Raw genomic sequence first — 101,939 nt, forward strand, 5'->3', positions numbered from 1 at the left:
TCTCATGACTGTCCCCGAATCTCCAACAAGAGAGAATTGCTGCAGGTGCACCATTTTATTGTTTCAAAGCATTCTTAAATGAGAGTCAGAAATAATAGAGGAGATGTGGTTCCATTTTCAACCAGACCTTTCAAAAAACTAGCAGTTCTTAAAACAAAGATAGTCATTCTAAGCATGGTTGATTAACCTTATTGCAAGATGGGACAAAGTTTGGTTTTAAAATCAAATTTGCCAGCTGAAGTTGTAACCCCACTTCAGCAAATGGAAGGGGTGAAGAGCAGGATCTTCTCACATCCAAAATCTAAATTTGGAAGGATGTGAGAGTTCACAGCAGGATCTGAATTGTCCCTCTCTTTGCTTATCCCCTGGTCTGCTAGAGGGACTGGGCCAGAAAGTGAATCTATGTGTTTACTCAGGGATATCAGCAGAGAAACTGAAGTTATTTATCTAGCTGCCTGCTTATGGAGGTCTGCAGAGATTGGTACTGAACCTGAAACTGTCAGCCCATCTTGTTCCTCACTAGCACAAAGATCCAGAGGGATCTGTACCAAGTTCAGAATTATTTATCTATTCACTCTTCGGCCTGTTTACTTTCCCAGCTTTGAGCTGGGAGGCAGACCAGCTTCTGACCAGCAGACCAGATGAAATACATCTCAGGCTGGGTCAGCCTGCTCCTGAGTGATGTAAAATGCTACCAATTGTCCGAGTGGCAGTTGTTGGGGCCTTCAAAATTTACAGTAGAATTGCTAATATATACTGGTTTAATGATGTGCAGAACCACTATGCATTAAAAAAGGTACCACATGGGCCCATTTCAACTGTTTAAAGTATTTGTGCATTTATACCCAGCTACTCCATCTGATCCCATCACCCTTTCCTCATGTGCCTCCCTGCACTGAGAGGGTGGTGAGGAAAGGGTATGGGGTCTTGAGGTGAAGATTTATTGTGAATAAGAGATCCTTTCCCTATGGGATAATAGTGGCCTGTTTCTTGGGGTTTTCAAATAAAAACACAGCATCTCATGTTAGTTTTTTCTGGAAAGGAAGACAGGGTGTGGGGCCAAATCCCTGCAAGGGATGCTATGAACCACTGTAAGTCTGTGGTTTTCTTGTCACCTCTTGAGTCAGAGGGGGCTACATGTACTCAGTGTCACAAAATGTCATATTTGCCTGGTGCCTGACAATTCCAATTTGTCTGGCAGGTGAAAAGGATGGATCAGGAGGATTTGTGAGCTGCTCACACAGGACATCCACCTCTGTCTGTCATTTTGTTGCCTCTGTTTCACTGCATTTCTGTAATGGAGGGACATCTCTCTTTGAGAAGAGCCAAGGCTTATTGTAGTCACTCTCTATCAATCATGTCCAGAAAATAAAGTGGCATTTTCCTTCCAAATTACGTATCAATGCCTATTTTCAACCATCTCAAGGAAAATGATGCAATTCCTGCTCCTGTAAGTGTTAAAGCAGCAGAACTGCTTGACAGTAAGCAGGGAATTCGCTCTCCTGACAAGGTTCCACTGGCACGGAGAGATGTAAGCAGCTGGTGATGCTCTTTCATGCCACCCAAAAAGTTTTGGCTAGTCAATGCTGAAAACAAAAGCCATAATAATGTGTTTCTTTCCATGACAGTTCTCTGCTCTCTCTCGGATCTCTGTGACAACAGCCTGCTCCTCTGGATCCAGTCACCAAAAATGTCGAATTGTGCACATGCAGGAATATCTGAGATTGGCTCCAGAAAAAAGTGTAGGGCTTTAAGACACTTTCCTATGTGGAAAAAACTCTGCTTGTGAGAAATGGTCAAGCATCAAGCAACTGCTTTAGGGGAAATTCAAATGCTATATAAGGAGAACAGAAATTATTTCAGAATGGTTTGGCTTTTGTAAATGTCACAGTGAATCACGTCTTTGATAGCAGACAGCTCCAACATTTGTTGATCAATGTTTTGAGAAAAAAAATAGAAAGCCATACCTGTATCGATTGGCCATTTGTCATTTGAGATATATTTTAAAGAAAGTGGAGGAGGCAAGCAGAGCTTCAGCATTCCTGCATGAAAGATGGACTCTTGTTTCTCTGATGAGCCCCAGTGCCTGCAGGCAAAACGACAGCTGGGTAGAGCTTTTCTGTCTACATTTCTTGAATTTTGATTCCTCCTGCTGCCCCAAAACAGCTTCCAAAAACTTCCCTGATGCAGGCAGCCCTGCTCCCGTCTCCCTGTCCCATATGTGCTGCACATCTCTGAGACATTGCCTCTTGCCCCTTCGGCAGAGGGGAAAAGAGGGTGCAGCAGAGGACCCATGACCATGGCAGTTGAAAGAGAAGCAGAGGGCACATTTCCAAGTTTTATTATTAACCAAAACATTGCCATTTTGAGCTGAAATGTTATCAATTATCAGTATTCAAATCTGCACCTTTTATATCCCTCTCTCTTGTTCCAGACTCCCAGGCAGGCCAACACCAACAAAACATTTAGGAATCAGGGCAAGAGGTGTGGAAAACCACAGGGTGAGTGTGGAAAAGCACTGCAATTATTTTTGTTTAATATTAATATGCTACTGAAACTGGGCTAGTAAGCATGGGACAGACAAAACATAAATTACTTTTATGTCACGAAGCAGCTCCCAGCAGCATGCAGAAGCCTTACCCTAGTAGAAGGGAATACATGCATATTCAAAGTCTTTTACCAAAGTGGTGAAGAAAAGAGAAGCAATACTTTCCTTTGACTTGGAATTCCCACTTCTGTTCAGCTGGGAATAGAGGCATAATTAATCAAAGTATTAAATAAGTTTCTTTCTGCCTTAATCACAGCTATGCAAATAAATAATTTTTCCAGTTAGGTAGCTAAACCAAAACAATAATTGTATAAATATTTTTAGGATTTCTGAAATGAAACTTCAGGCTCCTTCAATTTTCAGTAAGCAGAGATATTTGATTTAACTGAAATAAGGTGGTGACTTTTCATGTTAAGTGCTCTATATTTATTTTAAACACACAGAGCTAAATTTATCCCTAAAAGGTTGATCTGAAGGAAAAAAAAAATCATAACTGATCTTTTGAAGGAAGTATCCAAATTAACAGTTCTGGCTTAATGATGAGAAACAGATCCCTCCAGACTCAAATCTGAGCCTCCCTCTGCCATTCCCAGGCTTATCTGTGGGAGGAGCCCAGGGATGCTCTGCACTTCCTTCACCTGTGCCCAATGATTAAGTCCCCGAAGAGACAGCAGGATGGATCCAGCAATGGGTATTAAAATTTTTGGTAAAAAGAGACCAAGTTTGGAAATGAGACCCTCTGCACATGTTGTTGGCAGTGCAGGACTAACCCACAGTCCCCCAGGGGTTGATCACCCTCACCAAAACTCCACAGACCCAAAGATCATAAAGCAGCTCTGTATGCCAGAAAAAGTTCCAAGTGTGGCTGCTTGTTTTCCATCACCATGGGAATTCTGCCTGCTTTATTTGGGTGGCACAAAGTCAATTTAAGCATAGTATATTTTATTAAAGCAATTGATGAATTCAGTGTGAAACAAGCTGATTTTCAGGCACACACACCTCTCTGTCTTTGAGTCTAGGTTATAAATGCAAACTGCAGCACTAAGTATAAACTGAGAATAACCGCTCAATTTAATTTTAGGCTTTCATTTGATTCATTTCGTTGGTGACACCTTGGATGAGGAAAGGTATTTTGTACCCAGGAAGTGGAGGAGGAACATTTTTAGCATGAGGAGAAGAAAAGAAGTAATTCAGTCCTCTGGGAAAGAGAGGGAGAGAGAAAATGAAACCAGCAGGTAATTTATTGCTGGTTTAATAAGAAGCTGTAAGCTGAGAAGAGGGGATGCGAATTATTAAGTGCTGTAAAAACAATATCTCTATTGAGACCGTGATGTTCAGTGTCCAGAGTTATGAGTTGCAGTTCCCTGGCTTGTTTCTTGCTGCTCCTATTTCAGACATGAAGAAGGACCTGGGAGCTCTAAAAGCTTATCCCTTTTATTCACCTCTGTGAATTGCTCCCTTAAAAAATATTACCTTTCCTGACAAGTCTTACCTCCAGAACAACCTCAGAGCCCAGCTACTCGCAGCACAGCAGAGCAGAGCTCAGGGCTTGGTCCTGCAGTCACTGGAGCCTGCCACAGGTAGGATCAGGGAGGTGATGGCCTGTGGGGTGTGCACAGACATTTAGAAAGCAAATGGAAAATCCCATGGAGATATTGCTTTACATTGAGCAAAAATTCATTTTTTCCTGGAAGCAGCAACTTTCCACAGACCTTGTCTTTAGGATCCACAAAAGGCAGTTGGGCATGGGGCAGGGATCCTGGAGAAAAGTCACTGCCTCCTATTCCCTGAAAAAGCCTTAGGACTTCAGACACCCCCACTCATCTTCCCAGTCACCGATTTGAAGTGTTTGGGGGCTCTTTTGTCCAACTTCAGATTTGACAAGAACATCCCCACACATCCCTAAGGAAATGAAGATGTTAGTGAATTAAATTCTTAGCTCTCACAAATGTCCTCTGATACCTTTGGGGACACAATGGGCCTGATTCTTATTCACAAGGGGCTGTTTATGCTGCTGCAATAAAAAAAAATGCTATCTAGGCTTTGCTGCAAATCCAAATTAGGTCCATAATGCTGCTGCTGGGGAGAGAATTAAATTTATCACAAGCAATTGGTATGTATTATTTTGTATTCCCCAAGAAAATCCTTCCAGAGCAGAATGAAAGACTATACATTGTGTATGCAATCCAAATGGAAGGACTCCTTTTCTTAATGTTAGACAAAATCTTAAAAAAATTTACTCCTTTACAACTTTTCTGTATTGATAAGTGTTTTACAATTTATTTTCATGCCAAAAGGATGCCAAAAGAAAATAAACAAAAATTAGTAAAAATAATTACCAAGGCTTCCCATGGATCCAGAGCCTGATTTACTCATTAGAGTGACAAATGAGATTGGTTCAGCTGGTCAGAGCAGGGTGCTGATAATGCCAGGGTCTTGGGTTCAATCCCATATGGGCTATTCACTTAAAAGTTGGACCTGAAGATCCTTCTGTGTCCTTTCAAACGTGCTCTTCACCAAGCCCTCAGACCCTCTGCCCCTGTGCAGAGCTCACAGCTCAGCCTGGCTCCCTTCCTCCCTCCCTCCCTTCTCTCCCTCCTTCCCTCCCTTCTTCTCTCCCTCCCTTCTTCTCTCCCTTCTCTTGCATGTTAGCAAGTCAAAATAACTTGTCAGCAGTGCAATTACATTCCACTGCTTCATATTTATTCATGCTGACTTCTGAACCAGACACAATAAATACGCCCACCTTAAGCTCTGAAAACCCGCTCCTAGGATGTACAGCACATAGTAATCAAGAAATATGCACAACCTGCTGCTTCCACTGCCAGAGGCTTGGAAAATCCACATTCACTTCCTCCAATTCCTACTCCAGTCCTACTTCAGTTCACCTCTATTTCAAAACACCCAGGCTATTGGGAGGGAGGTATTCTAGAAGGCTCTACTTCTCAAAAGATAGTATAAAGCTTCTTCATCTTGCATCTGGGTTTGATCATGAACATATCTAAGTCAAAGCAAACACTGCCAGAGGTGGTTAAGAGCAGCTCTGAAGGTCAAGGGTGAAAACCACACTCCAGAATCTAGTTAGTGCTTCAGTTTTGGAAAGCCATATGGAGGGCAGAATTTCAAATAGTTCCTTAGCTATCTTAATAGAAAAAAAATCAGAAAACAAAACAAAATCCAAATAAACAGCAAACAGAACACAAAGGCAGAAAAGGGAAAACCCACCAGAATAATTTCGTCCTTTCAAAAAATGACACTGCAATTGCAGAGGTATTCTCAACCACATTACTGGATTTGTGCTCTGGAAATACTGAGCAGTTTAGATGGTTTCACCCCCAAGCTGAGTAAAAAATCAGACTCAAGCCTAGTACTGAGAGTCACACAGCTAAAGGCACTGAGAGAAGCACTCTTATCTGTCTGTGAGGAGTTAGGACCTGAGAAATTCTCCATCTGCTTCAGGTAGACTGCACCCTACTTCTGTTGGAGCTTCAGTGGGTGTCAGAGCCACATGCATGCTGGAAACTCATCACTGTAAGAGGCACCAGTGCTTGGACAAACACTTCATCTTCTGTTCTTGTAGAAGCAAATTATGGGATAAGGCAAAAGCATTTATATCTAGTCCAAAGGGTTTTAGGTTTAAAGCTCTAGTTACTGGAGAGATCTAAAGATATGCGGGGTTTCATTCATTTGTAGCATCATTGCAGTTGCCTCTAAAAGCCAAGGAATAGAGCAAGCTCTGGATGTGGGAGCTTTCAGAAATGTCAAAGGGGGTTTCATTTTCAGAAGGGATTATCTTTACAAATGTCTAGCAGAGAACAAAGTGAGCAAGATGAAAACCCTGCTTCAAACATGTGAATTACAGATTCCTCGACCATTTTTATCTGCCCATTCTTCCATTCCCTCCCCACGGAGTTTTGTACTGCAATATGAGCCCTCGGATGTGTCAGGAATACCAGGTGATAGCATTACTATGCTCCCCTATCACCAAACCAGTTGTGGGATCTTGGAGAGAAGTTGTTTTCAGTCTGTGTGCAGAACAATGCTCAGCCACAGAGATTCAAACCTGAGTAATTCATATGCAGACAATCCTGCTCCACACAGCTTAACACAATGTCAAATTATGCATTTAACAAACACATAATTGTTAATGGTACTGTTAAAACTTTCACAGTGTTGTTTGTCAGATGAAGACAGGCCACTCATCCCACTGCTAACAGTTTCCACTGCCAACACTGTTGTGGGGCAATGTTGTGAAGAAAATGAAGAGAAGGCGTATCACACCCCCAAAACCTCCTTCATCTCAGGTCTTTCCCAAAGCTGTTCAGTACTTCCAAGTCAAGAGCTGCTTGCTGCAACAAATTTGGGAGAGATTGTCTCAAATGCTGAAATAAAGCCTGCCTTTTGAGTCTCACCGTCTTTATACTGCTGGCAGCCCTAGCACTGTGCAAATAAGCAGGGGCCATGCCCAAAGGGTAAATGGCACTGCCCTGGCCCCACTAAATTATCTTTTCATCCCTTCATGCTGCTGCTTGGGAATATGGGCCATGATAGGGGGAAGTGTTAATGCTGGTATCTAGTGTACAGAGCTTGAGTTTCCCTCCCAGCATTACTTATTTAGATTTAACAGGTTAACCCATCAGGCTGGACCTAGCTTCCCAGCCAGAGGAGGGGAGCCAAGCCACATGTTCAGCCTCATAAATTTAAAGCCTTACTTGTGAATCTGCTACTGATAGAGGCAGTGTTAGCAACGTACCAGGTGTGCCCCACACTTGCAGGCTATCTGGTGAGAAGGAACACATATCATTATTGTTTCAAGAACAGCATGAGAATAACAACAGAACATGGAAACAGGCTGGCAGGAGGAAGGGGTAGCCCTTCTGCTCTTCCTGCTCCTGCTTTGGGTCCTCCTCTTCCTCTAATTTGTTATTTTGCTGTCTCCTCCTCCAGTCCTGTTCACCAAATACCTCCTCTGCCACTGAAACCTTCACAGACGTTCAGAAATTTTGTATGTAAAGTTCATATAACATAATAAAAATGTGATTAAATTTATTAATACTATTTTTATATTAACTATACAAAATTATTTAGATATAATTTTATTTAAAATTTATATTCTTTAAAAAAAAAGTGGGAGGCAGGATGGAGAGCTTGATGTTTTCTGTTTACCCTCTACAGCTGTTTTCTTGTGCTCCATTGAGGAGTACCTGGAGGTCGAATTTCCTTAGTCAGCTTCTTCCCTGACTCCATACAGGCTCTCTGCTAGGCACACAAATGGGAACCTATGGAAATGGTCATCCAGCAACTTGGGAGCACAGACCTAAGGACACTTCTTCAACCCCAGGATTACTTCACTAGAAAACAAAGCAGTTGAAGAGCTTCAGTCCAAGTTGATAGCATTAAAAAGTGGGGAAAGCTACCTCAGAAAGCCTTTGCCTTTCTTTATGGTCTGCTTTACCATGAAAAGTTTTCTAATTCCCTGCCTTTCCCCAGAGCAGGATCTGTTCTATCCATACCCGCAGGGCTCCTTGCACCAAGAAGCCTTCATCTCACGTGGGGACTGAACAATTACTGGCTGCCTACAGAGCACCAAAACCTGGCCCCAATAATGAAATGAAAGTGAAAAAGGTAATTAAGCTTTCCTAACGAGAAAAAAGACAGACTCAAAGGAAGTGAACATAAAGAGAAAATAACAAAAGCTATGTCAAAATGTACTAAGCTATTTTTAGCTTTTCTTTATTTTCTGGAGACAATAACTTTGCATTAATGTAGTGTCTTCCATATATTGATCAATTAAGGGTTCCACTACCAGCCAGAAATATTATTGTCATCCTAAAGATGTGGAGAGTGCTGTCTTGGCCAGAGAATACCTCCTGAACCATGAACAGAGCCCAGTTTTTGAAAATTCCACATCCTGAAGTTCCCTCACCATGATATCCCTCCCTTTCTTCAGTTCCTATTCAAAGAAATACCATATTGCAAGAAAATAAACTTGAACAGCTTTAATGCAATAACCTCCCAGAATTATTACCAGGGAAAAGGAGAGACTGGGGACCTTCCTGAATGTCCATTATCATACAATCACAGAATCATGGAATTATTTAGGGTGGAAAAGAATCTTAAGACTTCTTTGGCCTGCTCTGTAGGTGGTTGATATGTTGCAGAAGAAGGATGAAGTAGGGATGTTGATGAGGCATGGAGGGAGCAAATTCCTGCTGTCCAAAGACCAGGAGATCCTGCTCTGGTGTCCGCACCTCTGAGAGTCAGGGAGGTCTCAGGTCTCTTATGTCCTCCACCTCCCACACTGAGAAATCACAGAATCATTGTAAAAAATGGTCTGAGCTGGAAGGGACCTTAAAGAGCATCTGGTTCCACCCGCCTGCTATGCTCCCTCCTATTTCATGATTTATTACTGATCCTGTAGGTCTGTCCTGGCTGTCAGCACAATGTTATTCTACCATTCAAGGCCCTAAATCTTTCTCCTCTATACCACAGTGGTAAAACCCAGTTGAGAAATTAAACCCACTCAAGGCTGCTCCCCTTTCCTTCCCCACCTCTTCCGATAACAGAGGAACACTGGGAGAAATTTTAGGTTGGAATCCAAATTTACTGAAAAATCAAAATAACAACAACAACAACAATATTCATAAAAGAGTCTAGAAAAAAGAGAGACATTTTTACCCATAAAATGTGGATATTCACCATCAAATAAATAAAACACTTCCTGGAGAGAGTGCATGGTATAGAATAGACAGGGCTAAAAATTTCACTTGTCTCTGTACCCAGAACACTCTGTCAAAAACCAGAAGGATATTTTAAAGGCAGAGAAGGGATATTCACAGGAATGATTTCTTTTTGTCAGGGACTGTCTGTTATTTGTACAGTGCCTAAAGCTGCTGCTCAACTCTGGCCTGAGCCATTATGGTAATAATGAGAAGAACAACAGCAGCCACCTCTGTATGTTAATGGCCATGTGCCCGAGTTGACAGCGGGTTATAGAGTGCTGGCAAAGATGAAGAGAATAAAACAACAAGGTTTGGATATGACAGGAACATTTAATGATAACTGTATAAACAGCGGGGAACTGACAGGCAAAACTTTGGTGAAGAAACATAGTCCTGCTGCAGGGATACATTAGAAAGACAACAAATGTGGCACACAGTGATTGAACTGTTGGAAAAAGAGAATGTCATAAGGAGAATTTATATTTTCCCCCTTTCTCTTTTAGTTTCTTTAATTCTTAAAAAGAAGGTGGAAAACAAAACATCCTTTCTCAAAGAAAGGATGAAGAGGGTTTTTTATTGGTACCACAAGTAACAGGCTGTGAACATGAAATTCTTTAGGACAAGGGTGATCAGCAGACTAGGATTATGTGAGCAGGACATACTAATAAAACTGATGTATTCAGGACACACTGCACTGAAATGAAAGAGAAGCTGTAGGATCACAAGTAAATTAAATGAAAATTAAAGCCAACCTGTAAGATGGGATGTTTAATTCCACACTGTTCAGGAGGTGTATACTAGAATCCCACACAAAAGAAAGGTTTTGATAAAAGGCAGGATGCTGCTTACCCCTGGTCTTTCCTTTGCCTTTTGGAGAACCTGTCCCATGAGGCACAAAGGATTGTAAGAAAAAAATGGGCAAATCTGAACAATTTTAGCAGACCCAAAGATGTTCATAAAGGCAAGAAGACAATAAAGAAGCAGGGGCCACACCCAGAAGGTAAAATGGCACTGCCCTGGCCCCACTAAATTGTCTTTTCATCCCTCATGCTGCTGCTTGGGAATATGTCAAAGCCATGATAGCAGGAAGTGTCTGGAATTTTGTGCTAGGGAGTCAAAGCAATTTTTTGATTTTATGAGGGATCTTTGTAGAGGGACCTTGTTTACTATATTTCCAAAAAAACATAGGCCAAGTAAAACTTCCTGTTACCCAGAATCCTCCCAAGAACATTACTTTAAGATGTTCTGTTGATTTTTCTCTGACATATCCCACTTGCCCTTGTGTTTACTACTTCCACCCCACAATATGGCAAACCACTTTTGCCCCTTCCATTCCTCTGGGATAAGTCCAGTTCATCCAATCAGGCTACTTTTCTTGGTATATCTATTACCTAAAGTATGAAAGAAAAATTAAAAGTAAGTTGCCTCTTCATACTCAATGGAAATAGCTAATCTATTTGATTTTTTAATCAAATTTGAATATTTAACTGTTTGACCCCTCTGTGAGGTGAGTCTCATCAGCCTCATTCAGCAGCTCTGCAGTCACAGCACCCTCTCCAGTTCTCCTGGCCACTCGCTCAGCCTCAGTCAGCAGCTCTTGCTCCAGGCATCTTCCTGGGGCAGATGCTGCTGGAGGCAATGCCAGCCAGGTCCTGCAGCTAAGTACAAACCCTGCTGTCTTAGTAGAAAGCATGCAAAAATGCATTCCTTGGAGATATTTTTATTCTAGAATCTTTCTTTTGTGGGAACAGCTTTTCAAATCCCCTTAATAAAAAATACAATAGTGTATGTCTAAAAAAAATGGATGTGAAGGGAACAGCTTTATCAAGCTATTAGCTTTCCCTCATTCCTCCTTCAAGTCACTCCAGAGGGTAGGAGGACCAGGAGTTGGAAAAGAGCTGGAAGAACCTTCCTAGGCTGGTACTGAGGGACCCAAGCCAAACTCACCTTGGTGCACCTGGAAGACAATTCAGAGCAAGTTGTGGGCTGACAGCAGTTGCCATCCCCATACTTGCAGAGCCCAAAGAGACACCTTGGGTACTGTTCATTGGACTACCACATAGAGATGGACATGGCCACATGGCCAGGTCTCTAATGTGGCCCGTGGGGAGCAGAAGGCATCACCCAATCATCCAGTCAGCACAACTCAGATGTTTAAGTATTAACTCTTTTTATGCTGGGGTCGGGTCCCTCTTGCTTTTAAGCAATACTTTTTTTTTTTTTTTTTTTTTTTTTTTTTTAATATCAGGATAATCACCTCCCAGAGAAGTGCTAAGCACTCTGCTATCCCTTGACCCTCAGCCACAAGCTGGGGACCAAGAGAGTTAAAAGACTGAGCCAACCAAAGAGCAAGTGTTAGAAAGAATTGATTTGGAAATAAATTGACTGAAAATATTAATTGCTAATTACAGTATATGAAGTAAAATTAAAAGAGGAACACAAATGGGTTGGTAAAATTTTCATCTTGTCAAAAAATGGCTTTTCTGCCAACTGAAATGCTTCAACAGATGCATTTAGTCCAGCCTTTCTTTGCATACTGAGACAACTCAGAAAATACTTCCTGACAGGGATAAGACCCCCAACACTCCTTATTTAGTTTCTTCTTTATAACCAGATTTATAACAGCAGTCCCATGAAGATAACCTTTAATGTGATGATTAGGGCAGATTTATTATTCCAGCCCATCCTCTCCCCTTTTGCCAGTAATTTGGTGGCATACAGAGCTGGGACTGATGGTCTGCTTAAGCATACAGCTAGCACCAGTCTCAATTACTGAAATGAGCTATTGAGAAAAATTTTAAAAGCCTATCCATGCTCCTCATCATATTCTAAACAGTCAAAGCTCTCTCACCAAGAGAAAGAGTTGGCCCTTCCTCATCTCCCTTTAGGTAGTGCCATCATATTGCGGCTGCTCAGTCAGGTTCCCCCTTAGAGATAACAGCGAATTACAAATTTACAGGGTGCCCAGGGAGCTTCAAACTCCAGCATGACACGAATTGATGGCATCTTACATCACCAGCAAGAAACTGATGTTCTTTGGAGCTCTTCTTCCCAGGGTGCAAGCAGACCAGTAATGACAAAAGGCAAATGAGCTGGTCAAGAGCAAAGCTTCCCTTGCCTGCAGCAGCTCAAGGTTTCTCCATAGCTCTGATGAGGCTGTGACTAGAAACCTAAAAGAAATGCACAGACGGTGCTATAGGCTGCTGCAGGGGCTGGGAAAGCTCTGTTATTTCCTTGCAACTGTGCAAAGGGCTAAGGGTTGCCAACATCTCTGTCTGGACAGGGCATTTCTCCCAGCAGAATGCTAGGAAGAGCAAGCAGCTGTACCCTGAGGACTGATAGACAAACACTGCCATCCTTTGCTGGTGATCCTATGCTCTGGCTGTAATGGTTGGTTCTTCACCTTTTGAATGGACTGTGAAAAAGTGCAATAAGAAGTACATAGTTTTTCCCCCCAAAAAATAAGCTTTTCCCATCTCACACATCAAAGCTGCTATTTTGCAACTCAGCTATGTTTGCTATGCCGTCCTTTCTCTTTTGTGAGACTCCTCAGAGGCTCTGAAAATCTGGCAAGACAACAACTGATCTCACCGGGGTTGCATAGTTTGTCTCTCTCCTTCTCTCTTATTGTAGATAATTAGGCAAAACTTAAAGTTTTAAGTTCTTTGGTATTGACAAGGGATCTTTGGAGGATTTTTACTCCACCTGGCCTTTTCCCAACTGAACATCATTTTGAGTACAAGGCTTGAAACACTCTTCATCACATGTGAAGGTGATTTTAAAGGTTCTTGCAACAGCAGGTCTCTTCAATCCCAAGAGGAGTCCTGCAATGCTTTTTCTCCCTCAGTCTAAGTAGAGTGGAGTACTTGCCACTTGACAAGCAAGTGAGCACCAGCCCTCTGAAGTGGGGAAACACCCAAGAAGACATTGAGAGGCCACAAACACAAGTATGGACACGTGGATATCCCTTGCTTGAGCCAGCTTGGGAGGGAAGGATGGCAGCTGAGCAGTTGAGACTTGGCCACTGTGCACAGTGGTGTCTCACTGCCGGGGACAGTGACACTGCCATCCCACCATGGGCCCTGGAGGTGGAGGCATAGCTGGCCGTGTGACCCAAGCAGTGCTGAGCTCCAGTTTAAAATGCAGGCTCTTCAGCCGTTACCACCATACCAGGGGTTTACAAGCCCCAGCACCACATTAGGAACAAACATGTCCCACCTTACGTAACTGGTCCTGAGGGGTGTTGCACAAGTAAGCTCAGTTTAAAATCAATCAGGCAACAGCATAAAATGCTTAGCACTTGGCTGAGTTTCCACTGGCCCCTGCTCAGCATCCATCCTGGGACAGACAAAGGACCTGTGGAAGGGTGAGGAAGAGAAGGCAGCTGCTCTGGCACAGCCTCCCAGTCTTGGCCAGGGCTGTCCCAACTGCAGGGAACAATTGGACTCTCAACTTCAGCTTTCAGCTCAACTTCACCCAGCAGTGTGGACAAGTCTGTACCTCTGACAAACTGCTGTGACTGTGGTTACAGTGCTCTGCTTCTCTGAGGGCCTGCATTTCTTGCTGGGCCCAAATACAGGGTCAGCTGCAAGACACAGCTCTCAGTGTCCCGGTGGAAACCATCTCCCAGCCTGGAATATGTTGGTGCCAGCATCCTACAGTCTCAGGGGCCAAATTAATTCCTGGAGTAATGCCTTTACATCTGATGTCCATCGGCAGCATTTCAGCTGGACCTGGGGCTCTTCTGAAGCCTCTCTGCACACATCATCCTGTGCTGTCACTGAGGTGATTTTTACTCTCCCTTAGGAAATAGAAAGCTCTGAAGAAATCTGCCCTAAAAGAAGAGAGATTCTGATTAGGAATAAGGAGGAATTTTTTTTTATGGTGAGGGTGTTGAACCACCGGAACAGGTTGCTCAGGGAGGTGGTAAATGCCTATCCCTGAAAACATTCAAGGTCAGGTTGGGTGGGGCTCTGAGCAACCTGGTTTAGTGGAAGATGTCTCTGCTTACTGCAGGGGGTTGGACTAGATGGCCTTTATGGGTCCCTTCAGAGACCAACTATTCTGTGATTCTGTGATTATTTGAAATTCTGATTTCAGCCAAGAGCTGGAAATACTGAAACATACAGTTGAAAATCAACTTACCTCCCTTGGTGAATTTTGCTTTAACACTGAAATACCAGAGGACCAACTGGATTAGGCTGGAGAGGAACACAATTGTCTTCCCCAACGACCACATTTGGAGCAAAACTATGCTCAAGGGTCATTGTGGAGCAAACTGTAGACCCCCAAGTGAAAGGGAATTACATAAATTCATGACCCTTCAATGGGAGAAGTATTGTGTCCTAGCCAGGACAGGAGTGGGAAGGAGTGATTTTAGGAGAATACTCCAAGTGATACTTGAGACACTTGGAAAATCCGAGCTTGAAAAGCCAAGGCTTTTTCATTGTCTAGCAGCAAAGCAATGGTGGAAGGAGAAAGGCCAAGACACACACTCCATCAAAGCACTTCAGCATTCTTTAAATTTGGTTTGCAGTGAACATTTTCCTTGAAGGTTCAGATTTTAGGGATCAAAGACAACAATCTCCTCAGGATTTTTCCAAGATGCTTGAATACTTTCTCATCTCACCTGTTTAACTGGCCCTAAAAATGAGAAATTAGGGTTTCAGTGAATCTCAGAGAATTATTCCACTGAACTTCCTTATCTTCGTCCACAAAAATATGAAGCAATGATAATGATGAGAGAAGATGTGTTCAGACAGAGGAGAAAGATGGACCAAACCCTTTAGTAAACCACTTGAAATCACTGCCTCTGCAGTCTGCATCCAAGTCTTCTGGCATATGAAAAACTGACTTTACAGGCACAATTCTGGTTTTGGTTAAGTATAAAGCCAACTGTCCATATGTTTCATACTTCCCAAAAAGTAAAGTTACGACAGGGTCATGGGCCATAGGATCCTTAGGGTTTTACCTAATGAATATCAGTCTAATCACATCAGTCATGCCAATTCACCCCAGTTGAAACTGTTTTACATAAAATGCAAATGTCTCCTTCCTTGCCTTTTCTGTAGGCATGTTGTTGCTGAAAATTCCAATAGTTTGAGGTGACAGGAGTACCACACAAAGCTTTGACTGACCCCTCTGAGGTTAGAACTGTGCTGGACATAGCAATTCAGGTCTAGTAGCTCTGCCTCGTCAACTATCTTGAGCAGCCTGGACTAATTTCTGCATTTTATATGCCCAGCATAATTTGCTGTAAGTTGTCCTCTTGGTGATCAGTAGACAATTCCCCTATGGGATCCTGCTCTCCATTTCCCTGGAGAAAATTAAATATTTGGACTGAAAAAAGAGGGAAAAGCCTTTTTCAATATTATTACTATTCATTAATTATGAAGCAGTGACTGCTGTAAATCCCAAAGCTTAGATTCTCTCGGACTCATTGTGTTACACAGAAATACAAGAAAGAGGAGGGTTCCTGTCCCAGTGATCCCCATAATTTATAGAACAGGTAGATTATAAGAGGTGGATAAAGCTGTCAGACTAATTGCTTGCAGGTAAGAGGCATGTAAAATGGAGAAAAGTTATTATGAAAGAGAGAATCGGCCCTAATCAAGCTAAGAAAAACTTCCAAGACACTCATAAAAACTGTAACATAGTGGTATTTTGTCAGTAGAAGACAGAAGAAGAAAAAGATTGGCAATGATCTAGCACCAAAAATACAGATATTTGGACTTCAAAAGTATTGGGTTATTCATCCAAAGTATCTTTGATTGGATAGCCTCATGTGGAGTATGGAAAGAGCTGTGAAATATGGAGGGGTTTGTAATCAGAAGTTGTGATATTTCTTTCAAAAATATGCCCCAAAACACGCCCTTAAAAACTGCAGTTTTCCATAAATGAAAAGGTGAAGAGTTGCAACATCTAAACATTGTGGAGAAAGGTTAAATTTTCATTTTGTAAGCTGCCAAAGTTCTCAATGAGAATGAACACCTGCTGAAAAGAAAGAAAGAGCACAAAACCACAAAACTCCCCAAAACCTCAAAAAATTTCTGCTGAAAAGCAATTTTAATGGAAAAATTCAAGGCCAGATGGTGCCTGCAAAACTCAGCCTTGACGTACGAGAAGTATAAAATTCCACCTAAGAAATTTAAAAAAAAAAAGGTCAAAAATGTTCATCTGGAAGAGGTGGCTGTTGAACATGTACCAATTTTCTGCAACCATACAATAAGATGATGTGTGTCTGGTACCTCTGGCAGTTTGGGATGCTACACCAGCTTAAAAATTTGCATCTGACTGAAGGAATATCTCCAAATGGGGCCAGGAAGGCAGGCAGAAAGCTAGAGGGCTTGAAAGGGGAGTACAGGGTGATGAACTTTCAATTAGCTTTTTTCCTGCCCACATAATACAGCATTTCTGCCGTAACAGATCTCTGAGTAATTTCTGGTAGGTTTGGGTATAAAAGAAATAGAATACAGGGTGTGCCCACTTGGAAGAAACCACTAGCATCTTATTAAATATTTAACCTTACAAATTTAGTTTGTTAAATTCACTGCGAGCTGTTTCCAGACTGTTTGCCGTGTGCCAGTGTGCTCTGGGAACAGTTCCAGGTGAACAGTGACTTTAGCCCTGCTTGCTTACCCTCACTCAGGAGCAGAGAGGACAACATGGAGTGATGAAGGGTTTGAGCTCTTTTTCAGCTCTTCCTTTGTAGAATAAATGGCTCTATTTCCCAGCTGGTTGTAAAACCAAGTCACTGCAGTGTAGCTGTTCTGATTTACACCAGCGGAAGGCCTGGCCTGCAGTTCAGAGGAAATGGGCTGCCAGTTTAATTACTTCATTCCTGGTATGGTATTAAAAATCTGGGATTAAATTTTATGACACTAAGTAACAGCAACACTGAAGATTTTGTCACATGCATGACAATTAATGTATGGTGCATGGTATTTCTGCTCCTCCTGCATTCTTTTTTAAATGATGCCCCTTGTGATTTGAACTGCTAAGAGTACTTCTCCAGTATTTCTTGTTATTGATGGTGACTGCTCTCAGGAGCAGCTCAGTGCTGCTTTGTTGGCTCATCAGTTTTGATTCCATGCCCAGATGCTAAGTGTGGTGGTGGGGTTTTTAATTTATGCCTTATGTTGACTTTGGATGGTTTGCCCCAGTTTTCCCCCTAAGTCCTTGGCTTATCTTGAGTTCCTCCTCCCTTTCCTTATTATCCATCATGCCCTGAACCTACCTACCTTGATGTCAATCTTCCCAAACCCTGCCCCTCTCCAGAATGTCCCATGCCAATCCTCCCCTGAACCAGCCCCCTGCCTGTTACCCCACTTATTTGGTTGTCAATCTATGTTTATCCCTTCCCCAGTTCTGGAAGGTTCTGTGCTGCTCAATGCTCCATTGGGTCGTTCAAATTGTACCCTCCCCCTGTGTTCTCCCTGATTCCTGTTCTGTAAGTTCCTCCTTGAGCTCCTCCCCTGTTTATCCCTGATTTGGTACTGTATTATATCCTCCCCTTGTACTACCCCTGTTTAAAACCCCAGGTTCAGCCACTGTAGAGGTCTTCGGTCTTCTGTCCCTGACTCCCTTAAGGAATAAACCCCCTTAAGAATCATACAGAAGGCTTCTCCCTGTTCTCTTATCCTGGTCCTTGGCACCGATACACCTACAGCTGTGGGGAACAGAAGCAGCCCTCTCCGAACCACCACCTGAGTCACTCAGGGGTCAGGGGGTGGCCACTTGTGGCATTGGCCATGGTGAGGGGCTAGCGAGGATTTTTCCCCCAGTTGTGTCAGCTAAGGACAAAAGCATGCAATTAATTTGGAAGCACAACCCTTGACTGATTTCAGCTGGGAGATTTTTCTTGAACACCAGAACTCTGATGTGTCCCTGTCTACCTTTAATATTGTCTCTACATGGAAAGTATCTTGCTTTTCAAATACAGATCTCTTTGCTGAGAAGTATCTCAAAATTCTGCTATATATGCAAATATTTATTGTAATATACAAAAAGACCAGCAGAGAACCACAACCTGTAGGTGATCCCTTTGTTGTAGGGAAAAACAGATCTGAATTTTCAGGACACTGATGAGTAAGGTGAAAAGGAAAATGAGTATGGGATCCAGACCGCTTCCCTTGAGCAGGAAGGACAAGAGACAAATAGCTGCCTTTTTTCAAGATCATACTTTCTTTTTTTTTTTTTTTTAAATTTCCCTAGAATGATAAGGGTCTTTGAGGCTCCAGACTTCTGAGGAACTTCCCTGTTCCCGTCCCAACCAATGTCCTGGTGCTCTGAGCCTGTAAGTTCTGGCTAGGTTAGAACAACAGGAGCACGCCTGCCTCAAAACATCTCCAGAGTCAAAGCAAGATGCCATCTTGGGAGCTAAGGCACTAGGAACACAAGCTCCTAGGCTTTCTGCATCACATAGGACATGGAGAGAATCTCCAAAGTACCTCTAGAGTATTTGTTAGAACATTTGTTTTGGGAAAATCCTGTCCTCTCTCTTAAGAAGTTAATCCATGTGAACCGCCCCCTCCCCCCCCCATATAAAAGACAGGTAAGCACAGGGAAATTATTAAGAAAGAAAAATTCAATCAGTTAATGCAATGAGCATTCCTGGTAGCTAGGTATTTTTCAGCTAGATGGAGGAATTGTTGTAGTGGATCTAATGAAATGCTGCGGGGCCACTGAAGAGTATTCAAGCCATTTCTCCTCAGCTACACTGCTTACAAGCCATGATGTCCTATTCTTCTGGCCTGTCTCCTCACCTTTGCCCTTCCACAAGTTTTTATATCAGTATCTTTCTCCTCCCCACCTGTGAAATCGGCCTGTTTCTCATGGAGCTGTCTGTAACTCGCATCAGCTTCTCACTCTTGTTCTCTCTCAGGTTCAGGACCTTCTCTTGTTGTGCCCTGCACTTTCCCATGGTCTGTCCACGAGGATAACAGAGGCCAGGTCCTGTCACTGCCTCCATGTCTTAACAGGTCTGCAGGCTCTTGTCAGGCATCCTGAGGAGCAGTGGGACTGTGGCCTTACCAGGGGAAATGCAGCAGGAGACTGGAAGTGGAAATCTGAACTCCTCTTTAATTTTCACAGCCTGTGAAAAAGAAGGTGCAGAAAGAAAAAGGCTTTGTTGTTGTTGTTGTTTGTTTGTTTTGGGGTGGCGGGTTTTTTTGTTTGTTTGTTTGTTTTGGTTTTTTTGGGGTTTTTTTGCCAACACCAAAGCTTTTTTCTAATGTTACAGGACAGGCCTGTCTAGTTTAAATCTGAAGGATGATGGGATGATGGAGAATTTGGAACCCATCATGTCCTTTGTGCACAGCTGCTGTTGAGTCTTCTAAGCTATGCGTCTTCACCCAGACTGTGTAGGCTGCAGGCAGCAAGAAAAGAGCCTGGCATTCACCTTCAATCATAATTGCTAAGGTGGGAATCACACACAGAAGGCTCAGCTCAGCATCCTCCTGCTTCCAGCCACTGCCTCAGAGTGTTGTATCTCCCCCAGATGACTTGTGTTAAGTCCCTTGGCACTGCCTGGATGATCCAGGGCTTCTTCACATGCCCAGTAATCTTTCTTTAAGCATGTCTTGGGTTATGTAACCAAAAAAAATGTGTTTTCTTTTTCATCTGTAGAAAGCAGTTGGGAGATGGTTTCTTTTTTTTTTTTTTAATCTCTTGTAACTCTGGGGGGAGGAGGGTGGATGCCTTCTGATAAAAGACCATCTGTTAAAACCAGGCGAGGCAGTGTTTCTTATCTCTTTCATAAACTGTCCACCCTCTGGGGGATATCTTCTGTTAGTGGGCCATTAAGGCTCACCAATGACAAGACACATCCCATCATCCCACTGTGAGATGCACCATCCAGTGGGCAGGAGCCCACAGTTCCCTACCCAGATAAAAATGGGGACACAGGGACCCTAGACATCCTCTTTTCCACTGGATTCTCAGAGGAAGACTGGACTCATTTCACCACCACTGAACCTGTCTATGGGATCATCTCTACTCCAGCAGAACCACATCTGTCACTCCAGGAGAACTTATTTGGACTGCTTCCAACACCGTGGTCAACAGAGTGTCAGGTCGTATTCCTGACTCTGTCAGGGTTTTCTAGGACTTTTCTTTGTTTGCTTGCTTGGTTTTTTTTTTGTATTACTGAATTTGTATTTTTTAATATTCCTAGTAAAGAACTGTTATTCCTATTCCCATATTTTTTGCCTGAAAGCTGCTAATTGCAAACTTGTAATAGTTTGGAGGGAGGGGGTTTTACAGTCTCCTTTCCAGGGGAAACTCCAATTTTCCTCGACAGATACCCATCTTTCCAAACCAAGACAAAGGGGGTGAACCAACTCAATGTGACAATCTGAAACTTTAATTTAACTTTACCTATCAGCAATTAATTTAACCCATCAGCATGCCCAGATATAAATCCAGGTCTGAGATCCCCTACAAGACTAGGTGCTTCCAACCCCTGCTTTTACTGTCCTGGCTACCTAAAATACCAGATTTTTGGGGAAAGTACTGTTTCTTACCATGTTTATACATAGGTCCCTACACACTCGGTGCCTGACCAATCCATAATGGGTCAAATTTTGTGGCATTCAGCTCAAAAAAAGTGTCTGATTTCAGCCAAGCAGTTTCACTATGGATAAAAAGGCGTTTAAGGTGAGATGCTAGATAACTCAGGAGATCCTTGATCACATCCAAGAGGAACTTTATCATCTCAGTTATGTCTGTAGCACCTAAATATTTAAACCAGGGATTGGATCCTTCCTTTATTAAAAAGTCACAAGGTGGCCTTGGCATGTATTCTGTCTGACAGATGGCCACGTCTCAATTAGCATTAACCTGTGCCTTTCCTGTCTACCTCCAAAGGCCAGTGTAAGGCAGCACAAAAATGACACAGTTCCCTCTCTCTTGGGGGTATTCATATTTGTCAAAGAGCCACCTTTTGGACAGGAAAGCATTGGTATCAGAACTTGGTGTAAGGCTTCCTGGAAGAATCCCAAAAAGTTCAAACATGAGAGCTGTATGCAGTGAGGCAAGGCACAGATGGCAAAATAAAAGCAGTGCAGTTTTTTTCTGAGCCTCTGAGTCTCTCAGCTCCTGGATATACCAGAAACTGGGCCATTTTGGCTGAATTCAAGCAACTTGTCTAAGGCAAAGGAGATACAGACAACCCCTTCTAGAATATAAAATATATAAAAGGTTAGTGCTGTCCCACTTCTCCTGACAGGTCCCTCCAAATTAACCTAGCACCAGATGCAAAGAGCTTCAACCTCCTGGCAGTGATATCTAGCTGCCACTTCTGGTTTAATTAGGCAGACAGTGATTGTGTTTAGATTTTTCCTCTGTAGCAGGTAAGTATGCTTATCCAGTTTATAAAGAAGAGTTCAAAGCAATGAAACATTTGATCTTGAGCTAAGCTACATCATTCACTCAGCCAAAAAATTGTATCTTTTGCTTGTTGATTTGCTGTGAATACAGAATAAGAAAAAAACGTGTTCAGCTTGGCTTAATCCAGACTCTCATTTTTATTCTGGTTTCAGAACTACCAGCAAACAAATCAACATGAACCTTAGCACCCACACAGCTCAGCCATTCCAGCTAACCTTTCTCAGAAACTTATAAACACTCCTGGCTATGCCTTTGGAGTTGGATCCAATTACATGGAAAGATTCTTTTTGCCTTTGGCAAGAAGAAATTACAGATTTTCAGCTACTTCTTGGTTGTTCTGTTTCATTTTTCTAAATTATAATCAAGCTACATATGGTTCAGACCATACCAACAATTCTGGTGCCAGGATTTTTGACTAACAGAACCCACAAGACAAAAGCCTTGCACAACTTGGAGCACAGGGTACTAGGGCCTAGTTGTGCCCTCTGAGTGATGAGCTATTCTTTGGATATTGTAGACCTGAAGGTTATTATTTTTATTCTGGTTCATTACCACTGTAAATTCTAGCTCTCAGCCCTTCTCCAAAACCTTCACCTTTCCATCCCCTCCATCTCCTTCTGCTAGCTGTTCACCATGGGAAGAATAGCAGAAGGAGTGCAGTGAAAAATTTAAGCTGGGTTATTCTGCTAAAAGAAGGAAGTTTCTCTGCGGTGAAAATCTGAGCTCCAGTCTTGTGCTGAGAACAGGCAGGAGGAGCAGCACCTCGTCCATCCTCTCTCCTTCCCTCTCTGGTGATAGGTGGTGCTGCTGCTCTTCCTACAGACCACTTGCAAGGCACTGCCTTTCCACTTTCTTACTCGTGGTGTCATGAGCACGCATCATATCCTAGATTCTGACTTTGGACAGCTGAGGACCACAGTGTAACGTGACACTCCCACGAGCATTTTAGCACATCAGTAGATGCACCAGTTAGTGATTCTTCCGGAATCCTCCTGGCTACCACAAAACTCTGTTCAAGCTGCATTGGAGGTGGGGCTTCCAGACCAGGACTCTCTCCTGCTCTCATGCTGTGCTGGTTCCCACATGGTTTGGCCTTGAGGCATTCAGAGCAGCTTTGTCTCCAAGGACTCTTCCAGATTGCGGTACAGAGCACCCAAGGCAGCAAATATCAGGACTGTCACCTTAGGGTGCTTCTACTGCAGGCAGTGGCCAATTGATGGGTCATCACTAGCTTTGTAACAGCCCTGCTCAGAGCGACTCATGGTGAAATGATTTCCCTGAAGCTATAGTGATATGTGCCAGCAAAGTCTCATCCCTTTCTTGAGTCCTACAAACCTTGATTTTGTAAGAAAAGCTGTTTGTACATCTCTGGTCATTTCTGCTTCCAGGTGGCATTTCCTTTTTCATATCCTGCCTTGATGGCTCCCAAATCCCTAGCTCCTCATAGACAGAAACTGAAGGACCATGGAGGCTCACAAGCCATCATGGGCTGCCCTGCTCCAGCAGCCGTCAGATGCAGTGAGGTGGACTTTCTTCTTCCCCACCTTTGCCCCTTTCAAATATCTCCTTGTGCTGCTCCCTGTCAGTGCAGTGCTTTGTGCTTCTGTCTGCACAGAAGCTTTCCTGCTGAGTTGCTCCATCAGCTGTGGAGGAAGGCACCTTTAGAAACAAAAATAAATGGTTAGTTACCACAGCTAGACACATATCATGAACCTCCCAATTTCTTGCCATGAGAAGTTGTGAAATGTGCTGGCACAATATATTAGGGACACATTGCATAACCTGGTATTGAAGAGGACTCTCAGTGATGATGCTGCACCTGAAGAGAAACCACCAAATCCTAAACAAGCCTGCTGCAGATCACCTGCTCTGCTATAAGCCCCTTTCTGTTGCTATTTGAAAAATCAGCAGGGTACCTGTGAGCTGCAAATATCAAAATCAAATCAGGCACAGTCATCATCTTTCCAGCAAAAGAAATAGGACAATTTATGGCAAATGTAGTGCCATAGCAGAGTGGCATAATTGACACTAGTTAATTATGAGTTAATTAGTGTATTGGTTAATTCTTTGATGGTTTTGGGCAAGAGAAGAGGCTGACTAGAAAAAAGGGACACATATGCCATGGTCTGTAGCAATGGTTACAGCTGACATTGTTGGATTGTGATTGCTCCTCTACTTAGATTTTCATGGTTCTGCTGCAAAATTCAAGTAAACCAAATGAGGCCAGATTTCCTCACAGACACAAAGTCCCATGGTCTTGCCAAACTGAAGGAAGAATATGCTTAGTTTGGTTCAGGGAGAACGGTAATGGCAGAGGAACAGTGTTAGTGGAAATTATTACTTCCCTAATGTCACTGAATCTCACTTTGATAGCATATTGGGAAAAAGAACCCATATTTTGGAAGTTCCTGAAGGAAATAAACTGCCTGGAAGCAAGAAAATTTGACTTGATGATCCAGAAATCCCTTCCCCAGTCCATTCTGCAGAAATTAATTTTTTTTTTCTTAAAAAAAAAAATCCTGTTTGGATTTCCCCTTATTTCACAAATACATTTGATCACTAAAAATGTATTTCAGCAAGAATTCACCATCTAGCCAAACCAGTTGATATCTCCAATCAGCAATGATGCCTGATGAATTTGCACTGTAGGAGCTGAAATACTTTTGGCTGCAAGCCAACAGTCCTTAAAGTTATGTCCCTGTACAAGCAGAATGGAAAGACCTAAAAGTGTTGCTCAGTAAAGGCATAATGATGGTGATTTAGAGACTTCTATTCTCAAGAAAGTAAGGGTGAAAATCACTCTGGAGAATCAGGGTGATCATAATTTGGGGCTGTTTCTTTCTGCTGATTATGTATGAATTGTCTCCCAGTGCCTATTCCATTAAGGAAGAAACTGTTTTCTTTAAGATACAAAACCTCCCTGCAGTACGGGTCAACTCAAGAATGAGCCAGGGACCAGATATTTAGGAGGAGAGAAAAATCTTTTGTGAATACCACTAGAATATACTAAACACAAAGTGAATTTGGAACACCAATAAAATTTTGTGGAAGAGCAGAAAACAGGGCTGGAGAAAACCCCTAAGATGGGCTCAAGGTAATTAACGTTTTAAATCTTGAACATTCTCCTTCAGCAAAGATTTGGCATGCCTTAATTTGGTAGTATGAATAACAAATGGTAAGCAAGCATTAGAGAAAAAAACCATACCCAGACAGGTGGAGGCAACAAAAAGGCATCAAGACTTTACGACCTCGTGTCTCTCTCCCTGTAGAGGCAAAGGGAAGCAGTGATCTAAACGGGACATGTGATTTCCCAACAGCATTTTGAGCCGTGGATGTTGAAGGATCTAGAAAGAAGTGGTTACAGAGAAGCTTTTAGGCAAATGACTTGGCTAGCAGGCCTGTTGGGAATGGAAAGAGGAGTGAATGAACAGTGCTTACCCCTGTTACGTAGGATTATTAGGAAAGCGGGGAACACCCCTCAGTGCTGTGGGATGCAGCTCAGTGCGCTCGTCATTAACCTAAAAAACAAAACACAAACATTTCAAGTTCTCCAGAGCTGCTGGAGCTTCTCCATCGTCTTGGCGAGCTGTCCCGGGATGCTGGCAGTGTCCTTGTGGCTGCGGGAGCAGTCCAGGAGCCCCTTCGCGTCAGGGCAAGGTGTGGGGACAGCCGGGCTGGGGCAAGAGGACCAGTGCCCGCAAAGTTTCGTTGAACTCCGGTGTGTGGGGAACAGAGGGGACCTGGCTAGGAAGAAGGCCTAGAGCGGAGGAGCACGAGGAGAGGGAGGTGAGAGAGGGCAGGGTTTTGACATGCTGATCCGGGGTGGGAGTTACACACCGAAGGATGGGAGGTTGTTCCTGCTGCGCTGCAGAAGAAAAGTTGTCCGCGCTGCTGCGCCGGGCTCGTTCACCTGCCTCTCTCTCTCTCCGCCTGCCTCTCTCTCTCCCCCCTCCCCACCCCCCCCTCCCTCCCTCCATCTCTCCTCCTTTTCCTCCTCCTCCCGAGCCCACAGTGCCGCCAAGGCGGTGCATGCGGCCCAGCCCCGTCTCCGCTGGCGCTGTGCAGCTCCCGGTCCCTGCCGCTGCCCCCGCCGCGGGGATGCTGCCGGGCGGAGCGCCCGGGCGCTGAGCCGCCCCTCCGGCCGCGCCAGCGGGAGCACCGCGCTGCGGGTCACCTTGCAGGGAGGTGAGTGACCCCCCAGCCCACCCTGTCCGATCCCCTGCGGGCAGCGATGCACCAAATACCCACTCCGCCGCATCCTCCGGAGCATCCTCCGGAGCGCGGAGCGGAGGCGGGGGCACCGCGGCTCCCCCAGCCGCTGCGGCGGAGCGACTCCGAGGAGAGCGCAGGGAAGTGCAGGGGCTGAGCGGGGCCGCCCGCAGAGGTGCTTCCCGATGCCCTGCGGAGAGCCCAAATTACCATGCCCGGTCTTGCCCGGCGCGGTCTGGAGGGAGAAGAAGCTTTTCCAATGCCGCGGCGAGACTGAGAGCACTGGAAGGGAAAGTGTGCGCGGGGTTTTGTTTTCCCTTCCCTCTTCTTCCCCATGAGGAATCCCATCTAGCGCACTGTGGCAGAAAAGCTGTTCCCGTCCGCCCTGCCAGCCCAGGGAAAGGGAGAGGGGTTGTGCAGGGGTATGCGGGGGCAGAGCCTGAGCCGGGGGCAGGCAGTGGAGATGCTGAGCTCCTGGCAGCCGCAGCTGCCCGTTCCCCTCGGAACTACATGATCTATCCTGCTCGGGAGAATCGCTGGACTGAATTCCTTCCCATCCTCTAGTATGACAGCAGTGACAGCTAAGTTGGAGAAAGGGACGGTTGAGTCAAGGAGGTAGCAGTGGTCTCTGCAATCGGTGTGTCTTGGTTTGGTGGCAGTGGGGTGACATCGGGTAAGTCCTCCGTACCTGCCACGTCCTTCTGGATGGGGTATCTGGGTATCACTAAAGCATCGCACAAGGGGTCAGTTCTTCAGTCGGAAGAGGCTGGCAATGCACTGAGATCTTTCTGGAATTGACACTCCAGGAGTACAAGACTTCCTGGAACAGGATTGGTAGTGCTTCCCAGTCTGGAGTGTGTTGCAGGGGGAGAGGTGCAAGGGTCTGTGCGGGACTGGTGGTGTGGTGGGGGTATAAACCTCCGCTCCCGACAGAACATGGAGCTGGAGTGGCAGGAGTTGCTCCAGAGTGCAATCTGTTGAACTGTGCCTTCAAGATCACTGGAGGGAAGCTGTAGCCTCTATGTGCAATGAAAGAGGAAGAAGCAAAAAAACCCAACAACAACAACAAAAACCCCACCACAACAACAACAAAAACCAAAAAACAACAAACAAACAAAAACCACAAAAAAGCCCCCCACCAAAACCAAACAAACAAAACCACACACACACAAACTCACCACAAAAAAACCACCACCACCAAAACCTCTAAACTTTCCAGATAGATTAAATATTCAAATTACAATTAATTAGATGTTAATCTTGTGTAAACAGAGCATTAGCGACAATTAAAAGATGCTTTGATGGTTTTAAACTCAAGATGATGCATTAACTATCACATAGAGGGGGATTTTTGTGTGTTCTAAAAGGCAGTCAGAACAGAGAATACACTTTCCTACATTCATGTATTTAAATTATTTGGTTTTAATTATAGTTAATTAACTGTCATCTTTAAAGTAGCTGCAAGTAGATGGTCTGTGTTAATTTCAAATTACTTTGCTCCTAAGACAAAGACTGATTTTACTGGACAAGGTGACATTTTATTGGCAGTTTTGGTAACTACAGGTCATGCCAGGGTGTGTGTAGGATAAACTCATGTTTAGGAATTAAGTGAAATCTCCTCTCATTAAGTGGGCAGGCAGATGTTTCACACCACTGGTGTCACACGCTCTGGAATAAATCTCACACACAGAGGAGGGCTTTTCCTTATACAAATGCAGATGTAATGCAGTACTGGTGTACACAGGCACCACCACAACACAATTAACTTAAGGAAGGATGCTCTCAGGATTTAAAATGCTTTTGCTTCTGAGGTCAGTATTCGGGAAAATGTGCAACGTGTTTGGATAAGGTTTTTTTGTCTTTCTTTCTTTCTACAGTAAATTCATATCTGCAGACAGCTGTAAAATTCTTCCAGTAGAGTTTTTAATACTGTCTATGTGGTTATTAAGATTGCAGATTACATATGTGGTTATTGAGAGTCCAAATTTTGTTGTCTTCACTTTGAAGACTCAGATTTTTACAGGATATAGTTTGTACAGTGCAGCTGGGGAAAAAATCTAAAATCACTGCAGAGGTGTGCACAGGAGAAAAATACTCTGTGTGTTCATTGGCTTTGCTTTGACAAACATGAACAGTGGCTGTGTGTGTCTAAATACACATCCTCCAGCTATCATGTCAATTGTTACTAAGTACCATTTCTCAGGCAAAAAGCTGGAGACAACTTTGAGTAATGGGGTCACAGCAAAATGCTCCTCTTCAGATGTAGGTGCCTGTGACCCTGAGGATTCACATGGATCTGGTCTAACCTGTAGCACCTAAGAATCAAAAGATTCCGTGATTTGAATTTGTTGCTGTCAAATCAAAAGAGTGACAAACTGGTTGTTTTCACTGCACAAGCAAATATTGCCTTTTGAAGCAGTGGTGCAGTGCATGAATGGTGTGAGTCCATGCATGCCTTTATCAGTGCTAGTTTTATACCTGGCATCCCTATGGATGTGTATTTGTATATGTGTATCTATAAAACCTGAATGTGCAAAGTTCCCTCATTTATCAACAGCTCTCAAAATCCATGCTTTATGTCTGTCCTTACTCTTTAAAGCTTCACCAAAGCACAAGAAGAATGAGCTGACTGTTCACACCAAGTTGGCATAATTCTAGCAGAATTTTGATGAGGTTTGTGTTCTTTGATTGACTGCTCAGATACCTTAAAAATCCCCAGGGAGAACAAAGAACTCTGAAATGGTATTTGCTAAAGGACAGAATCATGAAATGGTATGGGTTGCAAGGAATATTAAGATCATGTAGTTCCAAACCCCCTGTTATGGACAGGGATACATTCCACTAGCTCAGGTTGCTCAGGGCCCATCCAACCTGAAAACTTCCAGGAATGCAGCATAATCAAATAGTTCAGCTTCTAGAGAAAGGACCTAGGAAAGGCATCCAGCCTGGTATCAGGTCCTGCAGGACAGCTGTGCTCAGTATGCTGCTTCAGGACATATCCCACAGCAGCTGCCTGCTACATGCAATGATTTATCCAGTCCTCTCCCAGAGGGTGGTGTCTCCATGTCACCCACCCAGCTTCCAGCTCCTATCCTTATGTTCTTTGCAACAGAACAATCTCCTTCTTCCAGCTGCACGTGGACCATGGAGACAAGGTTGTGATGTGGATATGCTGCCAGCCCAAAGCCTTTGCCTCCCATACAGAAGTCCCTGAGGTCCTATATCCCTTCTCCTCCCAAAGCAAAGAGAGGATGAGATCTTTCTTCATGTTCAGATAATGTCCTGAGTCTAATAGGCATCTGCATTACTCATTCCCATTTCTGTTCCTGCAGGGAGGGGTGAGTTCAGGGTTAAGAAAGGTCTGTAAAGGTCAAACTATGCCCCACTGATGCTAATGCTTCATTTTCCCCTGCCTGCCCCGTCTGCCTCTAGCTATCACTCTCACCATGGCTAAATCACTTACTCTGTAAAGCTTTTCTCCCATGGTTTAGTCCTGGCTTTGCAATTTTTCTAAGTCTTATGGAGCACAGCTGATTTTATGGCCCCAGAAGTGGGCCTGTTTACTCTAATCAACCTTGCCTGGATGAACTGACTCGAGTAATTTTACAGTGTTTTTCCAGCAAAGTGACTTACAGCCCTGGGGTGCTTTTCTTAGGGCAGGTCCTGAAACTTCCATTTTATACCAAGTTTGCACCACCACACTGTCTTCCTGATCTGTCATCTCTTTATTTTCCAACTGTCCCTCAGGAATAACTCAAGTCCAGTCTGAAACACAGTACTGTGGGTTTGCATGCAGAGCAAGTGTGAGGCAGTGTCTTGTCCTGCTTTGCTTCCTGGATGCAGTGTGGGAAAGCAAGCGGTGCCAGACGAGCAGGGTGTATGCAAGAACTGGGCTCTCTGGGGGCTCAGCTGCCCATCAGGAATGAGACTGGAGTGACTTAGTAGGGCCAGTCCTGGATCCACATTTGGGTGTTCCTGTCTGTGGGCCAACCTGGTCACAAACACAGTTAAACAGGAATTTTAGGTCTAAGGTGAGGCACAGGATTCAGCCATCAGGCAGACCAAGAGGGCCAGGGGATGCTGTGATGTTGATATTCATGGGAGAGACTCTCAGGGTTCTTTTGGAAGCTCTTAAAGTAAGAATTGCTCCTCATGGCTCAATCTCCCCAGTTTGAAATGGGTGTGGGGAGCTCATGGGTGATGCTGGATACATTTGGGGTTGTATGATGCTCCTAATCTGCAGTTTTGAGGAACCTCTTGAAAACAGCAGAAAAAAACACAGTCAGACTTTCTGACTGCTTTCACTCTGCAAAGTAATTGCCAGAAATGGTCCTGGTGTCAAGCATTTTTACACGGGTGCCTTCCACAACAGCCAGGGTTATATATACTACAGCAAGATGATGTTAGTCAGGCCAGTTATTTATTATCTGGAAAGTGTAGTGAATGAAAAAAGTTGTGAGTTCAGACTGAACCTCACTAGGAATTAAAGCTGAAAATTTTAAATTGTGAAGGAGAATTGCTAGAAAAGTCTGATTCTTCCTTTTTTTTTTTTTCTTTTTTTTTTTCTTTTTTTTTTATTGGAAGCAACTTGAGGCCTAGCGAATTAAAAGACAGCTTGTTCAATTAAAAATAAATAAATGAAACATTGCATTTCATTTTAGCTCAGGCAACATGCTTCTACCTGCTCTAAAGGAAATACTTTGTTGCAGGAATAACATTATTATATATTAGGTTAACTCAAGGTAATTCCTCTTCCCCACTTCATTCTTTAGTTCAGATACTGAATTAAGCAATCAATTATTCAGGCAGATATGCAGATGGTAATTGTTTTAACATATATCTCTGCACAGGCAATCAAGAGATCAGGATTTTATTTCCAGCTCTGTCTTGACATGACCTTGGGCACTTCACCATTCTCCAAGGTCTTCCTTTTTAGGAGGACAGATCACACCTTGTAGCAGATTAGTTGCATATTGGTATTACTAAAATAGCGTGGAGGTCTTTTAATTGCACTGTTAGCAATGAAACATTTACCTACCACTAATGCATGCATTCCCAATTTTCCCAGTGTAAATTAGTAGCACTGCCTTATGAAACTTCCTGTAGCTTACTTAATAGGGTAAAAGGAATTCCAGCTGCTGAAATACAGCATTCCCTTAAAACAAAACCTACTTTAATAAGCCCAGCTAAATCAAAGAAGAAAAATACAAGTGGGAAAGGATTTTTTCCTTAATTTTGTTAAATATTTCACTTTATAATCAGCACTCCAGATCCATACATTGTCTGTAGTTTTTCTCATGCATAAGGTCTGTATTTATTGTTGCAGTTTCTAAATGTCTTGAATGCCGCAAACCACGCTGAAGCCTATTGCGTTGTGTTTTAGAAACTCCCTTACCTGATAGCTTATGCCAGGAAATCTGCAATTCCTTTCTTGATGTGGGGCTTGACTGCTCTTCATGAAAACTTTCTCCCCTCTGCTTTCTCTGTGCTGGCAGAGGGGAAACCAGCTTCAAACCCGGGGGCATTTTGTTTAATCTGATAATCCTGGGGTTGAATCAACTTCTGCTGATGGCACAAAGGGTCACTATTGCCACCTCTTGCCATTCTGGTGATATAGAATTACTGAGGGATTTAGGAGCAGTAGATGTCTTTTGGGGAGCATGGAAGACAGGTGGGAATCTGTAAGGATCAGAGGGATTCAAATCATGGGATAATCAAGTTGAAGGAATCTCAGTAGGTCTGCAGTTCTATTTCATGCTTCAAGAGACGTCAGCTCTGGATTCACACCATGATTCTCAGAGCTTCATTCAGTTGGGTCTTCAAAAGCTCCAAAGATGGAGACTGCAAAGCCTCCTTGGGCAGACTGTCTTGAGGCTGTCAAGCCTCCTGTGCTTGACTGTCTCCATGGGGAAAAGATTTCCATTGATAGCCAGTACCCCCATGCAGAAGCACATGAGTTTTTGAGCCTTTTTCCTGGCTGATGACCTGCTAGATCAGCAGGGAATGGCTGAGGGTACAGCCTCAGGCTTTGACAGCAGATAGGGACTCTGCCTTCAGCTTCATCTTCCAGTTTTCTTGCCAATAAACCAGTCTGCTGGACCAGTGATGCTTGGTCTGTGTAGATGAATGTCCTTCTGGTCTGCTGTGAGGAAGTGTCTGGGGCTTTTCAGCCATAGCCCAATGTTCCAACCGTATGGCTTGTTAGGAATTCAGGGGGGTTACATTCAGAGTTTCCCAAGTGCTTGTTCACACAGGACATTGGGTGCCTGGCAAAGGTGTCCAGAAGGCTGAAGAGCCCTTAAGCTGTGCAAAGTCCCATGGAGAGAGGGGGGAAACAGCACCCTGCCAGGTCCTGGGAGAGCAAAGGAGTTTTGGGACGGTGGGCGGTAATGGAGCTGACTTCTGGTCTCCTTGTCTTCTAGAGCCCGGGGCACAGCATTTAGCTCTTCTCTCCCTGCCCTCCCTACAGCTGGCATTTCTCTGTCTCACACCTTTTGCTTGATTAGTTTGTCAGGCACTGTCATCATAGCAGGAACACCCAGCAGAGCGTGGCTCTCAGTGCAATTCCTCATTGTAGCTGGGCTCTGCTGTAATACAAGTGATAGCTTAATAAACCACAGCATTGCAGACTAAAGATCTTGGCACTGCTTCCAGCTTCTTATTAAAATAAGAAAGGAGGAGGGGCAATCCAAGAAATTGGAGAGAGTAAAGGTTAAAATAATTAATGGACTCACTTTTTATAGTAGACTGGGATAAAAACGTCTAACCCTGAGGTAAGCATTAGATTGAAGGTTGATATATTGATTATATATATATCCGTTAATAACTTGAACTTGACTTTTCCTTCTGGTTCCAGTCTCAAGCGTGAAAAAGCAGAATTATTTCTGGTTGGCCTCAGTGCCAGTGAGTGATTTGTGGGAAAATTAAAACCATGCAAAGACAGAAGAAACCTGAATCCAGCCAATTAAAATTAACTCTGCATCTTGGAGCAGATTGAAAAGCTTTCTTATTTCAAGATCTCTGTTGAATTTCATTTCCCTGTCAACATAATTCTGAAACCTCACTGTGGTCATAGGTACTGAGAGCTTTTTTCTGCTTTGAATGTTGGCTCCCTGCAGAGAAGGCACCCTCCAGTTTCTTCAGGTGGTCTGTCAGAGGTCTCTGGCACTGCCATTTGGGGATTCTGCAGGGAACCTGGAAACTGGAGCAATCTTAATTTTAGGACATGCCTGTGAGTCACAGTCATGTGAGCCTGGCCCAGGCCATGTCCATGAAAGCCTCTAGTGAAAGTGGAGTGGCTGGATTCATGTCTAAGGGGTTCCTGCAGCTAGGACAAAGGCTCTGAGCCACTGCAGAAGCACAGCTGCCTTTTGACCCTAAGCATCACTCGTGACCGTGTGCCACTCTCTGTCACACCTCCACCTCAACCTGGGGGATTCCATTTCAGGAGTAATACTAATATAATTATTACTTTCTCCTTTTTCTTCCCTCTTAATTTATTATACTGAAAAGGCCTGAGTCTCATCAGCCTCTTCCCATTAAGCAATACTCTTGCAGGGCCGAGAACATTGGGCTCTGGTAAGGCAGGCAGCCAGCTACAGATTAAAAGGCATCTGGGGTTAAACCATTTCCCTTGATTGCATGCTGCCATCCACATCTCCCTGCTGACATTCCCTGAGGCATGCTGCCTGCACTGCTCTGTGGGACTCCAAGGAGGATGTCCTGAGCAATAGACTATTGTTGGAGGAGCTCTGTGAGGGAAGAATGCTCCCTGTCTTGTCCTTGCCTAATTCTGGATGCTTTTTCCCACTTTTTGCCCATTACCAAGGGGAAAGTGTCACTCAGAATCTGCAATACTGGCTTATAAGACTGGTTTAAATGCACAGAAGGTAAGCACCTGCCATAAAGATGTTTAGAACCATAGTAGGACTGAGCAATAATGCCACTCCAAGGCATGCAGTAAAACTGCCCTAAAATGGCATTTTTCTGAGTGCTACTTAAGCCAGACTTAGCTGAAATGATGTCACTACAGGGAGATGCAAGGCCTGACTCAAGTTTTCCAGCCATTGATGCAGTGATGAAGTGTGTGCCTCTTCATACATTTCTCCAGGAAGGCATTTGTTTGATTTGTGAATCTTCATCCAGTTTCTCCTACATCTGTGGCATACTCCTCCTGACCATTTCATTTTTCTTGACAGGTGGCAGGGATAAGAATGTTTGCAAGAGAGTTTGCAATTTTTGGATGAAGTCTCTCTGACTTCAGTGGGACTGATGGTTGAAGTGACACATCAGGGAATCTCTTACATTTTCCAAGCTAGCTTGGGAGAAACTGAGCAAAGACTGAGAATTTACTCTTTAGTTGATGAGTGTTTCTCATCTTCTGCCTGTGGGGATTTACTTTCATATAGTTTCTTTGGGGGAGGTGGGAGGAAGAAGTGGAAGGTTTGTGGTTAAGCAGCTGGAGGCCCAGAAAGATGCTCCTGCTACCTGGATTGCACATGTAACTTCCAGGGGATCCCACCATGGTGGATTTTCTCTTCTGTAGCTTTCCTGCTGGTTCACTTAAGAGAAGCACTGAACTATTGACAACACAATAAAATGGGGCTTCTGCATGTTAAACCAAATGCTGTGAATGTAAACAGGTCAGCATTCTGGGTCAAACTCTCTTGTATGTTAAACAAGTTTCATGCTTAAATGCTAGTGTTAGAACAGCTCTTAGCAGTGTTTAAATACCTCTTGCATCCAAAAGACAGACTAAAGCTATTTGAAGTCTGGAGTTAAGAGGAAATAATACTGGACTTCTTCTAGACATTGCTCTGTTAGAGGTTGTCTGACATAAAAGGGAAATAGAGAGAAAGCATTGAGTAAAAAATTACGAATTTTATGTGTTGATGTATTTCATTCTTGGTTTCCTCCAGACAGCACAATGGGGACAGATAATCCTACATTAATAACTTGGTCTTAGAGGATCTAATATTAAGAACTTTGAAGCCAGTAGCATGTCTGTAATTTTTATGCTCATGCCCAGAAACAAACCCCTAGATTTACTGTTGCTGTGGCTAATACATCAGTATTTCAAAAGGCATTTTCCTTTGGCTACACCTGAGAAAAGTAAAGAGCCTGGTGAGAAAGTGTCTGGGCTGGAAATAATGGGTTTTCAAAAGATAGTAAAGCACTTGCCAACAGCAAAGGCTGGCTGCAGACACCGGTGGGTGAACACAGCACCTGCCCATCTTTTGCAGTTGCAGATTTATGAGAACTGAAAATGGTTCTTTTAGGAGATTTTTTGTTGTGTTTTGTTTTAGTCTTTTTTGGGTTTTTTTTCCCATCTCTTATCAAAGTGTTTAGCTGAAAGGGATGTTGTCCCCAGGATGACAGCTGTGTACCTGTGGGAGGGTGGAGCAGGCACCAAAACCATTCTTTGATGGGGTCTATCACTACCAAGACATTTCACATCAACTGCTTCTCTACATCCCATGGATGTGGGGCAGGTGTTATTTACCTCTCTGAGTGGGGGCATATTTGGAGAACTAAGTCAGGGTGTGCACATACATGGGGCTCTATTTTCTCTTGAGACTATATGGAAGACAAGCTGACTTGAGTCCCTCAACACATTGCCTTTGTCCTCACCTTGGTTTCTCTTTCCTTTCTTCATCAGGAAAATGGGAGCCACTCACCCAGTGTGAGCTCTAAGGCACAGCAAAATAAAGGTGACCAGTCCCACTGCCTCAGGCATCTCCCAGTATGGATGGCTTAGTTGAGCAGAACAGTGTGCTTATGCACAGTAAGATCACTGAGGCTGGGAAAAGGAACGGTTTAATTAACACAAGGAACTTAGTGGCTGAGAGCCGAGATGGTCTCGTCTCTGTGTACCCCACCCCTCATTACCAGAGCCACAGAGTGGGCAGCCTGTCCTCTCCGAGATGCCTGGAGAATGGTAGGAATGACCCCGTGCAGCAGCTCCTGGACCCCAGCATGCTGCAGCAGACAGTGGAGTCTCACTACAGGCCCAACATCATCCTCTACTCTGAGAATGTGCTGTGCTCGTGGGGTGAGAGCCTGGGATCGGAGTGCTGTGAGACAACCTTCATCGAGGAGCGCTCGCCCACCAAAGACAGCCTGGAGTACCGCGATAGCAAATTCATAGACCTGTCAGCGGATGACATCAAGATCCACACCCTCTCCTATGAGGTGGAGGAAGAGGAGGATTTCCAGGAACTAGAGGTCAGATGTCACTGGGGATATGTGGGGAAGGCTGGGGAGAGGAGGTCATGTTTGAAATTAAGTGGACAACCCCTTGAGCTGAACAGCAGGGGATCAGCTGCTTTTTGGGTCAACTGTATCACTTTCTTCTCCAGCTAGGGCAATGAATGACTGCTCATATTTATTTGTTGGGTAAGGTCCCAGATCTGTGGATACCAATAGCAAAATCCCCAGCGGTCTTAGTGGAGATCAGCATTTCCCTTCTGTCTCTGAAGGGGTTGGTCAGAAAGAAGACCCATGTGCTTAAATGCTGTGTAAGATTGGGGCTGGGACCATCTATCTATCTGCATGGAGACCAACTCAGCAGGCCAGCATAATCTCTTGCCTTCACCTGGCTTGAGTAGAATCTTTTAAATTACTGGCTCAGACACAAAACATTTCTGTCTCAGAGTGAACACAGAAACAGAAGTCTTAGAGTTTCAAGCTACAGTGAATTCATGTCTCTGAAATAAATGATATTTTTCTGATGGAGCAAAACACTTTTTAGATCCAAATACAATGTTTTCTTCTGTAGTCCTGTGCCTCTCTGATTGCTCACTGTAAAGTAACAGGGAAGACTAAGGAAACAACTTCATTCTTTCTTAAGTGATACATTTTTTTTTTTATTTTAACCAGACACCCAAGTGTGGCAGGGATTTGTATTTGCCAGTGTTTGTGGCAATGAAGGGTGAATGTAATGCTGGTGATCTGAAAACTTCCTCTACCATTGGTCAGAGGCTCCTAAACTAGCAAAGACCCTCTGGCTGTCTGGAGCAAAGCCATACCTTCAAACATTAATGTCCCAGCTGGGATAGGGATACTGGTTGCGCTTCTCTGTTGCTGTGATTTTCATTTAGGGCTGAGACTTAACAAGCCCTAAAATTTCTATTTTCACCTCCATGTCTTACCCTGTGATCAGCACAGGGGAAATCCAGAAGAACCTGAATTCCTTTTATTCTCTTTTCTCTCTGTATTGATAAGGTGGGAAGAGAGGAGTTTTTCCTCGTGCATACCATTAATGCAGTAGTCAATGCTTCCACAGGGAGACAGAAAGCTTCTCTCTGAAGCATGTGAGAATATTGGCTCAAATCACATCCTTCCACAGAATTTCAGAATTGACCATAGGAAGTATAATTTCCATAATCAAAACAAAATTCCTGGTTGCTGTCTTTTTGCCCCAGTTTCTCTCATGCAGTAGTGACATAAGTGACTGCAGCACACATGGTGTTACTGATACATGTGGGCTGACATTCAGGCAGAAAAAAAAGTCTCCCTCTCATCAGTTCAAGTCAAGAAGACATTCTTTAGCAAACTTTTGGAGAACGAGATTAAAGAAAGGCTGGGAAAATGAGCAGTGTAAGGAAAAAAAACCTCTTCAAAGTGGTACTGCAGGAACTTGATCAGCTTTTCACAGAGAACATATGTATCTCAAAAACCAGCTGTAGAACTTCATCTTCCCCTGATGTGAAGGGGAGAAATGAGACAGTAAATCTGGGTAGCATGCTCTGACAGTATGCACATCCTTTTCCCTGGCTCCTTCTTCTTTCTGACCTGTTTCTCTGGAAACAGACCTCCTGAGGTCAAATGTGACTTGAATGGGTATAGAACATCTAGAATCAGAGATTCCCTGTCTCATTTGACATTTTGGGGTGACACAGTGCTAACAAACAAGGTGTATGAACAACCATCAACCTATGTGTATAAGGTGCTCAGCATAAGAAGACAGTTTCACAAAGTACACACAACCCATGGATTGTCCTCTCCATAAAAATTTCTCCTCCAGTAGGAAGAGGGGAGGAGAAAGCCAGGCACGGTTTGGATAAGGATCTGGTTAGCTGGAAACACTTGCTTTGCTAGAAGCCTCTGCTTTGAGACCAGAGTCTGTCTCCATTGCTATGCTCCCTGACTAACCCTGTGCAGCACTGCGATTTTCAGTCTTTTCCATGAACTTTTACATGATCCCAAAGGATCAATCTGCTGGTATTGGCGATTGATTGAGAGATGGGAAGACTGATTCAGTGATCAGAATTCGATTTTACTCAGGTTTCCCAAAAGCTTATATACTATTTCAAACAGGTTAATAATTTCTTCTACAATAATCAGGTTAAAAATCACACAGAAAACTCATGCATTTTACAACAATTCTTTGCTTGCAGAAGTTGACTGAATCTTGTCTCTTCCCGTAAGCAGGTTTAATCCCATCTTCTGTAATTTTCACAGTTCTGTTTGTTCCTGCCATGGCATCTTGGTTATCAAACCAGCTATGTTAATCAAGTCTGTTTGATTCTCTGTTTTGTGTATTCCCATATGCTGGGCCACTGTTTGCAGCAAGAAGTAGCTCAGCATGGCAAGTAGCTTCCATTCCAGGAAGGTCCAAATTCTGCAGATGCAGCTGGTCATGCAGGAGAGGAGAAATGAATTTGACAGCACTAGACCAGAAAAAAGTGTCTGCTATGTTGAGCTCTTCTGGTTCCCAGAGGCTGGTTGACAGAGGCCGTGTCTGTGTGGCCAGATGCATGAGGGCCTCCTGGGCTTGGTTGGAGTACAGCTTCATTAGAGACCTAAATTTATGTGTGGAGACTCTGGAAATGGAAGAACACTATTTAAGGACAAGCAGTCACCGAGTAGGTGATGAACCATGCTAGATGGTTAACTACACAAAAACAGCACCTGAATCACACAGCCCAAGTGTGTCCCACTAGGAACGATTTTTCCCCTGTCAGTTACTGACAAGAAGCAAATGCTTCTTCAGGTTACTAATAGATGAGGAGGGAAAGAGTGAGTGCCAGGCCTGGGAGCAGAAGTTAGAAGGAAGAGGGTGACACAACAGAGGAGCAAATTTTGTTTTTCCACTGTGAGAGTCCTAGAGGGTTTGAGTCTGTTACTGAGGGTGACACAGGATGTTGCTGTGTATCTTGTAATGTTGGCTGTCAAGTCACAGCTCATCAAGGCACGGAAGCTGTGGAGTGCCAGAGCAGACCAGGGCTTATGTCTGCTTTGGCTTTTCTTTCTGGGAGAAAACTCTGTAAAGTAGCCCCTTTTTGGAAACATTGGCAAAGAAGGGAGTTTTGTGCAGAAAAACTCTTTTCTCTTGAAAACTGAGGGCTACCTCCTGTTCTCCACATGTCAGTGCAAGGCAAGTGGAGTCCCACTTGAGCATCTCTGTAAAATGCCTTCTGGAAGACACACCAGCCATGAGGTTGTAAGTCATTGCTCTTCCTTCATGTCTCCCTGGCACTGCCAAAATGCCTGCCTAGGGTTTTTCAGGATGGATATTTAATTTCTTAGAAGTGCCAAAAAATCTATCTCCTCCCATTGTAGTGTCCCCCACACCTCAGTGCAATACTTTCTGGAGGGATACATGCAGAAAATAATTTTATTGCATGTCAGACTGCTTTTGACATGATTGTCTTTTTGAAAAGAGTTGGGCTCTTGGTAATCAGAAAGGTTGCTGTTCTCTGGCAGAAAACTTTGCAGTAAAGAAAGATTCTGAAAAAAAAACAGCTATTTTGATTGATTTGATTTTGGTTTGAAGGATTGACCAAGCCAAACTGCAGGGTTTGCTACTCTGCTAGTTGTCATACTCCTCAGGATGGGTCTATCCAGCTTAACATGTCTAGGACAATTTACTGGCAAGGAGACACCTTCTTCCCTTCCCAAGCCTGGGGACTCTGAAGAGCATGGGAGATGCAGCAAAGGAGCAGGGGACATCCTAATCATGGGTTGTACCCTGCAGCAACATTTAATCAACTTATTTGTTGGGACGCTTTACTAGCAGGGCTTCTCAGGTCCTGGTGGAGTGCTGTTCAGTCTGCCTAAAAAAATCATAATTGTCTGGAAGGAGAAACATCTGAGAAACAGCTCTCATTAGCATATAGGATCTTGCTTTGCTCCAACAATTACCAGGCATGAAAATGGAAGGCTGCACATTCTGTCAGGGCTTTAAGCTTCTGTCTTCCATGCCTGTCCCTGAAATCAAATTATTCCCTATTTAGGTATTGTTGGAAATTTTATAAATATCTTATGAGTTCTTTATGCCACAGCTAATAGTCAACTTGTCAAATGTGGCAGCAGTGAAATATGAAATGAGTTACAAGCTGAAGTACCCTCCTGTTAGAGTTCATGTGCCATCTTTTATCCAAAAATAGCATTTGTCATATTATACTCCTGCTAGTTTCCCTCCTAGCCACTAGGTAGATTGCTTATTTAGAGAAACCCAAGCTATTCATGGCAGCAAATTAAATTATTCATATACGTCGCATAAAAGAATACCTTGGAGCTCTTTCTTAAAACCCTCTTACTTTTTCCCAAGACCCAGGAATGTATTGAAACAATCTCTAAATGCAAAACAAATAGAATGTTCTGGGAGTGGAAGATGAAAAGAAATGTAGTGCTTTCAAGGTATACATTTCTTCTCTTTTTTTCCACTAGAAATTGCTGGATTCTTTTGTGAAAACTCATCCTTTGGACCTGAGCATGAGATTGTAGAGATAGAATTTGGATCCTGTTCCATCCAACCATTCTTCTCAACATTCCCAAGCACCTCCTGGCACGTTTTTTCCCCAACACGAACAGAAGACCCTGAGGAGATTTATGCCCATCAAGCCCTGTGACATCATGCATGCTTTCTGTCAATGTCCTGCACTGGGCTGTGTCCTCAGCCTTCCCTGGCTGTAGGTATCCAGAAAGTGTCTTTGAAAACCCCTTGGAGCGCTGAGTATGGCAGAGTTCCCTTTTCAGAGAGCTCTGCAACATGGTCAAAGACAGGGTCTTGCAGCCTAGTTTTACTGATGAGTTCACTGGCCATCACAGCTCTCCTCTGAATTGAGTGTACACTATTTTTTCTGTTCTGCACCTGGGCAATGGAGGAAAACAGCGCCATAAATACCTTGCCCAAGTTCATCAAGGGCTGCGTTGAGAATATGGGAATGTAATTTTCAGTGTTTTTGTCCCATGGCATATGCTCAGAAGACCACAGGTGTGCTGTCAGAGGTGTAGTGCCCAGGTATGAGCTCCTAAGAGGTGTGGCACTCAGGTACGCAGTCACAGCACTGAGTCATCCTACCCACAGGACACACGTTATATCTTTGAGTTCCTTCAAAGGCACACTATTAACAGATTACAAAAGTGATTACACTTTGCATTTTATTTATTTTTCTCCTTTGAAGGACAAGCCACTCACGTCTGGAGATAACTGAGCCCTTCCAAGGGATATTAACCTCTATTAGCCAGCTCCAGATGAAGGGAGCATGGCTGGGAAATAACCTTCAGCAACGTCCAAATGCCCTGCTTAGAATCTTGTTAATAGTAGCCAGGGCCCATGGCAATTCCCTTTCTCATCACCACTTCCCTGAGTTTTCAGACTGAAACTCTGCAGTGATGTCTCTGTAATCCAGCCTGTGAGTTGCAGGAGCTCTGGGTGAGCTGCATGCTGTCATTTGTAGAGGGTGGATATTTGGCACACTTCTTTGAGGACTGCTGTGTCAGCTCAGAAGCAGAAAGGGGACAATCATGAAGGGTCACACCACTTGCCCCAGCTTGTTTAAGTGTGGATCCATTCATTGCTGTCTGCAGTGATCCCCTTCCCGTGGCAATGTGCTGGATGCCAGTTCCTGAGGAGCTACGGGCAGGCTGGCTGTGAGTGTCTAGAACACATCACAATGGAGATGATCAAAGTACAGGGTTCAAGGTTGAAGAATAGGCTTGGGTAACTACATCCAGGGGTTTTTGCCCATTGCATTTTGGTGTTGCAAGTTAGACGTGAAAAGTTTTCCAAGCAAGGAGAGTCCTCTGTAAGCCCATTCTGCCAGGCTGACTGGCTGCCTGACAGGACAAAATTTAGACTGGGAGTTGGGGAAACAAGAGGACCTGCAGCAGATTAGTGTTAAGGGATTATGGATCCTTTAAATGTCTTTAAAACTGAAAGGGAATCAACCACAAAACTCAAAGTTGTAAAAAGAAATAAACAGGCAAAATAAAATAAATAACAGGCTTTAGAGACATCATCTCTTAAGAAATTATCAGCAAGATGCTGCTCAGGGATGAGTGAGTGTGTCGAGGCAGAGCAGTGATAAACTACAGCCTTTGGTGGAAGAGTCCTCATCCAGCTGCTGCCTTCAGCATCTGCTGCCTGGAGGTGAACCCAAAATACTTGCAGGAGAGCAGAAGGATGCAGAGTGCTGGTCAGAACAGCTCATCATGTTTAACTACATTACTGGAACAGGCATTGTGTGGAGGGAAACAGAGCACATATTGACTTGGAGCAGCATTGTGTTGGTCTTTGTCAAACCAGGCCACTGGACCATCTGGATTTGAAGGCAGATCCCATAGGGACATATGAGAAATTAGTTTTTCATGCAGGGTGTGCATGTTGCTGAATTGGTTGCTTTGAAGGAAAAAAGAAAAAGGACTGTTTCTTAAACCTCTATCCATCAGAGGTTGCTGGCAGCTGTAGTTCAGAGCAGACCCTGTTGTCTGACATCTCCAGCGTGCTTGGCAGGCTGTCTGCAGAGCAATTGTAATGTCTCTGTTGAGGTAAAGCACATAGCTTTTAGGGGTAGCCAGCCATGATTTAAGAAAAACCTTTTTTTATTACAAAATCCATTACAACTGCAGAAAAGTGTTCATCATCATCTCTGTTAAAAATCTGCATCTTGTGTCTGCTCTTCCTCTATTCCGCTTTCAGTCACTTCAGCTTTTCTACAGAATAGAAGAGCTGCCTCTGATCAGAAATTATCTTCTCCGGCACTTACAGGCTGTGATAAAACCTCATCTTAAATGCATCTTATGAGTGGAGTTGGCTTCTCTTCTTTCTTTCTGTGTAGATGTTTTCCTGTGGCATTCTGCCTTCCATGCCTGATTTCTGCAAGAAACTCTGAAAATGGTGGAAGGGAAGGGAAGGGAAGGGAAGGGAAGGGAAGGGAAGGGAAGGGAAGGGAAGGGAAGGGAAGGGAAGGGAAGGGAAGGGAAGGGAAGGGAAGGGAAGGGAAGGGAAGGGAAGGGAAGGGAAGGGAAGGGAAGGGAAGGGAAGGGAAGGGAAGGGAAGGGAAGGGAAGGGAAGGGAAGGGAAGGGAAGGGAAGGGAAGGGAAGGGAAGGGAAGGGAAGGGAAGGGAAGGGAAGGGAAGGGAAGGGAAGGGAAGGGAAGGGAAGGGAAGGGAAGGGAAGGGAAGGGAAGGGAAGGGAAGGGAAGGGAAGGGAAGGGAAGGGAAGGGAAGGGAAGGGAAGGGAAGGGAAGGGAAGGGAAGGGAAGGGAAGGGAAGGGAAGGGAAGGGAAGGGAAGGGAAGGGAAGGGAAGGGAAGGGAAGGCTAACTGACAAATATAATTCTGACTTCTCAACAACACGAATATCCAGCTTCTTTAGTGTCAGGGTGCAGGTCTTGCAGATCCAGGAATAAGTGAAGAGGTAGCCAAATTAACAATTATCCCAATATCAGGGGGGTTCTGAATAGAGAAGGTTTCTTGATAAGCTCAGGAACAGGTGTCCTGTTGTAAGAGAGAATGTTAGGAAGGAAGGTTTGCTTGGAGAAAGGAATGTTTGGCTGGAGGAGTTAAGAGGTACTATTTGCTGTTGGATTTCTTTCTTTTTTTTTAACTTTGTTTTCACTCTTCTGGTTTCTTTCTCTTTTTTTAACTTTGTTTTCACTCTTCTGGTTCACAATTGGTCTGATGGTCAGGACTTAATGATTAGAATTATTATCTTACCCTTGGTAACTCATAGGCAGGTCAACTTGGCCTTTGAGAGCCAAAATTCACTGGTAATTTTGTGGTTCAGCACATGATCAAAGTTACTTAAGGAATCTTTTCCCCATTTCATCTTTATATGAAAGAAAAGGAAATTTGAAATATCAGAGAGGTGTTGTCCACAGATACTATGCCAGCACACAACTCAGCCAAAAACCTGAAAATCGAAAGCATTTTTTATTTTGTATCTCACCTGTTCAGGTGAGTGGACAATTTCAAGGGGTGGTTTCAGCAGTACTGTGGATTTTTTCCCTCTCCAACTCCTCCTCTATTTTTGGAAGGAAGTATTCACCCTGGTCTATCTGACTGGAGAGCCTCTTCCTTTTATGGTCCCTTTTCAGCTCCCTGCAGTGATATTTTACATTTGTCTTTTCTTACTTTCAAGCTCATGCAACAGTGATGGAGTCTGTGAATCTGGGTGAGGAGACCTGCTGGCCAGTGCTGTGACGGAGTAGGAGAAATGGGCAAATGATCAGGGAATTTGCTCATGGCAGAGGAAAAGCAATGTCATTAACAAGCACACCTACGTTTCTCTCTTTTGCTGTTCCAGAGTGATTACTCGAGTGACACCGAGAGCGAAGACAACTTCCTGATGATGCCACCAAGGGATCATCTTGGCCTCACTGTGTTCTCCATGCTCTGCTGCTTCTGGCCACTGGGAATTGCTGCCTTTTACCTGTCCCATGAGGTAATGTTAAAACATCTCCTGCCAGACATTCTTGAGGACGGTGGAGGGTAGTTCAAGGGGATGGTGCCTTCCCCACCAGGATAAGTCTCTGTGATAGTGGTGGCTGTCTTTTGAGATACTTTGCTGAGGGAGGTGTCTACAAAATATTTTAGCTTCTAGTTGGCAATGTCATGTTCCATGTCAGGTTATATGTCCAGCTAAGAATCCTCTGTGGACATGGCTTTTGAATAGAAAACACCCTTGATAGCTCAAACGCTTGGCTTTCCCATTGGGAAAACAGCTCTACATGTCCCAAGCTGATAATTTAGAATATTCTTCCAGGAGTAGAAAAATAATTTCTGTTCTGCAGATGTGAATTTGCTTTCCAGAAACCATTTCCTTTCCCAAATATTGCTCAGTCAGTTCTTCCTTTCAAATTTTAATATGCAAATATCTTTTTACCAAAGATGTGTTTTGTTTCCTTCACGAGACAGTCTTAACATTTCTTAACTTACAATCACCTTGTGCCCATCATTTGTTTCAACAAGTATGTCTTCATAAGTGTCTGCAATGTAATTACTGAGTTTCCCAGCATGGCAGATAATGTGAGGTGACAGAGAAGACATCACACTGGCAGCCTCATCAGTGACTGCAAGGAAACATTTGATTATATTTTTCTCTAGTGCCTATTGCAAACTACAGTCTCTGCTCCACAGCACCCTTCACATTCACCATCTCAGCTGTCTTTCTAATCTGCCTGCACTAAACATCTACCAGCCCTGCTGATTTGTCAAACCAGAGCAGGCTCTTCAGATCTGAAGAATCCTACTCTTCAAGATAAAGAGAAAAACCAAAAAGAGACAGAGAACTACTTTTTTTTTTACTTCATATGAACAGTCTGTCTTTGCACTGGGAAGCCTCTGAGACAATTAATGTTTGACCAGTGGAAAATAACAAGTTCTGATTGGTGGAGTTTTGATTGTTTGTGAGATAGTTTTATCTGAGAAAGAAAGCACAATATGGTCCAATAAACACAAAACCCCTCAATGTAATTAATACTAAAAATACTAATGGCTGAGAAGCTAAATCTGCTGAGAACCAGTGTACAAAGGCCAGGGCATCCAGGTTTGAACTGATCCCAGGGTCCAGCATGAGTATCTAGGAACCTCTGACTTCCATGGGAGAATACACAAGATAGAAAAAACATGAATATAGGGAAAAATTTTGGTACTATGCTGAAGGATTTTGACATTTGAAAATGAAAAGTTGGGTGTTTTTTGGTTTAGTTAATGATGAAGAATAGCTGAATGCAGGTGCCTAAACTTACTTTTCAAATCTCATCTAGAAAGACGGTCCAGCTTGTTCTGGTCCAGCTTTTTCCAGTCCAGCAGAGACACGTCTCTGTTCTTTCCCTGACCTCCCAGGGAGCTCCTTTCTCTCTCTACCTTCCCATTCAGCAGGTCCATCACAGCCCGGAAAAAACATGTGGAAAAAGTGGTGCTTCTGCAAAACCCCACATCTAACAAACTGGCATTTTCTAGGGGAAAATGAAACCAATACTAAGCCCAAACCTCCCAAGGTGGCTGAGAACTTGCTGAGATAGTACAAACCATCAAACCCCTGCACCTTGCTAAGCTAATATTGACAGTGATATCCACTCATATTTCAACACATAAACCCTATATATAATTTCTATTTATATAGGTTGTTTAGCTTAAGCTCCTTGGTAACATTTGAGATCACTCGTTAATTCAAAAGAATAGTCTAACATTCCCCCTTTATCAAAAGCCAGAGGTATAGCTAAAGATCAACTCTTGGTACTCACAATCAAACCTCTTTTTTTGAAGTTGCTTGAGCTCTTGAAAATTTTGTGTTTACTAAAGTCTCCTGAGCAGTTCTACCAAAAAGGCCATCTGGGAATAAATTGTAACACGTAGGAAATTCAGAGATGAGGGATGGATTCTTTGATGCAGTATACAGCACTGACAGTGAATTTTGTTTTAAAAATCTGGTCTGCTCTAGGTGTGGGATGCATTTGAAGTTGAAGCCTTTGTTTGCAGAAGATGTATCTGCAGTACAGCTCATTCCAAAGGCATAGGTGCTCTTTTTATTCCTGCATCAGCTGCCAGCACATTTATGGCGCATTTGCCTGTGTCATGCTGCAAAACAATTACACAATGCTGTAAGACAGCAGAGGTGCTCTTTAGCAACAGAATTATTGAATTTTGGGGGTTTGTGCTCTGTGAAAGCCAAATTTTCCCTGCATGTGACATTTCTGCTCTGTGTGGGATTTATTTTCTCCACCAAGGCTATTGCCATTGTGCTGCTGACTTGGGCCTTCTGCAGAGCCTCAGTATTGAGGGGTGCAGCTGTGCAGGGTCTGCCTCTGTGGTGGAAATGAAGATGTGCATCCACAGGTGAGCCAGCAGGGAGGAGCAGTGGATTCAGGAATGCAAGTTATGAAAGCCCAACATGTTTTTTTTCCTGCTGGGATATCCAGTTTTCCAAGTAGGATGTCACCTGGTGATCTTATCCCAGCCAGTGCTGAGACTTGCTGCTTTTCATCTTCTCTCAGAAAAAAGAGACCCTTGAGGCCATCACTGTGCTGTCCACTTGTTCAGTTATTTCCTTCTGGTTTTATTTGTTTTTTTCCTTCCCACGAGTCTTGCCTCCACATCCTGTAGCTGCCCAGTCCTGTGCTCCTCTCAGCTCCACTCTCAGGATGGGGCCCTGTGTCCTGTCTTCTCCCACATTTGCTTCTCCAGAATGAAGCATGTGATTTTTTAGACTGGCCATTTTCTGGATTGTCTCATTAGTCAACAGCTGAAGAGCTCGACCAAAGGAGTTTTTGTGCATTTTGCAAGGAAACTTTTGGAAAAAGGAAAGTAAATTATGTCTTTCACCAAAAACTCTTCCTCACAAACTGTGTGATCAAAAAAGCCCACCTCATTATGTTTATTTTTTCATAAATCTCCACCCTCTGGAGTCACGTGGATTCCTCAGTTTTTATTTCCAAGGATATTTTTAGCATTGTAGATTTTAGAAAGTGTGAAGCCTCATAAATCAAAGAAAGAACTTTAAAAATATATCTTTTTTATCTTGTCAAGTTTACTGTTGGACTTCTCAGATGATTTCTCAGGGGCTGTCAGGCTTTCTGCTTGGGCTGGGGGGTGTTGGTAACAATCTTGAAAGGTCTTTTTGCATGAATCCTCTTTTTCTCCCTGCTTTTATTTTTAGGAAAGAGAGCAATACCATGTCACATATTTCCCTCCCTACTGTAAACAGAAATTCATTATGAGAGAGATGGGCCTTTGATGTATGAATGCGCTTCACTTTGTGCCTGCTCCCTTACAGGCAGAAACAAGAGTGTGCACAACTCCTCCACCCAACTCCCATGAACCTTCCAAGAACCTGAGTCACTGACCTAGACACACACCTGAAAAAGTCCCTCTGCACACTTCTCCACATACTTAGGTTCTCAAGTAGCCTCCACACCCTCCCTCCTCCCCAGCAGCAGGTGAGACCTGCCAGGCAGCAGACTTGTTCTCCAAGCACAAGGGAGCAATCACTTCCCATCTGCTGTGCTGACTCCCTGCTGTAATTACCTCCCTCGCAGGGGGATGCAAGGATGCAAAGCTTTGTAATTATTTGCTTGCATTGTCTCACTGGGTAAAGGATTTTCTACAGTTTCACATGAAAAAATGGCATATGTGACCAGAAAAAAAGAGTAGCTTGTCTTTCTTCATAACTTCTGAAATATTTGGTTACTTTTCATACAGTTTTCAGAGACAGGGGCTTTGGGAAAAAAAAAATCTGTATTTTGACATATTTCACTAGTCACTGGGAAGAAGAAGGAAAGAATGTTCATGTACCCACTGGAAGATAGCAAACAATATAGCTTCTATATTATAGCTTTTATCGGAATTTCAGTGTTCAGCTTACATGTGTGGATTTCACTGTCCTTGCTTTTCTGGTATAAGGTTTTGACATCCATCTTCAAAAGAAGAGGACAGAGAAGTAACAGCCAGGTGTTATGTGCTGTTTATTCCTTAGAAAGGTGGGTCATAGTCTCCGTATCAACAGGGAAAACAATGAGACAGAACAGCAGTATGATGTGCCACACCCCACCAGACTGGCTGGTGATGCCCTGCTCTTATCCATCCACCCTGCTTTGTTGCCTCCCTGTCCCACTTTACTCCATAAAAAAAAATGAATATGGTCTATTATAATGAGCTTGACACACAGTCAGGAGTGTGTGTTTGTACAGGGGATGCAGCAACCTCTTATATCAAAGAACAAAAGGCAAAAGAAAAACAAAAAATGTGGTATTTTTCTTTACTTGGCAGTGACATGCCAAGATCTATACTTGCAGGATATGCTGGCCAGCATTGCTGAAGCAATGCTAGCAAAGGAGACAGGAGGCTTTTGCATTTTTAAAAGATTTTTCAACACTGCATTATTTCTTGGTCCAAGTAATGCTTGGACAAAAGAACTGTCCAAAGATTATGAGCTTTAATGGAAATAAAAGGCCTTTGTTTTGCTGTTTTGGACCAGATGCCAAGTCACACAGTTCTTTTGCTTAAGCAGGGCTGTTGCTTTGAGTCACACAGATTGGGTAAAGGGCCCTGGGTGTACTCTGGGGCTGCCCAGCCCAGTCTGTGCTGACTGTCACACAAAGGTTTGAGCTCTCTGTGGTTCTCACTCAGAAAGCAAATCTCTGAGTTCTTTGTCCAGTTCTGTGCATGTGAGTACCGGCACATGCAGGTGCCCTTTTACCCTTCAGAATTATTGCAGGTTTTCTGCTGCAAAAGGTGATGTGTAAAACAATTAAACCCACTTGTGCTAGGAAGGAGTGAAAAGAGGCTAAAACAAGTTTCTCCTTACAAGGAGCTGCAAACATCTTTTGTGGCAGAGGTTGTCCTGGAACTCTGTGCAACTGTCTTGCCGGGATCGCACAGTGCTGATGGTGTGGCCACTGTACTCACATGAGAGCCTTGGTCCTGAGAGGTCACCAGGCCATGGACTTCTTGCAGAAGGTCACAGCTGGCTGGTGGCCCACACTTCTTCTCCTACTCCCATCAGGAAGGTGACAGATTTGCCAGGCAGAGAAGAATAAAATAGCAAGGCTTCTGTTCCCAGCCATGACACAGAGAGCAGCTGCCTGGTGAAGGAATCAGGTACGTATGTCACTGTGTGAGAGTGCTGGCTTTCCTGTGTTTGGAAGATCAGCTCAGAAATAGATGAAGTGGGGCTGATGAATTACCAGCATCTCCAATTCTCATCTTTCCAAGAGGGAGCTGGCTGCCAGCCAGTTCTTTGTGTGTGCATGGACATTGCTCCTGCCAACTTTTCCCTTTGGGTAGATGTCTCCAGAGAAGTGTTTGTCTGCACAAGAAAATGGTCATTTAGAGTGTATTGTGTACCAGCAGAGACTGTACATCCTGGCTGAGGTCATGGGCCAGGGAACTTTATAAGTGTCTTGTATAATTTCCTCTTCATTCCTCTTTGTCCTTTTGATCTTGTAGTTTTATTTCCAAGTCACGAAGTACTGCTACAAAAAAGAATTAAATTAATGAATGACCTGATTGCTTTAGCCCTTAAGCTAATTTTAAATAATTGAAAAAGTAGTTGTCAAATAACATTCCCTGGAGAGTTTAATTCATTATGCAGGTGTTTAATTACAAGGAAGTTTTGAGATAGGAGAGAGACCAACTTGAAGTATTTGAGGAGATGAGGAATCTTTTTTATTTTCAAGAGCATCCTGCATAATAGCAAGTATTGTACACAAATTTTTCTTTGCCAGTTATTTACACCTCACACATTTTGCTAAGCCAGATACAGCCCCAGAGATTTGTCAATATAGTCATATACTGCAAGGTATAAAATATCCTAATGCCAGCAGGGCACTCTCTTCATCCTGCTGTTACTTTTTGTTGCTTTGCAATTGACTTTTTATGTCACAGTTTTATGAGAATGTGAGGATTGTTTCAGTCCACAGCTGCCACTAAGCTGGAAGTGCCTGGAGTATTCATAATTCACTCAGATGCCTGTCTGGTGGAATCATCTGAAGAGTAGGACAATAAATCTTCCACAGGAGTTTATCAGGAGTTCAGTCTCTCTGACATTTATGCAATTCTGACTAAGTTTAAGGAACTTTTTAGTCTTAGGCAGTGGGGTTTTAGCATTTTGCCTTTTTTTTAAATTTAGAAAGCAGGGATGGTATTAGCAGGGTTATGGAAATGGACTTGGGGTTTTTTAATCTTACTTATCTCAGCTAAATACTTAAGGGTTTTTTGCATCTGCAAAGGTAGATTTTCCAGGAAGAATATTATTTCAAGAGAGGAAACAAAGAAAGCATGTTCGCAGTCTGAGGGCAGAAACAGTGCACATTATTTTGCACCTCTCAGTGTCTGCCCTGCCGAAAGAGGCATAAGAAAAAAAAGAAGAGATCTTTTTGCAGGTCTGGGAATGGAACATGGTCTCCTCCTTCTGGCCATCCTGATGTCTATTTCCATTGTCAGGAAGGCCAAAAGGTTTTGGATACTTTGTGATATGCTGAAAGTCTTCACATGCAAGGTGGTGAATGATCTGCTTTGAAGTCTGCTGTGGCAAGGAGAACAGTGTGTTCATCTAGAGCAGTTCATTGGGTCCTGTTCACAGAATAGACCTTTCTTTCATCTCACACTGTGCCAGTAGCATTTAAAAAACAAGATTAGTGAAAGGAGGCTCTCTCATATGAAGTAAAATGCATGCAGCAGTAAACAAATAAGGATGTTTTCGAGGCTTAAGGTTAACATTTTATCAGTCTGCAACATACTCAGAGGTTTTATATTCTTAGCAAAGATTAACATCATGTACCAGAGACTCAGGGCTATATTCTAATCTTGAATATACAGCTTGCTATCTCTCAGCATCTCTTTTGGTGAGGGCTTCTGAATTACTATTTTGTTTGAATGCACAGCAAAGGATTGCAATCTACACATCTCTTTCAAATAGGCTGCAGAGTAACTCTCTGAAGATTTGAATCTAGTGAGCTAGGCACCCAAAGATGCCTCCCAGACAATGGTAATTATTCATTGAATTGACTGATTTCCCAGCAGTAGGAAAGGGATCAAGTTTTTATATGTTTATTTTGGGACAAACTACAAGAACCAGCTAAAAAGAAATGGACTAGGGTCTACCTTCATCTGTGCAGTTTGCATCTAAAACATTCAAATGTACCTATCAAGACATTTTTGTCATGTTGGTAATAAAATTTTACACTTGGTAATAAAACCAGTCTACAATTTTATCTGCTTGGGGTGAAAAAAACCAGCTTTTTAATGTTGGGAATACATTCCCCCGTGCCAGTTTTGTATTAAAACATTATGGGTTGTGATAAACAAGAAGTTACCAATGACATTTCCACATGTTGCACCATTGCCATTTCTTGCATTATTTCTAAGTAGTGTGGAAGAGTCAGGGTTGCCCATGCCAGTCCACAGCTGAGTCTGCAGGAGGACTCAGCTTCCTCCAAGAGGACAGGCAAGATCAGAGGCAAAATAAGAGGTCTTACAGCATCTTGTGGGAAAGATGGGCTTGACAGTCTCTGCTTGATGCCATTCTTCATTCTGCTATCATCATGAAATCCAGGAGAAAGGGTGCAGTTCTAACCAGATGTTACCCAGAATTCCCATTCCCAGTGGTGGCCAGTGAATGTTTCTGTCTGTCCCAGAATTATGAGGTGTATCACCATGAGAAATTTTTACTCACAACTACTGTCTCTACCAAGGGGGTCGAAATGTAGTGGTGGGAGCAAGAAGCGCAATTTTTGTTCCCGGTTCTGTTCAGAGAGCCTTGTCTGGCTTAGATTTGAACTTTTTGTGGCTCATTCATCTCATCCCCATCATGATGGGGAATCTGTAGAAGGAATTGTGGAGAATTCATTTTCCACAGATCCAAACCAAGTAGCTTGTCCCAGCACTTCCCTTTGTTCTGACAAGGACATGCTGCAAAAGCTGATAGTGGTTCTTGGGGTGATAATGGCAGAGCATACTCTAAATCCTCACAGGTGTGACCCAGGAAGTGGGAATTGGTCCAGAGACGTGGGACTTTGTACTAATTTAAATAGTAACTGTCCTAGCCTGAGATTTCTGAATTCAATTCAAGACAAGACACTCAGTCATTGTTCTGAAAGTGTCCTCATTCCTTGACCTTGTTGCACAGATGGCATTGTTCTGAGCAGGTTTCTACAGGCAGTAACTAATTAAGCAATTAATTAGGAGCCCTGGTTTACACAGGGCTCTTATTGTAAAGCAAGAACTTCTGTGACCTCATGGGACCTTGTCACAGTGTTGGTCCTAAGACTGTCCAAATTATCTGTGTTAAAGATTCAGTGTGCTCACCTGAGTGTCACCTGGGCCTTTCTTGATGTGTCCTCAGGATGTCACACATATTTGAAAGATTCACTTTGTTAAATGTGGTGTAGACCATGTTGTCCTGTGACATTTAGTGGTTCTCTCTATGTAGTTGAGTGCACAAATTTCTCATTTCCCAGCACATTCACTATCCCCCACAGTCAAAACCCATATTTAAATCCCAAGGGCATTGTCTTTTATTTTTACCACATCTGACTTTGTTCTGTCAAAACTTGAGCAATTTTTCTTCAATCAACCTTGTTTCAAAGCTTCAGATGTTGTGATTCTAATTGTGTCAAGTAAGATCATTCTTCCTAGCAATTTGCAACCTGAGGATCAATGGTAAAATATAGAAATACCACTATTTGTAAACTCTGGCAAGGCGACTTTTTATTCTCTTCACTACATTCTTAGCAGAATTATGGAGTCTATTTCAGTAGAAAAGAGAGGAGAAAAATTAAAAGTGGAAAAAGGAGAGACCTGCAGGGAGGGGGCTTGAAATTTGTCTATGTAAACTTCCCAAATCATAAGGATTCCTTTAATCAGCTCAAGGCTCCTTTGGTGAATCCTGTAAAACTGTGTCACCGTGAGTTCCAATGTTCCAAGGAAAATCCTGACTTCTCATGGTAAAAAGATGCAAGCCAGAGACAGCAGTACTCTGAAAGGCATAAACAGCTATGCCCAGGGAATCTCACCAGGGCATTTCAGCCAACCCAGATGGAAGGGATGCTCAGTTAAGCAGCCAGAACAAGAACTGCTGCTCAAGGCTGCAGTTAAGTATTTTAGTTGGTGTTTGGATGTAGCTATGGTGGAGATATTGCCGATTTGTTTTTTGATGATGGAATTCTATAAGTGGTTCAAAGACCACATTTTTCTGCTTTGCATATTCAAGAGAAAGCCTCTGTTTTCTCTAGTGACTTGATTTCAGAGAGAGAGGACATGTATTTAGTAGAAAGCAAATTAAAGGGTTTGTTTGTTTGTTTGTTTTGTGTTAATGATAAATGGCTGAGTTTAATTTAATTTACTACTAATTCCAAAGAAAGGAAAGAGAACCATGATGTCGTCTTTTTAGCTCCATTCAAATGTTCCATCACCTCTTTTTCTGACTGAAATGACTCATGAAATCATAGACACTACACATGTCAAGGACTTTTAAATTCATCTTGTCCATTTGTCGGTCACTACCGTGTTCTTGTTCAGAATGGTAAACAGGGAAACTAGGCTAGAGACAGACACAGTGTCCTCTTAAAGAGTTGGGAATTCTTTACTCATTTTTGTACGTCACCATGGGTATGAAAGCAGAGCCCATGAAGTCAGTGTGAATGAATTCAATGCCATGTAGCAACAAGTAAGGCTTACATCACTTCTCACAACTGCTTTATGTTGTGTTGTTTTGCTGATTTCCTTTTACATTTAGTGGGCTACTTCTCAGAGCTATTGGTTTCATGAGTCACTGTGAACAATAAAGCCCTAGAGCATCCCTGATGGGTGACATCTATGACTGGGAACATCAGATTGAAGGGTAAAAAATACAGCTGCTGGAAATAAAGGTGATCTGCTGGAAATTCAGAGCATGAAAGGCAGGCCTTATAACAAAAGGTGGTGGAAGAGAAAGGGTCTGTTATCACACCCTTTTACAGAACCTGGCATCCTCTGATCCTGAAACCACTAAGAAAAGGCTGAGGGACACACAACAGTGACTTCTCAGGAGCTGCAGTCACATACAAGCCAGCCATCCTCTCTGCCTCTCTTTGCACATTCATTGCTGCTGTTCTGACGTTGCTGCTTTCGCTGCTGACTGAAAACCCAGGGTGCTCTGGCTGTCCTGAGAGCAATTTTGTCAGAGCTGACAATGTAGCTTTGCATGAACAAATACCATCACCTATGCTGCTGGACAGATACTTCTTCAACTTGTTTTATGACACATGTTCTCTAACATCGTGACAACTCACAGGAAATCATTATCCGCAGGGAAGCACGTGAAAACCCAATCCATCTCTGATAACATGTGCCTGCTCAGCTCCCACAAACACTTTCACTGTGGACTCAGCAGCTTGTGGGTGATACAGTTTTACACGTGGCTGGAATGTAACAAGCTCTGTGAAGATGTATGAAGTCTGAGGGCTGACCTGCAACCTCCCAGAGTGGCTTAATAGTAGCGAGACAACTTCTCCGGACATGCTTTGTAGAAGAAAAGGCTTTAATAATGCCAAAAATAATAAACATTATCAAACAAAAGAAATATAAGTTGAACAAAGTGAAGTCTCTTGCACTTAAAAGGCAGTCCAAAAAAAGCATTTGAGCAGTTCTGTGCAGTCTTTGAAGTACTTGATGGTCCAGGTGGGTTTGTGGCACCTTGCCCAATGAGATTAGCAACAGGATCTGAGGTACATTTCCAAAACCCAACCAGTGCCTCTGGGCTGGCACCTGGCCAATTACTGGGAAGAGAACATCAAAGTTTCTGGGTCCTTGACCTCATTAGAACAGCAAGGGGCAAGTCTTAAACCTTTCCCTATACAGAAGCACCCACTAAGGTGGGGGTGCATCACTACGTGTGGGCATGGGCTAATCCTTCCCTCTGGAACAGAAGGGACTGGGACAGCTGCTCCCCTTCCACATGAATTCCCTGACTTCCTTGATTAGCTATCTGTGACAGGGATATCTGGGAGAGCTCGCTGCCTCTGAGACCCAGCAAGGAAGGATCATTAGCCTGCAGCCTGTCTGCCTGTGGAAAATATCTCTAGACCTAGCAGCAAAGGATAACCATATCAACACCCAGTTGAACTCCATTAATATGGCTCTCAGGAGGCAAATGTCTCTTGACATGAAATTATGTGCCACTGATCATTTCAGCTGCCAGGGCTGCTCATTAGTTCACAAAATGTGGTGTGGTGGGGGTTTTGTTTGTTTGTTTGTGGGGGTTTTTTGTGGGGTTTTTTTGCCTTTTGTTTTGTTTTGTTGTTGTTTGTTTTTTGTTTTTTGGGGGTTTTGTTTTGGGGTTTTTGTTTTTGTTTGGGGGGGGTTGTTTTTTCCCCTCGTGTAACATCTTCAAACAGTATCTTTCACAGCTGTTGAATCTGCTTCCTCAAGTGTCAGGATGTATGTGGAAGGGTCATTTTTGTACAGTTAGGAGCAGGGCTCTCATTTCTGGTGCAAAATCCCAGCTAGGAATAAAGTCTTGAGGTCTTAAACCCATTTTGTCATGGACTCATAAAATTTCTTGAGTAAGTCTCTTTATATTTGGGAAATATAATAAATATAATAAATACAATATCATATCATATCATATCATATCATATCATATCATCATATCATATCATATCATATCATATCATATCATATCATATCATATATTAATGTATATTACTATTGATATTAATATTAATATTAATATCAATATTATAATTGATAATGTATATATTTCTATATGTTTATTTTATATATATATTTATAATCTATAATATTAATATATAATACATATGATATGATATGATATGATATGATATATGATATATGATATATGATATATGATATATGATATATGATATATGATATGATATGATATCAGGGATATATATATGCCCAGTACTCTTGATCCCTTTCACTAGCTGTGCCCCCTCTTCATTCTTCTCTCATCTCTGCAAACAGAGACATTCCACCAAAAGCAATAATGGGCCCCTCTCTCAGGCTTTGACAGGGCTGATGGTGCTGGATCACCATGAGGGAATATTACATGGCTTTATATTTCTGATTTATACAGACTGCACTGTATGGGTTTACAGCCTAATCTGTGTACTCACTGCTCTGCAGGGAGCTGTAAAGAGGAAAATCATGTAATAAAAAGCCTTCTGGTCCACATGTAAAATTCAGCACAATGCATCTCTGCCTGTGCCAACTCTTCCTTCTTTCTTTTGCCTACGCTTCTGTTGTGTTACAAAGTAGCCAGTCACCATGATGTGGCTAATTGGGTGTTTGTTGAAGAAGGCAACAACTGGAAAAAGGGAGCTGGGATAAACCCAAGGTTCCTAGTGATGAAGCAGACTTAAAATAAAAAAAAAAAAAAGAAAGAAGCACAAGTGCTGAGTGCTACTTCGGTCTCAAGTACCTTCAGAGACCCCACCCCTCCCTCGGGGAGCCTTTTTATAGCCTCCGGGTGGCTCCAAACCATGCCCCTTCTGATTGGCTCCCTGACTGGTCCAACCCGATGGCGCATTTCTGTCCAATCCTTGGGTAACTCCGTTGAGTGATTGCTGCTGCTGTGAGCCAATCCAGTTCTCCCTGATGTTACTCCTCCGATCGAAGCTCCTCCCACGATGGCCACTTACCACCAAGTGAAAAACCCAAACTCTGAACACAAACCCAGCTTAAACAACCCCACTGAAGAATAATTCACAACTGTCCCATTCAGCTTAATTTACGCACAATATATTGTGTAGCACAGTTACTGCGATCATTAAATTCAATGTCTGAAAGACAGCTAAGGCTCCTCAATGCTGCAGAGCAGAGCAGGAGAAAAGGCTGGAGAAGAGCTGAACAGAGAGAAATTAAGGAATACTCTTGTTATAAATGAAAAGGTCCCAAAACATGCAAGGTGAAATTTAGCAGCAAATTTTAATTGAGATCAATATAATTAAATAAAAGGATACATTCAAATAAAAATGTATCGCATTCTTTATGAAAGTAATTTAACAGTGAATGGACCCACTATCAATAAAGCATGAGCAAAAGGCAGGCTGGCTGGGCCAGGGTACATGTGCAGGATTCAGGACCCTACCCCATGTACGAATCAAAGCCTATTTCATCTATACTTTTATACGGTAGCCAACACCCCATCTCCTCCCATCTTCAATTGTTTCCTCCCGGTTTCGATTCTTGAAATCTGCGTCACCTTATTCATTGCGCATGCTCCAGTTGTTATTTGAGGGTCTTCTGACTCCTTTTGGTGGTGGCTGGGATGAAGGCTACTTCTCTTCCTTGTATGTCCTTTGTTTGACCTTGCAAGTTATACATATGTGCCAAGCTAGTGTTATACAACTAAATAGTTAAATTCTATTAGATATAGCCAAAAAGTAACATCAGTCCTTATATTAGTTTTCCTGGACTCTTTTCAACCCCTTTTTAGCATCTTCAAGGACACTACTCCCTTACTAACTGTTCTTGGTCTAATGTCCTGTTTTCTCATGGTATTTTGCCAAGGAAAAAAGGAGGGGGGGCCTCTTCTAACACTACGCCTTTATCTGAAGTTAGTTTTACTAATTCTGCTAATATTGATTAAATATAAAGTTACACTACTAACCTGTTGATATTAAGTGATATTGAAGATATATATTGTTACAATTTAGCACGAACCACGCTCATTCATTACACTCTCAAAGCATGGGAAAGGCAGGTAGTATTTACATTCTTCTCTACACACACTTCAGGATGACTAAAACACCCTCAGTCAAGTGAGACGGGTTTAATTTCAGGAAAAGCTTTCTAGACATAAAGAGAGTGAAATGCAATATCACTTCACCTGGGCAGAGATGGGCAAAAGGTTTGGATGAACAGCCAGGAATGGCTTTGCAGCTTTTATAGACAGAGATAAAGATCTCTAGTAGCTTTTTACTTTTCCTTATGCCTGTTTGCTATGCACCAGAACTGATTTATTAACATGCCTCTTCCCTGTGACTAATTTCAGTGGGGGGAAAAAAAGGCCTAGTCATTTTTAATTTCACACAGCAGCAATCAATCTCCTTCTTAAATTAGTTTACTGGTTACTTTGATATGTGGTGCATTTGCAGTCTTTTCCCAATGATCTTATTTACAGATCTTTGGGTTGGTGAGTACCCTCCTGTCTGTGACTTGTGGCCAACTTTATTAGAAAATATAATGCCAACATTCTTTCAAGGTACAGAGGCAGGTGAGTAGGCCTGCCTTTGTGACTTGAAAAGTAGCTTATTTCTTCAAAGAGCAGAAAAGTGTTGGCAGCAAATACTGGGAGCCTCTTTTCTCCCACCATTAATTTCTCCTTCAACAGGAAAACAAACAAACAAACCCCCCAAAACCCCACTCATTTTTCAATCTAAGAGGTCTTTCCAGACTTCAAAAATCTTCCTTAGGATCAAATGCCAGTTCTGACATTTCTGGGTTTTTTATGAAGAAATGGGAAAGAGGTGGGACTGATGATTAGAAATCACTTTGCTCTGGAAAGCCTGCATTATGAGATAAGAAGTTTCCATTTCCCATAAATGGGTGCATTTAAAGCTCTAGGATTTAATTTTCTACTTAAGGTCTATACTTTGTTTCTGAGTAATGGGACAGATCAAGACTCCAGGCTGGTTCCTTCTGAATTCTTCTTGATATCCATGAAACATTGTATGTTTCCTTTGCTTTTAGGTATAGTATCCAGTTTGTATGATTTCTCATTTCTTCACACAAATTTTGTGTCCTTCAACTGATAAAGTCACATGATATCTCTGTGACAACGATTTGTATTGTGTTTGTGTTCTCTTGTTCTGATGTCATGTTTATAATATTTTGGTGAGTTTTCTAGATGGTGACCCTACTGCTTTTTAGGATTGCAGAGACCAAGTCTGTGTATTTTTAGACTGATATTTAGTTACTTTGTGCTTTATTAATCCCCCTGCAATCTGAAAATAATCAGTAGTCTCCTCCTACTGAAAGGAAGAAGCCTTTCAGAGATTTCTTAAAGCTTAGTAAATCTAAACTGAATATCTAAGAATTGTTACAAATTCCTTCTAAGAGGCTGGGTTGATACATTTCCAGCCATCAAAAAGGGTTTGACAGCTGGTCCAAAAGCAGAATGTTTCCTCTTTTTTCACCTCCTTGCAGAAGAAAAGAACTTAAACCCAACAAACAACACTTCAATGGGAATACACTATTCAAAGAAAAACAAAAGGAAACCCAAGTTTGCAGCTAAAAGACTTCATGTCTACATAAAGAATTGCTACAAATTCTTTTTATTTGTGTTCTTTAGTTGTGGTAGGAGTCCTGGAAAGAACATCCTGGAGCTTCCTGGCCATGGAGCATCCTGGTGGAGCTGCCTTTGAGCCACAGTACAACTGAGAATTGGAACCAAAATATTTCCCTTTTCTCAGAACCGTTTTACACAGCCCCAAGAAAATTTTCACAGGAGCTGTCTCATTCTGTCTAATGTTGTAATACAGGCTAACAACCATAAAACACATGGAGAAAAAATTCCCAGCCAGGCCCTGCTGGTTGCTTCTGTAAATCTCAGGTTCTGTCTTGCAAGTTTAATGGTGAAGAAAGGGCTGTGAAAAATTCCCCCTGGGATGCTGGGACTTTATATCTATGTCAGCTGATTTCCTCCATTGAAACTTATCCACTTAAAACAGAAGCACTTTTAGTCCGTGCTCTGCCAGCAGTCATAGCTATTTTAATCACCCTCTTTTGCCAATTCTGGATCCTGCATATCATTTTGGCATCCTCTTCAACCAGATCATGCAAGCAAACAGCTGCTTTCAGAGCACCCCTATCTGGAAGTTTGCTCCAAATTACAGAAGACAGATCTGTTTATTAATATTTAAGATCTGTCAGTGACTATGTCAGTTAGCCTGATGTTTCTGCTGGGATCTTCACTGCACAAAGGAATGAACAAAGTAACAAAATAAACAAAAGGGATATGAGATCTCTAAATTGTTCTCTTTCCATGATAACCTTCTTTGAAGACTAGAAGGCTGTTTAGAGAAAATAGCTTAGTGTACTTTCCCAGCATTTTTACACTTCCTAGGATATGTTTCCTACTGATGAAAACCTACTGTCCCTTCAAGTGTCCATTCTTTGATGTTATGCAAGCTTATTTTTCCAGCCTCAGACTTGCTGAGGAACAGCAGTACTGTTAATGGAGCAAGCAGTGATCTTCAGCTTTTTTGGATCACAAAGAGGGGTCTCTCCTTCAAGCCTGGCAGCATTAGAGATGAGATTTCCAAGGATTCATAGCAAGACATCTGTCATGAGAATACTCTAGTCAATCCTTACTTCAGTATCAACAAGGTAACATGAACACTGGATTTTGTTTCATAAAACAGAACCACAGAAACAAACTTGTCTTGAGGTGTTCTGTCCTTGGACCACCTCAGGTCTGTTCCACAGAGGTCTCTAACATCTTCTACAAATGCAAAGTATGCCTTCCCATCCCCTTCCTCAAACTTCTTGCTCTTTTTTTGGTTATTCCACAAGGATATCTCACTTCTGCTGTCTCTCAGAAGGGTCCGTAATGTGGAATTCTATGGGTTTTTTGAGCCACACTTATCCAGACATCTTAAAAGAGTGGGTGTGTATTTGTTCTGCCTCTCCCTTTGTCTGCTGTGAAAAGATGTCCTCACCTCTGTGTTCATGGAAAGAACTTGAAAAACTCTCTCTATGCCTCCACAAATTGACATGGACAAACCCCAGTGCAGGTTAGGCTGATGCTTTACCACATCTGTATCCTCTCCCAGCTGTAGTTGTGCCTTGCCACCAAGTTTCCTTGATCTGAAGAGCTTCATTTCCACCCATTTACAGTGGAATACCAACCACAGGAAGAGCAGGTCACCCAGGCTTGAGTCTGGGGCTGGGGGGATCCAAAGCTGTCCTTGGCCCCACTGTGTGACATGAGATCTTGCTTTGTCCTTGAGCTTGCACTCTGAGATCATGGATGCAAAGGGCTGATCATATTCTTTGAAGCAAGACCCCTGACATGGCATGGAAGTGTTCTTGCAGATGTGGAGTGGAATATGGGGAGGAGAGCTGGTACAGGCACTGAGAGGTGCCTCGGATCTGGCTGCTGTTGCTACCTGTGTGTCTTTCTAGCAGAAAAGTGTCATTATTACCCTGGAAGCGTATCATTCTCTGTATGGGTGGGTGTAAAAAAGCTATTGCAGAAAGTTTCAAAAGAAGCTCAGCAGTGAGATGAACTGTAGCTCAGGCCCATTTGCAAAACATGAATGCCACCTCCATTCTGCACAGGGATCAGCTGACATTGGCAGGAACAGTGCCACTTCAACTGCTCCTACACTTTTTCAGTTCTTCATAAAAATTATTTGGTTCAAAACATAGGTCAGTTAATCAGGATTAAGGTAAGGGCAGGATAACACACCTACCACTGGCCCCTGGTGCTGCAGAGAAAGGCTCAGTGTTGGCATTCTTATGGGTTTGGGAAGGTTGATGCAGTGTTGCCATGAGTTTTTCCTGGTTTGCTGAGCGTTCATATTAAAGGAGAAATGTGCAGTTTCTCACGCTGGTGAATTGTAAACACAGGACCATGTTTTGTAAATATTGGCAATGTTATGAATTCCTTCTCCAAGAGAAGGGGAGGTTGAATGACAGCCTCCTGGACCAATGTGGCAGAAGAGGTGGAGATACCCTTCTCCAATCCATGGTCACCTTGCCACAGGTATATAATGGAAAAATAAACTAAGGAGCAGGCCTTCTGCCCTGCTGCTCTGTTGCACCCAGATCTGTGTCCCCAGTGTTTTCTGGCTAGGCCTCCACGGTGATAACTCCCAAAACATAGTCCTGTGTTTACAATTCACCAGCGTGAGAAACTGCACATTTCTCCTTTAATATGAACGCTCAGCAAACCAAGAAAAACTCATAGCAACAATGCAGAATGGAGCAAAAGTCAGATCTGACCAAGTTCTCAATGCTTTTCTGAATCAAAGCACTCATGCCAGCCCATTCTGTGTTGTGAAGACCTTCATATTTTGTTGAATTTGCCAAGAGGAGGTTTTTGAATAAAACATACAAATGAGAATAAATTTCAAATTCCAGAGAAGTTAAAGGCCACTAAAGATTGCTGCTTGGGCTCTCCAGCTATTTATTCTTGACTCTTCTTTGCAGCAGGGTCTCTTATCTTTCTCTTTCTTATCCCCTTTCCCCTCCCCAGTGCTCTTCAGCATGTTGCCTAATACTGAGCTGGAGAAGGAAGTTTCAGTCTGCAGTCCTGCCCAAGAGGGGATATGGCACAGAGATGAGATGAAGCACCACATCCCTCCCACTCTGGAGTCCCACACAGAAATTTAGTGCACATCACTGCCAATCTGTCCTGCTGCCCAGACTGCCAAAATCACCAGCAGTTGTGGCTGTTCCACACCACTTCCCAGAGATGTCAGGAGGCCTCCTGGCTTCAAAACTTCTTTCCTGGAGCTCCTCTCCTTCCCCATCATCCCAGATGCCTCTGGACATTTGAAGGCCCTCTTTCTGGCTGGTGCTTGCCTGTGGGAGGTATTAGATGACATTCCCTGAAAGGGTATCATCAAGTGGATACTTTTCTTCAGCCCCCAGCATACAGACATCACAGAGCATGTCTTAAATATGTCTCAGTAGCAGGTTTGAAATGACTGAGACATTTGCTGTGGGAGTCATGGATGGAGTCCTGCAGTACCACTGCCATCAGGAGTGGCAGAGATGTGCCCTGGGAGAGTGATCTCCTATCTCTGCACATTTTTCTTATGATGTTGCTGTTGGCAACAAGAAACCAAGAAGTCATTCTGAATGAGCAGGAATAACTACTTTTGCAACAAGGAAATATCTGCTCCAGTAGCAGACAACTTTTTTTGTATAGGGAGATAGAAATGTAATTACAAGTGCAATATATCTTTCCCTTAGAGTGTTTTTGGGGTTGGCATCCTTGCCACTGTGAGAACCTCCTCTCTGAACCAAAAGGCAACAGAGGGCCTCAGAGGGCCACACTTTAATAGTATTTGTACCCTGTTCAAAAAGCTTTGAGGCCTTCTGCTATGTTCCAGTGGAAGAGAGAAGTGTGGACAGTTAACTTCATTTCACAGGATGCTCTTGATAACATCTGTGTCTCTTTTACTGCCACCAGCATTTGTCTAGGAAAAGGAGTCCTATTTTTCTAGGAGCTCTACAAATCAAAGTCCTTGGAAATATTAAGAAAAACGCTTCAGCCCATCCCTGAGGACTTACAGACTAAAAAAAATGAGCCATAGAGAGGGAAAAGAAGGCGACAATTGGAAAGTGCTGGTCACCAAGGCAGACAGTTGTTTTAGACCTCTGGCAGAGTAGCTGCCATCAAGTCATTAAGCACTGAGCAAATAATTAAAACTGTTGTTCATTAATATTTCAGTGGAATATTTTTGGAGAGGATGTATTTTCAGTCATGAAACATGTATTAGCCCAGTTAGGCAGAGACATGACAGGGAAAGGCAGCGGGAAGGGGAAGGAGAAGCGAACAAGCCAGCTCTGAAATAATTAATCATCAAATCCTTTTCCACTTGCATGACTTCCTGCTGAAATCCTCTGATGGACGAATGCAACAGTTACATCAGTCCAGGATAGCTTTTAGGCCTCACTGAGTAACTCTCCTTTTGCAGATCCATGTCTGCACTGTGGAAGATACTTAAGCAGCCACACTGTTTATACCTTTGCATCCAGACTCTCACCTTGCTCCATTTGCTGCCACCTTGTCTTGATTTGAAGGACAGGTATCTGCTAGGGATGGGCAGGACCCCTCTAGAGATGGAGAATTCAAATCCCCTCCCTCCAAATTATTATAATTTAGAAAATTGAAGGGGCTTTCAGGCAGAGGTATGGGGATAAGAATAACAGTTTTTTACTGGTATGTATGACAGGGCAAACAAACAACAACAACTACAGCATTAATAATAAACAGAACCAGGAACCTCGAGGAGCTTTGCTTCACAAAGCCTGGGGCAGTTAGAGCTTGGTGCCCCTGTGGGTCTCTGAGAGCACCAAGCTGCAACGGTGGAAAATCCCAGGCTGGTGGATGAGACCAGAAGCTCTGCGATGGTAGCCAGAAGGCAGGGATGTCCCGGCAGGGCAGGGGCAGTGCGGGGCCACAGAGTAGCAGAAAGCCTCAAAGCAGTGCTGAAGAAAGCAGCGGCGGTGGGGCAGGGCCAGCCCATCAGGGCAGGGGGAGGCGAGCTCAGAGTTCCTGGGCACCCGAGCAGGTGATGGTAGATTTCCCAGGACAGAGTGACGACAGTGAACTCCTCCCACAGCAAACAGCAGCCCGACCGTCCTCTCTGATGCTGAGAACAAGTGAGCGAAACTGCCTCAAAACTCTCGTTACCTCCCTAGTCTGAGAGAAAACTCCCAGAGACCCAAAAACAAAAGGCATATCCTGGTGCTACCTGCTCCTTTGGCCACTTATTTGTTTTGGTCAAGCACTCACAAGTACCCAGTAGTTAGTCTCCTAACAACTTATTGGAAAAAATTCCATAAGTAAAAAAGAAACAAATCTAACCCCCAACACACCTGTGGATGGGGCCCATGATATTCCATAGTCTTTTATGTAAAACTGCAACTGAGTGAATCAGATGGGTCTGCTTATCTCCACAAGAGGTAAGAGTTGCTCTGAACAACTTCTGAGAATTTGGTCCCCAGAGGCAGAGCAGCTCTTCCTTCACTACGCTGCTCTTAGGAACCCACACAAGAGGTGGATTTTAAAAACAGCTTGGCACTGACTGTCCCTTCCATCTCTTCCCAGGTGGCTGAGGTCTTGGGAAAGCCCTGGCACAAGCAAATTCAAGATATGTATCATGTGAGCTGTCAGATCTCAAGGCACACTGATTCCTAGCCTTCCCCAGGCTGAGGTGAAGCCCGTGACTTGTGTACTTTCAGTGTCACAACTGACAGATTGACTGTGGCAGTTTGGCATATGATCACTGTCAGGAAAAGTAACACCCCGTATTTAACAAGGAAGGAGAGTCTTCAGCTGGGTTTTGCAGGAAAAGCAAAAGCAAAGTTGAAGCACTCCTCTTCCTGCCTGTATGTGATGGAGTGATCTTGGGCACAAGACCGCCCAAATAAAGAGACTTACTTACGTGAGGAAGGGTATTTCCTTCCTAGCTGCTACCATCCTGCCAGATGCCCAGGGTAGTATACCCTGCTCCCCATACCTTAAAAGAAAAGGACTGGATAACAAGAAGCAAAATCCTTTCAATATGAAGGCCTGTCCTGATTCCCAAGGTTTGCATTTGACAGGATGAGTCCTCTGTTCAGCCAGGGTTTCCTGACAAGGCTTTTATCCCTCTTCACACAGCACACCATACGGATCAGCTGCTCCCGCAGGGAATGTGTCTGTGCATTCCTGCCTCTCCCCAGCCATCCCCTCAGTGCAGGATGTGCAGGCAGGGACACAGACAAACAATCCTGCACACAGGGAGCTGTAGCAGCTGCTCCTCAGGCTTGACCCACCTGCTGCTAGACAAGCCAACAGGCTGGAGAGCAGAGCTCTTGATTCCTGTTACTCATTTCTTTTGGCATAAACATCCAGGCCAATTAAATCACAGATGAAGAAACACTCCCTATATGTATGCAAAAGAATAAGAGGGAAAGAGAAAAGAAGCAGACTTCATGGTTTTCTTTGTATACACTGAAATAATTTTATAATAAAAAACTTGAGCAGGTTGTTGACAACTATTGAGAGGCACGAAGAAAGATCCTTGTTAGCAATCTCTGCTCTCCCTGTTGGGCAAGGAGGACTTATGTTTGTGTGCTAATGGGTTTCCACCAAGGAAAAACCCTGCTTCTGTGGAGCAGTTTGTTAAAGGGAGAAGAGACCCCCGGGATGGCCTCTTTCTTTCACCAGCTATGATCAAAGCAGCAAATATTCTGATTTGGGGCCCTGGGAAACAAAAATGAAGTGGTTCCAGAGTGCCAGCGTAGGAAGTGCTGCCACACTACTTCATCCTACTCCTTTCTGTTAGTACAGCAATAGGAGATTCAGGAAGCATGGAGAAAACAATACCATGAGGGGGCTACAGCAGACATTGCTGAGATGCTAGATGAAAAGAGCATCAGAGTTAGAGAATCCTTGGAGATCCATGCCTCAAAGCAGTTTACTTTCTTCCTGAGGTCAAGAATAGAAGCGGACTAAGGCATGATGAAGGCCCATTAGCAGGATGTTCTTGAAATCATGGAACTTAAACCAGCAGCTCTGTGCTACAAGAACTGCAGGGGTTCCCTCATTTACTTTTTTTCTTATTTCCCTGCAGCTGTGGGGTCTTTCTGGTCTCCCTGTGATGTGAGCAGCAGAAAAACTGTTGGGAGAAGCTGTTCTTTGTATTCAGGCAGGTGACTCACACTTCAACAGCATCTTTTCTGGAGAACTGCTCTGATTTATCACCAGCTTTCTGCCCTGCTCACTGTGCAGTGGAAGGATGGGCAAAGCTGGCTCTTGGTGCTGCTGGGCTCCTTGCAGCTGCACACCTGACTGTCCTCTGCACACCTCCAACTCAGCTCTTCTGTGGGGGAAGAGATAAATCTCCTTTAATGACACCCACACTCGTGCAAACCCTGCCCATTGAAACCCAGCAGTGCCCACCTATAAGTGCTGCAGAGGTAGGAAGGAGGGCTTTTGTTTACAAGAGATTAGAAGCTGGTATCTGCTGGCACCTTGTCTTGGTTTGAAAGACAAAATCTGTCTTGGTTTGAAAGACAGGTATCTGCTAGGGATGGGCAGGACCCCCCTAGAGATGGAGAATTCAAATCCCCTCCCTCCAAATTATTATAATTTAGAAAATTGAAGGGGCTTTCAGGCAGAGGTATGGGAATAAGAATAGCAGTTTTTTACTAGTATGTATAACAAGGCAAACAAACAACAACTACAGCATTAATAATAAACAGAACCAGGGACCTCGAGGGGCTTTGCTTCACAAAGCCCGGAGGGTCTGATCTCAGTGGCCTGACAGGACTTTGAGAGCACCAAGCTGGAACGGTGGAAAATCCCAGGCTGGTGGATGAGACCAGAAGCTCCGCGATGGTAGCCAGAAGGCAGGGATGTCCCGGCAGGGCAGGACAGTGTGGGGCTACAGAGTAGCAGAAAGCCTCAAAGCAGTGCTGAAGAAGCAGCAGTGGTGAGACAGGGCCGGCCCAATCAGGGCAGGGGGAGGCGAGCTCAGAGTTCCTGAGCACCCAAGAAGATGATGGTAGATTTCCCAGGACCAGACATGCTGGTGACAGTGAACTCCTCCCACAGCAAGCAACAGCTGACCGTCCTCTCTCCGATGATGAGAGCAAGAGCAAGAGTACCTGCCCCCACCCCTGTCCTTTACCTGCCCCCAAACTTCAAGGTATCTTTTCACCTCTGAGAGAAAACTCCCATAGACCAAAAAATGGTGTAGTCCAGTGCTACCTGCTCCTTTGGCCACTCCTTTGTTTTCTTCAAGCACCCATAAGTACTCAGTAGTTAGTTTTCTGGAAAATTATGGGAAAAATTCTGACAGAAAAAACCAGATCTAACCCCCAACATATGACAATTCTGGGATGCGTTTCTGCTGAAGAACATGGAGTTCTTGTCTTGCAGATGCTGAGTCATAGAAAAGGCAGAGCAGTAATTTCAGGGTGCTGACAGCTTAACACAAGTTTAGACCTTCAATTTCCATGCCAACAGTGGTGATGCATAGCAATTAATTGCTCCAGGTCAGCTGGTGAACTTTTCCCAGTGTGAAAAATGGGATCTTGTTGAGTCTTCCTGTTGAGGTCCTCCTGGAGTTGAATCCCGAGATTCCAGAACACATACTCCAGTTTCTTCAGCCCGTACCAGTGCCCACTACTGGCACTACTGGTAGATACTAATGGGTGTCTGGGTATGGTGCCTGTCTTACAGAACATTCTTTCTTTCTTTCTTTCTTTCTCCTAATTCTTTCTTTCCTCATTCAAGGATGGTTTCAGAGACTAGGTGAGAAGGATGCCAGATATTTTCTTTGTACTGCAGTGATCACACTAAATAATGCAATTACCAGATCTCCCCCACAGAATGAGCATCCTGGACAGGAATAATTTTCTTAATGTCTCCCTTCTCAGCTCTGTGTTTTCCAAAGTACATCCTCAGTTCTGGAGTCAGCAGCAGAGACAAAATATCCCCTAGGTCCAGAAAATCTCTTCTCAGGAGTTTATTCTCTTAAACCTTCCAGCCTGAACAAGAGGAGTTGATTCCTCTGCAGGATCACATTTATGCAGAAGAAACATGTGTTGACTATTGAAAAGCTATTAAAAATTGAATGCTTATTCACTCAGATAGGAATTTATGCACCAAATTTTTGTTGATTCCTTAAGACTTTGTGTGTATATATATATATATATATAGTGTTATAAATGCCAATCCACTTTGCCAATTAAATATAATTTGGTTTATTAAAAAATAAGATTATAGAATTTTGGTAAAACCAACAAGTGGAGTTATTGGTGAAGATTTCCGGGATCGTCAGAGGGTGAATGGAAAGCAGCCTCTATTGCACTGCAATCCCTCAGAGTTCACAAATTGGTCCCTTCTGGAGTCTGGGTTTTATACAGTTTATTTCGCCCCTGGCATAGGATTTCCCCACAGTTCTTTGTTTTCTTGGGGTGGTTATTCTAATGTATCGCTGTCATTGGTCTACTGAATGGGCTTTCCTCTGGGAGGGAGAAGTGTCAATTTCTTTCCTCTGGTGTGTGAATAGATGATGAAATTCTGAATGAACAGGCATTCCACTCCTATGATAAGTGTGATGGCTGGGCATTCACGGGGCTCTGCTGTTATGGGAGGAGGACTGATTTCTTTACTTGATGTGTCCTCTATTCTGATGCCAATGGCAAAGCCTCTGATTGCATTGTCCTCCTCTGAATGGCAGTTTCTGGGTGTTGCCTGTCTTGGGATTAGTCAGTTCTGTGCCTGACTTTAACCAGTGTCACATTTCATAGAACATATTTACAGTTTGCATGCACCAAAGCACGAATGAACACACTATATTTACTACGTATATGTTATAAATGCCAATACAGTAGTCCAATTAGAAATATATAAAATATATATATAAGAATATAATTTTTGATTTATTAAAAAGGATCGAATTACAGAATTTCGGCAAAACCTCCTCAGCGGAGTTACATTGACGATTGACCCAGGGAATCGTCAAGGGTGAACTGGGACGCAGTATGTGGCACACTGCCGTCCCCCCTGAGTTCACAAATTGGCCTTGTTCGGGGCTTAGATTTTATACACTTTATTCCGCCTCTGGCACAAATTTCCCCATAGTCCTTTTGTTTTTAGGCTGGTTATTCGAATTCGTAGTCATCTCCAGCTGAGCTGAAAAGAGTTTCCTCCTCTGCTGCAAGGTGTCCATTTCTGGTCTCCCGTGAGTGAATGGACACCAAAGTTTATGAATGGAAAGAGTTCTTCTCCAGAGATTTGGACGATGATGGTGTTCTGATGATGGTGCTCCGATGGCTGGTGACGGTGCTCTGATGGCTCTGCCACCCATGGGGGAAGGACTGATAGATTATCGTAATGTGTCCTCCTTTCTGATGCCAAAGAGAAGGTCAGGTTTTCCTGTAAATCCTTTGTCTCCTTTCTAAATGGAAATTCCAGGGTGGTGCCTGCCTCTGTCTCAGTGAATTCCAAGGCAGACTAAGACTATATTCTCATATAACATATATACAGTGGTTTTTCATAATTTCTAACATGTCATAACCCATAAGAACACGAATTAACATCCCATATTTTTCACAATATAGTATTTCAGAAAAGAGTTTCTTTGAGAAATTTATTGTATCAGGTGTCTGAAAGTATTTTGGAAATATTTTATCATCCCATATCAATACATTTTCAAGCAGTATGCTTTTTTTCAATTGGAAAAAAACTTCTCATCTGCAAGGTTTAGTTAATGTGCATATATATAAAAACACACAGAAAAGCTCAGAAGCAGCACGAAATACTTAAAAATTATGTATAGAAATTGCTAGAATTAATTCCCATAACTAAAAAGAAGTCTGATGGCATACATTTGTATTCAGCATATTTTTTAACAATGTTTTCTGCTCTTGGTCAGAAAGAAATGAAAATTTTCATCTCAGTCTCTTGCCTTTATCTCTGATTAATCTTCAACAGAGTTAGACTTCAAAAAAATTATTAAAAGATCTCCCTCTTCTTCTTTTCTTCTCCTCTAGAACTTTAAATATTTCCTTCTGCATTTTTGTTTTATATGGGAAAGAAGTGTTTATAATTTTAATCAGAAGAGAAAGATAACACATTAAATTTTTGAAATTAAAAAAACCCAACCATTTAAGTGTCTGCAAGAAAGAAATAGTTTTGTTGCAGCTCAGAGAGAATCCCAGAGCTTTGAGACACCTGAAACACTGATTTCCTGACATTCAACTGGGTTTGATGCTGTTGGCTAGCTGGGAGCCAAAGTCAGGAGGCAGGAAAATGCTGACTCTGAGAGCAGGCAAGTGCTGCTACTGTTAGGGAATGGTTGTCGATATGGAGAGAAGGAACTGAAACTCCTGGGGTCCTACTTTTTTTGTGGACTGGGCTCTGTGGTGACAAGCTTGGCACTTCCTACTTGTCCTGGGGGCTTTAGACCACCAGGAGTCTTCTGGAGTTGAATTTAGGGCTTCCTGCTATTTGTCTGTCTCCTATCATCATCTATCTTCAGTGTTTCCTACTATGTAAAATGCATCCTTCTAGCACCAGATCCAGATTAACTAAGTCACTTTCTTCTTGACACACATTAGTAAAGCGCTTTGCATCTTTTCAAAACCAAAGTCTTTCTTTGCAAGGAAGACAAGTCTTGTTCATATCCTGCAAAGTGATGTATTGCAGAGCTGGCTGTTACAAAAAAGCTCAGTGCAAACTGATTTGCATCTTAAAGCAATACAATTAAACCATAAATATTCTGTGTAGACATTTTCTGTGTCCTAGTGACCCTGTGATTTAGTTAGATTTCTCTCTAAATGATGTTAAAATAAAAGTTCGGTGGAATCCACATACCTTGCAGAAGCCTTCAGTTTGCTGAGGACACCACCTTTCCTTGCAGGATTTTTCCAAAGAGAAGTGTGTAAAAGACACAGATTCGTCTTTAGAGGATCTTGCAAGCTCAGAAACAATGTGATTTTGAGCCCCATTTTTTAGCCACTTTGGAAAAAACATTAATTCTTCCATTGTATCCAAAGGCGAATTTGGTCTCAGACCTTTGAAGAAAAATTCCAGCTTTTTCTAGTGTTGTGATCCAGTGGGCAAGAGATGCCCCTGCTCGAGTTAATGCTCAATAATACCACATGCCAAAGCCAATAACCCAGATTTTAATTATTAGTAAATGTGAGGTAGAGAGATATAAAGAAATAGAAAAGATGAGGGGGTGAGAGAGATCAAGAGAAAGGTAATCACCCCCTGTGGATCCAGAAGTATCCTGTTGATTCTTCTTCACCATTCTTGGTGGGGAGGGGGAGAGGGTCCCACAGAGTTGTTTTTCTGGGCATTCCACCTTTTCACAGTCCAGGTTTTGTGTATTCATGGAGCACAAATGCCATTCCCATAATTTAGGGTGATATGTGTATTACACATTGCTTCCTTTCTGATATCATGCCACAGTGGGAAGTTTTATCCTAATCAGATACATCCTCAGGCCTGGAATTAGCACCTCTCTGTGACAAATTTCTTCAGTCTGTGCTTATTTCAAGTTGCCAACGTGGTGACTTATCTTAGGAACTTATCAAGTTCCTTCCGTGGCCTTGGACAGTGTGGGGAGACAGGGAAGTATATTATGTCCTTATACCCAGCCACAGGGAAATTGAAGACAGCCTGCTAATGTTAATTCAGGAGTCTAAGTGGAATGTATCCCTGCTGAAGTTGTCTGCCTGGCAAGAATGCTGCAGGATCATCAGGCTCTTAATTATCTGGTGTTTTCTCCAGTTATAAAGCAAATTGACTAAATATTCTGGCCTAGTGAAGAGATAGTTAAAACACTCACAGCCTGTGCCTCTCCTTTCCCTTAGCATTTTTTCTGATGGATTAAAAGTGCTGGGAACCCAAGAACAACTTTTTCTGAACATTTGTTTGTCAGGCGTTTTTTCTCATATCCCACTCAACACAATCCTTGGAGAGTGGTTATTGTTCCCTGTTAATCACCCCTCTGGTCATGAAGCTCCTTATACCTGCCTGCTAAAGCCAGTTGTATCACTTACGCTGTGCCTCTGTATGCTGTATGCTGAAGAGAGGGAGAAAAGAGGATTAAGTTTTAGAGAAAACAAAAATGTAATGCAAGAAAAAAATAAAGATTTTTTTTTTCTGATTGTTGGGGTTGTTTGCAGACTTTGAGAAAGTAGAGGAATGGAAAGGGGGAAAAGGCTTTCCTGTGAAAGAGACGATGTTCGTCATTCGATCTCTGGTGACTCTTTTGAAAAGCTGAGTTCATACTCGGTAACCAGAAAGGAAGATGAATAAGTTACCTCACATTCACTGTCAGATGCTGCAGAGTCCATGGTGCCTGATAATTTCTTACCCTTATAGTTAACATATCAAATTACACAACATTTCTCAGGAAATAGCTCAGGATAGATCTCCTTCCTAGAAGAATGAAACCACATTGGTGAGGATAAGAGGAATTGCAGACTTTGCAGGCTGGTCTGGCAAATGTTCCTCCCAGGAACAATTCTGTAAAACTGGTGTGGTACTCACCACTTGTGCTAGGAAAAAACAAACTCTCCTAAGGAAACCAGTTTCTGCCAATAACAGTTCAGAAAGTGCTATTCTGAAAGTCCTCAACACATGAAATTTGGAGTAGCTAAACGGTGTGACACAGATTACACACAGGGAAATCATGGGTCTTTGTAATATCAAAAAAAGTACCTGGGAAAGCTACTGTGATCAACAAATGAGTGAATCTAACCTCAAGAGTTCTTAGTCTTATTTCAAAAATCATTAATATGGTAGGGGACTTTATAATTCCCAGAGATTTAGTTTCAGCTCTGGAGGGACACCTGTGGGTGAGGAGATTGATGAACTGATTCTCTGCTCAAATCACTTCCTGTCAGGAGGAGAAACTACCCCAGAGATGCTTTTAAAACTGTGCCTGTTGCCTTTACTTTATTCTTCCCCAAAATGTGGCTCAGGGTGTCCAAGGCAGAAACTCCTATCATTCTTGCCTGTTCCAAGGGTGGGAGGTGAGGATCGAAGTCTGAGATCTTCTCTGCCAGCACTGAACAGCATCCTCCACCCTTTCCCATGCTGTGTGACTCATGCTGGAGGGAAGAGACATTGTTATGAATGTAAAGTACACACCGACATGGACTTCCTCACATCACAAATGAGGGAGAGGATCAGAGACAGAAGGAACCACAGGAAAAAAAAAATGACGGAGCTGGTTCTCTCTTATTTGGTACTATGGACATACTGCAGTAGGATTGGATTAGGACAAAGAGAATCTACTCTCTACCAACCTTACATAACAAGTTAGAGGTAAAAAGAGATGAATGCAGCTTGCCCCAGAATGTCCCTCTAGCAGGGCCTTCAGCGGAGCCCTACAAAGTCATTGCAAGGTTCTAAAAGCCCTGCTTTTCGTTGTGAAATGGAGAGGAGACTTACTCCAGGTACATTTGTGTACAAGCAGATTGTGAATAACACCTTGCAAAACTTTGTAGAACAGCAAGGACTTGAAGTCTCTGGATTTGTATGTGTAAAGTGGGCTTCCCACCTGTCACTTTTTCCAAATTTTCTTCTCTTTCATCACAAAACATCTGCTTGAGGGCTAGAAGTGAAGTGGAAGGGCAAAATCATCTTCTTTACCATAAACATCCAAATTCCTGTATATGCCAGGAAAAGAGAATTGCCTTTGTATCTCAGGCTGAGGTCTCATTCTTTCCAGTGCAATCAAATTAACAGCTGTTGCTGTGGAGCTTGTCTAAAAACATCTCTCTGCATTCTGCTCATTCAGGTCTTTTATGCTTCCTGTTCCCATTATTGTGCTCTTTTTCCACATGTTGAATTTTCACTTGGACATTTATAGTTTTATCTCTACTCAAAGACACCACCAAATGCCACAGGCAACACCAGCCAGGAGCTAAATCATGTCTTTGCCTATGCCGTATTTTCTAATTCCAGCAGAATACTTTGACAGCAAAATGATCCAATGGCTGAAACACAGATTTTTTGAAAGTTGAACACTCAAAAGAGATAGACTCATGCTGGTCTTCATTTACACCCTCATCCCCCCATTCACACTCCTGAACCTTTCATGGATTTCCAGAGATAAATACTGTTCCCAGTATATCTCCTTCTACCAACATAGCATCATTTAATTTGGTGGCAGTAGAAGTATCATTTCTCAGGCCACTTCTTTTCACCTGCCACATCACTGTTCAGGAGCTTGGCAGGAAATTTTAAAGGCTGGAAGTTAACATGATATTGGAGGGAAAACAAGGAGATGCTCACAATGCAGGAAATGCTACTTGAAACACTGGATGAAGAAAGGTCAGATTAAACTACAGAGGGACTTAAACTGTGTGGATCTGTTTGGAAGTACATGCATTTCAGGTGAGACCTGCTCCCCATTGTTACCTCAGTAAGTTCCAGATGGAGAACGTCTGTTTGAGACTCATGTCCATTCCCTGGGCCATCCTTCCAGCAGAAATCACAGAAACTTCTGGAAGAGCTCTTTGCCACCACAGGCTGAACTTTCCATTATACCATGGGCATAACAGAATTTTCAAATGTCTGGCAGAGCAAAGGACAATTTGTCCTTTATTTAGTTTAAATTTCTGCCTATAGAGCTGTTTGTTTGGGCTGCATAGTCCCTTTGATGCCCTCCTCAGGACTAAAAACCATTCTGGCATGTCCCAATCCCTGTGCTGAGTGTCTGTCAGCCCCAAGCTTTCCCCAGCTGACTGGCAGCTCCCTGCTGGAATTGTCAACGTCCAGAGCCATATCCTGACTTCACCCTTTACCCATCCACGTCTTTAGCAAAGACACTGGAGTCTTTTTCTCACTATCAGTGGAAACAAGTGGTATAAGCCTGAAGGTGGAATTACTGTCCCAGATTTGGAGATGAGCAGAAGTACAAGTTTAGGCAAGTTAAAAAGAGGAGATAGAATGTTTGACTAGAAGAAAGATAGAAGATACAAGAGCACAAGCATCATCTGTATGAGCTACTCCTCATTCTGTGCCTTTTTTTTTTTTTTTTCATGTCACTTGAAGAATTAAAACTCAGCATCTGGCCAGTGGATGCATGGAGCCTGTGCATCCCTAGCCTTTGTGACTCTTTGTTCCCATGAAGTGAAAAGAAATCCTTTTACCACTTGACCAAAGGGGTCAGGATAATCTCTTCTCCTCCTGCATGGAGCCAATCCTGCTGTCCAGTCTTGGGGAGATGAGGCAGAATTAATAATTGTGGTCAGTGTGTTTCTTGTTTCCAGATACTGCATACCAGAAGGTATTTTGAGAGTATGATATATGAGTCACTGTGGGATGCAGCAGAATGTTTTAGTCTTGCAGCTTGGAGGTGCATTATTCATCTTTTCTCAGCCTATAAAACATGTAGCCCAGAGACAGCCTGAATATGGTCTGCAGAAGCTCAACTTGAACCTCCAAGGAAGTTCCTTGAAAGTGTTTCTTAAATATTTTTTTCATTCATTTTTTTAGTTAAACAAAAGAAGATCTCCAGATCTCCTTACCCCTTCTTCCTCCACCCCTCCTCACTTTTCTGGCTTGCTTCCAAAGCCTCTAAAGAGAAGATTAATCGGTGGCTGGTATTTGCAAAAATCCCTGTTTTCAATCCTCTAGCACCCAACCTTCTTCACAGCTTGTGCCCCCTGCTCGTATTCAAAGGCCACATTAAATTGTTACATCCATTACCTGGCTGCCAGCCACAGCCTTGAAAGGGAGGGGAAGAAGTGAGTGGACAGAAGTACTATAAAACTCCATTGATAACACAATTTTGATCAGGAAAAAAGCAAACTTTTGCAGCAACTTTCAAGCACAATAGAAAAGGTTGAGACATTTGTCATTGAGATATGTAGCTTTATGAGTCTGTAGTGAATGAAACTCTTGTTTGTAGCGCATCTGGCTCTTCATTCTTGCAACAGTCCTGGCTACACTGTTCTCTGAAACAGATGTTGCTGAAAAAGCTATGGAAAAGCTGGTGTATCTGGATATGAGTTGGCTCTCTGATCTACACAAGACATTTCTTGACATCATGGATTTTGCTAAAGCAAAGACATCTCTCATAGAAAACTCAGCAGGATGTAATTTCTTTGTGTCAGGTATGACACGGGATGGCTGGATTCATCCCAAAACCAAGGGACTTTTTCAAAGTAATCCAAACCACCAAAGAGCTGATACCTCTAAAAAAACCCTAAATTCAAGAAAAACTGTTCATTATTTGCTAGATGCTAAAATATTACTTTTAGCCTCAGCTGCATTTTGTTTGGTATTTTCAGATCCTTTTAACTTAAACCTGCATAAATGCTGTAATTTTCATGTAATGATGCTGAGTAGTAATGTGAGGGTTTTGCTAATTAGGAATAAACATCAAAGAATTTTCTTATTACTCAGCAAATTCCTTCAGACTACTCTTTCACAGATGAAATCTGGTTTCTGTGTGGTTGGTTTCTCCATCTTAGTGTAAATCTTTCTGATTGTAATAAAGGAGAACTATAAGGCTGTCCTTCCCATGTGCCCTTATCAATGCAGTCTGCCATTAAAATCCATATAGGAGGGATTTAATTTTCCTAAAGCATAAAATATTCATTAAGGTAAGAGGGAAAAAATGCACTCAGATTAGGTAATTGGAATGTAAATTATGTAAATGTTGGAATGTAAATTTGGTAAATGTTGGAAACTAAAATTTTCTGTGAAGGTGCAGGTGTGTTCCCCAAGCAAAATCACTCTGTATCATAATGTCTGGAACTGCGTAATTCAGAAACCTCATGGCAGCACATAACTAATACAAGACATCTGGTTTTGTCTGGGTGAACACTTTAACAAGAAACTGGATTTTCACCATAGATTCAATACTTCCACAAAGGTCAGGGCTGTCCTCAAAGCATTCATCAAGGAAGAAAACTCTGTTCTTTTTGAGAAGGATTGTTGCTATGCTGAAGATCTTTTCAGGAAGAAGGCTACTAGTATTTGAAAAACCAGCCTTCTGAATCCTTTCAGGTCTTTTGACTCATTATTTTTGGTAAATCCAACCTCTTCTATTGAAGCAATCAAGATATACTGTCAAGTTTTCAGATTATTTGACATTTTGACTAGTGGTTTCTTTGCCATTTGACTTCCCATCTATTTTTAAGTGAAGAAATGATGGTTTAAAGCTTTACAAAGTTTCATGCAGAGGCCAACCCAAATGTTGCAGATATTTCCCTTACATAAAGTGACATTTCAGATATGCCAGTTTCAAAATGTTCTATAATTTTTAAACTTTCTCTTCATTTTGGGGGGTTGAAGCTAGGTTTATCCAAAAGTTCTGTTATATTCACTGCTGGGTATTTCCCTCAGTCCAACTTCAGTAAACAGGGACCTTTCAGATCAAGACCGGTTCTGTGGTGGGCAGCAGGTGCATGAGGAAAGTCTCTGAGGGAAGCTGAAGGACCAGCTCTATTTAAAGCTTTCTCTGCTTTCCTTACCAACACTTTTAAGAGATGTTAACATGATCCCAAAAGGGCCTGGCATTTTTTTAAGAAAGCATCTTCTTTTGATTCTTTCATGGTTCCAGACAAGAAGATCATGAATCTTTGGTAACCCTGCTGAGAGGCTTTGCAAAGTGAGTAGGATGCTTTCCTCGCCTAAACCAAAGGGCATGAAAGCAGGTGTGTAAACCTGTGTTATTTCTATCTTGCTGTTTTGAAACAGCTCCCTCCAGTGTGCAGCCTCACCTGTATTGTTTGGTATTGTTTCTGCCTGAAATATTCATAAAGCATTATGCTTAAAAAATTAGGTTGATGAATGAGAAGAGACAGTTCTCCTAATAAAGTCATTGACAGAAAGGCAGAACGGTTTTGGTTTGCTTTTTTCTTTTTATGTGTGGAAGCTTGTCATTTGGCTGCAGCAATTTGGTTTGAATAGCAAAAATAAATAAATAAATAAATAAATAAATAAATAAATAAATAAATAAATAAATAAAGTAGTAGATGGCACTGAAGAAGAAAGTGTCCTAGCAAATTGATCATTTGTGCAGACATACAATTAAAACACTGATGACTCCTCACTCATTGTAATGAGGGAACAAAGACTGTCAGAGAACTTAGAGAGCTCATTTTCTTATACAAGACCTGTCTTGTAGGTGACAGATCTCTTACTGCCTGCCAGGTGTCCCTGCTTGATACCACACCATGGTCTACAAAAATGACACCCTCCTTTGAGATGCTGCTGGTTCCATCACCATCTCAATTGTGCAAATGACCTCATTTGACTAAAACATATCTGATTGCCACAGACAAAACAGTCTGTGACAGTTTAACCTATCACATCCCAGGATCCTGTTTCAGCCAAGAAATTAGAGTCACATCTTTATTTCCAGGTAAAACGAATAAACATTGTTGTTATTGTATCTCTTGCAGACAAACAAAGCAGTAGCCAAGGGGGATTTTCACCACGCAAGCTCCAGCTCCCGGCGAGCTCTCTTCCTGGCTGTCCTGTCCATCACAATCGGAACTGGCATCTATGTTGGGGTAGCTGTGGCTCTCATTGCCTACCTGTCAAAAAACAACCATCTATGAGCCTCAGAAAAGAGGAAAGAACCATCCAACATGGCTCCTGCATTGCAGAAGTCCCCAGCACATCAGACTGTGTGGTTTTCCAAAAAGTGGCAAACACTTTCTGGGGGCAGATACAGAATGAGATGGGCTTGTGCATTGTTGTAGGGTGGGAAGCTGGAGGGGCTGGGGGAAGTTCCACAATTTCTGATGCACAAGTCTTGCTTATCTTCATAAATCCCTGTACAAAAAAGGGAAAGAAAGAGTAAAACAGAGACAAAGAATGAAAAAAAAAAAAAAAAGAAAAAAATAAAAGGAAGGAAGACGGGATGTGTGGAGAAGAGTGTTTTGTATTTGCCTTCTTTTCAATATGGTGTTTACAAGCATCTGGCAAACTGAGCTGTTCTCTTAATACCTTCTTGATCACCTGAACTCTGCAGTGAGCATGAGCTTGAACTTAATTTGCTTGTTAAGCACGGCACTGAGATCTGGGGAAGCATGGACAGCAGCAGCAACTGGTTCTCTAAAAGAGCAATATAAAAACAAGAGGAAGAACATGGCTTGTTTTGTCTTTTGAACATAGGACTCCTTTGCCTAAGAGTGAATCAGACACCTCAGCATAGAGTGGTATTGCCTACTCATCTTGTTGGGGGAGGTTTCCATGGAAGAAGAAAAGTAAATTAAAAACATTTTTACTTCCTTTCCTTGTTTTTGGATTAAGATGTGCTGCAAAAGGCCTACTCAGTGAAGAACAGCTGAGGTTACAGCTGCATGACGCGGTTTTGCAGACAGAATGCAATTTCAAAGTAACATAAGACCCACTGTAAAATTAATTCCTCTATCCAGTCACACTGTGATAATGGCACTTGACTGTGGCATTATTGCTCATCTGGGCTGCTCCACCTTGCTGTGGAGACCTGCACAGCAGTCAGTGCAAGAAACCTGGGGAAAACTCAAACTGAAATACTAGTAAGTTTTTAATTTAAAAAATCATGGTAAAGCATGGGAATTAACCAGAGAAAGGAATGCTTCAGACATTTCTGGGGTCCTGCTCATACACAGACCAGTGAATATCACTCAGATCAGAAGCTCCTAGCTCAGCTGTGATGCGGGTCGTGGGATGTGGCATAGCCGTGGAGAGACAAGTCTGTTCCCCAATAAGCAGAGCAGTGGTAAATTGTAGGGAAATTAAGCCTTGTCCTTACTTCACTGACTGATACATTTATTTTCTTCTTTACTTGCTCCCCACACTCAACTGTTTTTTTGTCTTACAGATTTCTTGCACTCAACTATTTTTTGTCTTACCATTTCATCCCACCCCACGTGTATCAGCATAGACATATACATGTAGCTACATATACATACACACAGAAAGGGGAAAAGCAAACAAATCAATGACCGTTTTATTATTTGACTGCCTCATGTTTTACAAACACAGTTTCTTTAAACAAGGATGTAATCAAAAACCTTTTCCTCCAACTCTGTATTGTGTGTCATCTTTGCTCTTGGACAGTCTTTTTCTCTTGTTTTAGGTTTCCATTATTTTGGTTTGAATTTGACTTCTTTTGTTTTAGGGGGAAGAGAGCAAACACATGCAATCCTATTTTTCTGGTAGCTATACAGTTTATTAAAACACATGGTATATAGCTACTGGTGCTTTGTGTGACACTTTTTTGGGGTGGATGTGAGGCATTAGACTGAGTGAAACTTGGCCCAGGATACCCAGTCCAGCTACCTCAAGAGGTGCTTGTATGGACCATCTCATGCTGTCCCTGGACTCAAAAGCCTGTTATAGTAACTGGCAGGTTTTTTGGCATTGAATTCTCAGAACCATAGAATAGTTTCAGTGGGACAGGAGCTTAAAAATCATTTAGCTCTAACCTCCCTGCCACGGATAGGGATTTCATCCACATTGGATGGCAAATTGTTGGGCTACAAGCTAATCCTGGAGACTGGCGATGTACTCTTAGTCCCTTCTGCATGTGTATTATGCATGGTTTGTGTGAAATCAGTCAATCTTCCTCATAAAGCCTGAGATTTGAAGTACGTGGTATTGAATAAAAAAACATTGATTATTCACTTAAAGGGAAAGGAAGTAGTATTTCTTAGCCTTGAAGTTTACCTGGAGTTAAAAAAAAATAGAAAGCAAATACAGGTACTGTAAGGTCATTAAGCAAGCCTAACAACAAAAATAGTAATGTCATTTTAAAACTAATCTTATGGTTGAGCACTGTGCCTTATGATCTTTGGTGATGGTCCTGGCTGAATATTAACCTGAGGGGCAAAAGCCAGATCTGGAGCTAGAAAAAACTTTCCCTCGAGGGCAGCCTTAAAAATGCCATACAGGCCCTTGCACCCAAGGTGCAAGTTTTGTTTTTTGGTTTTTTGTTGTGGTTTTTTGTTTTGTTTTGGTTTGGTTTTTTTTTGTTTTTTGGGGGGGTTTGTGGGGTTTTTTTTGTTGTTTTTGTTTTGTTTTGGTTTGGTTTGGGTTTTTTTGCTAATTAAAAATAGCATTCCAAACACAGGGAGTTCAGCTTTCCATGTCCCCCAGTGAACAGCAAACAGGAGCAGCAACACTGTGTAAAAGACCTGCATAGCAGGAATGCTTCTGGAAACATCATGTGGCTGAAAGTTGATGCTCTTGTGCTTCACATTCTGAAGCAACCCACAGTGTGACATGGAGCTGGCACTTGGAATGGCAATCCAGGGTGATGAGCAAGGAGGTTAAAGGGGGCTTGAATGCTGGGGAGGTGGATCTGGGCCTCATTGCAGACAAGAGTGGGGATAAAGATCCCAGTGATTGCTTTTGTGCTTTTGTGCCTTAGTGTGGGGTCCAGTTTGCTGATTGTCTTAGCTGTGGGTCACTGATGAGCTGAACAGGGACCTGTGTCTTCCTAAGAAAAGTGATGTTGTCATGGCCTGCTGCAACACCTCTGGTTGGCAAAGCAGATATAATCATCTAAACATCTAAAATCTACGTCTATGGCATGAAGACTAGAACTGCCACCAACAACTGCTCTCTCTGAGACAGCACTAATTTATGCCACGTGGTCATTCTTTCCTCATCCTTCGGGAAGAGCAGGAATGGTGCATATGCAGTGAGCTCTTGTGTTTGGATACAGGGACATCTTCTTTAGTCTACAATAGATCTCTGCCATCTCAGAGAGAGGAGAGAAGCCTTTCTGAAGTGAGACCTTTTTCCCATATTGGCTCCATGAGGAGATGTTAAAGAAATGGCATCTTTAACCAGATGACAAGCTATTGTGATACCTAAGATCAGCTGCAAGGAAAAATCACAAACTGTAAAGTCCAGGGTCAGAAAGTTCCAATTTAATTGTAGGGTGTCATTGTGGATTAACCTCAAAAGAGACATGAGGAATGCTGGAGACTCACTGAGAGGGAAGGAAAAAACCCTTCTTTGTCAAAGTCTCATAGTTCAAGGGAACAGAGACACTCAGCAAATAATTTGCTGGGTCAGAGACTATTCCATCTGTCATCTGACAGGATTTCATAACTCCCTGGTACCTCCATTGATTTTTTTTTTTTTTTTTGTGCCTTTATTTGGGAATCTCCTAGCCTTGAGCATTTTTATAGCTCAGTCTGAAATTAATTTCTCCCATCAACCAGGCAATTCCCACCACAGAGCCTGCTTGCAAGAGCTCCCTGCTGAGGAAACAAGAGGGCATAGCATGGGAACATCACCATACACCAAGGCTGAAACAGCAGAGGCAGTGACAGCCGCCTTCTCTGGGCTGGCTGCCACACATCTCTCACAGTTTGGGAAATGCCACCTGCTGACTTGCAAAGGAAATTCAAAGGCAGCCAAAAACATAATGCAATTAAGTGCCTACAAACTTTACCGTAAGGAAGATACAAGAAAGGGCACAAAGAGAGAGTGCCCTGTGTTTTAGATATCAGAGAACACACACTCAGGCTGCTGAAAGCTGCAGCCAGTGCTGGAACCTCAGTCAGAAGGCACAATCAGGCGCAGCTGCAGAGGAAAGTGGCTCCAACCTCAAACATCATTACACTTGTCTGAGCAAGGCAAGACCATAGGATGAGAATCTGCAGAAGGGCTGCACCTGAGAGATTTCATCGGGGCAAGATGCAATCTAAATATCTATCCTTGGCTTAGAGAACTTCAAATCCAAGATAGGAGGCAAAGGAGGAGACAGGCAAAAAGAACAGTGTCAGTTTTCTCTATTTCAGCACCCTGCACCATCAACTCTCAGTATCAGCTAGCACAAAGGTTGCTCTTTTCTGGCTTCACGGCTTTGTTCACAGATCCTGCTGTAGTGACACACTCAAAGCATGGTTAGGCAATCAGGTCACCAGAACACATGGTCCTGCTTCACTTGTGCACAAAAGAACATTGAGTTTTGCCCCAAACATTGTGGCATGACTCAGTGCCGCAGATATCAGGATCACAGCAGTGCCAAAGGAATGAGAGCAGGAGCTGCCAACACTGTTACAAGCTTTAGGTTGTGTGGTGAGCACAACATATGTCTGCTATTTACTAATCATGAGGCAGCTCTGGAGAACCTGCTCCAAGCAATTGTCAGAAGGTGGGTGGTGCTTCTTTGTGCCATTTTCTCTCTTTGGACATGTCCAAGTGTACCTATGACCAGGTGATCTACACTTCAGGATCTGCAGGAAGAAGCAAAAGGCAGGAAAAGACTCTGTGAGAGAGATGTTGTGAGGTGGGAGGTAGGAGACAATCTGTAATTTGCTGCATCCAATTTATGAATGCACACAGCCAGAGTGCCATGTAGCTGGGAGGAATGCCACCTTCTCTTGGCTGATACCTCACTCTTGCTTTGGTCAAAACCCTCCCTTGTTGCTGCAGGTGGTGATAGAGGAGTGCCGCAGCATCCAGGCAGTGTCTCCACAGGGGAGTTGCTCGGCGGCACAGGCACACACACCCCCCAGATGTTTCTAATCCACTCGGCAGCAAGAAAGGGAAGGGTCTTTGTTTAGAGTTCCACAGAAAGATCTTTAATCTGACTGCTCATGAACAGGCCCAGAAACAAAGACAGTACACATGTTAGGGACCAGGGTTTATATATGGGGTAGCAGGGGTGGCGTTGAGAACAGGGTCCAATGGGTGAGGGAGGAAGTGGTGCACAGGTGGGGTAAGAGGAGAGGAGAGCCAATGGAGGAACAGGGGCAGACTGGGGGCGGAGGATTGCACCAAACAAGGACCAATGGGGCCTCAAGGAAGGGCGGACATTTTAGGGAAGGGACATATAAAGGAAAGAGAGGTGGGGAGACCAAGGGGCCAGCCAGGGAAATAGAATTGGGTGTATTTACACATCAACAAAGGAACTCCAAGAGAAGGCTTATTGTTTCACCCTAACCTGACAGAAGTTCCCTGATCTAGGGAACAACCCTCCAAGGGGGCATCAGGGCCCCTTGCCTAACAGGCTTACTGGCCTCCACACTCACTCTAAAGAATTTCCTTGCAAGTAACAGACTGAGCTTGAGCAGAGGAAAAGCATCTGAAGCGATGCACCAGATGGGTCACAGCAGCCCTCCCTCCCCAAAACAAGGTCAGGTGTTTGTACACAAATTCAATTTGTCCTTCCAGAATACTCAGTGGTGTTTCAGACTCCTGCTTTCTTAGTGCTCTGTAGGTACAGATGCACATCTATATATTTATATACATATATACAGGTACCTGTACACATACCTATCCATACTCACAAACAGGCATATGTGAAATGCTGAAAGAGAAAGGGAAATCAATTTTGTTCTCAATCAAGGAGCAGGCTGCAGCTTTTTGTTTCAGCAACAAAAATAACAACAATGCTGCTCAATAATCACCTGCAGAGGGGACAGCATGCTGTGAGAGCTGGACTTTGCTGCTTCCCTGCTACATTTTTGAGTCAGCCGTTTTCTGCTTCTTTTCGCCCTTCTACCTTTGTCCAGTGCATCTTTTGCTGACATTTAGTGGGGTAAACTGATGGCTGTGCATGGAAGTGGTAGTGGCACATCCTCAGCAGCATCTCCTCATTGTTTTACAATGGAAAGGACACAGCCCTAGGAAGGCAGGCCTTGATCCAGCTTGGCCATGGATTTAATCTCTGTCTTAAGCCTTCAGAGCTCTCTAAGTTATCTACCAGCTCTCTGGAGTTATCCTGCCATCTCAAATCTCCAGGAGTAAAGATGGTGTTCTATGTACCTGGGGCTACATTTCTTTGTTCCATCCAATTTTATCCATCATGTTTTTAGAAGGCCTGCCATAGTCCTGCTGTATTCATTATTTTCTACTCATTTGAGACATACTCAAGAGGCAAGAGTGATCACAACAAATAAATACTCAAATGAGCCAATATAGTCTAACTAGTATAGATTTTCTTTCCAAAACAGTGTAATGAACCAACAGCTTGTATTATTACTAAATTGTCGGTAACCAGTGGCAACCCACAAAACGAAATCATGAGTAAGTAACCCAAAACGTCTCATTGAAGGCTAAACATGCTTACATACAAGAGGAAGACTTATGATAACCCCTAACAGTAGCACTTCTGAAAACAGTCTGAAATGTGACCTCTCACCCGTAACTTTCAAGCAGCCAAATGGCTTGTTGAAGCATCAAATAAAAAAGATAAAAGCCCAAGCAACCACCTGTTGAGTCAAGCACACAGAAACTTCGTATAAAATAAACCTTCTTGGTGGCACTCAGAGCTCTGAGGGGCTGGATGCAACTAGATTTCATTTTCATTTATTACCAATTCAGCAATACGAGTTTGGTCCTGTTCAACAAGAACTTCCGTGATGACAGATTCATGAATAGTGTGATTTACTGATACCATAGGTCTGGCTTAATTCAGTAAGAACATCCAGAACCCAGATTCACAAATAATGGGGTTTATAGAAGCAAAGGGAAAGCAGTCCAAGGTTGCTGGTGATAAATACACTAACTACAGAGTGTGACTGGACAGAAGGTATGGTAACAGAAATTTATTAGATATATATATTAAAATGTTTCTGGGTCTGTTCCAATGCAGCTGGAGGCACAAATCTCACCTAAAAGTATCCCTTTTATGAGAAGAAGAGAAAAAAAAGTCCTTCAGCCAATCCTGAGCAAGCAGAGGTGTTTTTCTCCTGTTTTATTCTTCCTTTTTTCTTCTCTCTTTTTCTTTGCTGTGAAACACCCTCTTTTTTATGCAACAATTTTTAGTCCTTCCCAAAGAGAATGACAACTGAATGGCATAGGCTGGGTGTTGGTTACAGAGGTCATACATGTAAAGTGTACTCTCTTTTCTCTTCATTTGCATTCCAAGGGGTATGAGAGTTAATATCCAAATAACACTTAGTGGGGGTCTTGGTTACTTTTGGTCAGCATTTCTGGTTGATACAAAAGGTTAAATAATCCCTTTAGTTCACCCCAGACATCATTTTGTTGTTAGCCCTTGCTCAAAACAGGTGCAGGATCAGCAGGAAACCCTGTTCAGGTTTTTCTCGATCATCAATTCATCACTGACTTCAACCAACTCTGCAGCAAGCGTGACACCTCTCTTTTCCTGCTGCCCTCGAAGAAAGGAATCTGTTGGCATTAACTTGGCACACAGCAGCAATCATTTTGTGTTTGCTAAGAACACTTTTCATCACAAAATAACATTTAAACACAGAAAAGTTTGGCTGCATAAAAGTGTTCATTTCAAGAACATTTTATAATTGAGAAAATAAAAGCAAAACCCTTTCACAATCACAGAATATTTCACATTGATATTTTTGAGATGCAACAACAGGTACTTTCTTTTCTAATTATTTGTCTGAAATAATTGATACTGGTCCAAGTGCAGTTCAGCTGGCAAGAGCACATCTTGAATTTTCTGACTGACTTTGTTTGACAGATCCAAACTGAAATTGTTAAAAATACTTTGTGTATTTTTGAGAGAACAGGCAAAGCATAATGTTTTTCTGGTTTGAGCCAAAAAAACCTGTTCAGATTGCAATATTAACATCTCAGATAGGAAGTCCCCATTCACAGACTTTTATATTTCATTTTTCTGTAGAGGAATTCTCCATGGCCCTGTGTTAGTTATCCTAAGTACCCTTGCAGTTGCCTGCAGATTAGTGGGAGCAACTCAGTGGGAACCTATTCCTAAATTCCCATGCCAAGGTGCCACTGGCATTTTGAGGAAGACACTGACATGCCATCATCACTTGTCATCTCCAAGGAATTGTCAGCTGGGGGGCAGCTGAGGAAGGTCACGTTGGCTGAAGGTTCCCTGTGTCTGCTTCTGGACTGGTCCTTCTTTTAGTCCGGCACCAAAACATTGTGAGAGGAATTTGGGAGGGACTCAGGGGAGGGTGTGAGAGGTCAGAATGGAATGTCATCTAACAGCTGAGCTGCAGGCTCATGGTCATGGCCAAGAACATCTTTATAGGGTGTATTCTTGTTCTGTGTGGCAGGGGAGTTCCCTTGAAAATGGATTTCTGGTTATTTTAACTTCCTCCCTTATCCATCAATGCAAATTTACTTTTCTTCTTTCTTGGCTTTCCTCACCACAGATGCTGTTGGTCAGTTTATTTCTCTGGAATCTGGCATTTGCTAACTGATTTGATTAGAGTTAATTACTAATTGTGTTACTACAACCCTGATGTTATATGCACCATGGGAATATAATTTAATTATGGAGTAATATCAATCAGATGCATAAATTAAAACTTTCCCATATTAATATAAACCAATTTTCTACTTTCAGCTGTATGATCTGCCAGTCTTGGAGAAGAAAAAAAGCTCTTTCTCCAGCTTTTGGGAAATGGGGAATTCTCCAAAATCAGGGGGAGAGGTTCACAGTTGGATGAATGGGACTCACAGCTCCCAGGTGTGTAAGAATTCTTCCCGGAAGGATTTTTAACAAGAAAAACTGTGACTGAACACCATTTTAAGCTCTACAGCTCTCTCCATGAGGATAATTCTGGGCATGATTGGGTGCACGATTTACTTCCACTTCCCAGCCTTGCACAGGTAGCTAGCACAAAGCTGCCTGTCCCCTCAGTGATATTTGGGGCAGACGTGGGCCTGGGTGCTGGGTCAGTGGTAAGACGAATGTAAGGAGATGTTTCTCTTTGCAAAACACTCTGCAGAAACTCAGAGAAGGTGCTCCCAGGTTCTCCTGGCTTACAGGTTACTCCTGCTGCTCTTGACTTAGGAAAAGCCAACACCCAACAGTCTGTCTGCCTCACCCATCACCAGTCCGCCAGAAGCTACCTTATGTGACCTTCTGCCATGCAGTCAAAGTGGAGCTGTGGCCACACAGCACCCTTAAAATACTTAAAAACAGCCACCCTACAAATCATGTACACACCCTCCAATCTAAACTGGCCAGGTGCAGAAGTCTTCTCCCAGAGTTTCTTACGTGTGATTCGTGAGCTCGCTGTTTTGGTGCTCACACAGAAGATGTCTTTTTGCAAAAGTTTTTGATTACCAAAGTCCAGGCAAGCACTGTTCTTTATAAGCTCTATACATTCCCTGGCAATTCTTTTTCTTTGAGGTCCCAGATTCGAGTTGTCCCAAGATTTAGGTGTCCTTTCCCATTGCAACTGAGGTGTGGGGCAAGCGGGCCTAGCAGCCATCACCCACAGGTGAATGGGATAGTTCAGTGCTTCCCCTTGTATCCATAGTTTTTTGGACAAAGCAACAGCTGCAGCATATTTCCAGCTTCTCCAGTAGTGAAACAGCGTTTGCCACGCTCTGCACCCAGTCTGCTGAGAAATGGTGAAACTCACCCTTTCCAAAGGATCTCCAGCAAATGCTGAGGGACTTAACTCTGCATAACCCTGTGGATGCCAATTTATTGTTATTGTACTCTGTCTGTTGATGAAAGCAGCTGTGGAACAATACCAGACAATGAATATACTGGAGGGAGCAGAAGATACATCTTGAATGCGTAACTAGATCCTGCTTTGACTTCAATTTTTCTGCTTAATCATGGGTGTGTTGTATGTATTCACCACATACAATAGACCTAAACCCAGGAACTGTTTGCAACACTTGTTACCTCTGGAGAATTCAAAAACTGAGTGAAAGGAAATATATTTCTGTTTTGGAATGGCAGCTGAGTGTTTATGAATTTCAAACGCTCAGCTACAGGCAGGAACTCAAATACCAGCATTTTCTGCTTCTTTCTGTACCTTACTCCTTTCTTCAGAATTCTTTTTTTTTCTTTCTTCCTCGTTTGCTTAGATTTTCTCCACTGTTGCTGATGTGGGTTGCATCAACAAAAAAGCCTTGAATGCCACCAGCATAAAAGCTTTGAATATACCAGTGTGCAGCTTAGATAGCCAAACACTTAAATCACAAAACCAGGATACAAGTGCCTGGTGAGAAAAAGTTTGAACCATGACACCTTTTGTCCTTTGCTTTTCACTTCTTGTGTTTGTTTGGGTTTGCGGTTCTTTTTTTAAATGAGGTTTTAGTCCTTTGGGAAAAAAAATTGGTCACTCTGTTATGAAAATGGCATATTCCACAAGCAGTTTCCACTTAGCTGGAAAGGCATTTACACTGAGCAGTGTCTGTCCTGCTCATCCAGAGATCTCGTGGCTTAGGTTTCTCCATGAGCCACACAACCACAGCAGAACAGAAGAGGACCCATTGCCACTGGCTCTCATTGACCTTTGGGCAGAGGACAAGCAGGCTCTGTTTGCTGAGCCTTCTCTCCTGTGACAAAGAGGTGGAGAGAAGCTGATTTGTGTGAGCAACACAAGCCCATCTGATAGAGACAAGAAACATCAATTCACCTGGGGGCTTGGATCTCTTCAGCCATCAATTCTGTGTGGAAAACTGCAGGGAGCTTCTGAGCATCCTTTTATGCTGCAAATTCCAAAATTAAAACATTTCACACTTGCAGACAACTTTGAAATATTTATTTCCATTCACTTGTGCTAACTGTTTTTACTCTTTAAGACAGTGGCTCCAAATAATACTAACATTATTTTGTAAAAATCCATTCACAGGAGTCAATCTTTTTATCTCCTAGGACACATAAGTTATATTGGAATGTAAGGCTACAGAGAAATTAACTTAGTTTCTTGAAATAGTTTGCATTTTCTGTGTATCTGTATACATATATGTATGTATTTTTAGCAAATAAAGTAGTAAGTATAAATTAAAACTTCAGCTAACAGAATTATATGGTTGTATAGAGAAACAGTTGTACAACTCCTGCTAATTAGTACATGACTCTGATGGAGCACTGAAAAGCTAGGCCAAAAAAGTTGCATTTAATTTTCTAACTTAATGTAAAACTACAAATTGGACTCTCTTGGTTAGTTTTTAATTTTATGCTTAAATGCTAAAGGAATATTAAGGACTCGTGTTTTCCAAAATTTGTGGCTGCAAAATTTACTGAGACAAGAAGGTTTGGTTTCGTCTTGATTCTGTCACGCTTTTATTCTTAAAGGTAAAAAAAAAAGAAAAAGAAAAAAAAAAGACACAGAGAAATGAAGTTATTGAGGATAAAGCTTGAAGATGAATGGACAGCATATACCAAATAAAATATCCAGAGGATGACAAAGAAATGGTGAAACTACATTCTACAGACCAACCACACACAATTATACCTCTTTCATAATACCTATGATGAAGAACAACCAGCTCTGATGGCTGTGGAGATTTACTGTTGCAGTTCCCTTCCCAGCAGGTTTATTTTACCACTGAGAGTTATAAGAAGTTCTTCAAGATCCTACTTGGATGAGGTGCTTAGTTGGGCTGCAAATCTCCTTGCAGACCTTCTTGCAGGTTGTAAGGGCTGCCTTTGACACTTAGACATGCTGAGGTTCCACTCTTCAGTCTGAGAAACCTGGAAAATGCAGGCTCCAGAGCCACTAAGACTGTGCTGTGAAACCTTTTGTCATTTTCCTCCTCTGCTTTGCTACTCTTATCCAACACGTAGGCAAACATGCCATGAAAATTTCAAGTCAAACCCATTCCACTGTAAAAAATCCCACAATAAAATATACTGTTAATGCCCTAATGTTCTCCAACCTCCCTTTGACTTGAGGGCACCTGTAAGAGGCAGAGCCTCTCCATCGACCACATTCCCACCTCTGTAGCTTGGCTGGATCTCAGCACTCAGGTCTGACTCAGCCCACCTGATCAAGCCACACGTGAACTTGAACAGCAAAAGCATTTGAGCCTTGCATGAACCAAAGTCCCAGCCTCCAGCACAGCACTGCTGCAAGATGTTCCCCTCTAATGTCCTCTCTGCTCTGAGCCTTTCTCCCTCCTTAGGCTGTGCAAATTCTGGTAGCCCACCAGCAAAGAGAAAGGGTTATAACACACAAGACCATTCTGTTAATTAAGCTGGGTAAAAATTGACTTCCTTTTGAAAAAGAGAAAAGCAAACTGAAGTGACACAGAGTATGAAATTGTATTTAAAGCCTTGGTTCTCATCAAAGTGAGCACCTTTATCTGGATTTTTCTGGCTCACCCACTCCAGGAGACTAAGGACAGCAATAAACTCTCTAAACCTTAAGGGATGAAGAGAAAGAGCATTTCCTGGTCTGCTTCCTGATTCGTAGTGTCTTGTTTGGAGGTGTCCTGTGGGTCATGAACATCAGGATGGCTCATTCTTGCACCTGGATGATGCTGTCCTTCAAGACCTGTCACCTTTACCTAAGCCACTATGCCCTTCAAACTGCTTCCCATGAGATCCCCTGCTCCGAGGCACAGCTGTGACTCAGGTTTCTGAGAAATTCCTGCTTCTTCAGTCTTCCCAGAGCAGTAGTACCCAGCATAGTATGGTACAGGATAGCAACAAATTGACAAAACTGTAAAACCACATGCAGAGTGAAAGGGATAAAAATAACATCAATCCAGGACAATGCTGTAGAAATCTCCGTACAGGATCTATTCTCTGAGGAAATAAAGAGAATACAAGGCAAATCAATCAGTTTTCATGGTGTAGTGGTTTCACGTTCACCTCTGTTTCTGTTGGCCAAATTTAGTGTAGTGATTTAAATGCCTTTTTGGCTGTGAGATAGGATTAGAAGAAAAAGGCAAAACAGGCCCAAACTTAAAGATAGAAACAGATACATTTATTAATACACACTAGAAAGAAGAAAATTTTAAAAAATGAAAGTTTCAAAACACTCTTCCTCCCACCACAAAGTGTTCACTTGCCCACAAACAACATAAAGAGACAAAACCTGTGATTTTCAGTTATTTTCACCATTTAAAAATAATCTTTCATCAGTTCTTTAGGGAGAGGAGTCTCTCTTAGTCTACCATGAAATTTCCCCTACTGATAACCTAGAACAATTCTCTTGTGGGTTTTAACTGTCACAAAAACAGCCACCCAGGGAAACCTGAATCTGTGAAATCTCCTCCCATCAGCAGTTTCCTAAGCTGCTTATGGGCCATGGACTCAAGCAGACTGCATACTGGGGTGTCACTTTTTAAAGATGAACAACCCCAAAGGCAAAGGATTCTTCATCTCAGGGAACAGAGATGTCTTCTCACTTCTTCACTGGTGCAGAGGACTTCTCATCTCTCTCTGTTCAAGCATCTCATGGGACCACAAGAATCACAGACTCTAATTCAATATTACTCAGTCTATCACAAACACCTTTGCTCAGAATTCACAAATCTAAACAATCATGTCCCCAAATGCATACTTCTCCCATGATTTAAAAGGATAATCTACATATAGAGTTCAATGGCAAACTCCTCCATCCCTTCTCCCAACAGTCTTTTCATTCTTTCTTCACTGACTGTCATATTGTGTCTTCTCTGCATTCAATCACTTAGTCTGTTCTCACTCAGGGAGGGGGTAGTGCCCTGCAAGTTCCGGCTGATGCTAGTGTAATAAATGCCAATCGCTCGCTTTGTGATTTTTGGAAATTTAATAAAAATTAAAATGGTTATATAAAAAATTAGTAATACACATACAATAATAAAAGTTAAACAATTTAGAGTAGGACAATTTATGAGACAATAAGAGCAAAAAAGGTAGCCCGGGACTACCGTCCCCTCTCCCTTCCAGACAAAAGCTAGGAAGGAGAAGGGCCCAGAACAAAGAGAAGTCTTCCTTTTTAAGCCTTCGGTTTATGACTATTCATATCTTATGTAAAACAAGTAATTTTCAGACGTTTCTTGTCACAAAAGCTTTCTGTTAATTAAAAAAAAACCACATGAGAGTATACATCCTTGAGAAAGTTAGGTTCTGTGGATAAGAGGCCATAAATTCTTCTTCACTAGAAGGTTTAGGGGCCTCTGTGAATGTTATCTCTGTGCTGAGGAATTTTTCTTCTTGCGCAAAAAAAGTATCACACACATACACAGCTTCTATTATACTACAACTTATTGTTAATTACAAAACTATTTTCACTACATTATTCTAATGTTAATACAGTATAACTTTTCTACCTAGCATATTACATATAGTAAATATCTGCGTAGAGCCACACAATATGACTTTTTCACACTAGGAAAGAGTTAACTCTGCCCAGGCCTGCGGTGACCAGAAGTGGTAGAGTCAGGCCTCACTGGGCTGGGCCAGAGTATTTGGGTTCTGGCTGCTACAGGGCACCTTGCCCAGCTGCAAAGCTACTTTTGATCTCAGCTGCATAATCTCTTGAGCAGGCTGGGCTTTCCTTCCCCCGCTCCCCACTGTCTTCCTCTGCCAGGGAGTCACCGGAGGGGTCAGTGGCAGGGTGCCTTACAGCTGCTGCAGCTCTGACTGGGGCCGGGAGGGGGGCATATCCCCTCCCCAAGAGCCACCAGGCCAGGCAGGCCTCCCGTGAACAGCCTGGGCCCAGTCAGGACAGCGCCCCGCAAGGAGAGAGCCAGGACTGCCTTCTTACCTCCTGAGGCCAGAAGGGAAAAGGACAGTTTCCCAGCCTCTTGCTGATTTTAAGCCTGTGTGTGACCTAGAGGTATTTACTTATATTTAATTGGCTAATCTGGTTTTCAGTTTCAAAGTCAATCACTAATTGCTTTTTACCATCTGTGCTAAACCAACACACATGGAGAACAAGCCTTGTCAAACAACCCTGATTTCACTCTGTGATGAGATTACAACTTTTGTTGATGAAGGGAACTCTCCAGATGTAATAGGCTTAGATTGTCAGGGTGCTTTTGACTTAGTATGAAATGGTATTTGGGTTTAAAATGTTGTACTATGTAGCATCAATAAAGCATGCAATAAACGAAATGCCTGACAAATATCAAGAAGAAACCAGTCAAGGGAAACCAGCACAGCCCTGGTGAGGAGACACGAAGAGCAGGACTATGCCCAGAACTCTTTGCTGCTTTCAGCCGTGCTCTGGGAGTTGATGCAAATAAAACTGGCAAATGAAGCAAAATCCAGCAACTCAGCAGAGACTGATAAGATGAGGCTATGATATCAAGCTATCTGACTCACTGAGGTGGGGGGGGCGGGTCAGAACTGGCTTGAATATACATAGTTATGTGTCTAGAAAGGAGAAACTTCTGCAACAGGGACTGAAACCCAAAGTGGGAGTTGCAATGGCTGTATGGCTGAATGTGGCCTCACAGAACAAGGATTGGCAGAAACACAAAAATCCTTGTCTACTAATCGATGGTGTTTGGCTTGACTTTTCATGCTGTGGTGAGGACATCCATTCTGGGATAAAATGCAATCTTCTGGCACCTGGAGATCAAGAAATCATGGAAATGTCAAAGACAGAGAAGAAAAATGCTACGTAAATTATCCAGACCAGACCCAGTGTCTCACACATAGCTTCTTGCTGCAGGTAGGGGAGATTGGAAAGGATAATCAAGCCTTAGCAGTGCACTCTCGCACACAAATAGACCTGGGAATAATGGGCTGTGCTACTTCTAATTTATAGCTTCCTAGCCACTGGAATTTGCAATTTTTCCCAAATGAGACATTTGCATGGTAATTGTCTGCTACCAATTGCAAGATGGGCAGTACGTGTCCTGAAAAATAGCACCAGCCCCTTTTGGGAACATTAAAAAACAGCATTACAATCTCACCTGGGCATTTTAGGGGCGTAACCAATCAAAAATGGCAGTTGTTATTTTTTCTTTTTTTCAAGAAAAGTGGCAAGAAACTGCCAAAAGTGTCTTTTAGCCATGTGGAGCTTGCCAAGGTGAGTTTAGCAATGCTATCATGAGTCAGATAGTCAGTATTATTTTGAAGATTTTGTTGTTTCTTTGCTTTTGTTGTTTGTTTTTTTTTTTAAAGGAAAAGGTGGGGGGAAGGAAAAAAGAGATATAGTAAGGAAAGAGAAGGATAATAGCAGCCTATAGCCCTTCACTAAGAGAGCTGGATCTCCATGAAAAGAAATGCAGGCAGGAGCTTTCTGGAGGATAGAAGACAGCTCATTGCATACAAGTCCTGGAATCTATGTCATTCCTCTGGCACTAGCTGTTCCCTCAAGAACATGCAGGTCACTACGGCAATGACACTACAGTTCTTCCTTCATCAACAAATGCAACACAGGTGTAGCAAACAGAGCTGAGTGAGCTGTCCAGCAGCACCAGCAACTACTGCTGCCAACTGCCCCCAACTCCCAAAATTACTTGGAGGCAGCCCAGAGGAGGCTGGAATAAAACCAGTGCACATGAAAAGAAAAATATGCACCATATATGCAAGGAGCTTCTTCTTCAAATATTTGAGAATTAACCTTCTTACCATAGAGCTGGACAAGGGTAGTGGTGAAAGAGAAGGAATTTAGTACTGAGAGGACCATGCCTAGTTTATGTCAGTTCATTTGACATCACAACCAGGGCCAAGGGAGATTTCTTGTTTGGCCTTTTCTCATGAGCTGCCTGTTTGGCAACAAGCTGTCTCCTGTTGAGCTTTGTCTCATTTCCTTCTCCAGCATCCACGCTGCAGCCAACATTGCTTTATGCAGGTCATGTTTTCCAGCAGACACCAACAGGAGTTTCTGTCTCAGGGAAGGCTAAATTGTAGTGGGATGTGCAGAAACAAATATGTTCCTTGCCCCACAGTCAGTATCAGGCATCATTTCTTCATTACAATCATTTCTGGTGAATGACAACACCTCACCACCACTGAGGGCACGTGTAAGGAAAGCTCTCTTCATTATGCGGGAGATGAAGTAAGAGGTTTTATTAAAAAATGTTGAAAGGACCCTAAAGGTCTTATACCAATCACCTGTCTCACAGTCTGGCATGCAACTGGGTCTTCTTTTATCTTCCCAAGGACAGCAAAGGGCTGGAAGATTCAGGAGAGAATTTCATCAGGACTGGGAAGGTGACGGGGCTATTCATCAGGTGGGTGGGATATGCCAGAAAATGAACCCTAAATCACATGGTGGGGAAAAGCTGTCCAGGATGTTTTTCCGGTATATGGGCTAGCAGGGTTGAAATGGCAGCTAAACAGTGGAATTTCACAAGCAAAATCTGCATGCTTCTAACCTGCAGCATCCCTGGACTGAAAGCTTATTTTTCTTTTCATACACTTGCCATGAGAACAAACAGCTGCCCTACAGCCAAACCCTTGCAGTTCTAAAACACATGGCACACATCTTCCCTCAGAAACCTAAAATGTACTGCTCACAACACTAAAGCTAGATGTTGTCCTCTGCTTTCAAAATTATGATTAAAAATTCATCACAATGTTTACAGTAGAAATTTTGAATATAATTATTACTGTAACCCAGGTTATTATTCTTCTTATTTTAATCATTTCTTGCTCAGTTTAAATACTTAAAAGGTTTGCTATACATAAAAGGCAGCAACAGTAGACTCTCATGCAGGCTGGGATCATTTTTTCAGCTTTCAAAAAAGAAAAACCAAACCCCAAAACATGATAAATACCTCTGAATTCCAATAGCTTTTTAATGTACACTTCTCTTGTAAGCAGATTGCATTCATGAAACACAAAAAAATGCACACATCAAAAAAATGCACACTTCAGTTACAGAGACTGAGCTTGATGACTTGTGACAAGACCCGTCAGATCCCTGGGTGTTTGTCAGTCTGCTGGCCTGTGAGTCAGCCCAAAGTTTCAGTTTGAAATTTGTTTTATAGGATTCTCTAAGAAACTAAAGAAAGTAGAGTGCTAATTGAGTGTTTTAATCGCTCTGAACATCAGGTACAACTCAAAGCAGCTGCACTGCAGCATTTTCCCTGCAATGGCCCACTTACACCTCCTGAAGGCTCCAGACTGAGCCAGGCTGGAAAATATATTTTGTGTTCTTAGCTGGCTGAGGGGGCAGGGGCTGTGCAGAACTGTGGAGTGCATAAAACTGACTGATGTTCACCTGCAAACACAAAGAGCTGCAATTGCTCCTAGGCCATTGCAGACAGATTTCCCCCTCCAGAAAAAAAGCAGGATCCCATTAGGTCAGAACAGTTACCAATAATGTGGAGAGGTCTCATTGCACACCACAGGTGCTCATTTGACCATGAGGAAGTGATGAGAAGAAGCACAGAGACTCCTCAGCTCAGTGTGAATGCTGCACCTTAAATTACAGAACAAATTAAATTCTAAGAGAAAAATGCTATAAGACACTTGGCCAGGGTGCCCAAGCTGGAGAGTTATTTACAGTTTCTTTCTTTCAACAGCAAGTTTTCTGAGTGAAGCTAAGGCAACTATTCACTGGGGAATATAATTTGTAATAGACATTGCTAAAAAAAAATTGAAGGCAGAGGAGAGGCAATCAGACATGCTAGAAAAAGATAGCTTCATCCACATTTATTGACCCACAGACTTCTAAATAAGCTCCCAAGAAAAATGTATAACAGTTCAAAGTGAGAAATTTGGACATGCAGGATGCATTCCCCCTTGTAATATTCTATCCCAATCCCCCTTGTAATGTTCTATCTTACACACTGCATTAGTGCACAGGAACCGAAGATTAACTCCTTTCAAACTGTTGTCTCCCTGTTAAAACTCAGGATAAGCCCAGAAGAACTTGAATTTTATGATCAAAGCAAAATTGAGTCAAAATGCCATTTAAAAATGACAAAATTACTCTTCACAAACAGGATTTCCATCTCATGACCAAATCTGTACTTCCCAGGCTTTTCTTAATTGGAGTCCCTTATTTTGAAGTCCACTAACTCCAAGATAACAATTTTCTGTTCTTCTAGGTAAGCACCTAACTTCCACTGGGAACACAAAATATGAAAAGTTTGACCTGGAGGATTTAAAAAAAAAAAAAAAGAAAGAAAGAAATAAAGAAAAAGAAGAAATATTAGAAATGCAAATTTTCATGTATGGAAACTGTTTAAACTGAAGGGAAATGTGTGCCTGCTGCTAGATGGGGTGGGGCACCTGGCGACACAGGGCATGGAGAAAGAGTGAGGTGTTAAATGAATGCCTTCTTAACTTCAGCTTTTATTAGTAAGATCAGTTTAAAAAATGCCAGACAGCCCTGGAGACCAACAAAAAAGTCTGGACCAAGGTGGAGGAGGATCAGGTCAGAAAATGCCAAAACAAACAGGACACACGTAAGACCATGTGCCCTGGTGGGATGCACTCGATAGTGCAAAAAGAGCTGGCTGATATATCCCAACCTACATCCCAAAGGTTCCCTCTGTTCCAGTGTTTGAGACAGCTTTGGTTCAGGGCACAGAGCACTGAACACCTTGTCAGTTTTATCAGCTGGCAGTAAGGCTCCACTACGTATTACACCTGTTTGTTTGTTAAATTGATCCTTATTGGTTTGCTTTGGCACTTGGACAAAAAGAAGTTAAAACTCTTAAAAATGTTGATGCGGTTGCTTAAGTGAATCCAGCAAATACAAGTGCTAGTCTCAGAATGAAAATATACAAGCATGTTAAAAAAGCAACACAGCCTTGGATGACTCATATTCATTGAATCTTAAAACAATTTATATTGAAGTGGACCTCCAGAGGTCACTTAGACGATCCATCTGCTCAAAACATGTCTAATAAGATCAAGGGATGCTTGTCAACTCCTCATGCATTACAGCCTATGTTTTCTAAAGCCTTTTCCAACCCTCTCAGTACATTACCAAGGAGAAGACAGTTATTACTATTATTTACAAGAGGGAACTGGAAGAAACAGTTCATCTGATCAGAGCAGATCTAACTCTCCCCATGGGTTTTTGAATCATTTTAATGTTAGACTATTCTGGACCAGCCTTCCAGAGTGAACATAAGATGGAACTCAGCGTAGAGCAGATACAGTGGCACTAGAGGTGCTCTCCAGCCCTACATCCACTTGCTCACCATCAGGCCACAACACAGCCCCCAGTACAAGGCCAAACACTCCTGGTGACCAGGGAAGACAATTTCTAAAAGGAAACAATGTTTATCTGATCAGAGCATCTCTCTTAGGTGCTGTTCTCCTCTAAGTGGCATCCCAGGGCATAAAGGAATGAAGAGCAACCAGCACTGGGATCACATACAACAATTCAATCCTTATCTGCTCCAGAAGAACCCAGGGCCATTATCCTGTGTTATACAGTCAGAGCTGTAAATGAGATATTTGGTTTCACTGGTAATGTGCCAGCCTGCCTCAAAGACAGATCGCGAAATGAATGGATCAGGACAGGGAAAACAATGACCCAGATGTCTAACAGATAGTGTCTTGCAAGCCATGACAAAAAGAAGATAGAGAAGAGCAAAGAGCTCATAAAGAATATTTCTGATTCACAGAACTCAGCAAAAAATTTGGCCACCTGTCATGGGTTGGCATTGGCCAGATGTTAGTGCACCTATGAATATATGTTTTTTCTCTAACAACTCCTGTGGGATGTGATCAGGAACAGAGCAGAGCAGGCTTAAATCTTGAAAACAAAAAAAAACCCACCAAAACTTTATTAATTACATAAGAACAGGGACAGAAATACTCTTAAACACACACAAAGACAGAAATAAAAACTTCTTAGAACATTTCTTTTCTCAGTTTCTACCTCCCCACCCATCACTCTTCACAGACCAACCTTTGGGTTTTAGATCAAACAATCACTACTCAAAAACAAACTAATCTTCAATTCAGCAAGGGAGAGAGGAGTCTCTCTCGCACCACAGACTGTTCCTCAGAAAACACGGGTCCACCCCTTATGTGTTTCTATGTCACTTATAGCACCGCCCGGAGAAGTCTGCTAAGGTGACACTCTCTTTTTCCTATGTCCAGCGCTCTCACCGCTGTCTCATAGGCCAAAACTACATACAGGGCTTTTTAAGGATGCTGCATGCCAAGCTCTCCCCCTTTTCACCCAGGGGCCGGGGTTCCAAGAGCAGGTCTGCCCTGAGGGCAGAGAGTGCCACCTCACCCTCCCCTTCTCTTCTCTGCTCGCTACTCACTTCAAGTGCCAGTCACTGTAGCAAAAGCAAGGGGCAGCTGTATCTACTCAAAAATGCAGTTTATGTTCAAAAGAGACTCAAGTTCAGTCCATGGCTGACATTATGCAAGAAAAGTCCAGCTCCAAGGCTACTCCTCTCATTCTTCCATCGAGTTCCTTCTAATCATGCTTTATCATCTTGGTCCCAGGCCGCTTCTCTCTCTCCGAAAACCACCAGTCATGAGAATCAATGTCTAAGAAAAGTTTCTTTCTGCCAAGCAAGGGTTAACAGTTTCTTCTCAGCAGGGTGCTGCAGGCGGAGGCATTCTCAGGCTCGACAAACCCCACCTGGCTGAGCACCTTCTCCCGGAGTTTGGGGGGAAGGAGGGGGGTGAGAACACACAGAAGGCACTTCCACAGTTTTCCACCCCTCCATCCTAGACAGGGCAGCTTAGTTCCAGTCCTGTCCATTCTCTTCTCCCCCCCGAGCCCCAGCTTACTTTAGTTTCACCGCGTAGTTGTCTTGAGCCTGGCCACGTGGCTTCCCCCTCCCCCACTCAGCCCAGAGCTGAGCAGGGGAGAGATGTTTCCACTGCTGAAACCGGAACCCAAAAGAGGCTGAACCCCCCAGACTCCTGCTTTTAACTCTTTGTGTCCTCAGAGGCGTGTCCAAACCTCTGAGTGACCAATCTAGGTGCCAGCAGAAAAGCTGATTACTGATTAGACTGCCCACATCCCCCTAGAAAAATTCACCTCCCCCCCCCAACCACGACACCACCCTCATTTTAATTTTTGACTATAGGAGAAATAAATTCAAATTTAAAAAATAAATTAAAAAAAAAAAAACCTGTTCTTGGTCATGACATAGAGACCACAGATAGGAACAAAACAGTGCTTTTAGACTGCATCTGTATTTCAAGATAGGAAAAAAAGAAGGGTTCTGAAAAGAGAGAACAATCCCTCAGAGTTCTGGAAGAGATGGCTTATACAGTAAAGTGTATTTCAGAACTCTTCCCTGCATTAAATTGTATCAATGTAGGTTCTCAAGGTTACTGAGAAGTGGGAATTCTTCCATCTCAAAACAAAAACAAAAATAACAACAACAAAAAACCACCAAAAAACCCCACAAAAACAAAGCCCAAAAAACACAAACAAACAAAAAAAACAAAACAAAACAAAACAAAAAAAAACACCCGAAAAACAAACAAACAAACAACAACACAGTTGAACACTGAAAGCTGAACATTCAATTCTGAAAGAAATACAAATCAATCACCCTGGATCTTCCCTCAGGACACAGCAGAATCACTGTCACTGTAAGTCTACAGCCAGCCAGGTAAAGGATCCATCCTAACTAATCTGTAT

The 101,939-nt window shown here is 42.8% G+C and overlaps 1 protein-coding gene and 1 long non-coding RNA gene across 3 annotated transcripts; one reads left to right on the forward strand and one right to left on the reverse strand.

The window, feature by feature from the left end:
• Window positions 1-21,933: 21,933 nt before the first annotated feature.
• LOC134547800 (uncharacterized) lies at window positions 21,934-25,606 on the reverse strand. Its single transcript, XR_010079610.1, has 3 exons — window positions 25,495-25,606; window positions 25,096-25,175; window positions 21,934-23,316 (listed from the first exon to the last, which is right to left on the reverse strand). It is a non-coding gene; the product is annotated as an uncharacterized LOC134547800 (long non-coding RNA).
• A 62-nt stretch (window positions 25,607-25,668) lies between these two features.
• SYNDIG1 (synapse differentiation inducing 1) lies at window positions 25,669-80,932 on the forward strand. Of its 2 annotated transcripts, XM_063391252.1 has the most exons (4): window positions 25,669-25,842; window positions 35,525-36,090; window positions 44,401-44,538; window positions 79,215-80,932. In XM_063391252.1, the coding sequence occupies exons 2-4, from the start codon at window positions 35,611-35,613 to the stop codon at window positions 79,371-79,373; spliced, it is 777 nt and encodes a 258-aa protein (XP_063247322.1). In that variant the 5' UTR covers window positions 25,669-25,842; window positions 35,525-35,610; the 3' UTR covers window positions 79,374-80,932. The 2 variants fall into 2 exon arrangements, with proteins under 2 accessions (XP_063247322.1, XP_063247323.1); XM_063391253.1 differs by lacking the exon at window positions 25,669-25,842 and having other exon boundaries at window positions 34,807-36,090.
• The last annotated feature ends 21,007 nt before the right edge of the window (window positions 80,933-101,939 follow it).

Source organism: Prinia subflava, chromosome 2 (genome assembly GCF_021018805.1).
Source record: "Prinia subflava isolate CZ2003 ecotype Zambia chromosome 2, Cam_Psub_1.2, whole genome shotgun sequence".
NCBI classification, from domain to species: Eukaryota; Metazoa; Chordata; class Aves; order Passeriformes; family Cisticolidae; genus Prinia; species Prinia subflava.

What these genes read in the sequence shown, in the direction of transcription:
- SYNDIG1 (XM_063391252.1), top strand. Translation starts at nt 35,611, where the DNA reads ATGGATGGCTTAGTTGAGCAGAACAGTGTGCTTATGCACAGTAAGATC. An exon ending in AGGATTTCCAGGAACTAGAG is followed by an intron (nt 36,091 to 44,400) that starts GTCAGATGTCAC and finishes TTGCTGTTCCAG; the next exon opens with AGTGATTACTCGAGTGACAC. An exon ending in CCTTTTACCTGTCCCATGAG is followed by an intron (nt 44,539 to 79,214) that starts GTAATGTTAAAA and finishes TATCTCTTGCAG; the next exon opens with ACAAACAAAGCAGTAGCCAA.